A 124730-nucleotide genomic window follows, 5' to 3' on the forward strand; every position below is an offset into this window, starting at 1 on the left:
GCACTATTCACAATAGCAAAGGCATAGAATCAATCCAGATGCCCATCAATGATAGACTGGATAAAGAAAATGTGGTACACAACACCATGGAATACTATGCAGCCATAAAAAGGAATGAGATCATGTGCTTTGCAGGAACATGGATGGAGCTGGAGGCCATTATCCTTAGCAAACAAACACAGGAACAGAAAACTAAATACTGCATGTGGGAGTTAAGTGATGAGAACACATGGACACCTCAAGAACACACACTGGGGCACATGGGAGGGTGGAGAAGGGAGAGGATCAGGAAAAATAATGGACACGAGGCTTAATATCTGGGTGAGGAAATAATCTGTAAAACAACCCCCCATGACACACATTTACCGTTGTAACAAACCTGCACATCCTGCACATGTATTCCTGATCTTAAAAGTTAAAAAACAACAATAACAAAAAAACTACATTTCACTTGAAGGAAATGAACTAAAACTTACCTAAATTAGCTTTTTCTTGACTCTTCATTGTTAGAATATCTACAATCGTGTGTCGCATCTCTTCAATAGGCTTAATTTTTTAAATGAATAAAGCAGATCCATTAAGTTTTATTTTCTCTGACATTAACTAGGTATCCAAGTTGTGATTAAAACTTCACACCGTATTTTAAAGTAAAGGAGTGGCTCTTAAACCATGCTTCTCAGACCACTTAATAATTAAGATTGAAAAATGGCTGTCTTGGCTGGGCGCGGTGGCTCACGTATGTAATCCCAGCACTTTGGAAGGCCGCAGGCGGATCACGAGGTCGAGAGATTGAGACCATCCTGGCTAACACGGTGAAACCCCGTCTCTACTAAAAATATAAAAAAATAAGCCAGGCGTGGTGGCGGGCGCCTGTAGTCCCAGCTACTCGGGAGGCTGAGGCAGGAGACTGGCGTGAACCCGGGAGGCGGATGTGCAGTAAGCCAAGATTGCGCCACTGCACTTCAGCCTGGGCGACAGAGCGAGACTCCATTTCAAAAAAAAAAAAAAAAAAGAAAAATGGCTGTCTTTTCCAATTTATAGACTAAAAATGAAGGATAGAATTCTTTTTTTTTGAGACAGTCTCCATCTATTGCCAGGCTGGAATGCAGTGGCACAATCTCGGCTCACTGCAACTTCCGCCTCCCAGGTTCAAGTGATTCTCCTGCCTCAGCCTCTCCAGTAGCTGGGACTACGGGCGCATACCACCATGCCCAGCTAATTTTTTGTATTTCTAGTAGAGACAGGGTTTCACCATGCTGGCCAGGCTGGCCTTGAACTCCTGACCTCATGATTTGCCCGCCTCGGCCTCCCAAAGCGCTGGGATTACAGGTGTGAGCCACCACGCCCAGCTTTTCACATTTAACAACTTCCCCCATAATTTTACTTAAGCCTTGCTCCTTTTCTCTTACATTTAAGTCTACGGTTATATTTTTGTTTCATATGCTATGAAATGTATCTCTGAAGAGCTTAAGGTTGATCATCTTAACATATTCATTCACGAATTTACTAAGAGCCCATTATTTATCAGATATTATAAGCGTTTACTATGCTCCATCCAACACAATGAAGATTAGGGAAGGTGTAATTCACATTCTTAGTTCCAGAACTTAGTCCTGAATTACTCAGCTATCCTGCTTTCAGTTTTCTCGGCTAATTTTTTTTTTTTTTGAGACAGGGTGTTGCTCTGTTGACTGAGGATGGAGTGCAGTGGCACAATCATGGCTCACTGGTCTTGAACTCTAGAGCTCAAGCAATTCTCCCACTTTGGCTTCCCGCATAGCTGTGACCACAACTGTCTACCACCAAAAAAACTTAAAATTTTTTTTTTGCAGAGATGGGGTCTCACCATCTTGCCCAGGCTGGTCTTGAACTCTTGGACTCAAATGATCCTCCCACCTCGGCCTCCCAACGTGCTGGGATTATAGCCATGAACCATCATGCCTGGCCACTAATTTTAAGAGATAGGGTCTGTGTTGCCTAAACTCCTGGGCTTACGCAATCCTCCCACCTTGGCCTCCCAAGTAGTTGGGACTATAGGTATCTACTACTGTGCCCAGCCATCTTGGCTAATTTTGATTCTTGTTTTCCAGCAGCTTCTCCTCTGGTGTTGTATCTTTCCGTTTACATTATTGCTTTGTATGTGAGCCCTGGCTCCAACTTTGCATCCTTGCTACAATGTCCTTAGTTGCCTTAAGTAATGTCCCTTCTGATACAACATAGTAGGGGCCTAACACTCCTTTCCAGGTAGCATCTATCAAATATAATTACCATTCTGAAAAGTTTTATACATGATAGCCACTGAGAGACTATCTGCTGAATATCTGATTTTTTACTTAAGTGAAAAGTCAAATAGCATTTGTTGATTTTGTTGAAACAAAGGTGAATACATCTTTCTTAAAAAAAGGAGTTTAAAAAAATTATCTATGTAAACAATCTCCAAGAATGTGTTTCTGAGAAACCTGGATTAAAAGGAAACATATTTTAAGAACATGTATCCATGAAAAAAAAAAAAAAACAACCCAACCACACAAACTCAAGAAATGATTTATTCTACACCCAAAGCTTTGTGTTTCAATAGGCTGGAAGAGGTAAGGAGTATGGTATCAAACCATTATAGAGGTAATAATGTTCGAGAAACTGGTTTATTGCCATTTTCTGTATGCAGACAGGATCGATCTATACAGTGTATATATAGGAGTACATTTGGGTTTACTTTTTTTTTTTTTTTTGAGACAGAGTCTTGCTCTGTCGCCCAGGCTGGAGTGCAGTGGCGCAATCTTGGCTCACTGCAAGCTCCGCCTCCCGGGTTCACGCCATTCTCCTGCCTCAGCCTCCCGAGTAGCTGGGACTACAGGTGCCCGCCACCTCGCCCAGCTAGTTTTGTGTATTTTTGTAGAGACGGGGTTTCACTGTGTTAGCCAGGATGGTCTCGATCTCCTGACCTCGTGATCCGCCCGTCTCGGCCTCCCAAAGTGCTGGGATTACAGGCTTGAGCCACTGCGCCCGGCCTGGGTTTACTCTTAAAGTGAAAGAGTTCTCTCACAAAACCAAGAGAGCTTGATAACATTTAAAAAGCTAATTTCATCCCTTTTGCTTTAAATTCAATAAACAAATTTTAATATTACATTCAGTCTCCCCATAAATTTTCAACCAGGAAATGCATACAATAATATGCTAAGACATTTCATGCAGAAAGTTTCATTAAATATACATTTCAGCTTATATCCACTTTCTAAAGTCTGATTATTCCCAGTACAGGAATAAAAGACTTAGAAGGCCAACAAACAGCAATCTTTGTGGCCTTTAAACATTTATAACTATTACATATATGACCACAATTTTCTCAAGCTATGTTGTGATGTGTTTCAAATTAATTCCAAATTGTCTACTACACTGTAATCGTAAAGATCAGTAAATGTTTACCTTACCTGAGCCCCCGCCAGAATGGCTTTCTCATAGATTGCAATAATATTTTCAATAGGACTTGTGATTGGTTCAATAAGTGCAAGACATATCCAATACTTAACAAGCTTTTTGGCATCTGGAATATTTTTAATCAGGTCATTCAGTGTGACCAGTATATCTTCTTTTGGACATCCCTAAAAGAGCAAGAAATAATGTGTGTAATACTTTTTAGCTTACAAACTATGAACAATAATTGAGCCTACTATAGTCAAGATCAATGATAAAGATAGCCATAAGCATAAAACAAAAAAATGAAATATTAGTTGAGACATTTATTAGTAAAACATGAACATTTATTTGGTCTTGATTTTATTCTCATATATATTGAGGGATTCCATTTGTTAATACCTTAAACCAAATGTTTAAGAGTCAGAATAGCCTGCAGAGTTTTTTTTCCTCTTAAATGTCTTCATCAGGTTTTGATAAATGAATCTGTAATGGTTTATGTCAGAGTTACATATAGTTAAATAGTAGGGCAGAAAAAATTCAGTTATCAAAAGGAAAAACTTCAACTGAGCAGAAATAAACTCTGATTCTATTCTATTAGAGAATCAGTTTTCCTGATTGTAACTTTTACTGGTGTTCAGAACCACAAGTGTTCAGAACCACAAGAAGTTACAAGATGCTCATGAAGAGTAGAGTAAGGTTTGAAATCATACCTTGAATTCAGTTTTGTTATGGATCTTACATACTAGTGGGTGACCAAAACAAGATTAAAGAGCAGTCAGGAAACAAAGATATTGTCTATTATTAAACATAGTATTGTTCTGGAGCTGATTATTATACTCCATAGGATTTTGGTCTAAATAGCAAAATTCTGCAATAAATTCAAAAACATGATGTTGGCTTAGATGAATGGGATTTTGTTTCTGTTTTTCTTTTTTTGAGACAGAGTTTTGCTCTTGTTGCCCAGGCTGGAGTGCAATGGCACGATCTCGGCTCACTGCAATCTCTGGCCTCCCAGGTTCAAGCGATTCTCCTGTCTCAGCCTTCCGAGTAGCTGAGATTACAGGTGCCCACCACCATGCCCATCTAATTTTTGTATTTTTAGTAGAGACAGGGTTTCACCATGTTGGCCAGGCTGGTCTCAAACTCCTGACCTCGGGTGATCAGCCCACCTTGGCCTCCCAAAATGCTGGGATTACAGGCGTGAGCCACCCCACCTGGCCGGATGAATGTGATTTTTTTTGAGTATTTTAGGTAAGTTAATCTGTGATAATAATGACTCACACAACATTTGTGTGGCTAGTCTTCGGTAAAATGTGTAATGAACATAAAAAATAATGTGTAAATATGATGAATAGATATAAGAAACAAAATATTAGAAGCAATAATATCACCTCAGGGTATTACACATTAATTATCTCAGAGGAATCAAATATTTGTAATTCAGTAAAAAAATCCAGTTATCCCTTTGATACAGGTTGAGTATCCCTAATCTGAAAATCCAAAATCTGAAATCCAAAACTTTTGAGTATCAACATCACAATGAAGATGACCATCATTAACACTGCAGAAAATGTACCTATAGGTGACAAGATGAAAACATGTGACAGGCTTATTGAAGAACTAGAGCAGCATTTATTCAGAACAGAAAAAGATATCATGTTCCTTTATAAAATGAAACAAACTTCTAAGACAAAAACCATTGCTAATGAGACAGGTGACTCTGAAGTAAACATCTTAAAAAGCCATACAGCAGAATGACTCCTTATCCCTAGAGGACCCACTTCCTGGTCCTTCAACTGCTTCTGATGTTCCTTCTCACCTAAAAAAATAAAATACAGTGTAAAATACCTCTTAATTAAACACAACATCATAGATGGAGATTGAAAACACGCTGCTGTTTGTTGTTGCTATTGTCTAACAGCTGATACAGGTGTTCTGATGATGCTACTGTGCTGCTTAGTTACTCTGAACATATTTTTCACTGCATTAATGTGTCTTTTTTTAAACTGTTAAGTAATTATGTGTGAATAAGTATAAGAGAATAATTGCTTATTGGTAGCATAGTAATTCAGAGTGAAGAATGATGGTGTTGCCAAACAACCAGACTATCCCATGGGTGGCTGACAAAGTGACACCTTAGTTTTCTGATGGTTCAAAGTACACAAACTTTGTTTCATGCACAAAATTATAAAAAATATTATATCTTTAGGCTACATGTATAAGCTATACATAAATCATAAATGAGGCCGAGCGCAGTGGCTCACACCTGTAATCCCAGCACTTTGGGAGGCTGAGGCGGGTGGATCATATGAGGCCAGGAGTTTAAGACCAGCCTGGTCAACATGGTGAAACTCCGTCCCTACTAAAAATACAAAAAATTAGCCAGGCATGTGGTGCACGCTTGTAATCCCAGCTACTCTGGAGGTTGAGGCAGGAGAATGGCTTCAACCCAGCAGGCAGAAGTTACAGTGAGCTGAGATCATACCACTGCACTCCAGCTTGGGTGAGAGTGAGACTCTGTCTCAAAAGCAAAAAACAAATGTAAATCAATTCTGTGGATCCCATCCCCAAGATAACTCATTATGTATATGCAAATATTCCAAAATCCAACAAAAAACATCTTCAGTTACTTCTGGTCCCAAGCATTTTGGATAAGGGATACTCAACCTGTATATTTATATGAACTCAATGCAAAATGCAGTCAATTAAAGGCTAATAAGCTCACAATTAATGAATGAAGTAGTGTATCTCACAATTAAGTAATTGTTAAAATAATCTCACATAATAATGTTAAGTCAACATAGTATTACCAACATCTCCTGGTCAAAAAGACTGACAATATGATTTAATGAAACAATGTTTATGAAGGTAATTTGCAAACTATAAAATGCTAAGCAAATATAAAGACTCTACCTCATTAATCAAGTTCAGGCATTCAGAAAATGTGTTGTTTACTTTTTCAGTAAATAATCTTTGTTCATCTTCCTCTGCCATGGTAGTCCAAAAAGACCCAACTGGTTTTTCATTTTGTCCTTCAGGCTCATGCTGAGTAACTACTGAGTTAGGGGGCCTTTTCAGCACTCTTCCTTTGCCAGCTTTCCACTCACTCAGACGAGCTCTATAGTTAGAAGCAGATATAAATATTACTTTGAAATCGCTGTCAGAACTCTGTCAAATAGAGGAAAAGTTTAAAAAAAAGTATTATTTTTAGGTAATCTTACTCTAGTGGCATATATATAGTTCACAAGCTTGATGAAATATTAAACATATCAAGGTCAATTATGCTCAATGATTCCATGAATACATTTTTTGATTTGAGATTATTAAAGCATTTACCTTAGATTTTAAAAAAGCAACCTTAGAAAACATATTCAAACACAAAAACTTTTAGGTCATATTGCTCCACAATATAAATTTGCCTACATACGACAGAAGAGAAACCATCAAAGAAAATTCTAATGCAGTCAAGGAAATTATAAGCCAAATCTACAAACAGTACTTGATTGAAAACTAAGGTAATAAAGAAAATTACATCTACTTACTTTCTCTCTTCTGAGGTTTCTTTGGGCTGAGCTGATCTACTATCAACAGTTGCTTTTCCTGTAGTATGTCTTCGCTGGTCAACAGGCTTTGACTTTTCCATCAGTTTATCATTAGACAATGAAGCAGGCCTGGTTACAACTTCAGATGCTATGCATCTTGATAGTGTCTTATTTCTTATTATATTTTGAGAAGAACTGGTTTTGACACTAGATAAAGCTGTTTTTGATTGTAATAGTTCTTTTTCACAAGGCCCTTTCCGGATTGTAACATTGGCAGAGGTTCTACTGATGCCTTGTTTCACAGTGTCCTGGGTATTACTGTGATGACTTCTAATAGGAGGTCGCACAAGTTGTGTGTTCTGAGATGTAGTGCTCACAAATTTAGTAGTGGCAGCCATATTGGAGGATCTATTACTTTTCACTGTTACACTGCTGGTGTTTACAGGCTGAGGCTTTGTGGCTTTAGGGATAGTGGCTGAAAGTTTCTTTGCTGCTGCAAAACTGTCATCTTTGACTTGTAAAGGTTTTCTAAATGAATTAATCTTAGACTGAACAATCTGGCCACGATAAGATCCAAGCACAGGTTTCTTGGGTACGTTAGCATCTTGCTTTGGTTTTTCTGTAGTCATTTGTTTCTTTTTACCATTGTTTTTAAGGTGAAAGGCCTGGCTTAATGTCATATGTTGACTTTGGGGATCATCTTCAGTTAGTAACAAATGTGGAGTCTGATTATTATCCTTAGATTTATGCGTGTCAATTACTACAGTTGAATTGGTTAGTTCATTTGAAGGTTTTAAAGGAACGCAATTTTTCTCCACTATTGTATTATTTTTGCTTTCTGCAGGTCTCTTCATATTTTCTTTATCAGCCTAAAAGAATTATTTAAGAAAAGTGTTTAGGAAAGGCAAAATGGAAAACGGGACCATTTAGGAGTGCTATGTCCACATCTTACCATTTTTGTTTTAAGTTTCAGCACTTTAGTCCCTTCTTGAACTTGGTCCTCAGATGTCACAACTCTCCGACCTCTACTACTTAAAAACAAACAAAATGATTAATCAATCAATCCTGTACCAAGGAGGCTTCCTGTTGGGGAGGAAGAAGAGAGCAATGTTAACAATTAACTGACTTACTAATTTTAAATTTAATAAAGACCTGAGTTGAAATTTATCCTAAGCAAGTTTTTTTTTTTTTTTTTTTTTTTTTTGGGATGGAGTCTTGCTCTGTCACCCAGGCTGGAGAGCAGTGGCATGATCTCGGCGCACTGCAACCTCTCTGCCTCCCGGGTTTCAAGCGGGTTTCCTGCCTCAGCCTCCTGAGTAGCTGGGATTACAGGCACATGCCACCTCACCCAGCTAATTTTTGTATTTTTAATAGATACAGGATTTCACCATGTTGGCCAGGCTGGTCTTGAACTCCTGACCTGAGGTCATCTGCCTACTATGGCCTCCCAAAGTGCTGTGATTACAAGTGTGAGCCATCACGCCCAGCCCTAAGCAAAACTTTTAATTATTTTTAATAGTGTAAACAGGTCGGGCGCAGTGGTTCAAGCCTGTAATCCTAGCACTTGGGAGGCCGAGGTGGGCAGATCACGAGGTCAGGAGATCGAGACCATCCTGGCTAACACAGTGAAACCCTGTCTCTACTAAAAACACAAAAAATTACCTGGGCGTGGTGGTGGGGGCCTGTAGTCCCAGCTACTAGGGAGGCTGAGGCAGGAGAATGGCGTGAACCTCGGAGGCGGAGTTCGCAGTAAGCTGAGATTGCGCCACTGCACTCCAGCCTGGGTGACAGAGCGAGACTCCATCTCAAAAAAAAAAAAAAAAAAAAAAGTGTAAACAAATGGCTGAGGAATTTAAAGATATTTTCTAAAAGTCCTAACACTTTCTGTCCAGAGAATTTGTAAATACTTAATAATCTTATTTCAAATCATTCTCAAGTCATTCAAACAAGTCTTCAAATAACCTTTAGTGATACCTCCTTGGGTTAGTTTTAAGTACTTAGTAACAGATGTACTACATTGAAAAAACTTTTATTAAAAAGAGCCTCCCAAAAGTGATTCAAAAATTACCATATGCCATTCACAGCTTAATGCATATTAGGATACATTAAGAATATGGACTGCTGGTTGTGGTGGCTCATGCCTGTAATAGCAGCACATTGGGAGGCTGAGGTGGGGGGGATTACTTGACCTCAGGAGTTCGAGAGAGCAGCCTGGGCAACACGGCAAAACCCCGTCTCTACAAAAAATAAAAAATTAGTTGGGTGTGGTGGTGGGTGCCTGTAGTCCCAGCTACTTGGGAGGCTGGGGAGGGAGGACTGCTTGAGCCTGGGAGTTGAGGCAAGATCCCATCCATGCACTCAAGGCTGGGTGACAGAGTGAGATCATTTCTCAAAAAAAGAACCTTAGTTTCTAGGCGGTATTGCAAAGAAAATCCCTCCTCAAGAAACTGACCTAACTTATTTTTATAGCTATAAACTGGCCAAGGCAGACTGTGAGCATCTCTTAGCAGGTGATTGACTCTACCAAAATCACAAAAATTGGCCAGGCATGGTGGCAAATGCTTGTAATCCCAGCTACCCTGGGGGCTGAGGCAGGAGAATCGCTTGAACCCAGAAGACAGAGGTTGCAGTGAGCTGAGATCGCACCACCGCACTATAGCCTAGGCGACACAACGAGGCTCCGTCTCAAAAAAAAACAAAAAAAGTATATTTTACATTTGACATAATTTAGTCGTTAATAAATTTTGTTTACATTGCTTTCATACCCATTTGTTCTGTCAGCTTGGAGAAGGTACAGAACTTGACATAACCTGTACTATACATTTTGAACAATGGTGAAGGAAGATCAAAATGTGCCACTTAACAGGGTATCTTAGTAGCTAACTTCTAGCTAACAAAACAAAACTCAGCATGACAAGGAGAGCCCATCTTACTCACCTGACTAGTGTGGAGACTTAATCCTATTCTGTCTTATTATAAAACCACCCTCAGAAGAGTTATCTGAAATGAGTCTTAGGATATCTATACTTTAGAGATTGTAAAATACTGTTTAATTCTGAAAAGCTGCAACACAGGTTGGCTGTCTTATTTAATAATTCACTGCTGAAGTGATTAACACTTAAATTGACATCTGTTTTCTTTTCTTTTTTTTCTTTTTGAGACAAAGTCTCGCTCTTGTCCCCCAGGCTGGAGTGCGATGGCGTGATCTTGGCTCACTACAACCTCTGCCTCCCGGGTTCAAGCGATTCTCTTGCCTTGGCCCTCCCTGGGATTATAGGCACCTGACACCACGCCCAGCTAATTTTTGTATTTTTAGTAGAGACAGGGTTTCACCATGTGGGCCAGGCTGGTCTAGAACTCCTGACCTCAAGTGATACACCCACCTTGGCCTCCCAAAGTGCTGGGATTACAGGCGTTTGAGCCACTGCACCTGGCTGACATGTTTTCTGAAAGGAATAAATGCAGTACTTAAGCCACAAGGAGCGTTTTAGAATTTTCTTTTCTTCCTATTATGTTTAAGAGTATTATAAACCCCTGACCCTGTTGGATTCCCTATTTAAATAAGCGGTTGAGAGTCACTGTCTGAATCCATATTATCTCTACTTATTCCCTAGTAATTTCATTCTATCCTAAGGTTTTTAAGTAAATATCATCTGTATACTGATCGATTCCTGAGTTTATGCTTCCAGTCCCAACCCCTCCCCTGAACTTCAGACACACAACTATTTGGCATATCTGCTTGGATGTCTGGTTGGTACCTCAAACATAGTCAAAACAGAACTCCTAATTCCCCAGCTCCTCCTTCGGTCTTCCTATTTCAGTATATGGTTATCACCATTCATTTACTTATTCAAACCAAAAACCTAGGATCACCTTTTTGTCTTAAACAAAGAAGTAAAAGATTTATTTGTGAAGAATAAAATGTTCATTCCAAACTAAAGCAACTTATTAAAGTTAGAAATTGTTTTTAAAATTTTAGAAGCCAAACTTACACAAAATTGCAAAAATATAAAACAGGTCAAAGAATATCTGTACACTCTTTACCCAGGATCCACCTATCGTTAAAATTTTTATCCCATTTGCGTTATCATTTCCACTCTCTGAATATGTGTGTGGGTAGTATATACAATTTTTTACCTGAGACCTTTTTTTTTTTTGAAACAGAGTCTCGCTCTGTCACCCAGGCTGGAGTGCAATGGCGCGATCTCGGCTCACTGCAGCCTCCACCTCACAGATTCAAGCAACTCTCCTGCCTCAGCCTCCCGAGTAGCTGGGGATTACAGGCACCTGCCACCATGCCCGGCTAATTTTTTGTATTTTTAGTAGAGACAGGGTTTCACTGTGTTAGCCAGGCTGGTCTTGATCTCCTGACCTCGTGATCTGCCCACCTCAGCCTCCCAAAGTACTGGGATTACAGGCGTAAGCCACTGCGCCCAGCCTAAGCCTGTAAGGATGTTACTAGTGGTTATCTCTAGAGAGTGAGGGGATCTTTTGCCTTTCTGCTTCATCTACTTTCATGGGTTTTTGTTTTTGCTACAGCTATGTACTATCTAAAATATTTTAACAAAATAATAAAGATATTTCTGTGGAGGGTTGAGACTACAACTAATAATCTCTAAGCATTTGGGAAGGCCACCCAACTCTTCCCTGATGAACTCCCCCACACTGAGTAAAAGCTTTGCTAAATAATAGAAATACGAACCTTTGTTTGGTGTAAACCGTAAGTCGATAATCTAGTTTATGCACATACTTTGTTTCATAATTTTTTTTTCTTAGACTGTGAATTAATTTATGTAGAAAACGATAATCTAGGCCGGGCACGGTGGCTCACTCCTGTAATCACAGCACTTTGGGAGACTGAGGCGGGTGGATCACAAAGTCAGGAGTCCAAGACCAGCCCCGCCAACATAGTGCAACCCTGTATCTATTAAAAATACAAAAATTAGCAGGGCATGGTGGCGCTTGCCTGCACTCAGTCCCAGCTACTTGGGAGGCTGAGGCAGGAGATTCACTTGAACCCGGGAGATGAAAGTTGCAGTGAGCCAAGATCACACCACTGCACTCTGGCAACAGAGCGAGACTCTGTCTCAAAAAAAAAATTAATAAAACGATGATCTAATGCTGCACCATCCAATAAAGTAACCACTAGCCAAATATGGCTATTGAGTCTTGAAATGTGGACAGACCAAACTGAAATGTCATGTAAGTGTAAAATAGATACCAGATTTTAAAGACGTTGTACCAAAAAAAGATGTAAAATAATATGTAAGCACTTTTTAAAAAACCTTTCTAAATGTGGCTACTAGAAAATTTAAAATTACAGATATGGTTTACTTTGCATTTTTATTGGACAGATCTGATACAATTTTACAGAAGTGAAAAGAAATAAACTTGACCTTACCTGGATAACATCTCATTTTCCTGCTTGTATGCAAAAAGCGTTTTTCTTCTCAAAAGATGTTCCTTGAGTTTTTGTCTTCTTTGCTCTAGACAACAAAAGGTAAGAGCTACAAGTCAACATTAGTTAAAACATCAATAACGGCTAATAAATCTTGTTGACTAAATGAAGAGTTTACTTCCAAAGCTGGTTCCACTTGAGGTCACATCTATACAACAGAAAATTCCCCAATTCAGTATTGCCTTTGCGAAATCATCTTACAAGAGGCTGTTACCATAACAGGTCCCCAAAACCCCTCTGCATAAGAATCACATTCTTTACTGTCTGTGAAAAATCTGGAGAACATCATTTTCTACATGCAGCTCCTGAAAGCCAAGTTTTAAGAAAGCAAATGGTAGAAGTGAGGCGCTAGACTCCAAAGTTCTAATTTACCAGAACTGGGTTAGGTGAGAGTTACTTTCTTTTGCTTTCCAGTGTGTAGAATATGGGAATAACAATATTACTTTTGAAGACCCAATCAACCCTCGCCTTCCATAAAGTTGAAGGAGAAGCTGTGAAATTGGAAAGAACACAATGGGGGTATTTTATCCGACCCCCAGCCCTGCAGAAATTCGCTACGGACCCAAGAGGCGGAGGACTCCGCGCAGGCGCAGTCGGCCCGGGAACCCGCGCAGCCCCGCCCCCCCCGCGGACCCGGGGGTCTCAGACACCGGTCCCGGCCGGACCTCCGCACGTTTCCCTTGCCTAACGGATTCCTTCTTAGGAGGGCCCATCCCAGCCAGCAGCGACCGCACACTAACACCACGCAGCGGGTCCTGTTTTTATGACCCGTTCTACAAGGCCAAGAATGCGGCGGGACGAGGCCGACGCCGCGTTCAGGGCTCTCACAGAGCCAGGGAGGGGTGAAGCGCGCCAGAGCTGCCCCGAACCCCGACTGCCGGGCCCGCGCCCGCCACCGCCACCGCGGCTTTCACCTTTGAATGCGGACTGGGCCCTTTGACTCGGGGGCAGCTGCAGGTCCTGGGGTACAGCCGGGGTGCTCATCGTAGCCTCGGGTCGGGGGATGCGTCTCAGCTTTAGCGCCTAGATATGACTTGCTCAGACCACCGCCGCCGCACACTGCATACGCCGGCCGCTGCTAAGCACTCAGACGGCGCGGCTGCAGTCTCCGCCCATTGGCTCCTGCGTGAATTGAATAAGCCAATGGACTTAGAGGGGCGGAGCCTGGACTGCAGTTGCTCAGGCTGATCTGGTGTCTGCCCAGTTCGGTTGGGACTGAGTCTGCAGGTTTCAAACCTAAACAGCGCTCTTCATCCTGGACGTGCGATGGGGGAGGAGTCGACCTGCTCAGTCCCCACGACATAGCAGGACTAGATTGACAAACAACCGAGATGGTACACAGTTCCATGTGAGTCCCTCACAGTCTGGAGAAAGGCAGATGAGAAAAAGACAAAAAAAGTGTTGATTGGCTGCCCTTCTTATTAAACAAAGGCGCGTTCACTGACGAGGACGTAAACACCGATCTGGCGTACCACGAGCATGTGTATATATTTCACAAATATTGCTTCATTTTGAGCATCATAACTCTGAGGTGGGACGTTATCACCACTTTTTCCACTGAGAGGTGACAGGTTCAGAGGTTGTCCACGTTTGCACAGCGTGTGAAGGGGAACTGAAATTGGGATCTGCTTTCCATATCTTTATTCTAAGCAATTATCAAATGCAAAAAAGGAAGGAGAGGAGGAGAAATGGAAAACATGAGGATAAACCTTATCCCCTCCTCAAGGTTATATATAATTATCCTTTGAAGATAAAATAGCATTTGTTATAGACGTTTTGTGTTTGTGCGGTTAAGTGTGCTGCCATAATCTTTTCATTTTTCTCATCTAAAAATACCACCTTCATAAAACTCACACAAACACCCAATCCACATGACAGAACGAAACAAGTCAGGGCTAGAAGGTTTTAAGGGTGGCAGTGGGGAAGTGAGGGCGAGTCTGGACTGCATCTGCCTGGTTTCAAGCACTGGGTTTACATTTCTTGCCTGATCACTGCAGTAAGGCTGGATTGGACTCTTTCACCCAGATTTTAGGTGCTCCGGGAACACAGACGGGAGGATGCGATTTCCAATTCGTTTATCCTTCCCAGGTCTGAGGGCCTCCACAGCTGGCCCTTGGCTGTGGTCAGTTTTTCCCACTTCTGCCTGTTTTTTCTTAAGACATCTTATGGTAGCATCTTGCTAATGAGCAATTTGGTTTGAGATTTTGTGTAGTTTTCTACATGATGAAATGTCCCAGTTTTAGTGTAACAGTATCCATCACCATCCTTAAGATATCACTGCTGTTTAAATACTTCTGTCAATATTGTTGATTATTTACTAGTTTCATCAGACAGGTGGAGGTAACCAGGGATTTCTATTAACTGAGAACAAAATAGAGTGTTAATAAGTGACTCAAAAACCTCCAAAACATTATGCTAAAAGAAGTAATATATGAAAGGTTACATATGGTATGATTCCATTTATATGAAAGATCTAGAGTAGATAAATCCATAGTGAAATAACTCAGAATAGTGGTTGCCAGAGGCTGAGGGTAGGGGCAGACTTGGGAGAGACCACTTAATGGATAAGGGATTCATTACCTTGAAGTAAATGAAATGTTTTGGAATTAGAGGTAGTGGCTGGGCGACATTGTAAATGTATTAATGCCACTGAGTTGTTCACTTTAAAATGGTTAATTTTATGTTATGTGAACCTCAATAATTCTTTATAAGTGGGCATGGTAAAAAAAGAAAGTGATTCAAAGGATACCATGGAGATCTCAGTAGGCTGAGATGGTGAGTAGGAAAACCTGCAAAACTGCTAGGTTTCCCAACATGGCAATTCTCCTCTAATCTCCAGACTCATCCACTCCAATGATGGTCTATTTTTGAGACACTTTTTAATATTACTGCCACACAATTATTGGAGAGAAAGCAGATCCTTTTCTAAAAGATCCAAAAAACAAAAAAGGAAAACAAACAAAACAAAACAAAAAAAGACTTCCTTTCAGAACGGTTCTTTGCCAACACAGCTGACCATGAAACTACAGGCACCTGGAGTATTGATTAATTAGTGTTAGTTGTTCCTCCTGTGGTCATGTGAAGAAAAAGTACCTGTGAGAGAACAGGGAAGGACAATCTGAAAGGAGGACAATGGGGACACAATGGGGTCACAAAGTCTGGGGAAGAGAGAAGCTGAAGAAAGAGGTAATGGACCACAGTGTTGGGCACTACAGAAGTCTAGCAGGATTGGGACTGAAAGCAACCATCTGATTCAGAAGGTGGGAGGTCCTGGCAAAAACATCCTGGGGATGGCTGGGCGTGGTGGCTCATGCCTGTAATCCCAGCACTTTGGGAGGCCAAGGTGGGTGGATCACCTGAGGTCAGGGGTTCAAGACCAGCTTTGCTAACATGGTGAAACCCCGTCTCTACTAAATATACAAAAATTAGCCGGGCATGGTGGCAGACGCCTGTAATCCCAGCTACTCAGGAGGCTGAGGCAGAGGAATCGCTTGAACCCTTGAGGCAGTGGCTGCAGTGAGCCGAGATTGCGCCACTGTACTCCAGCCTGGGCAGCAGAGTGAGACTCCGTCTCAAAAAAAAAAAAAAAAAAAAAAGCATAGACCTGAATGTAAGAACCAAAACTATGAAGCTTCTAGAAGAAATTAGAGAAGAAAATCTTAGTGACTTTGTATTAGGCAAAGATTTCATAAACAGTTTGTGGAAAAAAGATTTCTTAAATAGGCAAATTCCATGAACTATGAAAGAAAAAAATACACTGGACTTCATAAAAATTAAAACCTTTTGTCTATTCATTTATTGCCATATATAAGCCACATGACATTTCTCCTTGCTCCAGCCTGGATACAGGAAACCCTTGTATAGTTGTCTATCCCAGCAGCTATCATATGCCAGGCTTCTATTTGTGTAGTACAGACTGTACATCACTCAAGGACAGAAAATATACCTTGCAAATGTCCTCACTGCCTAACATTTTGATCATTGCAAAGCCCAGGCAAAACTGCACAGTTCCACATCTGATTAGGAGTCTTAGGTCACATGATACTTTCAATTAAAAAAGACTAAAAAGTTGGTAAACAATCAAATACTCAAAAATCAGGCAATGACGGTAAATCGTGATATATATTGATAGCATAATACAGCAAATCAAATGTTTTCAAAGAACTTTTAGTTATTGGGCATATGGTCATGATGGAAATTGAAAAATATGAAATACAGAAGACACTGTTTAGAAATAGACCAAAATACACACAGGATTTTAGAACATGGTAAAAGTGGCAATTCATTTCAGGGGAGAGATTGCTTATATTCATTGGAAAGAGCCTTTCCTTTCCTTTAAAGCCTGGCCACAGACTACTGACTCCACGACTGGGGGAAATGTGGAGCCCTGGGAGCAGAGAGCAAGCCTGCCCTCTGTCCCTCTGCCCCTTTGCCTCTCTGCCCACGTGGGCAGGCAGACTTAGTTAAGACCCCAATAAGTAAGTAGTAGGCTCTCTAAAATATGTTCACAACCTTTAAAGTAGTCGTTCTATTTTAGGAAGACACTGTAAGAAAATAATCCTAAAAAGAAATATCAGTTGCAGAAGGACATCTATAAGGTGCTCCATTTATTTATTTATTTATTATTTATTTATTTATTCTGAGGCAGAGTCTCATTCTGTCGCTGGAGTGCAATGGTGTGATCTCGGCTCACTGCAACCTCCACCTCCCGGGTTCAAGCGATTCTCCTGCTTTAGCCTCCCGAGTAGCTGGGATTACAGGCACCCGCCACCACGCCGGGCTAATTTTTTGTATTTTTAGTAGACCCAGGGTTTCGCTATGTTGGCCAGGCTTGTCTTGAACCCCTGACCTCGTGATCCGGCCTCCCAAAGTGCTAGAATTACAAGCGTGAGCCACCGCGCCCAGCCAGGTGTTCCATTTATATAGCAAAATACAAAAATGAAATGGCTAGAGGCACGAGGTCGCCTGGTGAGTGAGAGCAGCAGCCATGGATGACTTTGCCAACAAACAGCTAAATTATAGAGGAACTACATATTGAAATGTAAATTCACGCATGAGGTCTGTATTAATATTGGAAATGCCTAAATAAAAATAATCTTTTTTTTCTGAGCCTGGGGGTTGGGGCATGGAGTGGCGTGGGGGAGTTGGAGTGGAGGGGGAGAGGGTCTTTCTACGTCGCCCACTGGTGTCAAACTCTCCTGGGCTCAAGCAATCCTCCCGCCTCAGCTTCGGAAGCAGCTGGGAATACAGGCGCGCGCCACCAAGCCCGGTTAAATAAAATCTGTTTCCCCCAGTTAAAAAAAAATTAATTTGTGTGGGTATATAGGTGTATATATTTCTGGGGTATATGGGATATTTTGATGCAGGCATACAGTGTGTGATAATCACATCAGGGTAAATGAGGTATCCGTTACCTCAAGCATTTATCCTTTGTGTTACAATATAAAGATAATCTTAAAGGGAAAAAAAGAGCAGCACAGGTAGTACTAACTGCAGCTGTACAGAAACAATGCGTGCCATAAACATTCATTTCAAAGAGAGGTGTTATGATTATTTACAATCATTAATGAATATGGCAACATTCTGGGCACTGACAAGAAAACTGCCACAAACATGCTGGCATAATGCACAATAAGCAAGGCTAAGCTGTGGTCGGGGCTCCCTCGCGCGCCCGTAAGCTCTGAATTTAGAATGGGGTGGACAGCTAGCTGATCAAGGGTTCTAAAAGGCCGGCCGCTAATGGACCGCCAGGGGGCGCTCCACGCACGTCTCCACGTCCCCGGGCGCACCTCGCAGCCGCGCCTGCTCGCGGCCAGGCCGCTCCCTCCCTCCCTCACCAGCCCCGACCCTTCTCCGCCCCGTCCGACGCTAGGGGGCGCCGCAGGCTGCCCGGCGCGCGGCTCGCGGCCCGGGAGCGCCGGGGCTAGGTGGCGGCGGCCATGGACCGATTCGTTTGGACCAGCGGCCTCCTGGAGATCAACGAGACCCTGGTGATCCAGCAGCGCGGGGTGCGAATCTACGATGGCGAGGAGAAGGTAGGGCGTCGGCCAGCCTTCCCAAGGGGCTGGCGGAAGGGGTCCCCGGTGGGCGCGCGGCCCGGCTCGGTGTGGCCCGGTCCCCGGCCTAGCTCACGGCCCTCGGTGGCTCGGCCGGCCTCTGTGTGGGGCGCAGCGCTCTTGCGCTCCCCGCCGGTCGGTCGCACGCAGCGTGGGGCGCTCGGCCGCCTCCCCCGCTCGGGTCCCAACTTTGGCACGGTTCCCAGCAGGCACGGATCGCGGCTGCTTCTCTCTGCCCGGAATGCTTCCGGGAGAGCACAGCCGCAGCGCCCGGGAGAAGGAGCGCTCGCAGTCTGCGGGCGCCGGGCGGCGATCCGGCAGTCGACTTCCTTGGCGTGTTTCCAGACCCCCTGACTACACCAACCTCGGTGTCGGCACCCGACAGCCAGGTTCCGCCTTTCTGTGAGGAGGGCGCGGTGGCCGTACAGTCGCCGGCGGAAGCTTTAGCTTGGACCTCATGCAGTCGGAGGGATTAGCATATCTGGGCAGAGGGGTGAGGGATTGCTTCGAAAGGATTTCCTAAAGAGGTATCAGTGCCTTATTGGAATGCCCTTGCCAAAGGCTTTTGGGTTTTTGTTTTGTTTTCTAATTGCTTTAGAAAGGCGTTCTGAGTGTATGTTTTGTAAAGTGTATATTAATAGTAGACCGTGCCTTGTAATGCAAGCATAAGTCTTAGAAGGTGCGTTTTCAAATCGAGAGGAGAAATAGGAAGTGTAAGTAAATATTTTGTAGATACTTTGTTGAAACTATGAAATATCTTGTCCTGGATTGAAATGTATAAACTGGAATTAGAAAAAATTTAAAACTCACTTACCCACAAGCATTTTTGGTTTCCAGAAGTTTTAATTTGCTGCCTCTCTTCCCTTGCCGTTTTATTAACGACATTTTCCGCTGTACTTTGATATAAGTTACTGAACTCATAGCTTTTCCTGGTCAGTACTTACAGCTATTTACAGGCACAGGTGACTTTGGACCCGGTCCTCTGACTCCCTTAGGGCATTTTCTATGGGCTGGTTGCCTGTATTATTGAGTAAAGGTCTTTTCCTTAAATAATTTGCTTGGACCTAACTTCACTTACTGCCTTAGCACTTCTTAATTTAATTAATTAATTAATTTTGAGACGGAGTCTTGCTCTGTGGCCAGCCTGGAGTGCAGTGGCGCGATCTCGGCTCACTGCAACCTCCGCCTCCCGGGTTCACGTCATTCTCCTGCCTCAGCCTCCTGAGTAGCTGGGACTACAGGCGCCTGCAACCACGCCCAGCTAATTTTTGTATATTTAGTAGAGACGGGGTTTCACCATATTGGCCAGGCTGGTCTCAAACTCCTGACCTCAAATGATCCACCCGCCTGGGCCTCCCAAAGAGCTGGGATTACAGACTCGTGAGCCACTGTGCCCAGCCTGCTTTAGCACTTTAACTAGCTTGATCTCAAGTTGAGTCTTCCATCCCTGGATTGGAGTGACAAGCTGTTTTTTTCTCTTTTCTTACCAATTTACATCTTTGTAACTATTTTAAATGGGAAGGTTAATCCACCTCCCCTTCCTCGGCGTTTTGATTTTGCGCCCCCTTTGAGAGGAACTGAATGTTGACAGTGGTAGATCTGTCCTCAGAGACTCCTCCAGTGCCATTCCCTGAGGGAGCACTAGGAAGTCGTGCTTTTGCGGAGCGTGGCATGATACAGTTCTATGGAACTCCAATTTGAAGACTAGGAACACCTTTGCTGGCAGGCAGTATAGCTGTGATAGATTTAAAACAGTGTAAAATAACAGCCATTAGTAGTTTTATATGAAAGATACATTGTTGAACCAGCGAGTTTTAATTTTTACTTTAAAATTTTTGCTGCTTGTATTAGCAGACAAGTATATAGATGTCAGAGGTTTAAGAAACAAATCATGGGGAAAACATTGCTTGAGACCCTGTGATCTAGTCCAGAATTAACTCTTCTAAAAGCTTGAAATTGGAGTGGAGCTCTAAGAGTTTTCTCCTTACCACTGTGCCCCAGAGCTGGACTTAGTCACTTGCTGAGCTGCCTTGCAGCTATGTGGTCCCTAGGCTGAATGAGGTACAGGCTGACTCCTGGGGGAAAGTGCGGTATCCTGGCTTCCTTCACCTGTTGGAAGGTTTCCAGACTTCTGTGGTGTTAGAGACTCTACAAGGCTACACACATTAGCCCCTAAATCTGATGAAGTTAGTCTCCCTTTTAGGATGCCTCACTGGCTCCTTTGGCCTAGGGACTGCAGTCCAGATTGCTTAGTCTTCATAGTTTTGCATCCCAACCCATTCTCTGGGCAAGCGTGCACATGGCTGTCTTCTAGACTAGTTTGATTGTTCCTGGAGCACAGAAGGTGTGCCTTGCTCATCCTTGTATCTCCTGGTTGTGGGTGTGAAACACATTTTTTTAAAAACCTGAATAATTAAAGTACCTACTATGAGCCAAGAGCTGTATATGTCATCTCATTTAATCCTCTCAACAGGAATAGGAGGTATTTTACTGAATGAGGAAGTAACGCCAAGAGACACAGTGACTTGCCTAAGATCCACAGAGAGAGATTTAAATCTCTGTTGATCAGAATCAAAGCCTGTGCTTTGTTCGTGGAGCTACAGTGAGCCAAGATCATGCCACTGCACTCCAGCCTAGGCAACTGAGCGAGATTCTGTCTCACAAAAAAAAAAAAAAAAGGACTTCATAATATGGCAGCCACCGGTGCCACCCTTGATGTAATGTTTAATACAGCTAATCTTCCCAAAGATGAAGAAACTGACACCCACAGTTGACAGTTGAGAAAATTGTGAGCTGTCCAAGGTCAGTTACTAGTTGTGAACTAGTAACTGGTGGAGATAGAATTGCAAACCAGATCCAATGGACTGCTCTTCCCACTGCCCAAGTGCCTCTTATGAATACATGCATACTTGCTTGTTTATACAGGCACAGTTTTCATGGGCTCATTATGACTGGATAATGTGTTACTTTCGTAAGGAGTGTAGGCAGGTCATTTGTTTGAATTCACAGCCACTTCTGTAGCCTCAGCTAATTTAAAAAATAATGTAAGGTTAGTAATATGTAAAGTGGCAAATTGGCAGCATACATCAGAAGATTTAGAAATGTTTATTCTTTTTTAGCTAACTATTTCACTTTTAGGAATTTACTCTTGGAAAAGAATCAGAGATGCATAAAAATATTACATATGGAGAATGCTCATCTCAGATGTTATTATATTATTACATATAATATTATTATATATGGAAAAATTGGTAAAATCTGAATGTCCACCATAGGGATTGGTTAATTAAATTAATGGCATGAGGCCAGGTGTGGTGGCTCACGCCTGTAATCCCAGCACTTTGAGAGGCTGAGGCGGGTGGATCACCTGAGGTCAGGAGTTCAAGACCAGCCTGGCCAACATGGTGAAACCCCGTCTCTACTAAAAATACAAAAAATTAACTGGGCGTGGTGACGGGTGCCTGTAATCCCAGCTATTTGGGAGGCTGAGGCAGGAGAATGGCTTGAACCCGGGTGGCGGAAGTTGCAGTGAGCTGAGATTGCGCTGTTGCACTCCAGCCTGGGCAACAAGTTCGAAACTCCATCTCAAAAAAAAAAAAAAAAAAAGATTTATGACATGCCCTAATTAGCATGAGGAATTGCCAATGATAGGCTGCTAACTATATTTTATAACTATTTATTAATAATAGTTATAAAACTCTATCATAGTCTATTTAAAGATTATACATATGTATACATAAACATCTGTGTATATATACATACACACTCTGGCTGGTATGAATTATTTCATTTTCTTTTTCAGACTCTAAATATTTTCCAGATTTTCAACACTGAACATGCATTACTTTTATAACAGAAAATATGTAAATAAAAAAAAAACAGGGTAAGAACTTTTCAGTGAGTGGTGAAGTCATATCAATTTTTTTTTTTTTTTTAGGGGGGAGACAGAGTCTTGCTCTGTCGCCCAGGCTGGAGTGCGGTGGCACGATCTCGGCTCACTGCATGCTCTGCCTCCCGGGTTCACGCCATTCTCCTGCCTCAGCCTCCCGTGTAGCTGAGACTACAGGCGCCCAAAACCACACCCAGCTAATTTTTTTGTATTTTTTTTTTAGTAGAGACGGGTTTTCACCGCGTTAGCCAGGATGGTCTTGATCTCCTGACCTCCTGATCCACCCACCTGGGCCTCCCAAAGTCCTGGGATTATACGCGTGAGTCACGGCACCCCGCCATATTTTAACCTATTATTTTAAATTCAAAACAATTCCAGTCTTATTTTAATAAACTGGACACTCATTAAAATGCTTTCCTTAGTGTTTATGTTGTAAGGTTGCCTTATAAATGGGACTATCCTTGTAACTTTTTTTGTTTTGTTTTTCAGCTCTCACTTAGCATCAACTATAACTTTTAAAATAACTGAATATTCCTGGAAAGGACACGAGCAAGCCCTACCTTATGGCAAATTCCACTTTCTAGTAACTCGAGTTAATAGAAACTTCCAGTATATATCTTGCTTTTAACAGAAACAAAGGGGTTTAATTCATTACTCTCTTGGGTTCCAATTCTAAAACTTGCTTATTTATATAACTTTCAGGGCACAGTAACAAGTAGTGAGGGTTAAAGTTTTGGTCCTAAAGACCTAGCTGGCATTTCTTTGTGATTGTATTGAAGTTTTGAAGAACATTTTAAAATTTATATTTTGAATAGGTGATACATACCCAAAGAGTATGTCCTAGTCAGCTCGGCTGCTAAAACAAAATACCATAGCCTGGGTGGCTTAAACAACAGGTGTTTATTTCTCATAGTTCTGGAGACTGGGAAGTCTAATATCAAGGTACTGGCAGATTTGGTTCTTGGTAAGGACACTCTTCCTGGCTTGCAGATGGCCACCATTTGCTCTTGTACTTGCATGGTCTTTTCTCAGCACGTGTTCATGGAGATGAAGCCCTCCTGTCTCTTCCTTTTCTCGTAAGGATACTAGTCTCATCATGAGGGCCCCACCTCATGACCTTCTAAACCTAATCACCTCCCAAAGGTTCCATCACCAAATACCATTGCGTTGAGGGTTAGGGCTTCAACATATGAATTCGGGGATTTTCATTTAATGCTAATGGGTTTTATGCCTTCTTAGAAAGGTCTTCTCCCCTCAGATTATTTAAAAATTATCTCATGTTTTTTTCTGGTGCTTTTATAATTTTTTTCGTTTTTTACTCAATTGATCCATCTAGAATTCATTTTAGTGCATTGTATTAGGTATAAATCCAGATGTATGGGTTTTTCTTTTTCCTGCCTGGCAACCCAGTTGTCCCACTGCCATTGATTTAATCTCCATCCATATTTATTTTTGTATGTATTTGTATCTATTCCTGGATTTTGTTTTTATTAAAAAATGTTATGAGTGTTATACATGAATTCAGTTGCAAAGAAATTCAATCAGAAGTGAAGTGTAGAGGTAAAAAAGAACTCTTCACTTCCCTTCTACCCCTTTCCTCACACTTTTTCTGAGATTATGATTGTTAACAGATAATTGTGTGTTCCTTTTAGACCCTTTTCACTACTTGTGTTTCTGCACACATATATATACATATACACACACACATATATAGCATATGTAATATTGTAAATTGCTGTAAATCACTTCCTTTCCCACTCATCCAGTGTCTTAGAGTTCTATGGTAATCCATGTAGTTCTACCTCATCATTTCTTTTTAACTTTTGCATGGATTGCAGAGTATGAATGTGTATCATACTTGGTTGTTGTTTGCATTTTTTTCTAATTCTGTCAAGACTATGCAAATAGCTTATGAAGTATGTAGCATTGGTTTTTACTTTGTGATAAGCCTCTTCTAAAAGTAAAATGTTTATTTATATGATTAACTTAGTATTGTATAATTTATGAAGAAGAAAATCTGAACCACAATGAGTGGTATGTTATTAATATTTTGTGATGCTGTTTCTTTCTAGATAAAATTTGATGCTGGGACTCTCCTTCTTAGTACACACCGACTGATTTGGAGAGATCAGAAAAATCATGTAAGATACAGTTTTTTGCATCTGTTGAAGGTTTTATTTTGTTTAGTTATTTTTTAGAGACAGGGTCTTGCTGTATTGCCCAGGCTGATCTCTAACCTCTGGGCTCGAGTGATTCTTCTGGCCTCAACCTTCCTAGTAGCCGGGACTACAGGAGTGAGCCACCATTGTAGGTTTTAAATCACTGAAGCTTTTTCTTCTTTTTTCATTTCTAGTAAAACTTATATAATGAATGCAATAATAAATTTTCCTTTTCTGAATGACGAAAGAGTGTGTCCTGTATAATTTCTCTAAATGGAGTGCAGAAACAGGAGTTAGCGTGTTGTCCCTTATTCAGCTCCAGAAAAGTCCATGTAGTTACTGGATGGAGAATCATGTTTTTTAAATACGAAATTCTACTCTATATCTAAATGTTCCATATATAACAGGGGAATAATTCCTCCATCAGTTGTGAGGGAATCTTTAAAAAGAGCTCATATGTCCTTAAAACTAAATTGTGTTCTAGGTTGTTGTTGAGAATCAGGAGACTAGGCCTGCCATCAAGTGCATGCCTTTATCTAGATATTGAGATCTGTCTCTAAGTCACTCAGCAAGAGGAGTCCCCCACATCCCCCATTTTTTTTTTGTTTGAGACAGAGTCTCGCTCAGTCACCCAGGCTGGAGTGTAGTGGTGTGATCTTGGCTCACTACAACCTCCGACTCCCAGGTTCAAGCAATTCTCCTGCTTCAGCCTCCCGGGTAGCTGGGATGACAGGCATCACCACCATGCTCAGCTAAGTTTTGTATTTTTTAATAGACACAGGGTTTAGCCATATTGTTCAGGCTGACCTGACCTCGCGATCTGCCCACCTTGGCCTCCCAAAGTTCTGGGATTACAGTAGTAAGCCACCTTGCCCAACCTGTTTTTTTTGTTTGTTTGTTTTTTAAGGAAGAGGGAGAGTTATATGTATATAGAGCTGATATATATCTTTATGTCCAAGAGCTTCAACCTGAAAGTATATGGACATTAATTTCAGCATTGCCAGTAAGATAGCTATCTCATCTGTGTTTTTATTTTCCTGATTGTTCCCCCAAACCCCTGTGAAATTTTAGTACTACAAATAAACTATATACTCTACTATAGCCCTTGAAGGGCTGCTAATCGTTACAATATCTGACTTTTTTGCACCCTGGGAACTAATTTTTGTCTCCTAGGTCTGATATTGCCCCTGTTAATTTTTGTCTCCTAGGTCTGATATTGCCCCTGTTGATAAGGCATGCCTTAGAGCGGGAGTCCCCAACTCCCCGCGCCGCGGACCAGTACTGGTCTGTGGCCTGTTAGGAACTGGGTCACATAGCAGGGGGTGAGTGACAGGTGAGCAAGCATTACCACCGGAGCTCCACTTCCCATCAGATCAGCAGACGCATTAGATTCTTGTAGGAGCACGAACCGTATTGTGAACTGTGCATGCAAGGGATCTAGGTCCTGCACTCCTTATGAGAGTCTAATGCCTGATGATCTGAAGTGGAACAGTTTCACCCTGAAACCACAACCCCTGCTCTGCAGGAAATACTGTCTTCCACGAAACCAGTCCCTGAAACAAAAAAGGTTGGGGACTGCTGCCTTAGACTGTTAATATTGTCTAATCCTTTTAAAAGTAATATATATTCAGGAAATAAATCTTTTTGGGGAGGATAGAATGCATGTCCTTAAACCATAAGTTGATAAGTTAATCTTAGTATAATTTTTTGATTATCATATAAAGAGGTCCATTTGGACAAATTTTAGACTTACTACATTGCTAGTCACATAAAAATTAAACATAACTGTTTATATATGTTAAAACTAAGGCTAGGAGCGGTGGCTCATGCCTGTAATCCCAGCACTTTAGGAGGCTGAAGCAGTGGATCACCTGATGTTGGGAGTTTGAGACCAGCCTGACCAACATGGAGAAGTCCCATCTCTACTAAAAATACAAAATTAGCTGGGCGTGGTGGCACATGTCTGTCATCCCAGCTACTCGGGAGGCTAGACAGGAAAATCGCTTGAACCTGAGAGGCAGAGGTTGCGATGAGCCAAGGTTGCACCATTGCACTCCAGCCTGGGCAACAAGAATGAAACTCCGTCTCAAAAAAAAAAAAAAAAAAATTTAAACATACTGGCTAGACACAGTGGCTCATGCCTGTAAATCCCGGCACTTTGGGAGGCCGAGGCAGGGGGATCACTTGAGATCAGGAGTTCAAGACTAGTGTGTCCAACATGGTGAAAGCCCATCTCTCCTAAAAATACAAAAATGAGCCAGGCATGGCACACCTATAATCCCAGCTACTTGGGAAGCTGAGGTGGGAGGATCACTTGAACCTGGGAGGCAGAGGTTGCAGTGAGCCAAGACTGTACTACTGCACTCTAGCTTGGGCAATAGAGCAAGACTCCATCTCAAAAAAAAAAAAAAAAAAAAAAAAAAGTTAAACATATGAATAAAGGGATACTACATCAATATTTTTTGTTTAAAACTATTAATAATTGCATGTGGGCATATGAGTGAAGTATGGAAAATTATAAAGAAGAGAAAATCATCTACATTAATGACCTTAAAATTGTTTTGACATATCTGTTTTGTTTTTTGCTTTCAGTGTAAGAAAATATTACAAGTAAAATGTTTTCGTAGAAATATTACTCTTAGAAAATGCACCCATTGTGGCTGGGTCTGGTGGCTCATGCCTGTAATCTCTGCACTTTGGGAGGCCAAGGCAGGCAGATCATGAGGTCAGGAGATCGAGACCATCCTGACTAACATGGTGAAACCCCGTCCCTACTAAAACTGCAAAAAAATTAGCCAGGCATGGTGGCAGGCACCTGTAGCCCCAGCTACTTGGGAGGCAGAGGCAGGAGAATGGCGTGAACCCAGGAGGCAGAGGTTGCAGTGAGCCGAGATCACACCACTGCACTCCGGCCTGGGCGACAGAGCGAGACTCCATCTCAAAAAAAAAAAAAAAAAGGAAAAGAAAATGCACCCATTGTAAAAACAAAAGCTAGTGACAGCTTCTTTTAAATTTCTTATGTTCTTCCATGCAGCCATATGCCACCACAGTATTGTTTCCATTTAATTTTTCCTTAAGTTCATTTAAGTAGCAAAATCATTGTTTTTCATTATTTTTATTATTGAGGTATATGGCACTGTAATGCTATAAAACAAGGATTTCTGACAAGTGTTATGGATGTTGTTTAGAGTCTTTGATTTAAGCTATCGATTTCCTCCTAGGAGTGTTGCATGGCCGTTCTCCTTTCCCAAATTGTGTTCATTGAAGAACAGGCAGCTGGAATTGGGAAGAGGTAAGGTCTATATAGTACAGTCTTTATTCACAGAAAACATTTCTTGTTATGCTATTGGTCAGAAGGTCCTATCTTAGACTCAATGATGTATGAATTGATTCTTAAGCATGAATAATTTGCTGTAATATCCTTGTTTATTATACATGGGTCATAATAAAGAAATGTGGGCCTGGTGCAGTGGCTCACGCCTGTAATCCCAGCACTTTGGGAGGCTGAGGCGGGCAGATCATGAGGTCAGGAGATTGAGACCATCTGGCTAACATGGTTAAACCCCGTCTCTACTAAAAATACAAAAAAATTAGCTGGGTGTGGTGGCGGGCGCCTGTAGACCCAGCTACTTGGGAGGCTGAGGCAGGAGAATGGCATGAACCTGGGAGGCGGAGCTTGCAGTGAGCCGAGATCGGGCCACTGCACTCCAGTCTGGGGGACAGAGCAAGACCCCGTTTCAAAAATAATAATAATAAATAAATAAATAAATAAATAAATAAATAAATAAAAACAATAAAAAGAAATGTGGCCCACTTTTCATTGTCTTTCCATAGACACTTTGCTTTCACATCCCTGTGTACCTGTCATTTCATACTTAAAATCGGAAATAACCTATTTGAGAAAAATAACTGACTTTGCTTCTGTTTCTAACCTGATCATTAAGTTTGTTTCTCAGGTTTTACTTGTTCAGATAGCAGAGTTAAACAGCATATAATAGTAGTTACTGTACAAAGCAGGACATTTATCAGAATAATAGGAGGTACAATGAACAATTAGACCAGGGTAACAAGGATACAATGGGACCATCCCAGGCAAACCAGGAGATGAGGCCACCTTGGTATAAAGGCATAAGTTCAAATGTTCTTGTTTATTCAAATATACTGAAAACTTGGCTTTATATTTTAAGTGCATGTAATTGAGGAGACATGAACAAGTATTATTGGCATGGGATATTTTTTTCCTACGTAGGCTTATCTTTAGGTTTAGCATAATTAGGCACTTCAGTAGAAGTTAAACAGTGTTGAGCTTCACTGGACATGCAATGCATGCTTTGATCATAATGTTATGATTTACTGTAAAATATTATTTATTTGACATAAAAGAAACTAACCGTTTTAAAAAATTAATAAGCCATAGATTTTTTTAAGCCATAGATTTTTAGCGTAGATTGTTATTATGATTTATATTTTCCCCTTATCAATTTTCTCCATTGTACTAAGTTCTAAAAAGTAAACTTTAAGGTTGTTCCAGGTTATTTGAATTTTCCTTTCCTGTGTTCCAAGGAAATCTAAACTAAAAAAAAATTTTAAATATTTACCTTCACGTTAATGTCTTATTTTTTAAACATGTCCAGTGAGGAGGTCTTCAGTAATATGCCAAGTTAACTTTTGTCAAGTATTCTTTTTAGTTCCCACCCCCTCCCCTCAAACAGTTATATTTGCATTGATTTCAAGATGTGTACATTTCACCTTTTAACATCTCTGAAGATGCTTTTTTTATTTCATAGATTTAAAATTTAATGAAGTATAGTAATTGGATGACTTGATAAAAGAATATATACAAAATTTGGCATAGATTTTTTATGCTTACTTTGGAGCTTTTAAACTTTATTTGATTATACTTACTACTTTTTCAATGGGTGTCCTTTCACAGAATCTGATAGTAGGGCTGAGGGTTTTTTTTAGTTTCAGAGGCTATGAAATGCTTTTGCTTAGTTATCTTATCATAATTGTCATAGTTTTGTTGCTCTACTTGATGGTTTGTTTCAGACAGTTCTGTGATTCTGCTCACATAGTTTATTTTCTCACTTCACTTAAAGAAGTTTACCACAAGGGAATAGGAGGAGTCCTTACAAGACTGGCCCTACCCATTCACATTGAGGAGGCCATGCCTGGTGTTTCAATTTTACAGTGATGTTTAGGTAACCATATGATTCCAAAAAAAGAAAAGTAAAATTGAGTGGTAGATGTGTATCTATAGCATGATCAACACAGAAAAAGCACTAAACTAGGTACCTGGGATACTTTTGAGTTTTTTAGTTTCCCAAATCTTTATAGGATTGCTTATTGACTAGGTTGAAAAAAAAAGGAGGAAAACAGACTTATTAAGCTGACCAAATATAGTGGTATTTTTAATAGCATAGAAGATAATGATAGTCATAAAGATAATGGTAGTTTGTGTTCTTAGAGCCACAGCATTTTGGGAATTGTTTTTGCTATTGGTTATCTTTCCAGATCATGCTGTTGATTGAGTGGCATTTTCCAACAAATGACACTGTAGAATGTTAGTTTTGGATGGAATTTTAATAAAATATCAGCTGGCCATTTTTACAGATAAGTTTTCACTTTTTGTTTTCAAATGAATAAGGGTGTATGCTTTGGCAGAAATCATAGGCCCCCTCATCTGGGGATGTTTGTAGTTGGAAAACCATAATCATAAACTCAAACTTTTGCAAATTTATTTTGACCTTATTTTCTAAAGTCACACTCTAATTTAATCTACAGAGCTAGTAACTTGAAGCTTTTTGGTTCATAGCTTGTAAGTTTTAAGTAGAGAGATTTTTGAAAGCTTTATTAATATTGAATTAATACACACTATAAAAGGATGCTTTTTGGGATGTTTGTTTCTACACGAATTTTAAAAGTGATTTGAAACACATAAAAAGTTATAAAAGTAGAATTAGTTATATATATTTTTTGAAAGGCAATTCAATATATTACATTTGTTCTTTCTTCAGTGCCAAAATAGTGGTTCATCTTCACCCAGCTCCTCCTAACAAAGAACCTGGCCCATTCCAGAGTAGTAAGAACTCCTACATCAAACTCTCCTTCAAAGAACATGGTCAGATTGAGGTAAGTTTCTACATGAATAAAATTATACTAGAAAGGGGTATGTATGTGTGTGTGTGCTGTGGCTTGTTAATATGATGGAAGGTAGTATTATACAACATACCAGATTTCACCATAGTTTTACAATAAAATTTTATTATATCCTAAGCCTTAGCAGTGAGTGGAGAATATGAAGTTTAGGTTTCAGTGGGAATGGGAAACAGAGGGTGTGGTCCCAAGGAAGGAACAGAGGCTGGAAAATACACTAAGTCATGCCATTTGCCTACTAGCAGAGTTTTCAGTGGTATAGTTTAGTTAAATGAACAGAGTATAAATGCAATGATATGTTGAACTATCTCAGTATCTGAAGGTTCTCCAGCTTTAAATCAGGCTGTCTTGATTAACTCCAGTTAATCTTAGTCACTTAAGTACTTATTCTGCAGTATAATAGTTTATATGTTCCAAATAAGTTGCTGTACAAGAATTCTTAAGATAATTAGAAGTGTGTATTTATTCTCCCCATCAATATCATAAATTATTATTAATTTTTTCTATAGCACCTCACCCAGTGCTCCTGACAAGTGATCACTAAGCATATGAAAAAACATATTTGATTATTTGTGAGCATAGGTATGTTTTGGTCATACTTTTTGGTTTTATATTTTAACTAGACAAATTATGCTCTGCTTCCTTCATGGAGAATGGTTGTATATTTTTCCTGGCACTGTGTTTGTTTCATTATAGATTGAAAACAATCCACATACGCAGGATTGTTTAAAGTAAGTCTATTGATTTCATTGTCACTCATCTCTTTGTTGAGAATAGCCCGCTTTATATAGAAGGTCAGTTCCTTCTTTTTTTTCCCTTGTGCTTTCTGAAGCTGATCCAAGAAAAGAATTTCCTTTGATTTTCTTTGATGTCTCTGAGAATTCTGGGCTTGCTGCAAATGACTGAACAGACTTTTATACTAAAGAAATGTTAAGTGGCCAGACGCAGTGGCTCACGCCTATAATCCCAGCACTTTGGGAGGCCAAGGCGGGCAGATCACCTGAGGTCGAGGGTTCAAGACCAGCCTGACCAATATGGAGAAACCCCATCTCTACTAAAAATACAAAATTAGCTAGGTTTTACAGGTGGCACATGCCTGTAATCCCAGCTACTTGGGAGGCTGAGGCAGGAGAATCGCTTGAGTTAGGGAGGCGGAAGTCGTGGTGAGCCTGGATCACGCCATTGCACTCCAGCCTGGGCAACAAGAGCGAAACTCCACCTCAAAAAAAAAGAAAGAAATGTTAAGTAATGGTTTATACAAGGATGCTACAATCTGACTGACTCATTTAAAGTGTATTTATTTGCATAACAGTTTTACAGGCGTTTATCAGAGGAAATGACACAGAGAAGATGGGAGAATATGCCAGTTTCCCAGTCATTACAAACAAATAGAGGACCCCAGGTATTTTTAAAACTATTTGCTAATCCAGTATTTTCAACTCTGTACTTACATCTTCATTAAGAAAAAGACTCTGTGATTATAGAACTTGCCCAAAACAAAATACTGCAATGGCATTCTGATAAAGAATTTATTTTTGACCGGGCATGGTGGCTCACGCCTGTAATCCCACCACTTTGGGAGGCCAAAGCGGGGCAGATCATGATGTCAGGAGTTCGAGATCTGCCTGGCCAACATTGTGAAACCCTGTCTCTACTAAATACAAAAATTAGCCAGGTGTGGTGGTACACGCCTGTAATCCCAGCTGCTCAGAAGGCTGAGGCAGGAGAGTCACTTGAACCTGGGAGGCAGAGGTTGCTGTGAGCCAAGATTGTGCCATTGCTCTCCAGCCGGGGCAACAGGGGCGAGACTTCGTCTCAAAAAAAACAAAAATTATTTTCACAGCACCTAATTTAGTGCTGTCTATACAGCAGACACTTAGTAAGCGTAAATAACTGCTTACCAGCATAATTCTTAGGGTGATAGAAGGTAGAGTTCACCCACTGAATTCTGTTCTTCATAGTCAGTGTGGCATTTGAGAGAACAGACAGTATAGCTGGGTGGTGTTTTCCAGGCCTGTCTAAATTAATCACCAACACTAGACAGGTACTCAAATGTATGAAAGCAGCTTGGATAATAAGTGTTAATTAAGAACCAAAATTTAAACTGTGATTTTTTTGTACATTTGAGACCCTATTAAGTATCTGATACATAATAGCTTGCCAAAGAAGGAAAATGATAGGAAATTTAACTTATATCTAAAATGCAGAGTAAAATATGCCATTTATTGTATATTTGGTTTTTCTTGAATGATTTTAAGATCATTATGTACAGCAAGAAACAAACACGTGTTTTGAAGGGAAACTAAACGTCAGTGTATGCTATTTTTCTTTGATTCTTTGTGGGTCCTTTTCCGCCATTGAAAACACAATGTGGTTGGTTACAAAAGATTTTGTTTGCTTCCTATTTTGTATGTTTTATTTTCTACTTTTTTTTTCAGCCAGGAAGAATAAGGGCTGTAGGAATTGTAGGTATTGAAAGGAAACTGGAAGAAAAAAGAAAAGAAACTGACAAAAACATTTCTGAGGTAACTGTTAAATTCTGGCTCTGCATCTATTCCAGCCATTTGTGTCTATCCTTTTAGATACAGCTGTGACTAATTCCCTTCTGTAATTTAGAATATATTTCATTTGCCTGAAGCTACATAGTCTCCTATTCTCTTTAACAGGTCTACCTGGGGCTGGCAAAATCTAACCAAAACCTCTTTCTAAAAGGAATAAAAAAGAAATGCAAATTTGCTTGCTGTTAGAAAATATCATAGAATGTTGTGTGTAGATTTTAAAGTCTAGATGGAATTGATTGAAGGATACTCCTAATGAGTTCAGGGTTCTCTATATAATTATTTTGGAAGTTGAAGTAACTTAGTTGAGAGAAAAATGCTATCTGTGGCCACTGTCTGTGGCCAGATACCACACCATTTTATGTTGATGACCACCCAGGGATCAGACCAGACATCACTAAGAATGGCTCAAAGCAGCCCATCACTTCTACTAGGAGACAACCTTGAGCATGTACTTTCCAATGTTTTGAAGCTTCATCATATATGAGGAAATTCAAGAGAAGGGGAAAGAACTCTAGCTAAAAAGACCAGTATGCATTAAATTCTGTAATTAGTTAATACAGCTAAACGTATCATTGATTTTTCCATGTTTATATAAAAATGGTCTTGGTTTTTTATTAAATGATGCTTTAAAGTAAATCTTTGGTTTTTATAGTAATTCGTAAGTAAAATTCCATGATGGTTGCTGTTCAGAGAATTTCAAAGATTTATGTCAATCAAGTAAAGTCTCAAACTGCAAATAGTTATTTAAATACTTATTTTGGGCTCACTGGGAACCAAGGGCATTTGACCTGTTAAGTGCCCATAGTAGGTTTTTCTGGATGTGTGTGTATCTGTGGTGAAGTTGTGTATTTTCCTCAACCCTGTATTTTCCCCAAATTGGCAGCTGGATCCAGAATCTCTGTCACACTCATGTTCTGTCCCTTTGGCAAAACTAGAGGTGATGCTGTGTTCTTTCGTCGGAGTCACATCTTATCTCTGTCATGTTAGCAGCTGTTAATATTCAGTGCCTAGATCTATTAGTTCATTGGTTGTGGTAAATAGTGATAATTCTGTCTTTATTTTTCATTTCTTAGTTGGAATACTTTTTAAAGAAATGTTTCCCTTATCTACTATTTGGTTGTCCAGTTCATATAGGAAAGGCTGGATAATTGCATTTTCCTTTATCATCAGGGTAATAAATTGTTTCCTTATTATCTTTTGACAATGACTAATTAGGTTTTTTTTTTTTTTTTTTTTTTTTTTGAGACAGAGTCTCGCTGTGTCGCCCAAGCTGGAGTGCAGTGGCTTGATCTCAGCTCACTGCAGGCTCCGCCTCCCGGGTTCACACCATTCTTCTGCCTCAGCCTCCTGAGTAGCTGGGACTACAGGTGCCTGCCACCATGCCCGGCTAATATTTTGTATTTTTAGTAGAGACGGGGTTTCACCATGTTAGCCAGGATGGTCTCGATCTCCTGACCTCGTGATTCGCCTGCCTCGGCCTCCCAGAGTACTGGGATTACAGGCGTGAGCTACTGTGCCCAGCTGACTAATTAGGTTTTTTTTTTTAACATGTCATTAGGAATTCATGAAGTTTAGCATATTTGATGGATTTCAATCAGTTATAATTATTATCCTATTTGAAGCTCAAATTGTCCCATCTTTGGCCAGTGGGAGCTGCTTCAAGTTGGCCCTCTAAGTGCTTTTGTTGTGAGTAGGTGAACTTTGCTAGCTTTTTCACTATCTGGTGTGACAAAGCTCCAGGACCATCTTATACATTTCCTGCCTCAGATCCAGAATCAACCATTTATCTGAGAAACTCTGGTTTCTTTCTTTTTTTTTTTTGAGACAGAGTCTTACTCTGTCGCTTAGGCTAGAATGCAGTGGCACTATCTTGGCTCACTGCAACCTCTGCTTCCTGGGTTCAAGCAATTCTCCTGCCTCTGCCTCCCGAGTAGCTGGGATTACAGGTGCGCACCACTGCGCCCAGCTAATTTTTGTATTTTTAGTAGAGACGGGGGTTTCACCATGTTGGTCAGGCTGGTCTTGAACTCCTGACCTCGTGAACCACCTGCCTCGGCCTCCCAAAGTGCTGGGATTATAGGTGTGAGCCACCGCTCCCAGCCTGCTCTGTTTTCTTTTAGTGGGAAATGATATTTCAGAACCACACTCTGCTTGCTAGTAATATTCATCACTATTGGATTGATCTTTGTTTTTAGGCATTTTCAATGGACAGAGCTAGAATTTTGTTGTTGTTAATATAAAGTGCCTAACAAAAGCATACTTATCTTTTCTATTCAAATTTAAGATGACACTACCAGATAATTACTAAAACAATTGAAAAAAAAATGTATATGTGTTTTCCCCATTCTTCGTACATTTGAAAAATAGGTGCACCGTATTTACACCGTCTGAGCATGCAGCCACTGCATACACTCTCCCCTCAGCTCCAGCTCTCATTGACTCTTAGTTTTATAAGTACCTCCATGTTTAGTACCACCAGTCCTCAATGCTGAGCTCTGTGTGGTCGCTTTGGTTGTCTGAAGCTCATTCTGTAATAGATTTTTAAGGAAATGATCACAGGAACTATATTCCCTGTATCTGCCATGTTTGTCTTCCTTATACATGAAGGTCAGTTTTGTTGGATTTAAAATCCTCAGCTCACATTTTCTTTCTTTGAGTGTCTTCATTATATTACTTTCTTTTTTTTTGGTCTGGCATGAGGTGTTGCTATCAAAAAGTAATGATAATTTAATTTTTTCCCTTTAAAAGACAGTTGCTATTTTTCCTAGATGGGCAAAGGATTTTTAAATTTTACTTTAAAGCCCAGTAATTTTACTAGAATGTGTCTATTAGTCATTCTGAGTTGTTATTCTTATTTACATGCTGTGCTTTTTCAGTAAATAGTTTCAGGAATTCTTTAATTTCAGGGAAATTTTTCTGTATTATAACTTTCTTTTTTTTTGAGATGGAGTCTCACTCTGTTGCCCACGCTGGAGTGCAGTGGTGCAATCTTGGCTCACTACAACCTCTGCCTCCCGGGTTCAAGCAATTCTCCTGCCTCAGCCTCCCAAGTAGCTGGGACTACAGGCGCGTGCCACCATACCCAGCTAATTTTTTCTTTTTCTTTTTTTTTTTTTTTTTGAGACAGAGTCTCGCTCTGTCGCCCAGGCTTGAGTGCAGTGGCCGGATCTTGGCTCACTGCAAGCTCCACCTCCCGGGTTTACGCCATTCTCCTGCCTCTGCCTCCCAAGTAGCTGGGACTACAGGCACCTGCCACCTTGCCTGGCTAGTTTTTTTTTGTATTTTTTAGTAGAGATGGGGTTTCACCATGTTAGCCAGGATGGTCTCCATCTCCTGACCTCGTGATCCGCCCGTCTCGGCCTCCCAAAGTGCTGGGATTACAGGCTTGAGCCACTGTGCCTGGCCTATAATTTTCAATAATTGCTTTGATTTTTTTTCTTCTGGGACTCCTATTAGCTGTATGTTGCAGTTTCACTGCCTGTCTTCACTATTTGTGACTCTAATGCTTTTCATTTCTTTCCTCATTTCTTTTTTATTTAGAAAGTTTTCCTCTTTTTCACCTTTCTTTGAAGGTTTTATCTGTTGTGTTTATTCACTCATGTCTGTCTAGTGTAGCCTTTATTTCTGAAATGATTTTTTTCCTTTTATTTTTAATTCTTTCCTGTCACCTATTTCTGATTTATATTGAACCTTCATAGCTTGTATCATCTTCTCAACATCTTTTAGCTTATTTTGATATAAAAGGTTAATAGTGGACCCTCCCATAATTGAAGCAGGCAAAATCTTCCCCATTTTAGGCACTGTCCTCAAATTGGCCTGCTTTACTTTCTAGTGAATCCCTATTGGCTCTCTTGGGGCTCTTGCTTTCTCAGGTCTGTGGGTTACATTGTTGCTTTTCTTTTCTTTCTCCTGCCTAGATCCTGGCATCCTGCAGGTCTTGTGGCTCTTAGTGGTTTGCCCTACGCGCTTGTATCTTGAGGGGTTTTTGCTAGTATCTTACATTTAGTATTGTAGTATATGTTACCTATGGGGTTTTTGGTTTTAAAATCTAGTTGCCCTGTTTTCATGTTGTGATTTGGAGAGATTCAAAAACTGCTGCCATAGCCACCATCTTTTCAGAATCATCTATTCTGAGAAGATTCATAAAATTTCAACATTTTAACATTAGGAGGGTTCTTATTATTCAGAGAAGAAATTGTCTCAGAGTGAGTGACTAGATTTGGAACGAGGCAGATGAGAACACACGTCTCCTGATTTGCAGGCAGTTTGCTGGTGGCGACATTGCACCACATCACCACTCTCTTTGCCACCTAGAAGGTGCTGTCACCATCCTCTTACAGCAGTGTCTGTTGTCATCCTCTTTGTGTCAACACTTTTGGAGATGGCATGGAGCAGTGGGCTGATTTTGCATTATTTGTATTTTTCTTTCTGAATATTGCCATACTAACTCAATGTTATGTTGAAAATAATGTTTTTCTTAATTTATCAAGTAAATTATTTTGTTTCAGTCTAATTTTCTTGGAGTCGCATAGTTCATAAGATTCTACATAAGCATTGTGCTCCACCATACAGATCATTAATTTATTCAGCAGATCATTAACCATGCAGATCATTAATTTATTCAGCAGATATTCCTCCCTACTTTGTGCTGGGCCTTGTATCAGAGGCTGGGGATACTGTGGTGATGCACAGACACAGGCAGGCAAAGAGGCATTATCCATGGTGGGAGAAACACCTTGCAAGGAGAACATACAGGGTGCAGCAGGGACGTATAACATGATCCCTAACTTCTGTTGAGGTCATGGAGGGCTTGTTAGCAGCAGGAATATGGAAGTCAAAGGCTGAAAGATGAATAGGCTCTAGCAGATGACCAGCATGGATAAGAAGAACCCAGGAAAAGGGAATGGAATCTGCAAGGCACATTCAAGAATACTGAAGTGAAAAATCAAGAATATACTGAGTTACTGACGCTAATAGCCAAAGTGATAACTAAAAGTAAGTAAGAAATCATGTTGTAAGTCAGCTTAAGGGGGTACTCCTGGTTTTAAAACAGGTGCTGTTTTTCTCAAATTTGGCGTGGAAATTTGACCATAGGTGTGGTAGAGGGATACAAGGTTCCATAAACTGGCAGATGCAATTATAGAACGGATATGTGCATCTCTTTTGCTTTAATTTTTATTGTAGGTAGTTTCTTTACTCATTTTTTGATAGTTGACTAATTCCAAATTTTATAATAATTATAGAAATACAAGTGAGGAAGCTTTTCTCTGTGTTTTATAATCACTTAAAATATTTATAGACACTTCTTCTGAGGCACTAAAATACTTACTTTTTTTTATTGCCTATGTGTAAGTTTACAGGGCTTATTTATGTATTCTTTGTGGTCTCTCAACTTAGCATATTTTTTCTACAACAACGTAATAATAATAAATACAGTGATTTACCATATACAATATAAATGTGTTATCTTTACTAGTTTTCTTTACACAGATAAAAAAATCTATTAATATATATTAAAAGTAAAAACCTAAGTGTGCAAAATGTATGTTTTATTTTTGAAAACTAGGTTGGTGTGTGATTTGCCCTCTATCTAAATGTTAGAATTGACTTAGTTTCAGAGCTGGTGCCCAGAGTTTCTCACAAAGGGTTTCCTGCATCTGCTGGCTCTAGCTGATAAGAATCCAGTGTTTAAGCCTTTTGTTTATCTAAGGAAATTCCTGTTAGGTGTGTGCACATTCCCCTTTGTTTTCAGTATTAACCTTAGTGAGTTGGCCATAAGAATACGCAACACACTATTCTTTTAGCAAAATCCTTTTGCAGATGGGGGAGGCTTTCCTGCAGATGGGCATAAGCTGGTCAGAGCCACTATTATGTTTCAGACCACTATATGGACTGATACTTCAGTTAATGACAAGCTGCTTAACTGGTTTTAAAAAATAACATCTGTATGCATCAATTAGATAAGATATTCTGCACTGGGAGTATATTTTCAGTAACTCGAAATAATTTATTATAAATGTATTTAAATTCAAAGAGGCCTTCGAAGTAGTTTTTTGCTGTAGCAAATTAAACAGTTGATTCTATGTAGATACATTTAGATGGTATTTGAATGTTTTTCTTTTGTGATATCCACCATATCTACAAGCATAATGGGTTTGATAATCAGAGCCTGAGACTTACTGTTTCAGTTAAGTCAGACCTGTGTTAAAGCCAAAATTATTGTGCCCAGATAACTATTCCTGCAGCTGTGTATTGCCATTTTTAACTAGGAATGCTTTGTAGTACTTTTTATTCTTGACTTCCTATTAGAAAATGATTTTAGAAAAAAAACAGTGACAGTGACAGAATTTCTTACTTTTCTCAAATAACAGTAAATAATATTTTCTGAACTACTGTTTATATCACCTTTTGCTTATTTAATCAATAATAATTTTCTCTTTGAAAATGTGAAGTTATTTTGCAGTTTGTTTGGAAAATGTATGGTTTTTTAGCTAAAATGCAATTTTAGAGTAAGGTAGATTTATTATTTATATAAATATTTATTAACAAATTGATATTTGCAAGAAAATTTCAAATTTTTATTTATTTATTTTTATTTTTTATTTTTTTGAGACGGAGTCTTGCTCTGTTCCAGGCTGGAGTGCGGTGGCGCGATCTCAGCTCACTGCAAGCTCCGCCTCCCGGGTTCACACCGTTCTCCTACCTCACCCTTCCGAGTAGCTGGGACTACAGGCGCCTGCCACCACGCCCGGCTAATTTTTTTTGTATATTTAGTAGAGACGGAGTTTCACCGTGTTTGCCAGGATGGTCTTGATCTCCTGACCTCGTGATCTGCCCGTCTCGGCCTCCCAGAGTGCTGGGATTACAGGTGTGAGCCACCGCGCCCGGTCGAAAATTTCAAATTTTTATGGGGAAAAAGTAGAGGGTGCTTCATTGCTTTAAGTCATTTTAATTATTTAGATGGATTGCAACAAAAATTCATTTCTCATTTCAGGCCTTTGAGGACCTCAGCAAACTAATGATCAAGGTATATATCATTTATGCCTATTAAATTCATACCAATTATGATACAGTTTTTGAAATATATTTTGTAAGCAGACATTTTGGGGACAATATTGCTTTTTCAGTCTTTACTTTTTATTTGACAGGCTAAAGAAATGGTGGAGTTATCAAAATCAATTGCTAATAAAATTAAAGACAAACAAGGTGACATCACAGAAGATGAGGTAAATAAGTTGCTTTTTTTAAGGCATTTGAAACTAGATAGCACAAATAATGCAGGAAGGTTTTTGTGGTTTACGTTGTCTGAATGTACTGTTTTATTTATTATTTATGTTTTATTTATTATTTATTTATTTATGAGACGGAGTCTCGCTCCGTCGCCCAGGCTGGAGTGCAGTGGTGTGATCTCGGCTCACTGCAACCTCTGCCTCCCGGGTTCAAGCGATTCTCCTGCCTCAGCATCCTGAGTAGCTGGCACTACAGGCGTGTGCCACATGCCCAGCTAATTTTTTGTATTTTCAGTAGAGACCGGGTTTCACCGTGTTAGTCAGGATGGTCTTGATCTCCTGACCTGGTGATCTGCCTGCCTTGGCCTCTCAGAGTGCCGAGATTACAGGCGTGAACCACCGCGCCCAGCCTGTTTTATTTCTTTTAGGACTTGAGGATATGTGAAAGTGCCAAAGAAAAGTCAACCATAAAAATTATATTAGTTCTATTAGGATTAAAGGCTATTTTGATGCCTTTTTTTTAGAGTGTAGAAAACAGAAATACTGAAATGTACAAGGAGTGGCTGTCCTAAGTTTGATGTTTGTTTCATTCAGTTTGTCTACAATCTAATCACAGCTATTTTCCTAAGTTTTCAGTTGTACTATTTGGTTGGCATTAAATATAGCAGAGGCATTTTCTGAATCTCACATCAAACTTGTGAAGTAAACAGAATATGAGAGACCAGCAGAGAAGTAGGAAGGAGAATAATTAGATGTGTGCAGGGAACTCCTGGAAATCTGCTCTCTTGCAGTTCACAGCACAGAAACACAGTAGAAGGAATGGGGATATGTAGAAATTATTGAGTGGAATTGAATTTGTCATGGAAGAATTTCAAATATTAAGGTGGAGAGACAATTCTGCATTTTCTCCTCTTTTATTATAGACCATCAGGTTTAAATCCTACTTGCTGAGCATGGGAATCGCTAACCCAGTTACCAGAGAAACCTACGGCTCAGGCACACAGTACCACATGCAACTGGCCAAACAGCTGGCTGGAATATTGCAGGTGCCTTTAGAGGTAAAAATTAAACCTACGTGTTTTTTTTAAACTATGTGAAATTAGCCGTATGTCATCAGAAGTGTTAAAAAGAGCATAACTCCTTTCATGATATGGTTATTGTCAACTGACATGTTTTTTTTTTTTCTTTCAGGTATATTAAATAAGTTCACTGTGCTTATTATTCTTTGTAATTTTCTAATTTGTTTTTAATTTTCATTTTTGACATCTATAACTTTCTAAATCTATTTGATATGAAGTTTTCCTTATTTTTAAAAAGGAAATACATGATCTTTCTCTGAATAGATGTATTTCCATACATCTAGTCTTTACTATTTAGTACTATTAATCATTCCATAATCCAGATTCATCTTCTAGTCTGATAGTATTCAGGCAATCAAAAGTTTATTAAAGCACTTATATTAAAAAAGATTTCAAACCTATGCCAAATAGAATAGTATAATGAATCCTCTGTAGCCATCATCCAGCTTCTTCTGTAAACCAACCTGCACTCAAAATTATATGAAAGCAAATCCCAGACATCACATCACTTTATCTGTAAACATTTCAGTATGTAACTCTAATGATAAAGACTCCTTTAAATACAACTATAATCCCATTTCATAATCTAAAAAATTAAAATAATTTCTTAATGTTATCTAATATCTAGTGTTCACATTTTCTTTTCCACCACGGTACCCAGCTAATTTTTTGTATTTTTAGTAGAGACGGGGTTTCACCATGGTCTCGATATCCTGACCTTGTGATCTGCCTGCCTCAGCCTACCAAAGTGCTACATTTTCTTTCTTTTTTTTTTTCTTGAGACAGAGTCTCACTCTTGTCGCCCAGTCTGGAGCACAGTGGCACAATCTCAGCTCACTGCAACCTCTGCCTCCTGGGTTCAAGCAATAATTCTGCCTCAGCCTCCTGAGAGGCTGGGATTACAGGCGCCTGCCACCACGCCCGGCTAATTGTTTTATATTTTTAGTAGAGATGGAGTTTCACCATGTTGGCCAGGCTAGTCTCGAACTCCTGACCTCAGTTGATCCCTCCGCCTTGGCCTCCCAAAGTGCTGGGATTACAGGTGTGAGCCACCGAGTCAGCCTAGTATTCACATTTTTCCTTACAGTTGGTCTGTTTCAATCCGGATTCATTGCAGTTTGTTGATTTGTTTCAAAAGTTTGTTTGTTTGTTTGTTTTTAATTTCATGGGTTCTTTCTTCTCTGGCCTCTCTTACCTCCCACCCCACAATGTGTTTCCTGAAGAAATTAGTTGTTTAGATTATAGAGTGTGCTTTTCCTGTCCTATGTATTTCCTATAAACTGGTATTTATAATAAAGGTTTGTTAGGGTTTTTAAAAATTATTATTGCAAGACTATTTCATAGAGGCTGTTGTGTACTTCTATCAAGAGATACATAATGTCCAATTGTCTTTTTTTAAATTAAAAAAAAATTTTTTGTGATGTTAACAGCCATTGACAGTCATTACCTCGATCTGTTATTTCATTGGAGGTTGCAAAATGGTAATAGTCTTATTTAATTCTATACTTTTTTCATTTATTAGCTAGAGTAAGTTAAAACATTTAAATGTATTTTTTGAAACATGGTGTAGAGCCCCTTTTTTCATTTAAGTAAATGTTAAAATGGTAATGAGGCTGGGCATAGTGGCTCATGCCTGTAATCCCAGCACTTTGGGAGGCTAAGGTGAGCAGATCATTTGAGGACAGAGGTTCGAGACCAGCCCAACCAACATGGTGAAACCCTGTCCCTACTAAAAATACAAAAAAATTAGCCAGACGTGGTGGTGCATGCCTGTAGTAACAGCTACTCAGGAGGCTGAGGCAGGAGAATTGCTTGAACCCGGAGGCAGAGGTTGCAGTGAGCCAAGACTGCACCACTGCATTCTGGCCTAGGTGACAGAGAGAAACTCCATCTCAAAAAAATAAAAATAAAAATAAAAAAATAAAGTGGTAATGAATTAAAATGCAAGTATTGAATCTGAACTGCCTCGTGGTATCTGAATAGGTTCTCCTTTGTATAAATAAAGTTTTTTATAAACTTCTTAAAAATTTTTATGATACCTGATTTCGCTGTGATTATGATTTCTGTTAAGAAATGCTAACTGGTGTAATTGTAACATAATACTTTTTTTAAAATTTCATATTTTAACAGGAACGAGGGGGAATAATGTCACTCACGGAGGTGTACTGCTTAGTAAACCGAGCTCGAGGAATGGAAGTAAGAATAGAAAATTTAAATGTTCTTTTAACTAAATATAGACTTTCTTAATACAAATTCCGAATACAATTTGAGGAAGGGTTGTGAATATCAAAGCTATTTTGAGAAGCACTGTGGTACAGTGAAAAGAATACTGCCCTGGGATCTAGGAGGTAGATTCTTTTCTTGGTTTTGATAGTGATTTGCTTAGTGACCTTCAGTAGCTTACTTAACATCTCTGAGACTCAGTTTTCCTTCTCCTTTTTTTATTTTTATTTTTTGCTATTCAAAACTTTTTCTATTTTTCTTTATAATTGACACAATAATTGTACATATTCATAGGGTACTATATGGTGTTTCAGTGCATGTATACATTGCATAATGATAAAATCAGGGTGTATTAGTCCATTTTCACGCTGCTGATAAAGACATAACTGAGACCGGGCAATTTTTAAAGAATTTTTGAAGAAAGACAAAAGAAAGAGGTTTAATTGGACTCACAGTTCCACATGGCTGGGGAGGCCTCAGAATCATGGCGGAAGGCAAGGAGGAGCAAGTCACATCTTATGTGGATGGTGGCAGGCAAAGAGAGCTTGTGCAGGCAACTCCTATTTTTAAAACCATCAGATCTCATGAGACACATTCACTACCAGCAGAACAGCACAGGAAGGACCCATCCCCCTAATTCAATCATCTCCCACCAGGTCCCTCGAACAATACATGGGAACTGTGGGAGCTACAAGATGAGATTTGGATGGGGACACAGAACCAAACCATATCACAGGGCAATGAAGATATTCATCAATTTAAACATTTATCATTTCTTTCTGGTAATAACATTAAAAATCCTCTCTTGTCTGTCATATGCAGCCATAAGAAAGAGTGAGATAATTCTTTTGTGGGAACATGGATGGAGCTGGAGGCTATTATCCTTAGCAAACTAGTGCAGGAGCAGAAAGCCAAATACCCATATTCTCACTTATAAGTGGGAGCTAAATGATGAGAGCTTATGAACACAAAGAAGGAACGATAAACACTGGAATGTACTTGAGAGTAGAGACTAGAGGGAGGGAGAGGGGCAAAACAGATAACTATTGGGTACTGGGCTTAATATTGATACCTAGACAATGAAGTAATCTGCATAGCAAACCCTAATGACACAAGTTTATCTGTGTAGCATACTTTCACATGTACCCCCTAATCTAAAATAAACATTTTTCAAAAAACAGAGATAGTATCAACTTAAGTGTCCATCAGTGATGAACGGATAAAGAAAATGTTGGATACATACAAATGGAATACAATTCAGTCATAAAAAAAGAATGAAATCACATCCTTTGCAGCAACATGGAGAAATTAGAAGTCCTTAGGTTAAGTGAAGTAAGCCAGACACAGAAAGACAAATATTTCTTGTTCTCACTCATGTGGGAGCTAAAAAAGCTACTCTCACTGAAGTAGAGAATAGATGATAGATATCAGAAACTGGGAAAGGTGTATAGGTAGGAGCGGGGAAGAAGAAAGGTTGGTTAGTAGGTACAAACATACTGTTAGAAGGAATAAATTCTAATGTTCAATAGCAGAGTAGGGAGGCAACAATGTATTGTATATTTCAAAGTAGCTAGAAGGGAGGACTTGAAACATTCCTAAAACATAGACATGATAAATACTTCAGGTAATAGGTACCCCCAAATACCCTGACCTGATCATTACACATTTTATGCATGTGTATTAATAAAAATAGCCCCTGTACACTGTAAATATGTAAGATATTATGTATCAATAAAAAGTACTCGGGGCCGGGCATGGTAGTTCACACCTGTAATCCCAGCACTTTGGGAGGCTGAGGCTGGCGGATTGTCTGAGGTCAGGAGTTCGAGACCAGTCTGGCCAACATGGTGAAACCCCATCTCTACTAAAAATACAAAAAAATTATCTGGGCATGGTGGCATGTGCCTGTACTCCCAGCTACTCAGAAGGCTGAGGCAGGAGAATTGCTTAAACCAGGGAGGTAGAGGTTACAGTGAGTCGAGATTGTGCCATTGCACTCTAGCCTGGGGGACAGAGCAAAACTCCATCTCAAAAAAAAAAAAAAAAGTACTCAGAAACAAAAAAAAAAGGACTACCCTGCATTGTCATTATCTAGTCACTGTGTAATATAGCAGCAGAATTCATGCTTCCTGTCTAACTGTAACTTTGTATCTGTTGACCGACCTCTCTCCATCCCCCACTCCCACCTAGCCTCCCCAGCCTCTGGTAGCCACTCTTCTACTCTCTGCTTCTATGAGATCAACTTTTTTAAGATTCTACATGTAAGTGAGATCAAGTGGTGGTGTCTTGCTATGTCTGGCTTATTTCATTTAACATAATATCCTCCGGGTTCATCCATGTTGCTGCAAATGAAAGGATTTTATTCTGTTTTGTGCTGAATAGTATTTCACTGTATATATGTACCACATTTTTTTTTTACCTTTAAAATTTTTGTTTTGTTTTGTATTTTTGAGACAGAGTATCACTCTGTAGAGTGCAGTGGCACAACCTCGGCTCACTGAAATCTCTGCCTCCCGGCTTCAAACAACTCTTGTGCTTCAGCTTCTCAAGTTGCCGGGATTACAGCCGTGTGCCACCACATCAGGAGAATTTTCATACTTTTAGTAGAATCGGGGTTTCCCCATGTTGGCCAAACTAGTCTTGAACTCCTGACCTCTGGTGATCTACCCACCTCGGCCTTCCAAACAAAGTGCTGGAATTACAGGCATGAGCCGCCATGCCCGGCCCCCACATTTTTATTTTTTCTTTTTTATGGATACATAATAGTTGTACATATTTATGGGGTACATGTGAAATTTTGATACAAGCATATGTGTAATGACCGAATCAGAGAAATTAGGGGTCTGTCACCTCCAGTATTTATTATTTCTTTGTGTTAGGAACATTCCAATTCCACTTTTGTAGTTACTTTGAAATATACAAAAAAAAAAAAAAAGAGAAGTATACAATAGGGTTGGGCGTGGTGGCTCACACCTGTAATCCCAGCACTTTGGGAGGCTGAGGCAGGCAGATTGCCTGAGGTCAGGAGTTTGAGACCACCCTGGCCAACATGGCGAAATCCTGTCTCTACTAAAAATACAAAAATTAACTGGGCTTGGTGGTAGGCACCTGTAATCCCAGCTACTTGGGAAGCTGAGGCAGGAGACTCCCTTAAACTAGGGAGGTGGAGATTGCAGTGAGCCGAGATCACACCACTGCACTCCAGCCTGGGCAACAGAGCGAGACTGCATCTCAAAAAATAAATTAATTAAAAAAAAAAGAAATACAATAGATTATTGTTAACTATAGTTGCCCTATTATACTACTGGATGCTATTGTCTTATTCTCCCTTTTTTTTTTTGAGACGGAGGCTTACTCTTGTCACCCAGCCTGAAGTGCAGTGGCACAACCTCAGCTCACTGCAACCTCCACCTCCCTGGTTCAAGCAATCCTCCTGCCTCAGTGTCCCAAGTAACTCGGAATTACAGGCGACCACCACCACGCCTGGCTAATTTTTGTATTTTTAGTAGAGACAGGGTTTCTCCATGTTGGCCAGGCTGGTCTCAAACTCCTGACCCCAGGTGATCTACCCACCTTGGCCTTCCAAAGTGCTGGGATTACAGGCGTGGGCCACTGTGTCTGGCCTCGTATTCCTTCTAATTGTATTTTTGTACCCATTAAACCAACCTTCTTTATCCCTCCTTCCCCACTACTCTTCCCACCCTCTAATGACCATTTTCCTACTCTCTATCTGCATGAAATCAGTTTTTTTAACTCCCACATATGAGTGAGAACATGTGATATTTGTCTTTCTGTGCTAACTTACTTCACTAAACAATGTCTTCCAGTTCCATCTATGTTGTTGCAAATGATGTTGACTGTTGTGAAGAGTGCTGCGATAAACATAGAAGTACAGATTTCTCTTTGATATACTCCTTTCCTTTCTTTTGGATATATACCCAGCAGTGGGATTGCTGGATCATGTGATAGTTCTATTTCCAGTTTTTTGAGAAATCGCCATAGTGTTTTTCATAGTGACTGTACTAAATTACCTTCCCACCAACAATCTGTAAGAGTTCCCCTTTCTCCACAACCTTGCCGGCATTTAGGGAGCCAGTTTTCTTACCTTTAATATAAGGGTTTGGACTGAATGAAACTGTTCAGCTCTAATATTTTCTGTTTGTATTGTGATAAATAAAGTTGTTCAGGAAGCCCTTCCTCTGCAATAGTTAACTCTTTTGAATCAACTCAGTTGGAACAAGTTGCCTTGTAGATAATGCAGAGGGAAAGCTGCGCTGCCCCTTTGCCTGGGTATCAGCAGTGGCTATTTTTCAGCTGTCCTTGTTCCTTCACATCCAGATGTCCTTGGCCTCCAAGGTTCTGTCTAGGTATTCTTTGTGCCCCGACAGTCACCTCCATGCAAATGGCTCACCCAGTCCCATGAGTTAAGCCCCTGCTCTGTGTTTTTATCTGAATACTGATCATAGCTACCATTAGTGAGTACTTACCATCCACTGGACGCTCTGCACGTGTTACCTCATTTATCCTCCCAATAACTCAAGTGGCGTGGCTACTTTTACCGTAGGGGATAATTTGGAGAATAGGAAATTGAAACTTAGAAAGATGAAATAACTTGAGCAAGGCCACAGGCAGAGACAGTGGTTTGACAGGTATTTGGATCTAAACTGGACTGGCTCTGGGGCCATCCTGTGGGACTGAAAGCTGTGCTTGTCGTCACCACACTATGCTGATTTGTTAAGGCTGCACTGTCCAAAAGGATAGCCACATCATGTGCTGACTGGGGACTTGAAATGTAGTTAATCCAAATGAAGATAATGCTGCAAGTGTAAAAATGCACCAGATTTAGAAGGCTTCGTACAAAATAAGGAAATGTTAAATATCTCATTAATAATTTTTTGTATTGATTATATGTTGAATTGGTTCTATGTTCAATCTATTGGACTACATAAAATATATGCATTAAAATTTATTTCATGTGTTTCTTTTTACTCTTTTTTTTTTTTGAGATGGAGTCTTGCTCTGTCGCCCAGGTTAGAATGCATGGTGCGATCTCGGCTCACTGCAAACTCCACCTCCTGGGTTCAAGCAATTCACCTGCCTCAGCCTCTCAAGTAGCTGGGATTACAGGCACCCGCCACTGCGCCTGGCTAATTTTTGTATTTTTAGTAGAGACAGGGTTTCACCATGTTGGCCAGGCTGGTCTCGAATTCCTGACCTTGTGATCCACCCGCCTCAGCCTCCCAGAGTGCTGGGATTACAGGTGTGAGCCACCGAACCTGGCCTCTTTTTATTTTTTTAATGTGGCTGCTATAAAATTTACAGTGACATATGTGGCATGCATATTTTATTGGGTAGCACAGGTTTAATGAATAGAAGTCTTTGGTTCCTCTGTCAGTCTTTTTTGCTTTGTAGTGATTAAATCACCTAAAATGTTTGATAAATGGTAATTTTAAAATTTACTCTTCTGTTTTAGTGATCATTACCATTGTATAGCATTACTGGATTTTTTTTCCCTATTAGTTGCTCTCACCAGAAGATTTAGTGAATGCGTGCAAGATGCTGGAAGCACTGAAATTACCTCTCAGGTAAAGGAACCTCTGCAGGAAGTTTGCCGCCTGCAACCATGATTCTGCTTGGGGTAGATGGGAAGGCCCAGCGAAGTTTGCCGTCCCTAGTGTTAAGCCAGATTATTGCTTTCTTGAAATTATATTATTTCCTCTTTATCAGGGCTGGGCATGTCCTAACAGGGCTAGGAGTCAGACTCTTTTGGATTTGGGGGAATGAGATAAGAATGTAGGTTCTTCCCATGAGGTCAGAATAACTAGCCCCTCTTCCCTTAGACATTTTGTGTTAGTCTCTGGAGATGTTCAGGTGTGAATATTCTTTTCCTTAGGTTTAAAAAAGTACCCAGGTGGCCGGGTGTGGTGGCTCACACCTGTAATCCCAGCACTTTGGGAGGCCGAGGCGGGCAGATCACCTGAGGTCAGGAGTTCGAGACCAACCTGACCAACATGGAGAAATCCCGTTTTTCCTAAAAATACAAAATTAGCCGGGCATGGTGGCGCATGTCTGTAATCCCAGCTACTTGGGAGGCTGAGGCAGGAGAATCGCTTGAACCCAGGAGGCAGAGGTTGCGGTGAGCCAAGATCATGCCATTTGCACTCCAGCCTGGGCAACAAGAGCGAAACTCCATCTAAAAAAAAAGCTAGGCATTTTATTTAGCATGTAGACTCTAGTTCATAATTTTATTATCTGTGTATTCATGAGCTGTTTAGGATTGCCATTGTTCCTTGTGTTCAATATGTTTTAAATGTTGTTTTGTTTAATACTGCCCTCATACCTGGGCATAAAAGAAGATATAAAAGATGTGCTGCTTTTCAGCAGTTGGATATCCTAGATAATTCCTGGCTTTGTTCTCGCACCTGTGGTTTTCAGGCTCCGTGTGTTTGACAGTGGCGTCATGGTAATTGAGCTTCAATCTCACAAGGAAGAGGAAATGGTGGCCTCGGCCCTGGAGACAGTATGTGAAGCCGATTTTCTCCAGTCTTTAGAGCTTGCTACGAAGACCCGAAGGCTTAGCAACTCGAAAAACAGGATTTCCTTTTGAATTTAACTTTACTGAAAAGTAACATTCACACACCCAAATAAAAACGGTTTATCACTAACAATGAATCAGTGTTAACCAAAGTCATACGTTAAGAGCTTTTTGAAACTTCTTGACACTCTTAACATCTTACATGTAAGGAGAATTAGAATTAGTGAGGTGCTTTCTTTTCTATTAAAACTCAGTGTTGAGAACAGGTTTTTAATTTTATCAGATGTTACAACACAAACTTTTTCTTCCAGTAACACCTACATAAGCAGCTTGATAAAACACCACAAGTTTTATGAAAATAATTGCTTCAAAAATATAAAAAGCGACTGTAGTTTGGATGGATTTTACTGGCCAAATTGCCAGTATTACTCATTAGGATACTTGAAATAGTACTGTCTTCATAGCTTCTATGGTGAGCCTGTATAATTTGAATAACTTCTATTTATTATCCTTCTCATTTTCAACTAGATGAAAACCCCAAGACTACAGATATTTCTACCACATATTTTAAACTAAACCTGTGTGTAAAGTCCCTTCGCTGGAGCATTAATATGTACTCAGAATTTGTTACATATTCTTTTTCAGAGTATCATAATTCTTTTTAGGCTTTAGTACAGTGACTTTGTTACATTATGGAGAGCTTGATCTTGATATTTGAGCCTCTTGTATGTCTCTTCTGGGTCCTTCAACTTTTGTAGGATTAAGCATTAGTTAAGATTTAGTTATAGTGTGAATGTTCTTTGAATTTTAGTAGGACATTCAGTAAATTATTTCTTGCATATACATTCTGCCTACCATTAGAACCCAGAGTGTGTTTAAATTAGTGTCCTAAATTAATTACATTTTTTTTCTGCTGTGTGTTTCCATTAGGTTTCAGAAAAGGGATCCCTAACATCGGAAGAGTTTGCTAAGCTTGTGGGAATGTCTGTCCTCCTAGCCAAAGAAAGGTAAGTAAGGTTCTTACCTTTCATTACCAGGTATGTTTGTGTTTCTGCATGGACAGATAATTGTGTGGGTTTTTTTGTTTTCTTTTTTTTTAGGTTGCTGCTTGCAGAGAAGATGGGCCATCTTTGCCGTGATGACTCAGTGGAAGGCCTGCGTTTTTACCCAAATTTATTTATGACACAGAGCTAAGGGTTTTGTATTTAAAATCCTTTTTGTCCGTATGCTTGCGTCATGTAGAGGTTGTATGACATTGAGCTAAGAGATAAACCCGATCAACTGAGAATTTATTAGAACTTCACAGTGCAATGTAAATCTCTTTTAATTTCTCACTAAATATGGTCCAGGAAATTTATTTAGGATATGCATAGGAAAATTCAGAAAAGTGAATGCCAATATGAATTTAAAATCATGCTGTAGTTGTGCAGAACCCTCAGAGTTTAACTTGAAATATAGTGGATTTTAACTTGATTCTCAAATCTAATCATTTTATAAAGAAGGGAATTTAGTTTTGCAGAGAATAAAAAGAGAAGTTGCAAGTTCAGACAGGTTAGATTATTTTGATGTGACTGAAATTCACTGATTACACATGACAATGTTGGGACAAAATATACTGCAGCTTGCTATATGAGGCTCCTCCCAGGGGCTTTTAGAAGCAGTCATAGGCATGTCTTCAACATACCAAATAAAACACCTTTAAAAATGAAATAATTTTATTTGACACATATATTTATATATATTCTATCTAGTTTCTCTTTGTTTTTTTAAGTGATGATTTCATGACTGGCATTTAAAGAATGCAACTGTGTCATTTTGTTTCCAAATGCTGTGGATTTTGAAACTGAACTAGAGAGCTGTATAGACATGCCCGGAGTTATGATTACAAATTTAGGAGGTAGACAGCTCAGGAATTCCCTGGGATTGTTGTGCTGGTGGAAAGGCAGAGGGAGCCTTTAAATGGCTTCACAGGAACCTTAGTGTTCTTCTACCTCAAAGCCACAGACAGGAGATCGAAAGTGGAAAAGTAATGTCTCCTTTTCTTTTCCATAAGGAGTTTCAACACTGAACTATAAAAAGTCTATCATATTCCAGCAATATTTTTGCTTTGTTCTTTATACTATAAATTGTGAGGAAAAACTACTTCGGTAAGAAGTGTTACTGAGATAACAACAACTGGCTAATGCTGCATGTAGATTGCTTAAGTTTTAAAGTGACTGCCTGATTTCACATGTTATTGCTCTACAGCCTCCAGTATGTTGGCATTATCTCAAACTCAGGGACCCCACAGGACAGGAGACGCCCTTTCTGAAACTGAGTTGGAAGTGAAAGGGTGGTGATGGTTTTGGCCAAGCCTGCAAGAGGGAAAGTATTGTATTGGGAGCACCCTTGGAACCAGGAAGAGGCATACCCAGGTTCACACTCTGGAACCCCTAAGACATTGTCCGTGGGTAAGGTGGAGGGCCACTGCCAGAGGCTGCTGCAGTGCCCTCTGGGAAGTGCCAGGGACCCTCCGCTGCAGACCCAGGGGATCCCAATCCCTTATCCCTGCCTGAAAAGTGGCTATTGCTGTTTCGTGTCCTCCAGTGTCACAGGAAGGCTGTGCCTGAGACATCCCACTTTAGTTTTTGTTTTCCAAACCTGTCACTGACTCTTCATTGTGGTGTCGAATCCTCTGGTTCCCCCATTGTTCAGCCTCAGGTTTATTTTGAGGGTAACTCAGTGTCTCACTGCCCAAGTCTTTTAGGGGTTAGTTGGACCATTGTGTAAGCTTGTTTATATGTCTCACCTCTTTCTGGGTGGTACTTACTGTCTCACACTGCTCTGGCAAACTTGTACACACAAACACACACACTCTCTCTCTCTCTCTCACCTGGCTAAGGCTTTTAAAATTATAAAGATAAATAATCTGTTTCACCAGTTGGAGTGAGTTGCAAGGAGGATTGCTGGAGCTACTCGATCTAGCGCTAATGGTTTGGATTCATTACTGCAAACCTACATAATTTAACATATTTATTTACTTTAGTGTGACAACTGATGAAAAGAAATGGAGCAATCCAAATTGTATAAAATGACTTAAGAAGGAAGAAAAGTGACATATAAATATATTTTGCAAATGCCACATTAATTTAAAAATGAGTATGATTGATTTTACTATTTTTAAAGTGGGCATTCGTCACTGTTTCGAGACCTTTGTATGTATTTGTGTGTTTTTATCTTTTTTTTCGGGCCATTATTATAAGGTGTGATTTTGGTCGTCTAATGTAGAAGTTATGTTTAAATACAACCAATCAGGCCCTAAGTGCAAAAAAGTTCTGTCTTGGTGCTTATCACTGGCATAATTATTATTTTTTTGTTTTCCTAACTTTGCTCTTAGGAGCATGAACCTCTTTGTAGCTTTATGGTAATGCAATATTTCCAGTCATTTACTGTCAAAAAAATTTTTTACATTGTGTTAGTGAAGATTGTGTTTTCAAGGTTAAATGATTGGTATTAATGTATATAGAGTAAAATTATTACAAAATTTAAAAATGATTTTTCTTGGCATTTTTTTTAAATACTCTGAAAAATATATGCAAATGATAAGCCTTTAATCATACTAAAGCCAGTTATGTTAAGAATTTTTCCTTTGGATTTTATAATTAAGAGTTGCTTATAAATATTTATGACATTGAACTGTTACTGTTTTCGTTGTCTTAAAAAGAATGGGACATGTCATGAACTGGTTTGGTTTTTTAAAAAATTATTGATGTGAATTCCACTGTTGCCTGACTATGTATATTCAGATGAATGTACTCTTTCTTGTTCCTTGTTACCAGATTAATCTGAGAGAATGTGGATTCATCTTGTCATCATTCTCATGCTCAAATACTTAAAATGGTTCTTTTGCCCAAAAGTCTCAGAGTCTTCATTTTGGTACAGTGGAGTCACAACTTGGAAGGTGGTTAGGTTTTAAAGACCGTGCCTAAGGACAAAATTGAGCATGCTCAGAATGGTCCTTGAAAATCTCCTAAATTACCAATGAAGTTCTCTTTGTAGTCTTAAAGTTTAAATTCCTGTGGAGTGATACATAGGTATGAATATATTATGCTTATATTAAGTACAAAAATACAAACTGCATATCGAGTAGATTCTTGTAGCATTAATAATTTACATGCATGTGTCTTTTTCCAGTAGGTATGGTTGAATTTATGTAAATTTATTGCTAATCCCATCCCTTACAATCTAGAGTATAAGCTGCACAAGGGCAGAGGTTTTTGTCTGGTTTGTTCATGGATGTATCTTAAGAGCTGAGAACAGGGCCTGGACACAATAAGCATTCAATAAATATTTACTGAATGAATGAACGCCGACCTATATTCCTATTTATAATTTGGCTCCACTTTATCCTACTTTAGCTCCCATTCAATTCAATGAAACATACATTTTTTTTGAACATATAGCAATTTTTTTGTGAGCAATTTTGTTGGGCACTGGTAGTGGGAGGGGATACAAAGATGAATAAGATACAGCTCTGTCGTTAAGAAAAGGGAGACCTAGTTGGGGAAACAGACGTGTAAGTGACTTTCACTGAAGATAGAATGAAGTAAGTACCATGGAAGGGGCATATGTACCATGCTGGGGAAGACAGAAGAAGGAGCCCTTAGTCCTGCTGGAGGGCTTTGTAAGACTTTGTGGGAAAGGAAGAACCTGGTAAGCTAGGCTCACAAAGACCAAGAGATTTTCAGTAAGTGGAAGGTGTTGGGAAAAGGGAACAGCAGAGATGTGCCCCTTCCTGCTCCTGGATATTTCCCTTGTCTGTCCAAACCTCCCTTCTTTACTTCTTCCCACTCACCTCTCCTCTCCCACGCCCACCCCCACCAATCTAAATTATACTGCTCAATCCTGCCTGCTCCAGAAATGTTTCCAATACACAGCTCTATTATTTCTAAACTCTATAAGAGTTATTGTCTTTTCCATATGCTTAACTATATTTTGTCTTGTTCTCTTAAATGTTGTCTTGATACCATAAGAAAATAGAGAAACTAGGTTTACGTTCAAAGACTGTCATGTAACATTTCTTTTGAATTCTCACTGACCTAGGTCAGTGACTGTACATGGTAGATTCCTAGTAAAGTATTAACTGAATTGGGTGATTTTTGAATTACAGTACTGAGTCATGCATGAGTTGCCTAGCAAACCAACTCTGTCTTTTACCCTCTTCCCGAGAGGTTTCTCAACCAGACTTGTCAAGGCTTAGCCTGTCTGAGTGAGATCTGCTCTGTCTTACTCAAATATGGCATGGGCCATGTGCATGATGTGGAAAGCACTCTAGAGTAGTTGTTAGATACACATGTAAGTTCTTGTTATTACAGTGTGGAAATTGGGCCATTCGTCTTCTTCCTTGTGTCCTGATACGAAATCATGAGTCAGTTATAGCTTTCATCTCAGAGCATTACCCAGAGAAAAAAAGCTCTCTCCATTTGTATAAACGGAGTTATTGAGATAGTGTATAAATTTTATACAATTTGCACAAGATTACTAGATCAGTCGCTAACCCAGCAAGAGAATTGAAGGTATTTTGAGAGCCAGATCAGTTATAGTTCAATACTGACCATACCACTGTTCGTTTGAAAGCTTTTTTTCCTTTCATTTTTATATTGCCTTCTTTTAGAAAATGTTAAACTATATCTTAACTGTCCAATAAAGACAGCAGTACAGTTTGGCAAGAATTCTAATGGAGACAAAATTGACCAGTCAGTTCAATAAAGCTGTTATTTAAAATATGACCAAGCATATCACTTGTACCTGGATTTCCACCCTTGAAGAGTAGGTTTTTGGGGAAAAACTATGTGCCTGAAAGATTAATGCAGAGAAAGTTGCCTCCGATATGTTTCACTTAATCACTATAATATTTCACAATAACTATTATATGCCTTCTACAGTGAAGGGAAGGAGTGATTAAGAAATCTACCCAGGTTTGCAGTGTCAGGGCTGGAGTTTAATCTAGGCTTTGTCTAAAAGTGTATCTTTTTACTTGTATACAGTGTAAGTAGGAGGTCCAACTTCATTCTTTTGCATGTGGCTATTTGGTTATGCCAGCACCATTAGTTGACCGTTAAATGGTCTTGGCACCCTTGTCAAAAAACAATTGACCATATGCTTGCGTATGGGGTTTTTTGTTTTTTTAAAAACTCAATCGACCATAGATGAGTTTCTGAACTTGCAATTCTAGCTATATATATATCTTTTTGCTAATATCACACTGTCTTGATTACTACTGCTTTGTAGTAAGTTCTTTTTTTTTTTTTTCTTTTTTTTTTGAGACCATCTCTCACTCTGTCACACAGGCTGGAGTGCAGTAGCACATTCTCGGCTCACTGCAGCCTCTGCCTCCCGGGTTCAAGCAATTCTTCTGCCTCAGCCTCCTGAGTAGCTGGGATTACAGGTGTGTGCCAACATCCCCGGCTAGTTTTTTTTTGTTTTTTTTTTTAGTAGAGATGGGTTTTCGCTGCTGGTCAGGCTGGTCTCAAACTCCTGACCTCAAGTGATCCACCTGCCTTGGCCTCCCGAAGTGCTGGGATTACAGGCATGAACCAGCATACCCAGCCTGTAGTAAATTCTGAAATTGGAAAATGTGAGTCCTCCAAATATGCTCTTCATTTTCAAGATTGTTTTATCGTGTTCTGGGTTCTTTATACCCCCATATAATTTTTTGTTTGTTTGTTTGTTTGTTTGTTTTGAGACGGTCTGGTTCTATTGCCCAGGCTGGAGCACAGTGGCACAATCTCGGCTCACTGCAACCTCTACCTTCTGGGCTCAAACAATCCTCTCACCTTAGCTTCCTGATGGTTGGAACTACAGGTGCACACCACCACACCAGCTAATTTTTGTACTTTTATAACTCCAATGCCTGCTCTTTCCACTGAGCTTTTGCTTTTAAAATTGAAATGCCAGGGGCTGGGTGGTATGTATTTGAAAAATAATTCTAGTGTAAATTGGTGAATGGAAATTAGACTAGATAATTCTACTGGCAGTGAAATTGGATGATCACCTTAAAGTCTTCTTTGAAACTTTGGATGGATTTAATTAGTATTGCTAGAAGTAACTATTTGACAAGATTGGTTGGTCTCACTCTGTCACATAAGCTGTAGTACAGTGGTGTGATCACTGTTCTCTGTAGCCCCAACCTCGGGCTCAAGTAATTCTCCCACCTCAGCCTCCAGAGTAGCTGGGACAACAGGTACCTGCCACCACACCTGGCTAATTTTTTATTTTATTTTTTGAGATGGGGTCTCACCCAGCCTGTGCGGTGGCATCATCTTGGCTCACTGAAGCCTCCACCTGGGTTCAAGTGATCCTACTGCCTAAGCCTCCCAAGTAGTTGGGACCACAGGCATATGCCATCACAGCCAGCTAGTATATTCTATTTTTGGTAGGGACGGGGTTTTGCCATGATGCCCAGGCTGGGCTTGAACTCTTGAGCTCAAGCAATCCACCCGTCTTGGCCTCCCAAATAATTTCTTATTTATTGTGGCGATAGAGCCTCACCATTTTGCCCAGGCTGATCTAAAACTACTAGGCTCACGCAATCCTCCTGCCTTGGCTTCCCGAATTGTTGAGATTACAGGCATGAGACACTGCACCTGGCTGACAAGACAAGTTCTTAGAAAATTTTATACCTCTGGTAACATAGGTAAATACTTGTGCTACCTTTTAAAAAAATGAAGTGATAGAGTCAAAGATCTGCAAATCACATATTTTAAAATATTTTTGAAATGAGGTAAAGTTTACAAACTGCAATGCACAGATCTTCAGTCAAACGAGTTTTAACAAATGCTTAGCAAATCCATGTAACTCACACTCCGAACAATAGAACATATCTGTCGCCCCCTAAAAGTTCCCTCGTGCCTCTTTCCAGTCATCCGCTCTCCAGAGGCCACCACTGTGCTTTGATTTCCATTACTGGATATTAGTTTTGCTGTCAATTGGTATATTCTGCATAAAAGAAAAGCAAGTCGTAAACCATACTGCTCATTTACTCAATTTAACAAGCACAGCTGTTAAGGTGGAATCTATCCTCTCATATTTTCCAAAAAACTTAAAACTTTTTATTAAATTTTAGTTTTAGATTTGGGAGTGCATATGCAAATTTGTTACAAGGGTAATTGCATGTTGCTGAGGTTTGGGCTTCTATTGATCCTGTCACCTAGATAATGAACGTAGTACCCAATAGGATGTTTTTCAGCGCTTGCCCCTTTCCCTCCCTCCCTTGACTTGGAGTCTCCAGTGTCTGTTGTTGCCATCTTTATGTCCATGAGTACCCATTGTTTAAGCTCCCACTTATAAGTGAGAACATACGGTTTTTGGCTTTCTGTTTCACTTAGGATACTGTCCTCCAACTGCATCCATGTTGCTAAAAATGACGTATTTTGTTCTTTTTTTATGGCTGCTTAGTATTACGTGGTGTGTATATACCACATTTTCTTTACTCAGTCCACTGTTGATGGGCACCTAGGTTGATTCCATGTCTTTGCTATTGTGAATAGTACTGTGATAAACATAGGAGTGCAGGTGTCTTTTTGGCAGAAGGATTTATTTTGCTTTGGGGATACACCCAGTAATGGGATTGCTGGGTCGAGTGATAGTTCTGTTTTTAGTTCAGAAATCTCCAAACTGCTTTCCACAGTGGCTGAACTAATTCACATTCCCATAAAAAGAACTTTTAACACTTGCAGAGTAGGGTTTTAAAAATGTTTAGTTATTTTTAATAACCAATTCTGACCCCAGGGAAGGAAAATGGAGATGCACTTTACCTGAACTATGTTCTTTTGAAACTCTTCAATGACATTTGGGAAAGCAAGTTTACAGCCCACATGCTGTGCCACTTCAAGGACTTAATTTTTGTGGTCTCCCTGAAGAAAATGACACTAGGGTAGAAGTGATTGAATGTGAAGTGTCAGGAGATTGCTGGCTCGTCCTTAGTTAAACCCCTGATCCGGCTGTGTGCTGTGGACGTGGGTGTGTGTTGAGGGGACCTGCGTCTGCCGGGGCCGCACCCCCTGCCGCTGGACCTTGGCTGGCCGCGCGTTTCCTGCCTGTTTCCTGACCAGCAGCTGGCGAGCTGGGGGCGGGCAGGAAAGGATGCGCTGCCCAGAAGGGGCGGGAGCCGACCACGCCCGGTCCCGGGTGTCCCCCGCCCTCCCGGTGCCCGCCCTTCCCACGCCGTCGGGGGCGGCCCAGGGCGGGGCTGTGGGAGCCTAACGTCGCGGGGTCAGGGCGCGCAGTCCGGGACGCGGGATGCTCGGAGCGCTGCCTCGCGGCCCCTGAGGCCTCCCGTCCGCCTCGCCACTCGCCCGGCCGGCCTGGCGTCGCTGCCCGTCGGTCTGGAAAGGTAAGAAGCGCCCTCCGCATCCCGGCGTCCGCGCCCCAGCGGGCGCTCCTCTGCCGCGAGACCCTCGGAGGCTCCGCTGGGGTCGGGAAATGCCCCCGGACCCTGCCACCTCCCAGCAGCCTGAAGGCGCAGGTGGACGCTGGCGGCCCCTCCACACCCCCGCCTCGGCCCCAGGGGACGCTTTTAAGGAGTATTGGTCTCCACACCTCGGAGTCCCGAATTTAACTGAACCTGGCTCTGCCCTGGCTCAGACGTTGCCGGGTGACTGAGACTGGCCACAGAACCTTGAAAAATCGCGTCTTGAGCTACTGTTTCTTTCCAAAAAGAAATCCTTTCTGAGATACAAAAAGTATGAGATACAAGGATTAAATTAAATTAAAGACCGTCCTCATTAAGGAGGGCTTTCAGCTGACGACACGAGGGGTAGATTTCCAAGCGTGAACTAGGCTTGCGGGCATTTGGGAAGCTGAGTAGATGGGGCGAGCCACGGCGTCCCAGGAACGCTGCACCCAACCTGTGGGACCAGGGCAGAGCAGACTCGAATGAACATATAAATGAAGCCTGTTTACACGAGCTGCTTTGGAACTACAGATTTCCTCCCAATAAATACTATTCCTATATATACACAGGAACATGTGCATGTTGGTCAGAAGGGACAAAATAACTTTTCTTCGTTTTCCCTTTTATTTTTTCACGAATCATTGGTCCCATGGACATTAGTGTGATTCCTTTTCTTTTTCTGCAGCTATGAAGGGAGATTTAAAAGCATTTGTCCTAGCTGGTTTCAGCAAAAACATGGGGTCTGAGATTGGGTGATGCTGTTAGCTGTTGAGAATATTCACAACTTTTCCCCACCTTCTCAGCTCATGCATTTAGAATTTGTCTATAAAGTTTACATACAAGAATGCTATGTAGAAGTATTTTCAAATGTGTATAAAATATACCTAAGTTCTTAATTTCCTAGAACAATTCTCAAGCCAAACATTATCAGAAGTCAGTCGGGTATCTGGAACAACATGTTGAAAGAAAATAAGCAAGCAAGGTAGAAAGAAATTAAAGAGACATATTATGACTAATGTTATGATCATATTCCATATTATGATTGACAAGTAGGCTGGTCTGTTTTATAAGTCTTTTTCCTTTCAGCTCTAAATATAGATTATCTCACCATTCTATGTTTTAGGGATCATTTTCATAAGAAAGAAAATGTGTTATCACAAAATCAGTTATGATTTGGGGCTTCAAAAATAAAAAGGTTATTGTGGTGGAAGCAAACAAATCTGAGAGAAGCCAGTTCAACTTTTGGGAGCTTGCTTCTCCTTGGTTTGGTTACCAGGTCTCAGTGACTTAAAGGAAGCATTGTAATTGTCTTTAAGTGCTCACACTTGCCCAAGTGATATGATGCTTTCTGCAAGGATCTTACTGGCTGACTTTGGCCAGGTTTCCCAGTCCATGTTCAAGGAAAGAATTGGGTCAAATCTGTGGCTAATTCCACCCAAAACAATTTTCTTCTTCTTCTCTTTTCTTTTTGTTTTGGGGGGTAGGGGTGGCGGGGAAGAGGAGGGAGCCCTAATCGTCTGCATAGTTACATTTCAAATCTCTGCTTCCCTTTCAGGAAGTACAGTATTTCCTTTGTTCAGCCCACTGTTAATGGAAGAAAGCTAATAGGACACACCAGTTTCCCTTCCTTTGAATTTTGGCTTATTTCAATCAGTCTTGTTAATTCCACTAATTTGTGCTCTTATCTGAAGAGAGGTAACATGTATTTGGAATATAATATACTTGCTTCTTAAAAGGATTAACTGTGGGCTGGGTGTGGTGGCTCACGCCTGTAATCCCAGCACTTTGGGAGACCATGGTGGGCAGATCATGAGGTCAGACATTTGAGACCAGCCTGGCCAACGTGGTGAAACCCTGTTTCTACTAAAAATACAAAAATTAGCCAAGAGTGTGGTGCACACCTATAATCCCAGCTTCTCAGGAGGCTGAGGTGGGACAATCACTTGAACCTGGGAGGCAGAGGTTGCAGTGAGCTAAGATCATGCCACTGTACTCCAGGCTGGGTGACAGAGCAAGACTCTGTCTAAAAAAAAAAAAAAAAAGATTAACTGTGAATAATGGGGGGGACCATCAACATTAAGAAAATATATATTTGGTTGTATTTAATATTAATACATAGTTTGTTAGACTCTAGTATGAAAGAACTATCTTAAATGCCCAGTATCTTATTCTATAGTTGAATAGTCTATATAAAATAAGTGCCTTTTCCAGCCGGGCGCGGTGGCTCACGCCTGTAATCCCAGCACTTTGGGAGGCCGAGGCGGGCGGATCACGAAGTCAGGAAATCAAGACCATCCTGGCTAACATGATGAAACACCGTCTCTACTAAAAATACAAAAAATTAGGTGGGCGTGGTGGTGGGTGCCTGTAGTCCCAGCTGCCTGGGAGGCTGAGGCAGGAGGATGGCGTGAACCCGGGAAGTGGAGCTTGCAGTGAGCCGAGATCTTGCCACTGCACTCCAGCCTGGGTGACAGAGCGAGACTCCATCTCTAAATAAATAAATTAATTAAATAAAATAAGTGCCTCTTCCAACAAATAGCTGTGAACCACAGGCCGGCAAGGTCTTCCCTGCCCTCTTAGGTAGACTGGGAAGATTGCTGTGTGAACCACCAATCTCATGATGCATTCCAGCAGCAACAAGTATTTCAGGACTGATGAAGATGATTGTTATTTATCTGTTTTCTCCTTAGGCTGCCCTAAACAAGGGAAGTCAGGGCCACATGGAGTTCACATTTAATTGTAGTATTCTGGAGTATCTTTTTTTAAAAAAGCTTTGATCGCTTGGATGTAGCTCCTAGGAATCGATAAATGAAGCAATCCTGGTAACACACCAATTGTGCAAGGAAGTGTTAGCCCATTTGTGGACGCCAGGCAGGGAGCATTTGAGTATATATAGCACAATGCTAAATTAAAGTTTAGCGGAAATTTAGTAAATTTATCAGTGTGAAATGCCAAGCAGATAAATAATGTGAAAATGTATCCAAATTGGTTATTAACTTTGATAAAATTAAGCAAATAACAATAAACTCTCCATTTAAGGATGTGCTATAAAGAGAAGAGACTTCGGTGTTGTGCAAAGATAATCTTAGTGGGTGTTGGGCATACCTGCATATTCTTGACCTGTGAGTTATAATGGAATGAAAGGGGCTTGTATAATTATAAGTCATTGCCCCAGGGAAAATTAATGTCCTCTCTAGTTTCCTTTCAATATCACTTAGGAAGTTTGAGTTTTAGAATGGTTTTGTCATTTCATGATTACTATTTTATCAATCACATTGAATGGAGCCATCATTTTTTGAGGTTCTAATTTCAGGTGTTTTTGAGGAAAAAAATCACAATCTGTACGTGAGAAGGGACATGAGGAGACTAAAGACCTGGGATTTTGCCGATCAGAATGAAACCAATGTTGAAAGACTTTTCAAATCTATTGTTGGTGGTGCTCTGTGACTATGGTGAGTATTGTGAGTATACTTAATGCTATTGGTAGGAATAAAACATAAATATGACATTTGTAAATGCATTGATGTTGATGATTCTTCATGAAGGAGGCAGGGTAGGGTCTACAGTGCGGTGCTTTCTAAACCGTGACCCTTGCAACCCTGGATTCTCTCATGCTTCAGTGATTCTGCATGATTGATTCATATTTCACTTTATATTTTTAACTCTTTAAAAAAATAATAAAAAAACCAACTCTCTCAAATTTTAAAAAATTGGAGGCAAGCATGTTACCTTGAGTTCTCTTTGATTTCCCTGTAATTCAGTGTGATAAATCACTTCATACACACATGCAATGATGTTGTGTATATTAGGGTTCTACATAAGATTTCACTTGACAGAGTTTTGGTGCTAACGTGTATTTGGAACCAATCTGAATTTCAATCCTTGAAAGTTGCGTGCTCTTAGAAAAGTCTCTTCATCTCTTTCAATCTCAGCAATAATATTGACTTCACAGGGTTGTTATGATAATATCAAGAATGCGAAACACCCTGAATGAGATAGTAGGTACTTAAAGTCTGTTCTCTTCATTCGTTTCAACTAAAAATTGAGTTCATTTCTCAGAGAGCTTTATACAACTACTGAACCAATAGAATCAACAATATGATGTAATCTTCACTACTTTTCTTTTGATGATTTCCAAATATTTCATAGACATCTAGGCAGTTGATGGTATGGGAGTGGAAGTTGTTTTTGAATTTGGTGAGGAAATTTTGATCCAAGCTATAGAGGACACTGGCTTGTGTAATGTGAATGGCACAGTTGGTTAAATGGACCACAGCACTGCTGTTCATTTCATTCAGTAGACTTCCTTTCTCAGTCTTTTCTTTTTTAAGTGTTTATTTATACAAGAAGACACCAGATTTAAGGAAAGCCAATGTGGGATTCATTTATTTTAAAGTAATTTGGCCAGGCACAGTGGCTCATGCCTGTAATCCCAACACTTTGGGAGGCCGAGGTGGGTGGATCACGACGTCAGGAGATCGAGACTATCCTGGCTAACACAGTGAAACCCTTCCTCTACTAAAAATACAAAAAAAATTAGCCGGACGTGGTGGCGGGTGCCTGTAGTCCCAGCTACCTGGAAGGCTGAGGCAGGGAATGGCATGAACCCGGGAGGCGGAGCTTGAAGTGAGCTGAGATCACGCCACTGCTCTCTAGCCTGGGCGACAGAGTGAGACTCTGTCTCAAAAACAAAACAAATCAAACAAAAAAGAAAAGTAATGTATCCCTTCTTTAAAAACAGATTACTCTGGCTGGATGCGGTGGCTCACGCCTGTAATCCCAGCACTTTGGGAGGCCAAGGGGGGCAGATCACGAGGTCAAGAGATTGAGACCATCCTGGCCAACATGGTGAAACCCCGTTTCTACTAAAAATACAAAAATTAGCTGGGCGTGGTGGCACGCACCTATAATCTCTGCTACTTGGGAGGCTGAGGCAGGAGAATCGCTTGAACCCGGGAGGTGGAGGTTGTGGTGAGCTGAGATCGTGCCACTGCACTCCTCCAGCCTGGGCAACAAGAGCAAAAGTCTGTCTCAAAAAAAAAAAAACACAAAAACAAAAAAACACAGATTACTCTACATGTGATAGCCTTCTACAAAAAGTATGTGTTCTTGGTTTCATAATGATAAATAAAGCATTGAAATTCTCCATTTAAACAAATTATACAAGGGTTTTTGTTGTTAAGAGCAAAATTTCTTACTGGAATATGAAAATAAAAGTTGAATGAGCATAAAAAAGAGCATAGAAGTTGAGTGCACAAGCCACCGATAAAATAAAAAAAGTAGGTATTGTCGTAGATCTGTTTTACCCCCCTTTATCTCTACTTAATACTGATCAAAATATACCATTACCTGTATACTATAGTAGTCAGGATGTGGTAGAACCAAATTGTAGTGTTTGTTTGTTTGTTTGTTTGTTTGTTTTTGAGATGGAGTCTCGCTATTGTTGGCCCGGGTTGGAGTGCAGTGGCACAATCTCGGCTTACTGCACCCTCCGCTTCCCAGGTTCCAGCAATTCTCCTACCTCAGCCTCCCGAGTAGCTGAGATTACAGGCGCCCACCACCATGCCCAGCTAATTTTTGTATTTTTAGTAGAGTCAGGGTTTCACCATGTTGGCCAGGCTGGTCTTGAACTCCTGACCTCAGGTGATCCACCCGTCTCGGCCTCCCAAAGTGCTGGGATTACAGGTGTGAGCCACCGCGCCCGGCCCAAATTGTAGTTTTCTAACAGGAGTTCTAAAGTAGCAAATTCTCCCTCTAGTACATACCTCCTATCTGCTGTTGCTGGAACCCATCAATTGCATCTTTGTTCTCCATTTCCAACGGGGCATGTGTGTCTTTTTCATTGACTGTCTCCCATCAAATCAGAATCTGATTTGCTTCATTGACAATCCCTGTCATACACAATAGACTGCCTTTTTTTTTTTTTAAGCCAGTCAAATTTAGTAGTTGGGGGTCATATACCAACTTTGGTGACACTACTGTTAATAAGTTCTGATAACCTGCTACCATCGGACCAGCCTGCAATAGACTTTCATTAGTTAACTAAGTGGTGTATGCCTCTTATTCTTAAATGGACCACAGAACCATCCTGCCCCCTTCAGATCCAAATTAGTATGACTTTGTTCTCAGTCTTAAGCACTTCCTTGGGCTGTGGTAAGTGCTGGGGTCTCTTTACCCAGCAGTTCAAGAAAGGTACCGGGTTGGGTCTGAACCAGTATACAAGCTGCACCAGAATCAGCCACCTTCCTCAACTTTGAGTCATCTCTAAACAAAAGGGAATATCCCACACTTGTTTTTGCTTAATTGGAGAAAAAAAGAACTTTATCCGATTATGGTTTTCAAACAAGTGATAATCAAGCATTCAAGTCATCCAAGTTTCATGTCTTTTATTTCATCTCATCTCAAATGAGAACTAGGTGAAATGCTGTGCTAATTAAAAACTCTTCTGTGTGCCAGGATATTCATGTGCTGATTCTAATAATCATTGATTGCTTATATATAAGGGTATTTTAAAGACTACCAGCCCAGACAAAAAAAACACATGTACCCCTTTGGACATATATATTCATGAGGCATATATAATAAGAAAAAAAATTCATATTTACACAAGTTGTTTTTCAAACCTAAAAGGAACTTCAGTCCCTTACGTCTAGAACTGTTTCTTACCCTAGTCGCGGGCCAGCTGACTGTTGCATTGCCAAATTCTGCCTTCTTTGATATGTATTTGGATAGGATTCAAAATAGAAACAAGGATTCTTGTGTGTCTGTTCTTTGCACTTTTCACTTAAGCTGCTCTGCTGGGTCTCTTTTTAAAAGATATGATTGATCCTAACAGAATGATACTTGAGAAGTAGTAGTCATCTGTCCTATCTAGGCAAATACAAGTGGCTGTAATGTCATTAAATTGCCAAGGACAAGCCTAGTTATTTCATAAATGTTCACCCTATCCCTTTGGTTATCCATGCAGAATAAAGTGTCAACATTTCTTATCCATCTAAATATGTCTGCCTCATACAACTGAGGACACTGATTCCTTTACTGGTAAAAATTCCCCAGTGCTTCTCTTGAATATCAGAAAATAATAACTTTGAAGTAAATTTAGGGTTTTACATTTAAAATAACCCAGAACAATTTATATTGTGTCATTTAGATCAAGCTTTCTCTTCACTGTATATCCATTTTCCCCAAATATCTAAACACCAGAATATGATTAACAATATGAGCTACTGGGTTTTTGATCCTAAAAATTATTATTCAAGCTGTATAGATTTTCATTGCAGATATATCACATTGTTGAATGTGGTGAATTCAGAGTATTTACCACTAATTATTTTAACAAAACTATGAAAGATGAAGAAGGAACAGAATCACTTTAGAATGGAAAGAGCACAATGGCCAGCTTCCAGGATCTGTACTCAGTATCATTTTACATCATCCCTGGCTCAGTTCTAACTTCTCTTGTCTAAAATGCTGTTTTCTGCTGGGTACAGTGGCTCATGTCTATAATCTTAGCAGTTTGGGAGTCTGAGGTGGAAGGATTGCTTGAGCCCAGCAGTTTGAGACCAGTCTCTACAAAAAGAAAATTAGCTGGGTGTGGTGGCATGTGCCTGTAGTCCCAGCTACTCATGAGGGCGAGGTGGGAGGTCGCTTGAGCCCAAGAGGTTAGGAGTATAGCAAGCAGTGATTGTGCCACTGCACACTAGCCTCAGTGACACAATGAGACCCGTCTCAAAAAAAAATTTTTTTAAATTCTGTTTTCATCAATGTCACCAATAGTCCTTCTCAAATGCACCTTTTAAAAACCAATTCTGACCACTTCATTTCAGTTCTTGGAGAAGCTGAATATCTCCTCTTGAGAGAGCCAGGCCATGTAGCACTAAGCAACGACACAGTGTATGTGGATTTCCAGTATTTTGATGGTGCTAATGGGACACTGAGGAATGTATCTGTCCTGCTGTTGGAGGCCAACACCAATCAGACTGTAACTGCCAAGTACCTCCTGACCAACCAGTCCCAGGGAACACTCAAGTTTGAGTGCTTCTATTTCAAGGAGGCTGGTGACTACTGGTTCACAATGATTCCAGAAGCAACAGACAACAGCACTCCATTCCCCTGGTGGGAGAAAAGTGCCTTTCTGAAGGTGGAATGGCCGGTCTTTCACGTTGACTTGAATAGGAGTGCCAAGGCAGCAGAAGGCACCTTCCAAGTGGGCCTATTTACCAGTCAACCACTGTGCCCATTTCCTGTGGACAAGCCCGACATTGTAGTGGATGTCATCTTCACCAACAGTCTTCCTGAGGCAAGAAGAGATTCAGGACAGCCACTGGAAATAAGAACCAGCAAAAGGACACAACTTGCTCAAGGTCAGTGGGTTGAGTTTGGCTGTGCACCCGTGGGGCCAGAAGCCTATGTCACCGTGGTGCTGAAGCTGCTTGGGCGAGACTCAGTCATTACCTCCACAGGACCCATTGACCTGGCCCAGAAATTTGGATACAAACTGGTGATGGTGCCAGAACTCACATGTGAGTCCGGGGTAGAGGTGATGGTGCTGCCTCCACCATGCACCTTCGTCCAAGGAGTAGTCACTGTCTTCAAGGAGGCACCCAGATCCCCTGGGAAGAGGATCATTCACTTGGCCGAAAACAGCCTGCCCTTGGGAGAGAGGAGGACAATTTTTAACTGTACTTTGTTTGACATGGGGAAGAATAAGTACTGCTTTGACTTTGGCATTTCAAGCAGAAGCCATTTTTCTGCAAAGGAGAAGGAGTGCATGCTGATTCGGAGAAATTTAGGTTTGTATTGAGATTTTTTAACATTTTAAATCAAATCCTTCATGGAATCAAAATTATTTAGAATTTAGGTGAACTTTACGTGAATTGTACCATCATTTTTATGGTTCATGCCTTACAATGTACCAACTGGCATTATCACCCTTAGCTGAAAAAGTAAGAATACTGGTAAACCTACTTAACGTCTTTTACGTCTCGTTTCCCCATCAGTAAAACAGGGGCAATACAAGTACATACTTCAGAGTCATGGAGATTGAACGAAATCAACATGTAACACTCAGGATAGTGCCTGGCATTTAGGAAGTGGTGAATAAACATTACATTACATTTTTAAAATCCCATTATTAAATCATATGGTAAGTTCATGGCAGAGATTATTGGAATTCAAAGCCAAATCCCAAATTAGCAACTTCTGTCTTCCTCTTAAGTCCTCTTAAGTCTCTTCTCTCTTAAGTCATTCATTATAGGAATGTGGCCTTTTTAGTGAGAAATCAAAGCAAGATTTCTAAAAATGTATTGGGATTCTGTATTCTTTGTGTAATGCCCTACCTAATCATGAAGAAACGGGGTTATGACAATTCCATTAATTCCCTATGCTGCTCTTTGCATTTCTTTCCCTTTTCTTGGGGGAAAGTCTGGTCTTAGCAAATAGTTTAATTTGGCAGAAATGGTCTCGTTCGCTTTTTATCTTTATCCCTGGTAAGCCCAGTGTCCCCTGACTGCACGAGCCTGACTGTAACCCCCAGTGTTCCTTTTTGCAAATTTACCCACTTCGTCTCCTTAAGACCCTTTCCTTTGGCTTTCTCCTCCACCACTGGCCACTTCCCTCCTTGCACTTCTTTTCTATCCAGCGTAGATTCCATGGCTCATCCCTTTAATCACCCTCCTGCCAATATCCTAAACTCCTTAGCCTCTCCTTTCGATACACTTACCAGGACACACCCCAGCTCTGCATGTATCCAGCCATCTGCCAGCCACCCACTGCACCCAAGTTGCTAAGGCTGAGTGACAAGGTTACATCATGGTGGCCTGATGCCACCATGGGTGGATCATGCTTTCACCCTTGGCAGGGCCTGCGTACTGCTCAGCATGTCACCCAGACCAGGTCTTGCTCCTGTTCTATACAACAGTCCTTTCAGACCTCCTCCACTCCCCTCAGACCTTAACCCCTGCCCACTGATTAACTCTCAGAGTTGATTTGCCAACTACCATACAGAGCAGCTGGAAGCCATTAAGTGAGAACTCCACCCTCCCACCAAAAGATCTGTATACCTGTAGATGTCAGACCCATCCTCTCACCCCATCCTCTCCCCTGCTTTCCTGCCGCCGTGGAAGAAGTGTTATTCCTTCCCTCCAGTGTGGGTCTCAGCCCCTCTGCTCATTTCAGGAACCTTCTGTTAGTCATTATCCCCTCTCTCTCCCATCCTTAACTGTCCTTCCTTTACAGACTCATTCTCATCAGTTTTGAAATGTACTTATTTCTCTTCTCCCAAAACAAACCATCCCGACCCCATGTCCTCCCCAGACATCACCCTCTTTCTTCTTCCTTCTATAGCCCAAAAACTGCTTGAAAAATTTGCCTGTACTTGAGAGTTTTTTTTTTTTTTTTTGCCTCCCATTCACTTTTCAACCTATTGCAAACTGGCTTCCATGCCCCAGTCCTCCCCTGAAATACTCTCACTGAAGCAGCCAGCAAATGAGGTACAGGACTCCAAATCCAGGGACACTTCAGCCAGCGTCTTCATTGACCTTGATTCTGTGACACCATACTTGCCCTGCTCACCTCCCCGCTCCCTGCTTGCTTCTTCACAGTCTCCTTGGCCTGCCAGTTCCACTGTCTGTCAAGTGCTGGTTGTCTTTCATTTACTCTTCACACACTTGCCAGGTGATTAGCCTTGATGCTGATGGCTCCAGGTGGACGTCTCTTCCCTGCTCATCCCCTGCATCCAGGCGCTGCATCCCTCAGATGTCTCCCTGGCACCTCAGAAGCAGCATTTCTGGACCAAGACTCATCATTGTACCCCCTAACCCTGCTTCTCAGTGTAGGACTTCACCAACCATCTTAGTGTTCAAACCAGAAGCCAGGAGTCTTCCTCTTCTTTACCTCCTATAAATGCTACATTACTGAGTCCTATGGCTTTGTCTCCTGAGTGTCTCAATCTCTCCACTTCTCTTCAGTTCCACTGGCACCACTTGGGTTAAATCTCCATTACCCCTAGCCTAGGCTCAGAACAGATTCCTAATCGGTTTCCATCTGTCCACTTGCTTCTCTCACTGCGGCCAAAAGGATTGTTTAAAATTCAGGTCAGCTGAGGCTATTCTCTTTCTTAAAACCTGTTATTTCACTAGGCATGAGGATGCAAATCCATAAAACCTTCCATGGTCAGGCTGCCCCCACATCCTCGCAGTCACCATCTCTGCACTGGGGCCCAGGACACCCTCCTCTCTCCTTCCCCTGGTTAACATTAACCCATCCTCCAAGTCTCCACTTGGGTTACTCTTCCATGACCTCAGGTTCAGTTCCTATGCTGTAAGCTGGGGCAGCATCTTTTCGTTCTTCTTTGATGGCATTTATCACTTCTGCCATTGCTTGTTTAATGTCTTTCTCCCCCTATAAATCCTTTCTGCACAGCAGATGGGGGAAGCTCACTTGGTGGCAAAACCTGACTCGTGCTGCTATGAAGCTTTTTATGGTCTTTATTTGGCCCACTTAGTGTGCCTGGCACATTCAGAGGTGCTCAATGCTTATTAAGTGAAAATTGAACTCAGATTTGGCTAGTCTCAACTAGGTATTAGGAGAAAACAATTAGGTTGAACGAATTTACTCATATATATATATATATATGTGTGTGTGTGTATATATATATATATATATATTTTTTCCGAGACAGAGTCTTGCTCTGTCGCCCAGGCTGGAGTGCAGTGGCGCGATCTTGGTTCTCTGCAAACTCCACCTCCCAGGTTCAAGCGATTTTCCTGCCACAGTCTCCCGAGTAGCTGGGATTACAGATGTGCACCACCACGCCTGGCTAAGTTTTGTATTTTTAGTAGAGATGGGGTTTCGCCATGTTGGCTGTTCTCAGGTGATCCACCTGCCTTGGCCTCCCAAAGTTCTGGGATTACAGGCATGAGCCACCGTGCCTGGCCCAATATTCTTGCCTTTTCAAAAGAAATTATTCATGGGGGAAAAAAATCTCACTGAATTCAGCAGAAATGAATCAAGGGAAATCAAGAAATTGGGGCCATTTAATTAAGGTCACATGGGGGCAGGAGGTTCACCTTGGTGGCTTCCATTCCATGTCTAAAGGCTGGAGTTTTTCCCACAGCAGCAGCAGCAGGAAGACGCTGGAAAAGGGCAGAACGGGAGTGGTTCTCTGTGTGTCCAGGTGGAGGGTAGTCAGGGGCTCCCTGTGGGGCTGCCCCATGCAGCAACTGTGAGACACATCAGAGCAGCAGGGCTGGGGCAGTAACTGGGAGAGCTAAACATGCCTGGAGACCCTGGCTCTTGGTGTGGCAGACCAGCTCTGACTCTGTTGGTCTGAGAAATTAAATTTATACTTGAGACAGGAACCTCAATGACTTCTTGTGTTTTTAGTATATAAATTTATGACTGAACTGAGTTCTCCTTTTATTTTCTATCTCTGACCAGTAAAGAGTGTCTTTTTTGCCGAATGGTACCACTTAGGGACTCACCATGACTTGTGTGAGCCACTGACTCACACTGAATTTATTAGTTCCTTTTGAAAATAGAATAATAGTTTGTTTGTTTGTTTGTTTGTTTAAGACAGAGTCTCACTCTGTTGCCCAGGCTGTAGTACAGTGGCGCGATCTGGGCTCCCTGCAGCCTCCACCCCCCGGGTTCTAGCAATTTTCCTGTCTCAGCCTCCCAAGTAGATGGGACTACAGGCATGCGCCACCATGCCCGGCTAATTTTTGTATTTTTAGTAGAGACAGGGTTTCACTATATTGGCCAGGATGGTCTCAATCTCTGTGTTTTATGTTTGTCTCTTCTTCTAAATATGTCTGAGGATCTTAGGATAATATGTAAATAACAATTGATAGCAAATACATAATGGATTTGGCAAAAATGACTATTTGTAATCTTTATTCCACTTAATGGGATAAATATTTACATAGTGATTCGCACCAGACACTGTTCTGTTTTATGGATATTAACCCAGTTAGTCCTCATAACAAGTTTATGAGTTCAACTCATTACATTGTCAATTTTATAGGTGATGAAATGGAGGCAGAGAAAAGTTAAGTAATTTGCCCAAGGTCAATGGTGTTTAAATAGAAGTGTCAGAACACAAATCCAGACAGAATAGCTTGAGAGTTTAATTTGACCACTATTCTGTGACTGCCTTCTATGCAAATTGACTGTCAATCCATGTATGAAACAGTACAAAGCTTTTAGATGGAAAAAAAAGGTTCTGTTTTTTCCTCCTTAACTTACTGTTTCATCTTGTGCCACCCATCTCTTGGAACACCCATAATCACTTGGGAGCCCACAGGCCCAAGCATAAGTATGATTTGTTCAATATAAGGAAGCCTTGTCTATGGAAAGAAAATCTGAACTGCTTATCCCAGCTGCTACTGCGCTTCCTACTGCTTATAGCTACTCCCTTATGTCTATATAATTTTCTTATAATCATGATTTGTTTAGTTACCTTGGTTTCTTGAACAAAATGCCTTGCAGATGTGAATATTTCAAAGGCTGTATTCCTTCAGATAGTTTTATGGGTAGAAACAAACCTCCCATTTCACACTGAAGACATATTTTGCTTATTCAAAACCCTCCATAATAGGCTGAAAGGCATTTAGCCTGGACAAACAGGTTTGTCATGTAGTGTGAGCACATGTATGGACATCTAAACAGGACAAACAAAACAGCCTTTCATTCATGAAGTGGGACTATTTGGAGTATTGGTCATTTTGCTCTTCATTTCTGATGTATGAACTACAGTTATCTAATGAGTTCCCATTTTGCCAAGTATTTTCCTCAAAGTTATTAGCAGAGATCTCAGGGATCAGAAGGAGTTACTTAAGACATTTACAAATATTTGCCTACTTAAATTTGTTCATTGTTTTGAGTGATTTCCTGTGTTTACTGTTTGATTAATTTGATTTAGAAATTGAGACATAAAAGCTTAGCTTAAATGTTCATTTTGTTTTACTGTTTGGTATCCTACATGCTATGATTTTACTTTCAAGGGAAAAGAACACAGCATTTTAAAATGAGATTTTTTTTGACATTAACATTTTTCCTTTTGGCTGGCTGTGGTGGCTCATGCCTATAATCCCAGAACTTTGAGAGGCCGAGGTGGGTGAATCACTTAGGAGATTGAGGACCATCCTGGCCAACATGGTGAAACCTCATCACTACCAAAAATACAAAAATTAGCCAGGCATGGTGGCACATGCCTGTAGTCCCAGCTACTCAGGAGCCTGAGGCATGGGAATTGCTTGAACCTAGGAAGCAGAGGTTGCAGTGAGCCAAGATTGCACCACTGCACTCCAGCCTGGGCTACAGAGCAAGACGTCATCTAAAAAAAAATATGTATATATATACACACACACACACACACACACACACACACACACAGACACACATAAAATTCTGGCAGGTATGGTGGTGCACTCCTATAAATCCCAGCACTCTGGGAGGCCAAGGCAAGTGGATTACTTGAGCTCAGGAGTTTGAGACCAGCCTGGGCAACATAGCAAAAACCCATCTCTACAAAAAATGCAAAAATTAGCCAGGGATAGTGCCATGCACCTGTAGTACCAGCCACTCAGGAGGCTGAGGTAGGAGGATCACCTGAGCCAGGGGAAGTCGAGACTTCAGTAAGTCATGATCACACCACTGCACTCCAGCCTTGGCAGCAGTGAGACATTGTCTCAAAAAAAAAAAAAAAAAAAAAAAAGGAATTATTCTAAGTCCCCATCCATCCCCAAGATCTATCAGATCCTGCCAACACTAGGCGCCAAAACACACTCTGCATAAAACACTCTCTTCATCCTTTATGGACAAAAACTTCTAATGCAGCCAAAGGTATACAAAGCACTACAAAACATAAAATGTGTAGGGCAGATGCATTCTCAGGTGAGCCAAGTGGTGCAATCTTTGGAGTGAGTAATGGAATATGAGTTCCATTATATATATATAATTTTTTAATCAAAAAATACACTTTTTAAATCAAAACTTATTTTTTTTCTGATCCTCACTAGTGGAATTTTTATTTTTAGTTTGACAAATGACTTTATGTACTGAAATAAATTATATAAAGTAAAAGAGTTCAGAAGGAATAACAAAAGATTCTTAGCATGTGTAATTCTACCTTTTGTGGTCTTAAATATGAGCATGGAGAAGGATAAACTACATATTGATTTAATTTTCAATTTAGAATTTACAGTAGTGGGATTTCCAGTAGATTTTCCCAAAATAAATCACAATACGATAACTCAGAGAGACTTTAATAGGAGATTCTCAAAGCTTTTCAAGCAAGGGGGCTTAGTATGGGAACAGCTCTGAAGCTTTGAAAACAAAGCCAGCTCGTTGTTATGCTGTATGAGGAGCTCCAGTGTGATCTTGGAGGCACAGAACCAACATTATGTTCACTTGGACCTCTAGATGGAACATAATTAGCACACCTCAGTTGATGTTGGTCCAGGATACTGGTTTGTAACCCTCCCACTCTTGTGAAAATCCTTTTAATTGCTCTAAAGAACTCATATTCCATTACTCACTCCAGATTGCACCACTTGGCTCACCTGAGAATGCATCTGCCCTACATGTTTTATGTTTTGTAGTGCTTTGTATACCTTTGACTGCATTAGAAGTTTCTGTCCATGAAGGATGAAGAGAGTGTTTTATGCAGAGTGTGTTTTGGTGCCTAGTGTTGGCAGGATCTGATAGAACTTGGGGTTGGATGGGTACTGATAGACAGGGGACTTGGAATAATTCTTTATTTTTTTATTCTATTTTATTTTTTTGAGACAATGTCTCACTCTGCTGCCAAGGCTGGAGTGCAGTGGTGTGATCATGGCTTACTGAAGTCTCGACTTCCCCCAGCTCAGGTGATCCTCCTACCTCAGTCTCCCGAGTAGCTGGTACTATAGGTGCATGGCACTATCCCTGGCTAATTTTTGCATTTTTTGTAGAGATGGGTTTTTGCTGTGTTGCCCAGGCTGGTCTCAAACTCCTGAGCTCAAGTGATCCACCTGCCTTGGCCTCCCAGAGTGCTGGGATTTACAGGAGTGTGCCACCATGCCTGCCAGAGTAATTATTTATAGGGAAATTACTCATTTATTCTGTCTGGCAGTGATTGCATATCTGCTTGGATGAGAAATTCACATGTATCAATCAATAATGGCTGGGAGGGTTTTGTGTGTATTTTGAAGCTCCGGTGTTAGGTACATCCTCATTTGGGATTGAGGTTCCTTGCTGAACTGACCCTTTTATCACTATATAATATTGCTCTTTATCCCTGGTGATATCTCTGGTTCTGCAATCTATTTTGTTTGATATTAATGTAGTTACTCTAGTTTTCTTTTGATTAATGTTCATAAGGCATATCTTCTTTTTACTTTTAACATATATATGTCTTTATATGTACAGTGGGCTTTAAAAAAAAAGTTGGATCATGCTTTTTTATCTAATCTGACAATCTATGTCTTTTAACTTAGTGTTTAGTTTTATCATTATATGGTTGGATTAAGATCTACTATTTTGCTGGATTTATATTTGTTACATCCATTCTGTTTTTTCCTCTTTTTTTTTTTCTGCGTTCCTTTAGGTTAATTGAATATTTTAATGGTTTAACTACACTATTGGTTTATTGTTTATACCTTAAAAATGTATTTAGTGGGCTGGGCGCCATGGTTGACACCTGTAATCCCAGCACTTTGGGAGGCCGAGGCAGGCAGATCACTTGAGATCAGGAGTTCAAGCCCAGCCTGGCCAATATGGTGAAACCCTGTCTCTACTAAAAATACAAAAAACTTAGCTGGGCATCGTGATGCACACCTGTAATCCCAGCTACTTGGGAGGCTGAGGCATGAGAATTGCTTGAACCTGGGAGACGGAGGTTGCAGTGGGCTGAGATCACGCCATTGCACTCCAGCCTGGGCAACAGAGCAAGACTCTGTCTCAAAAAAAAAAAAAAAAAAAAAAAAAAAAAATTTGTATTTAGTGGTTGCCCTAGAGTTTATAACATATATCTTTACTCTCAGCCTACCTCCAGGTATTATATTGCTTCACATGTAGTATAAGGACTTTTGAACAATACACTCCCAATTCACTCCTCCCATTCTTTGTGTGATCATTGTCATAATTTTACTTTACATATGCTATTAAACACTTAATATAGCCAGGCACGGTGGCTCATGCCTGTAATCCCAGCACTTTGGGAGGCCGAGGTGGGCGGATCACCTGAGGTCAGGAGTTCAAGACCAGCCTGACAAACATGGAGAAACCCCGTTTCTACTGAAAATATCAAAAATTAGCTGGATGTGGTGGCGCATGCCTGTAATTCCAGCTACTTGGGAGGCTGAGGTAGAGGTAGGTTGCTTGAACCCCGGGGGCGGAGGTTGCAGTGAGCCAAGATTGTACCATTACACTTCAGCCTGGGCAACAAGAGTGAAACTGTCTCAAAAACAAAAACAAAAAAACAAACAATACATTGCCACTATTTTGTTTTAGGCTATCAGTGATATTTTAGAGCATTTAAAAGTGAGAAAAATGATTTTTACCTTTATATATACCACTACCAGCACTCTTCATTTCTTTATTTAAATGCAGATTTTTGTCTATTACTATTTTCTTTCTGCCCAAAGGGTTTCTTTTAACATTTCATGTATTGAAGGACTGCTGGTAATACATGATCTCCATTTTTTTCTGGAACAGTCTTTCTCCTTTATTTTTGAAATATATATATATAAAATATACATATATATTTTTTTACTGGGGTGGCAGTTTTTTCTTTCAGTACTTTAGAAATGACATTCTATTATCTTCTGGCTTGGACAATTTTGTCAAGAAGTCAGCTGTAATTCTTATTGTCATTCTTCTCTGGTAGTGTATTCTCCTACCCTTCAGCCACAGCCTTCAAACTTTTTGGTTTGGTTTTGGTTTTCAGCAGTTTGGGTACAGTATTGCTTTTTGTATTTATCCTGCTTGGTGTTTTCTGAGCATCTTGGATATGTGGTTTCGGGTCTTTCATTAACTTTGGAGAGTTCTTGGATGTATTTATCGTGTCCTATTCTATCTTCTCCTGCTGGTATTCCAATTACATATATGGGACTTAGGTCTTCTATTGTTTTATTTACTCTTTTTTTCTTCTTTGTGTTTTTTAGTTTGGGACATTTCTGTTTACCTGTATTCACATTTACTGTTTCTTTCCTCAGCTGTGTGTCAAGTCTATTGATGAGCCTTCTTCATCTGTGTTACCATATTTTAAAATTCTAGTATTTCTATTTGACTTTTTAGTTTCCAACAGTCTGATGAAATTTTCCATCTGTTTATGCATCTTGTTCAACTTTTCCACTAAAGTATTTGGCATATTTATCATAACTACTTTAAATTCTCTCTCTGAGAGTTTTAATATCTGGGTCAGATCTGAGTCTGGTTATCTTGATTACTTTGTCTCTTAATAGTTTTACGTTTTTTTTTCCTTGCTTTTTGTGCCTAATAATTTTGAGTTGAAAGTTGGACACCTTGTTTGAAAAGCTATAGACATGGAAGTATTTATGCCTGGAAATGGTCATACCTCTGTTTTTGCTAGGCCTTTAGTTTGGTATTGGGTTAATAGAGTAAAGAATTGAATTATGGGTTTTTACCATTGTTATGGCTACCCTCAGTGCTTACCACATTGGAAATTCTTCTAGTGTTATTTTGTGTTTAGGGAAGGCATTGCATGACTATAGGGGTTTTCTCCATGCTTCTGTCCCACCCTCAGCTTTAGGTGTGAACCTGCACATCAGAGAGGCTTTCTTCTTTTGCTATGCCTCTTCCCCAGCAGTAGACTGTTGTTACTTGATACTTGGCACTTGCTAGCCTGGAGTAGAGGGAGGGCATTCCCTTGTACTAGTTCAACCTCAGTCTTAGGCAAGTGCTGTGTTCCTAAGTTTCAGGAATGGGACCTTCTTGATGATCCCGCCCCTCCCTAGTAGTAGAAGATCTCTAATAGTGTGGGTCCAGGATAGTTTTGGCTCTTCCCCAAGGGTGAAGGAGTTTCTTTTTCCATTCTGTAGAAGCAGTTGATATCAACTGTTGCTCTTAGGATAATAGGGTTTGAGGCCTTTCCCCAAGTGGTTGAAGCTTTTATTCAGTAGAGGAAATGGAGAGAGGACAGGTGAGGCTCTGTGTCTTTTCCACAGTGCTTCCCCTTCCCTCCTTGGGCCTCCACCATGAGGGAGGCTTTGTCTGGTCTTGCACCTGCCCCAGTTCTTTCTGTATTTGATGAGATCCGTGGAGAAGAGTCTGCAAGTGGGTATAAATTCTGCTTGTGTATGTGAGTCATAGGGGTTCTATATTCTGTGCTAGCCCACTAGGCTTTTGGCAGTTCATTACATTTTTAGGTGAACTTTTCTCACCACCTTGTATGCAGCCTGGTGTCTGCCCCTGGTAAACAAGAGTTGCATCTCATTTTTCCTTGGAGGATCCTATCTTTCCTTATATTGCAGGATAGTTAAGTTGTCCTGAAACCTCAGCTCTTTTTTGGGTTCTGGAAAGGTTAAGACTTTATAAATTATACAGTTTTTCTTTGTTTTAAAGTTAGGAGCAACACTTTTCAGCTTTCTTCATCTCTGGGAACACTTCAACTTACAGACTTTTCAAGACCTGAGATTTGAGTTTTGCTGTTTCATTTGGGTGCAGTTAAATACTGATTCTCAAATGAACTAGCATTAAAAGCATAACTTATATCCTTGCAGAAACTTGGGGAGTGTGGCAGCCGTGGAGCCAGTGTAGTGCCACATGTGGGGATGGTGTCAGAGAGCGTCGCCGAGTGTGTCTCACTTCCTTCCCCTCCAGACCTGGCTGCCCTGGAATGTCCTTGGAGACCTCCCTGTGTTCCCTGGAGGAGTGTGCTGGTAGGTATTCTTGCTTCCTTCAGGAGTCTCTCCTCAGAGCCTTCATCAGAAGGAATATTGAATCCAGGGCTGCCTGAGAGTTACCAGTCTGAGATCAGGAGTAGACTCATTAATGCTCTGTGATTGCTGTTGGTTGTACTAACGCTGTATTTGTTAGTGTATCTAAGACTGGGAATAGCTAGGAGAGTAGCTTACCAGTGAGATAATGGGATTTACCACTGTAGAAGATAAGGAAATGATAAGGAAATATTAAGTATTCAGACATATTAAATAATTTCTAAAAATGCAAACAATGGGGAAGGGATCATTTCTTCATAAGATTTTTGTTTTTTTCTCCCTCTGTTTCTCTCCACCAAAACTGTGGAAAAACAGTTTTCCTTTTCTCCCTATCAACCCAGAAAAGCCAGGGGACCACATAGACCATTATTTGTCAAAATGGGGCAAGACTCCCCGTCCTATCCCCTGAGTGGCCTAAGTTATTCCTTACTGCCCCTACCCGGAGGGACTTTTTTATTTTTTTTTTTTTTTGAGATGGAGTCTCGCTTTGTTACTCAGGCTGGAGTGCAGTGGTGCGCTCTCTGCTCACTGCAAGCTCTGCCTCCTGGGTTCACGCCATTCTCCTGCCTCAGCCTCCCAAGTAGCTGGGACTACAGGTGTCCACCACCATGCCCGGCTAATTTTTTGTATGTTTAGTAGAGACGGGGTTTCACCATGTTAGCCAGGGTGGTCTTGGTCTCCTGACCTCGTGATCTGCCCACCTCTGCCTCCCAAAGTGCTGGCTGGGATTACAGGTGTGAGCCACCGCGCCCAGCCCCAGAGGGACATTTCTTCCTGCTGTCATCTGAGGACTGGCCTTTCCTGCATCTTCTAAGTGTCTTCAAGGTACATACTAATAGCTGGTCATTGAGTGTTTGATGTAGTCTATAGATATGTTGCTCATGTGGCTTTAGGTTTGCTCCAACTTATGGAGCTAAATCCTTTTCATTTACCACGAGTTACACACTGAATAGTCCTTGCTTTTTCCACACACCATCTCGCCCCCTGACAGACAATCCACATTTAGTTGGCCAGCCTCTGCTCTGCTCCGCTCTTGACTTCTTGTACTCTCCAATTCCAGGTTAAAAGACCATATTAGTTCCTTGTTTCTTTGGGATATGGAGGAGTTATGTGCTTTTCTGTGTTTGGATCTCAGAGTACCTTTTAGCCCAAACCACAGGCACCTGCCAACATGTCAGCCAGCGTCCCCACCTGTAGCCTTAGAAAATCCTTCTTGCTGTGTCATTTTTCCAGCCAGTATCATAGGCCTTGTTCCCTTCATTCCAGCATTTTTAGGACATTATTCTTTCCCCTAATTTTTTTTTTCTTATTGTAGCTTCCTCTTCTCCTAGCCCTCCATCTGCCTGTCTTTCATGGGCCCCACCCTGAATCCATTATTTCTTCAGTGATAAACTGTTTTCTAAGGCTCTCTTCTCTATCTGCTCTTTTCTTTATAAGTTTTCTTCACTTTCCACAGCACCTTCTGTGTGTATAACTTCCCTCAAATACACCTTATCCTCTCAATTCTGGGATGGGGTCATGTGTTCAGACATTTCATATCTGAGTTCCATAACACTCAGATGAATTTAAACTCAGTGGCCACTGGTGACTACTATTCTTTTATATGTGACAATATTTATTTATTGTTATTACCATTAATTCGTTATGTGACAACACTTAAAATACATTATCTCACTTAAGGCTCACAGTAATTCCACAAGGTAGGTATCATTATGCTGGGCTCAGATCTCTTGAGAGCTTACTGTCTGCCAGGCATTTTTCTAAGGACCTTGCACACATAACACAGGCATATTCTTATCTCCACAGTGCAGATGAGGACCCTGTGGGATAGAGAGGATGGGTGGCCTGTCCAAGATCATTAAGCTAGAAAGTGGGGGCATTGAATTTGACTCCTTGCTAAGCTACCTATCTTGAATACCTTGCCTTTATATACAGGCCAATCTGGCTTTCTAGAAGAAGCATCAACAATCTGGAATTAACAATCATTTTTCCAAAATGTGATGTGATATTATGTCATATTCTGGTATCTTAATTCTTTTTTTTTTTTAGACGGAGTTTCGCTCTTGTTGCCCAGGCTGGGATGCAGTGGCACGATCTTGGCTTACCACAACCTCTGCCTCCCGGGTTCAAGCGATTCTCTCGCCTCAGCCTCTGGCATGTGCCACCACACCCAGTTAATTTTTATATTTTCAGTAGAGACGGGGTTTCTCCATGTTGGTCAGGCCAGTCTTGAACTCCCGACCTCAGGTGATCCACCTGCCTCGGCCTCCCAAAGTGCTGAGATTACAGGTGTGAGCCACTACGCCCAGCCAACATCTTAATTCTTTAATACTGAGTAGGAACTGGAAATTTGTGCATTATAAGTTAGCAAGAAGGCTAAGTCCTATAGACTTGCCTGCTCTACTGTAAGTGGTCCTCAGATATTGCTCACGTGGATAAACATGATCATGTCTTCCAAGTGTTCTCTTTGTCCTAGTCAACCTATTTTCAATCTTTGGAAATGTAAAGATCCATTCACAGGCTGCATGGCATCAACACATCTCCTTTACTTCAGGTGAAAGAGGAAAAACTAGAGATAGAGTTGGGCAAGGCCAGCAGCTTTTGGGCTTTTCTCCAGCTGTGATTTTAAAGGAAGCCAGCCAGAGTAAAAAGATAACAGAGTCGAGTGAAGAGGTTCATGGTGTGTAATAGCAATGCTGCTACCCACTGTCATGAGCAGCCACTGCAGGTGAAGGAAGTGACACATCAGGGAACAAGTCTTTCATCATTCAACTGTTTTCACTTGTTTAGGAGTTCAGAAGTTGGTTTGGCTTTAAAAGAATGTTCTTATGCCAAGGTCTGAATGTAGTTCTACATTATATGGTCTATCTTGTTCAACAAGAGAGTAGCATAATTAAATTACTGTTGCACTGATGTTCCATCTGGTGGAATACTGATCATTTTACTATTGCCTTTTTAATAATGAAGGAATGAATCAATCAGTTAAACTACTGTTTATTGAGCACTATGCAAGTTACTGTGACTGTGGTTGGGAGTGTATTGATAAGACTGTCTTGAAGGGGCTTATAGTAGCTCAAAAGGCACATAAACAGGCTTAACACTCAGTACAATATTAAGGGCCTACAATGAAAAATGTACCCATAGCTTGCTATAGAAGCTTTCAGTAGTGATAATCCAAGCCCAAAACATCTCCAGTCTTGGAGGAGGTGATCCTTTTTTTTTTTTTTTTTTTTTTTTTTTTTTTGAAGCAGAGGCTTGCTCTGTTGCCCAGGCTGGAGTGCAGTGGCACGATCTCAACTCACTGCAACCTCCGCCTCCTGGGTTCAAGGGATTCTACTGCCTCTGCCTCCCAAGTAGCTGGGACTACAGGTGTGCACCACCACAACTGGCTAATTTTTTGTATTTTTAGTAGAGATGAGGCTTCACCATGTTGGCCAGGCTGGTCTCGAACTCCTGGCCTCAAGTGATCACCCACTTCGGCCTCCCTAAGTGCTGGGATTACAGGCATAAGCCACCACACCCAACCAACGAGGTGATATTTGAGCTGAAGTTTGGAAGCTGAGGTGTCCCCCAGGTGAAGGAGGTGAAAATGGGAGTTTTAGCAAAGGGAGCAATGAATGAAGGCATGGAAGATGGCACATTAAGAGACCTGGAAAACTGAAAGTAGTTTAGTGTGGCTGGATGATAGTGTGCCAGGAAGGGGTGGGAGACATGAGGGCAGCCAAGCAAACAGGATTCATATCCTCAGGGGCCCTGAAGGTTGGGACCTGTGTTTTCGTGGTATCTCTATCTGGCTGTAGCAAGGAGTATAAATCAGAAGGTTAGGCATGGCAGCAGATGTACTTGTTAAGAAAAAATTTTCAGGAACCTATTTGCAAAATGAAGTGCCAGCAATGATGATGGAGGGAGAGGAGAATTCAGACTCTGTATGTGGCAAATGATGGAGAGGGAGCATGAAGGATAAAAGCCAGGATTTTAGTACTGGCAACTGTGTGAACTGTGATTCCATTCCTTTAAGATCAGATATATCGGAGGAAGCACAAGTTGTAGGGGAAGATGGTGAGTCTTGGGCATTTTGAGATGGAGGTGGTGGGACAGCCAATGGAGACAGTGGAGCTAGTGGAGTCAGGAATGGACTGTAGCTCTCCTTGGATCTAAAATTCATGCTCTTCTCTCTAAATTACATAAGTGAATGTTCTCATTGAAACCAAAAGGGAGAGAGGGAGAGTTGCAAGAGCTATATAACAGTAGCCAATGCTGCAGAACGAACTCCTTTGAATTTGACTCTTGGGAGGTCATTCATAACCTTGGTGGGAGCTGTTTAATTGGAATCTTGGGGATAGGTTGCAGGAGACAGAGGTGATGTAGGAGCAGTAAGCAAATGCGGACCCCTCTTTTCAGTAAGCATGGCTGAGAAGACAAGGAAACAAGATATGTCTGAGAGTGTGAGAAGGTTGGAGAAGGGTCTTTTTAAAGTGCAAAGAGCTTGAGTATGTTTGTGTGCTGAGGAAGTGGAGCTACATAGAAGAGCAGCTGGAGATAATTGCTGCAGAGGGATGATGCCCCTGGATGAAGGAGGCCTAGAGAGCATTTGCTTGTGGCCTCACCTTTTATAGGAGGACAGTTCTCCCACTGATTATGTGGAAAAAAGGTAAATACAGGTGTGGCTGCTAGTAAGTTTATGGGGCAGAGGAGGATCACAGAAGCAGCTGGGCATGTACTTGCCCGATGGCTTCTATATTGTGTATGTGTGACCTATTAAGAGTGTTAAGGAAGTGGATTGGATAGGGGGCTTAAGGAAGTGGTAACATTGGAAGCAGGTGTTGTAGGGGACCTATGGAAGGACCCATGGGCAGCTGAGGTTGGGTGCTGTGACTATGTGGGGGCACTGACCTACATGGTTGTGTTATTTTCTCCACCAGTGCAGCAGCTAGGAATTCATATGTCTGAGATTCACATGTCTAGGGTCAGACTTCTGCTGTAGAGCAGTATTAGAGGTCAAGAGAGTTGAGGTTGTTGGAAGGAAAATGGTTTCAGTAATGGATCATGGTTGTAATTTGGTTAGGGGGAGAAATGAGGTTAGGAAGTGTCTGGCAGATGGGAGACAATGGAGGGCTGGAGAATCAGAAGTCTTAATGTAGTAATAGTGAGTGAGAGTAGTGAACACAGCTAGAGAGTGGGTTGAGCAGTTTAAGATTTTAGAAGAGGAGCCGACGGTGGGAAGTTACTATATGTTGGATGGACCTGAAGTCACCTGGATGGTCCTAGCTCTGGCATAGTGAGGGAGACTGGGACCCAGGTGCTAGAGTGACTGATGGCTAGCAGGAGGTTGGAAGATGATGGTGTTGAGAGAGGAGTAGAATGGTGGTTGGCAAGGATGGCATGCGCATCAAAGGAATGGAAGTTTTCTATGGAGGTAAAAGAGCACAGGTTGGAAACAGCAATAGGAATGAGCTTGGGGAGCACACACTGCTTCTGGCCCTGTTTACTTATAAAGTATGTGTAATCCCAGAACTTTGAGAGGCTGAGGTCGGCGGATCATGAGGTCAGCAGATCGAGACCATCCTGGCTAACATGGTGAAATTCCATCTCTACTAAAAACACAAAAAAATTAGCCGGCCGTGGTGGCAGGCGCCTATATTCCCAGCTACTCGGGAGGCTGAGGCAGGAGAATGGCGTGAACCTGGGAAGCGGAGCTTGCAGTGAGCCGAGATCGCACCACTGCACTCCAGCCTGGGTGGCAGAGCGAGACTCCATCTCAAAAAAAAAAAAAAAGAAAGAAAGAAAGTATATGTGACAGCTTCCACTGAGAGGGTTGGGGATACCATGCCCTGCAGGGTAGCCTGGTTTCAGTTGGGACAAGGAGGTGAAGGCGGTGTTTTGTGGAGCAGTTAGGGATGTTGAGGAATTTGTAATCAGCTGTCCCTTAGGGGACAGTACAAAGAGTGGGCAGTGGGAGGACGGGTGGAGAAGATGAAGCACAGAGCTGGTGGTGGTGATACAACCATGGGAAAAAAGCCATAGGACCGGTGACCAAAGGGGAAAGAGTGGGGAGGTCTGATGGCATTAGCTGGTCTCAGGTTTCCAGGTGTTTCAGTGGCAGCACAGGTGGAGGCTCCAGGTGGTGCCTGCATTTTGATGAAACATTTTGATGACTGTGGGACAAACCAGTTTGAGCAGAGAAAAAGAAGAAAAGTACCCCTCACAATGGAAGGTAGGAAGGGGAGTGGATAGTTGAAAATAGAAGAGTGAGAATGCAGAGGATTTAACACTTAGGAAAGACAAGTTTCTGGATAATAGAAGGGGGAAATGAGTTGTATTATATATTGCCAAGTCTTACTTTCATCAGTTAATTTCCCTTAAGATGTGCATATGTAGGTACCTAAATGTGGCCTACCTAAATCATTTTGCATTTCACATTTTATACTTGGTATTTTCTGATGTGCCTCTCAGAGGTACATTTAACAATAGGTACTACATTTACATTATCCTAAGTGAACACTGATTTTTACCTTGAAAATTTCTGGTCACGCGTGGTGGCTCACGCCTGTAATCCCAGCACTTTGGGAGGCCCAAGCGGGCGGATCACGAGGTCTGGAGTCCGAGACCATCCTGGCCAACATGGTGAAACCCTGTCTCTACTAAAAACAAAAACATGAGCTGGGCGTGGTGGCACGCACCTGTAGTTCCAGCTACTCGGGAGGTTTGAGGCAGGAGAGGCAGGCTGAGGGAGGCTTGAACCGCAGAGGTGGAGGTTGTTTCAGTGAGCCAAGATCATGCCACTGCACTCCATCCTGGGCGACAGAGCGAGACTCCGTCTCACAAAAAAATAAAATAAAATAAATAAGAAAAAAAGAAAATTTCTACATGCACTTCTGTGTGGAAACTTGGAGGCCAATTCCAGCAGGAGCTGGTGAGCATGGGAGTCACCTTGATTATGGCTTACCAGGTCACCTTGCTTCGGTCGCTCTCTGTTTTTGCAGTGTTTCCCCTTTGGTGATCTTGTTTGGCTTCGGCTGCTGGCCGAAATCCATATGTAAGACCAGAAATCCCAGTCCTTGTTTATTTTCCGTCATTCCTTAACTGCTAGATAATTAGAGTGAGTGACTCAGAGACCTTAAAACCGTACAGAGCAAACAATACTAGAAATACGTATTTGGGCCGAGCACAGTGGCTCACACCTGTAATCCCAGCACTTTGGGAGGCCAAGACAGGTGGATCACAAGTCAGAGTTCAAGACCAGCCTGACCAACATGGTGAAACCCTAGCTCTACTAAAAATACAAAAAAATTAGCCGGGCTTGGTGGCGCGTGCCTGTAATCCCAGCTACTTGGGAGGCTGAGGCAGGAGAATTGTTTGAGCCTGAGAAGCGGAGGTTGCAATGAGCCGAGATCACACCACTGCACTCCAGCTTGGGCAATAGAGCAAGACTCTGTCTCAAAAAAAAAAAGAAAAAGAAAAAGAAAAAGTAAAAATACATCTGTTCCTTTGTGTTTTTGTTGTTGTTGTTGTTGTTTGTCTGTTTTGCAGCTTTCCAGCCATCCAGCCCATCTCCTCTTCAGCCCCAGGGTCCAGTGAAGTCCAACAACATCGTGACTGTCACTGGTATATCCTTGTGCTTGTTCATCATCATTGCCACCGTGCTCATCACTCTGTGGAGGAGGTTCGGCCGCCCCCCCAAGTGCAGCACCCCTGCTCGACACAACTCCATCCACTCCCCCGGCTTCCGGAAGAACTCGGATGAGGAGAATATCTGTGAGCTGAGCGAGCAGCGTGGGAGCTTCTCAGATGGGGGAGACGGGCCCACGGGGAGTCCAGGGGACACGGGCATCCCTCTGACCTACAGACGGAGCGGGCCAGTGCCTCCCGAGGACGATGTCTCTGGCAGCGAGAGCTTCCAGTCCAACGCCCAGAAGATAATCCCACCTCTGTTCAGCTACCGCCTTGCCCAGCAGCAATTAAAGGAGATGAAAAAGAAAGGTCTGACGGAAACCACCAAAGTGTATCACGTGTCTCAGAGTCCCCTGACAGACACCGCCATTGATGCGGCTGCCAGCCCTCCCTCAGATTTGGAAAGCCCGGAAGAAGCTGCAGCAAACAAGTTCCGGATCAAATCCCCATTTCCGGAGCAGCCTGCCGTCAGCGCCGGGGAAAGGCCTCCCTCCAGACTGGATTTAAGTGTGACTCAGGCCAGTTGTGCCATAAGCCCCAGCCAGACTCTGATTCGCAAGTCACAGGCAAGGCACGTGGGCAGCAGAGGGGGCCCATCCGAGAGGAGCCATGCCAGGAACGCCCATTTCAGGAGGACAGCGAGTTTCCATGAAGCCAGGCAGGCCCGGCCGTTCCGAGAGAGGAGCATGTCCACTCTGACTCCACGGCAGGCCCCCACCTACAGCTCTAGGACGCGGACCGGGGAGCAGGCAGAGGACAGATTTAGGCCTCAGAGTCGAGGCGCCCACCTGTTTCCTGAAAAACTGGAGCATTTCCAGGGGGCAAGTGGAACCTGTGGTCCATTAAACCCTCTCCCTAAATCCTACACTTTGGGGCAGCCCTTGAGGAAACCAGACCTTGGGGATCGCCAGGCAGGATTAGTGGCAGGAATTGAGAGAACGGAGCCCCACAGAGCTCGTAGGGGACCGTCCCCCAGTCACAAGAGTGTCTCAAGGAAGCAGTCTTCTCCCACATCCCCCAAAGATAGCTACCAGAGGGTCAGTCCTCTGAGCCCTTCTCAGTGTAGAAAAGACAAGTGTCAAAGCTTCCCCACTCACCCTGAGTTTGCCTTCTACGACAATACATCATTTGGCCTCACTGAGGCTGAGCAGAGGATGCTGGACCTCCCAGGATATTTTGGGTCAAATGAAGAGGATGAAACAACAAGTACACTTAGCATGGAGAAGCTGGTGATCTAGACTGAGAATCAGCCTGACCTTTACACAGCTGGGGTCTGCTACTCGTGTTTTGTAGACTTTTGTGTAACTATTTGTACCATGGGACAGAATGTGAGGAGGAAGTAACACACACAGAGGAGAGTGTGTGTGTATGCATGTGTTTGAATTCACAAGAAAGAAATTATTTATCTTGAGCTTTTTCCTTTGTTATTCAATTTCTATGGATTAATTACTAATAATCATAATAAAATATAAACAATTTTATTTTGGGGGGGCTTGGTCTGTCATGTGGCTATGAAGGATAAGATGTGACTTTTGAGTAGAACATGGTCTGAACATTGCATTGGCAGTTTCCATCCTGAAGCAGAAATCTGGAACCTCAGCTAAAAAGGGGTGGAGCAAAGTTAACTTGGTGTCATAACTCTGAATTGCAATTTATTAAGTTATAAATACATTAAGAATTTGACTCCTACAATGGTAGCATCAAACAGGTTTCATATTTGTCTGATTAAGTTAGTTACAACCATTAGACTGCTGAACTACTTAGAAATGGTGATACCACAGATATTCAAGAAGAACTTTCAGATTAGAGTCCAGGTGACTTCACAAAATTATATGAATTAATTCTGCTTTAAAGAGATAATGTAAGAAGCTGGTGGTTCAGGTAGTGAGTCAAATGAAGACCTATCTGTTCTGAGCAAATAAATAGTAAACATTTTGGAAAGGAAAGTATTGTCTTCTGAGGAAATGGACAGTAGGTACTGACCATGCCACTACCTGGGAACAGGATGGTGATTACGTGTTCCTGGACCAAACTGGCAGCAGAGACCTCAGCAGGGGAAGTGGTGCATGTATGTTGTTCTTAAACATAACTTTATCATGTTCAGAAAATGCATTAATTAACTTTAGGTATATATAAAGCAGGTAGAACAGTTTACAATTTTTTGCAGTTTTTACAGTTTACAATTTTTTACAGTTTAAGTTTTTTGTTTTTTTTTTTTTGAGATGGAGTCTTGCTCTGTTGCCCAGGCTGGAGTGCAGTGGCATGATCTCAGCCCACTGCAACCTCCGCCTCCTGGATTCAAGTGATTCTTCTGCCTCAGCCTCCCGAGTAGCTGGGACTACAGGTGCGTACCAACAGGCCTGGCTAATTTTTGTATTTTTAGTAGATATGGGGTTTCACCGTATTGGCCAGGCTGGTCTGGAACTCCTGACCTCGTGATCTGCCCGCCTCAGCCTCCCAAAGTGCTGGGATTACAGGCATAAGCCACCATGCCCAGTCAAGCTTTTTAAATGAGAATAATGAGTTAAAGAAGGAAATAAGCCTTTTTAGACATTTAGAATCCCTTTTGCTTGTGTTTTCAATCTTCTACACTTTACAAACAATACTTTTTTTTTTTTTTTTTTTGAGACGTAGTCTAGCTCTGTCGCCCAGGTGACCTCAAGTGATTTGCCTGCCTTGGCCTCCCAAAGTCCTGGGGTTACAGGCATTAGCCACAACGCCCAGTCTACAAGTCTTCTCTAAAAGCAGAAACATCAGGAGAAAGCTGGAGACCTTTTTGTTTGTAAGAGGGTTTGAAGAGACACCTCTCTTAGCTTTTCCCAATGGAAAGAAGCTTTCTACTGTTTGATGAAATGTTAGGACTGGTCTGGCAACTTGCTTTGTTTGGCAGTAAGAGCCAAACAAAAGAATCTAAAGGTTTTGTTCCTTTATTAGAAGTCTGTCATTAGTTTTAGTTACCACATGGGCAGTCTGCAATCTTATGTACTCCTTTCAACCCTTGACCCTAATGACTTATCTGTATCCCTTGAGTAGCTGCGCTTTCCTTCTTTTTCATGGTGACCTCTCTAACTGCCACACCCATCCTGCCTTTTAGATTGTTTTTTTTCTTCCTTTTAGAGTTTATCAGGATATCAGCCTGCCGGTGATGTTTCAGGGACCATTGGAGAGAGTGAAATTAGATGGGAAAAACATCACAAATGCAAATATTGCAATTTAAAATTTTTCTCTCATATTTGTTGCATTGCCACTTCATTTGTGTTGTTTTAATTGAAAATCAAAATATAGCTCGTTTTGGCAATATTTTAATATTAATTACCTTTTAGGAACAGGAGTAGTAGATAACTCAGAGCTCTCTGACAGCTGGTATTTGCTGATGCCAGGAAGAGGAAACCAGACTTTTTAATCTTCATTTTCTTTGTTTATCATGCTAGAAAGCTTTGTTTTCTTTCCAAGTTCACAGGCCTGCATGCCAACCTTTGAGGACAAAGGGTACATGCTTGCTTGTTTTTGATTTCACAGTGATGTACCCTACAGTGTCAGACCATAACATATGGGAAAGGTGGAAAGTCAAGCAAAACACTGTGAACAAAAAGCTTTTCTGTTAAATTATGTTCTTCCCCATTATAATCACACATCTAAATTAATACCGCAGTGAGCTAACACCAGCATCTAACATTTTCTCTGTCAACCTAGCCCAGTTTTCTGGATCTCTAAGAATAAAATCTTTATATATCAAAATTAAGCTAATTTGATCTCGGCCTCTGAGAAAAAGGAAGATGCCTCAAGCATTGTCTTTGGTGGACATGTGGGAAACTTCATTAGAAATAATCTAATCTTAGCCGGCACTTTGGGAGACCGAGGCGGGCAGATCATGAGGTCAGGAGATCAAGACCATCCTGGCTAACACAGTGAAACTCCGTCTCTACTAAAAAAATACAAAAAATCAGCTGGGTGTGGTGGTGGGCGCCTGTAGTCCCAGCTACTTGGGAGGCTGAGGCAGAAGAATGGCATGAACCCGGGAGGGGGAACTTGCAGTGAGCCGAGATCGTGCCACTGCATTCCAGCCTGGGCGACAGAGTGAGACTCTGTTTCAAAAATATATATAATAATAATAATTTAATATTGTGTCCCTAGGTCCTGTCCCTAGTGGCTGCCATAGAGTAGGAGCTCAATAAAATTTGTTAAATAAGTGACCAGCTATTCAAAAGCTTTCCAGAAATAGAGGAACACAAGCTTCTACAAGAAACAAGGCATGCTGGCATTAGATTGATCATCAGCTGTCCTAAAAATGGTGGAATAATAGCTTGGAAGTTGAGGGAGAAAATGATTTTCATCTTGAGAAACTTCCACCTAGTTAAATTATGTACAAGGGCAAAATAAAGACATTGTTACACATGCAAAGACTCAGAAAGCTTACCTGCCAGACAACTTTTCTTGAGGAGTTATTAGAGCATATACTCCATCAGTAAAACGGCAAAGTACCACGAGGAAGCCATGGGATTCAGGCAGCAGATGTGACCTAGAATGTCAGTTTTGCGGGTGACTAAGCCACCAGTTCATATCTGAGCAAGAATGGGGGATCCAGGAAACAAAGGTATTTCATGGAACATACAGTTGGAAGAACTTGAAGATATACTTCGGGCAAAGAAAATGAAAATAAGAAAAGCACCGAGAAATTTTATTTTCTGAAAGACTCTACAAGAAAATCGTAATACAAATATGAATTAAGTTTAACTGAGTCATCAATGGGCTTTGAAAAGAAAAATATTCCAAGAAAATAGAATGGGTAAGATGGCACAGATTTCTTTCAACAACAAAAAAGTACTAGGCAAAGCAACAGCAACAACAAAGTAACCATGATTTTGAGAAACTGAGCAGCACAGGGTTGAGACATTGTGATTACACAGAGGCAAATCAATCACAGCATACTACTTGGCTCTGCTGTGGACCAACATTTTCATAATGCTGCTTATTGGTTATTGTCTATTAGAACCAACTTATAGAAGACTTAGGCCAGGCGCGGTGTCTCATGCCGGTAATCCCAGCACATTGGAAGGCCGATGAGGGAGAATCACAAGGTCAAGAGATTGTGACCATCCTGGCCAACATGGTGAAACCCTGAAATTTTATATAAAATTTTAATTTTCTATTAAAAATACAAAAATTAGCTGGGTGTGGTGGCACGTGCCTGTAGACCCAGCTACTTGGGAGGCTTGAGGCAGAAGAATCACTTGAATCCGGGAGGCGGAGGTTGCAATGAGCTGAGATCATGCCACTGCACTCCAAGATGGCAAGAGAGTGAGACTCTGTCTCAAAAAAAAACAACAACAACAACAAAAAAAACAAAAAGAAAACGAATTATAGTTACTGAAGGGAATATAAATGTTATCAGTCATGGATATCTAGGAGAGTACAGCTTTGAAAAGTTTGGAGGTAGAGGGGTTTGAGGCTGCAATGAGCTATGATTGCACCAGAGGTAATCCAGCTGGGGCAACAGAGGGAGGCCTCATTTCTAAAAAAAAAGAAGTTTGGAGGTAGAAGCAGAGGTGGAGAGTTCAAGAGAAATAGGAGTTCACATCTCCTCCTATCACGAAATGGAGAGCCAAGAGGCACCATCTGTATTTAATAGAACTAAAAACAAAAGTTTAAGGATATTGAAGTTACTAAAGTGACCAATAGGACTAAAAATTGTAGTGTAACTATCATGTGTACCTTGTGTTTTAGGGAGGTGAATTAAGCTGACTTTTTAATCAGTCCTTGCAAGAGTCAATAATGTCACAAAATAGCAGCTTAATCCTATTCATACAGTTGAAGATCATCAGGAGAATTTAAAACCACAAAGGTCAAAATGGTTGCCCTTTGGAAGTGGGACTGAGGCTGTGGAGCTGAAAAGCAAGGAACAATTGCTTTTTGTTGTAGGGCTTCCTCTACTCTTAACCATTTTTTTTTCTCTTTTTTTTTTACATTGACAAAACAAAAACCAAACATAACAATCCTGGTGAGGGTCAGAGATCATCTATTTTAATGCCTGGAAATATATTCGGTGAGTCACCTTGTGGCTATTAGGGGGAGGATTTGCTCCTAGTGTTGTTGGATCTCCAACCTCCCCCACACCATTGTTTCCCTTCCTTGGGGATCTAGATGGTTCATGCCCACAGTTGCCCTGCCCTGCTGATGGTTCTCTGGTCATTCCAGCTGCGGCAGTCTCTCACTGCCTGCCTCTTCTCAGGATGCCACCTCTGCTGCCAGTGTGGGTGGGTGTGGTGCCCCCGATCCTGCTGCTACTGCTGTTGCCAGTTTCTCCCTCAACTGTTGCCAAAACACATCAAATGTCTTTTTATTATTATAAATTGATTGATAAAAGTTCAAATGTTTGAACTTAAAAGTTTACTATTTAGCTCATAATTATATAATTACTTGTAATTAAAATTTTGCTTTTTCTGAGTTTTATACCATAGAACCCCTTTAAAAATAATTTTTCCTTAAAAATAAATTAATATATGCTCATTATAGAACATTTGAAAAACAAAATTGCTCCATTCCTGTTCATCAGTTTGGGTACAAAAGAAAATTTCATTTGGTCAATATTAAATTAGATTACTATATAGGCTGGGTACAGTGGTTGATGCCTATAATCCCAGCATGTTGGGAGGCCAAGGCGGGTGCATCACCTGAGGTCAGGAGTTCAAGAGCAGCATGGCCAACATGGTGAAATCCTGTCTCTACTAAAAATACAATTAGCCGGGTGTGGGGAGGCTGAGCTTGTAGTGAGCCAAGATCACACCACTGCACTCCAGCCTGGGCAACAGAGCAAGACTCTGTCTCAAACAAAACAAAACAAAACAAAATTGGCCAGGTGTGGTGGTGCGTGCCTGCAGTCTGAGCTGCAGTCTGACCTGGGAGGCAGAGGTTGCAGTGAGCCGAGATCGTGCCGTTGCACTCCAGTCTGGGCAACAAGAGCAAAACTCCATCTCAAAAAGAAAGAAAGAAAGAAAGAAAAACAAAATCCCATTCATCTAAGCCAACATCATCATCACGTTTTTGAATTTATTGCAGAATTTTGCCATTTAGACCAAAACCCTATGGAGTATAATAATCAGCTCCAGAACAACATTCTGTTGAATAATAGACAATATCTTTGTTTCCTGACTGCTCTTTAATCTTGTTTTGGTCACCCACTAGTATGTAAGATCCATACCAAAACTGAATTCAAGGTATGATTTCAAACCTTCCTCTACTCTTCATGAGTATCTTTTAACTTCTTGTGCTTCTGAACACTTGTGGTTCTGAACATCAGTAAAAGTTACAATCAGGAAAACTGATTCTCTAATAGAATAGAATCAGAGTTTATTTCTGCTCAGTTGAAGTTTTTCCTTTTGATACTATGAATTTTTTCTGCCCTACTATTTAACTATATGTAACTCTGACATAAACCATTACAGATTCATTTTAATCTTAACATCAAAACCTGACGAAGACAATTAAGAGGAAAAAAAACTCTGCAGGCTATTCTGACTCATAAACATTTGGTTTAAGGTATTAACAAATGGAATCCCACAATATATATGAGGACAAAATCAAGACCAAATAAGTGTTCATTTTTTACTAATAAATGTCTCAACTAATATTTCATTTTTTTGTTTTATGCTTATGGCTATCTTTATCATTGATCTTGACCATAGTAGGCTCAATTATTGTTCATAGTTTGTAAGCTAAAAAATATTACACACATTATTTCTTGTTCTTTTAGGGATGTCCAAAAGAAGACATACTGGTCACACTGAATGACCTGATTAAAAATATTCCAGATGCCAAAAAGCTTGTTAAGTATTGGATATGTCTTGTACATATTGAACCAATCACAAGTCCTATTGAAAATATTATTGCAATCTATGAGAAAGCCATTCTGGCAGGGGCTCAGGTAAGAGAAACATTTACTGATCTTGACGATTACAGTGTAGTAGACAATTTGGAATTAATTTGAAACACATCACAACATAGCTTGAGAAAATTGTGGTTGTATATGTAGTAGTAATAAATGTTTAAAGGCCACAAGGATTGCTGTTTGTTGGCCTTCTAAGTCTTTTGTTCCTGTACTGGGAATAATCAGACTTTAGAAAGTGGGTATAAGCTGAAATGTATATTTAATGAAACTTTCTGCATGATATGTCTTAGCATATTATTGTATGCATTTCCTGGTTGAAAATTTATGGGGAGACTGAATGTAATATTAAAATTTGTTTATTGAATATAAAGCAAAAGGGATGAAATTAGCTTTTTAAATGTTATCGGCCGGGCGCGGTGGCTCAAGCCTGTAATCCTAGTACTTTGGGAGGCCGAGACGGGTGGATCACGAGGTCAGGAGATCGAGACCATCCTGGCTAACACGGTGAAACCCCGTCTCTACTAAAAAATACAAAAAAAAAAACTAGCCAGGTGAGTTGGTGGGCGCCTGTAATCCCAGCTACTCAGGAGGCTGAGGCAGGAGAATGGCGTAAACCCGGGAGGAGGAGCTTGCAGTGAGCTGAGATCCGGCCACTGCACTCCAGCCCGGGCGACAGAGCGAGACTCCATCTCAAAAAAAAAAAAAAAAAAAAAAAAAATGTTATCAAGCTCTATTGGTTTTGTAAGAGAACTCTTTCACTTTAAGAGTAAACCAAATGTACTCCTATATATACACTGTATAGATTGGTCCTGTCTGCATACAGAAAATGACAATAAACCAGTTTCTCTAACATTATTACCTCTATAGTGGCTTGATACTCCTTATCTCTTCTAGCCTATTGATACACAAAGCTTTGGGTACAGAATAAATCATTTCTTGAGTTTTTTGTTTGGTTGGGTTTTTGTTTGTTTGTTTTTATGGATAAATGTTCTTAAAATATATTTCCTTTTGACTAGGTTTCTCAGAAACACATTCTTGGAGATGGTTTACATAGATAATTTTTTTAAACTCCTTTTTTTAAGAAAGGTCTATTCACCTTTGTCTCAACAGAATCAATAAATGCTATTTGACTTTTCACTCAAGTAAAAAATCAGATATTCAGCAGATAGTCTCTCAGTGGCTATCATGTGTAAAACTCTTTCCAGAAGGGTAATTATATTTGACAGATGCTACCTGGAAGGGAGTGTTAGGCCCCCACTACATTGTATCAGAAGGGACATTACTTAAGGCAACCAAGGACATTGTAGCAAGGATGCAAAGCTGGAGCCAAGGCTCACATAGAAGGCAATAATGTAAACGGAAAGATATAACACCAGAGGAGAAGATGCTGGAAAACAAGAATCAAAATTAGCCATGATGGCTGGGCACAGTAGTGGATACCTATAGTCCCAACTACTTGGGAGGCCAAGCTGGGAGGATTGCCTAAGCCCAGGAGTTTGAGTCCAGCCTGGGCAACATAGACCCCATCTCTTAAAATTAGTGGCCAGGTATGATGGTTCACGGCTGTAATCCCAACATGTTGGGAGGCCGAGGTGGGAGGATCGTTTGAGTCCAAGAGTTGAAGACCAGCCTGGGCTAGATGGTGAGACCCCATCTCTGCAAAAAAAAAAAATTTAAAGTTTTTTTGGTGGTAGACAGTTGTGGTCACAGCTATGCGGGAAGCTGAAGTGGGAGAATTGCTTGAGCTCTAGAGTTCAAGATCAGTGAGCCATGATTATGCCACTGCACTCCATCCTGAGTCAACAGATCAACACCCTGTCTCAAAAAAAAAAAAAAAAAAAAAAAGCCGAGAAAACTGAAAGCAGGATAGCTGAGTAATTCAGGACTAAGTTCTGGAACTAAGAATGTGAATTACACCTTCCCTAATCTTCACTGTGTTGAATGGAACATAGTAAATGCTTATAATATCTGATAAATAATGGGTACTTAGTAAATTCGTGAATGAATATGTTGAGATGATCAACCTTAAGCTCTTCAGAGATACATTTCATAGCATATGAAACAAAAATATAACCGTAGACTTAAATGTAAGAGAAAAGGAGCAAGGCTTAAGTAAAATCATGGGGGAAGTTTTTAAATGTGAAATTCTATGCTGGGCATGGTCGCTCACACCTGTAATCCTAGCGCTTTGGGAGGCCGAGGTGGGCGAATCATGAGGTCAGGAGTTCAAGGCCAGCATGGCCAGCATGGGGAAACCCTGTCTCTACTAAAAATACAAAAAATTAGCTGGGCATGGTGGTGCGCGCCCATAATCCCAGCTACTCGAGAGGCTGAGGCAGGAGAATCACTAGAACCTGGGAGGCAGTGGTTGCAGTGAGCCGAGATTGCGCCACTGCATTCCAGCGTGGTGATACAGGGAGACTGTCTCAAAAAAAAAAAGAAAAGAAAAGAAAAGAAAGAAAAAGAAATTCTATCCTTCATTTTTAGTCTATAAATTGGAAAAGACAGCCATTTTTCTTTTTCTTTCTTTTTCTTTCCTTTTTTTTTTTTTTTTGGGGGGGGGGGCAGAGTCTCGCTCTGTCACCCAGGCTGGAGTGCAGTGGCATGATCTCAGTTCACTGCAAGCTCTGCCTCCTGGGTTCATGCCATCATTCTCCTGCCTCAGCCTCTCGAGTAGCTGGGACTACAGGCGCCTGCCACCATGCCCAGCTAATTTTTTTGTATTTTTAGTAGAGACGGGGTTTCACCATGTTAGCCAGGATGGTCTCAATCTCTTGACCTCCTGATCCGCCTGCCTCAGCCTCCAAAAGTGCTGGGATTACAGGTGTGAGCCGCTGTGCCTGGTCAAGACAGCCGTTTTTCAATCTTAATTATAAGTGGTCTGAGAAGCATGGTTTAAGAGCCACTCCCTTACTTTATAGTATGAAATTTTAATCACAGCTTGGATACCTAGTTAATGTCAGAGAAAATAAAACTTACATGGATCTGCTTTATTCATTTAAAAAATTAAGCCTATTGGAGAGATGCGACACACGATTGTAGATATTCTAACAATGAAGAGTCAAGAAAAAGCTAATTTAGGTAAGTTTTAGTTCTTTTATTTCGTTCTAGTGAATTGTTGTTTTTTGTTGTTGTTTTTTAACTTTTATTTTAAGATCAGGAATACATGTGCAGGATGTGCAGGTTTGTTACAAAGGTAAATGTGTGTCATGGGGGGTTGTTTTACAGATTATTTCCTCACCCAGATATTAAGCCTCGTGTCCATTATTTTTCCTGATCCTCTCCCTTCTCCACCCTCCCATGTGCCCCAGTGTGTGTTGTTCTTGAGGTGTCCATGTGTTCTCATCACTTAACTCCCACATGCAGTATTTAGTTTTCTGTTCCTGTGTTTGTTTGCTAAGGATAATGGCTTCCAGCTCCATCCATGTTCCTGCAAACGACATGATCTCGTTCCTTTTTATGGCTGCATAGTATTCCATGGTGTTGTGTACCACATTTTCTTTATCCAGTCTATCATTGATGGGCATCTGGATTGATTCTGTGTCTTTGCTATTGTGAACAGTGCTGCAATAAACATATGCGTGCATGTGTCTTTATAGTAGAATGATTTATAATCCTTTGGGTATATACCCAGTAATGGGATTACTAGATCGAAAGTATTTCTGTCTCTAGGTCTTTGAGGAATCGCCACACTGTTTTCCACAATGGTTGAACTAATTTACTCTCCCACCACAATGTAAACACATTCCTTTTTCTCCACAACTGTGCCAGCATCTGTTATTTTTTGGCCTTTTAAAGATAGCCATTCTGACTGGTGTGAGATGGTATTTCATTGTGAATTGTAGTTTTATTGTTTCCTTGCTGAATTAGTTTTTCTTTTATCTTTTTTGATTATTAAAATATATAGGTTGTTTTCTTTCCTCCTACTTCCGTTGAGCTACCTCTGAGATAAAGTGGCTTTATGTAGTATTTTTAATCAGGAGATCTGGCTCAATATTTAGATTTGTCACTGAATGTCTGTGAAAGTTGCATTGTCTCTCTAGGCTTTAATTGTCTGCCTTAAAAATGAGGCAGTTTGACTAGGTATCTAGACTTTTCACCTGTTACATTCTGTGATCTGTTGTGTTGGCTAGAAAAGCTCATTCAAGAATTCTCTTTGCTAGGGATAGTAGATGGAGATAAGAGATTCATTAGTTGCCAGTCATAAAAACATTTTAAGATTCAGATAAAGTTTATGCCAGTTGATAGGACTTTAGGCAAAAAATACCCTCTTATTTGTAAAATACAGATTTTTTGGGACCATTGAATGAAATAATATTTATAAAGTATCATAGTTGATGACACATAGTAAATTCATTGAACTGTAGTCATTAATTAACTTTAGAAAAATGGTTTCCAATTATTTGCTAAAACCGTAAATTATACAGTCAATAAATATTTGAGTGCATATTATGTACCATCGCCTATATATCTAGTTATTTTCTTTTTATTAATTTTAACAAGAGTCAAACAGTTTGAACTTTTTCTTTCTTTTTTTTTTTTTAAAGAGTCTTGCTCTGTTGCCCAGGCTGGAGTTCAGGGGCGCAATCTCGTCTCACTGCAACCTCCACCTCCTGGGTTCAAGCGATTCTCCTGCCTCAGCCTCCTGAGTAGCTGGGATTACAGGCATGCGCCATCAAGCCCGTCTAATTTTGTATTTTTAGTAGAGATGGGGTTTTGCCATGTTAGGCAGGCTGGTCTTTACCTCCTGACCTCAGGTAATCTGCCCACCTTGGCCTTCCAGAGTGCTGGGATGACAGGTGTGAGCCACAGTGCCCGGCCAACAGTTTGAACTTTTAAAGTTTCCTGATATATGCTGCCAGATTGCTTTCCAGAACAGTATTAGTACCCTTTTAGTATGCAAAATTAATTTAAGATGTAGAGATCTAGGTTAAACCTTAAAAAAAAAAAATCAAAGAGCATACTAAAGTTCTAAATTAAGGCTAGTCTCGGTGGCTCACGCCTGTAATCCCAGCACTTCAGAAGGCCGAGGCGGGTGGGTCACCTGAGGTCAGGAGTTCAAGACCATCCTGGCCAACATGGTGAAATGCCATCTCTACTAAAAATACAAAAATTAGCAGGGTGTAGTGGTGAACACCTGTAATCCCAGTTACTCAGGAGGCTGAGGCAGGAGAGCCTCCTGAGTAGCTGAGATTACAGGTGCCCACCATGCCCAGCTAATTTTTGTATTTTTAGTAGAGGTGGGGTTTCGCCATGTTGGCCAGGCTGGTCTCGAACTGCTGACCTCAGGTGATCCGCCTACCTTGACTTCCCAAAGTGCTGCGACTACAGGCATGAGTCATCGCACCAAGCCTAAAATATTTTTAAACAAGCAAGGAAGGATTCAGTTTACCACTCATAAATTTATCTGAAACTAATCATGAAGGTTTTTTTCCAGTGAAATAAAAAGTAAATCTAACCAAGCATGGTGGCACATACCTATAGCTCCAACTACTCAGTAGGGTGAGGCAGGAAAGTCACTTGAGCCCAGGAGTTCAAGGATAGCACACACTGTGATCATGCCTGTGAATAGCTCCTATACTCCAGCCTGGCAACATAGCAAAACCCTGTCTCTGAAAGAAAAAAAAAGTAAGTCTGAGATGTTAAGAAAAGGGTTAGCCACGGGAGGAGGATTTGCTCCTAGTGTTACTGGATCTCCAACCTCCCCCACGCCATTTTTTCCCTTCCTTGGAGATCTAGATGGTTCATGCCCACAGCTGCCCTGCCCTGCTGATGGTTCTCTGGTCATTTCAACTGCGGCAGTCTCCCCCTGCCTGCCTCTTCTCAGGATGCCACCTCTGCTGCCAGTGTGGGTGGGTGGATGTGGTGCCCCCCCATCCTGCTGCTACTGCTGTTGCCAGTTTCTCCCTCAACTGCTGCCAAAACACATCATGTGCCTTTTTATTACTATAAATTGATTGATAAAAGTTCAAATGTATGAACTTAAAAGTTCACTATTTAGCTCACAATTACATAATTACAAGTAATTAAAATTTTACTTTTTGTGAGTTTTACACCATAGAACCACTTTAAAAATAATTTTTCCTTAATAATAAAGTAATATATGCTCATTATAGAACATTTGAAAACAAAATTGCTCCATTCCTGTTCATCAGCTTGGGGTACAAAAGGAAATTTCATCTGGTCAATATTAAATTAGATGGTTATATAGCCTGGGCACGGTGGTTGATGCGTATAATCCCAGCATGTTGGGAGGCCAAGGCGGGCAGATCACCTGAGGTCAGGAGTTCAAGAGCAGCATGGCCAACATGGTGAAACCCCGTCTCTACTAAAAATACAAGCAATTAGCCAGATGTGGGGAGGCAGAGTTTGCAGTGAGCTGAGATTGCACCACTGTGCTCCAGCCTGAGCAACAGAGGAAGACTCTGTCTCAAAAAAAAAAAAAAAAAAAAATAGCCAGGTGTGGTGGTGCACACCTGCAGTCTGAGCTACTTGGGAGGACTCTCCTGAGGCAGGAGAATTCCTTGAACCAGGGAGGCAGAGGTTGCAGTGAGCCGAGACCGGGCCACTGCACTCCAGCCTGGGTGACTGAATGAGACTCTGTCTCAAAAAGTAAAAAAATAAAAATAAATAAATGAATAAACAAAGAAGACGGCTCTGAGTCCCATATACCACTGTTAAAGAGAAGGTCTCTCTTTCCTTCTTCAGTGCTTTGGCCTGAAATAACTCCTAGCCCCCAGGGATGCTTAGGCTTTCTCTTCCTGAGGTGTCACTCTGGCCAGAAATGTGGAAGTCATCCTAAACTCTTTCCTCCTTGTTCTTCAGATTTACTTAATACTAAGTCCTTGGAGAATTAAACACCTCGCCCAGGTCACAAAGCATCCACTTAGTGAGTCTTAGGAGACAAAATCTAGTGCTTAGGAGGCTTGGGCTAAAGAACACTGTTTTTTTTTTTTTTTTTTTTTTTTTTTTCTTTTTCTTTTCTTTTCTTTTTTTTTTTTTACTGCTCCTTGCAGAGCAGGACTACCCCATAGGCAGTATGCCCAGAGTAGCCAAGCACATTGTTCTTAGGTAGGGTTATGCTTATTATTGGTGGCAATAAGCCTTCTTAATGGAAGATGTGGATGGAATAAAGCTGCCTCAGGTGCCCCCGCCAGCTCCCACGCCAGAAACTTCTCTTGGCATTGTTGCCATCGTATAGCTACTAAGTGGTAAAAGTAGTATTCACTTCCTCAGTGAGTTTGATGTCAAACTTTTTTTCTTATTTTTTTCTTTCAAAACTTTATTAATAAAATTTCCAAGTAATCAAAAAAGTTGAAAGAATAGGATAGTAACATTCATATATTTATCCCCAGGCTGAAACAACCATTAATATTTGCTATACTTATTTATTTATCAGGCTGAAGTATATGAAATGATAATAAAAAGCCTGGGCGCGGTGGCTCATGCCTATAATCCCAGCACTCTGGGAGACTGAGGTGGGCAAATCACGAGGTCAGGAGATCGGGACCATCCCAGCTAACACGGTGAAATCCCGTCTCTACTAAAAAAAAAAAAAAAAAAAAAAATTAGCCAGGTGTGTTGGCAGGCGCCTGAAGTCCCAGCTACTCAGGAGGCTGAGGCAGGAGAATGGCGAGAACCCAAGAGGCGGAATTTGCAGTGAACTGCGATCGCACCACTGCACTCTGGCCTGGGCGACAGAGCGAGACTCCATCTCAAAAACAAAAACAAAAACAAACAAACAAAAAAGAAATTATAATAAAAATTGAATAGAAACAATTTAATGTAGTTCAATTTATTGCACATGTGTTGTTGAACAATTTGAAGATTTCTTTCAGATACCCATGACACTTCAGAGTGTAACTTCTAAAAATAAGCTTGTGCTTCTACAAAACCCAAAATATAATTATTATACCTAAGAAAGCAATTCACTAAAATAATCTAATATACAGTCTATGTTCAGATTTCCCCAAGTGCCCACAAAATGTCTTTTATACCCCTTCTTTTTCTGATTCAGAATCCAGTCAAGATTGATGCATTGCACTTGATTATGGCTTCTTTTATTCTACATTATCCCCCACATACCCTTTTGTTAAAAATGACATTGATTTTTTAAATTGATGGGGCCAGTTGTCTTGTAGAATGTAGATTGCCCTTTATTTTTTTCTGGACTATCCTTTCAGGGATGTTTAGATAAAACAGCCTTAGAAGGTGAAGACATCTCCCTCTGCAGCCAAGTAATTTAAAATCTTTTTATTGTAAAGAGCATATAAAATTTACCATTGTTAATTGTAGAGTTCAGTAGTGTTAAGTATATTCACATTGTTGTGGAACCAATCTCTGAAACGTTTTCATCTTGCGAAACTGAAACTCTATACCCATTAACCAACACCTCCCCATTTCCCTCTCCCTCCAGCTCCTGGCAACCACTATTCTGGCTTTCTGTTTTAGGAATTTTAGCACTTTAGGGAGCCTCACATGAGAGAAATCACACAGTATTTGTCTTTTTGTGACTGGTTTATTTCACTTAGCATGATGTCCTCAAGGTTCATTCATGTTGTACCATGTGTCAGTATGTCCTTTGTAAGGATGAATAATGTTCCATTGTATATTTACAACATACATGTTGTATGTTGCAAACATGCCACATTTTTCTTATCCATTCATTTATCATTAAACATTGGTAAAGCTTCCATCTCTTGGCTATTGTGAATAATGCTGCTATGAACATGGCTGTACGAATATTTCTTTGAGATCTTGCTTTCAATTCTTTTGGCTATATGCCTAGAAGTAGAATTACTGGATCATACGGTTATTTCTATTCTTAGTTTTCTTGAGGCACCACCATGCTGTTTTTCACAGCATGACACCATGGTACATTCCCACTAACAGTGTACAAGACAGTGTACTCTGTCGCCCAGGCTGGAGTGCAGTGGCGTGATCTTGGCTCACTGCAACCTCCACCTCCTGGGTTCAAGCGATTCTCCTGATTCAACCTCCCGAGTAGCTGGGACTACAGGCACGTGCCACTACGCCTGGCTACTTTTTTGTATTTTTAATAGAGACGAGGTTTCACCATGTTAGCCAGGATGGTCTCGATCTCCTGACGTCATGATCCACCCCCCTCAGCCTCCCAAAATGCTAGGATTACAGGTGTGAGCCACCGCACCCAACCTCATTGTGTTTTTGGTTTGTATTTCCCTAATCATTCGTGAAGTGCTTGTGGGCATGTGTATATCTTCTTTGGGGCAATGTCTTTTCAGATCTTTTGCTCATTAAAAAAAATTGAGTTGTTTTTAATTGAGCTGTAGGAGTTCTTTGTATGTTTGTATATTAACCCCTTGTCAGATGTTTGATTTACAGATATTTTTTCTCATTCTGTGCATTGCCTTTTAACTCTGTTGATTGTGTTTTTTTCATGCACAGATCAAGTCAGATTTTAACATTATATATTAGCTTCTATAATTTGATATTTGAACACTTTGTCTCACACTGACCACCTTGGTTTCTAATAATATCAAAATATTTGCTTTCTCCTAAAAATACACAAAATAGCCACAAAATCAAAGTGCTATATTTACTCCTAAAAATAAGATACAGTATGAAGTTTGATATGTCTTTGAAATTCTTTTTGTCCTTAGAATATACAGTGGTAAGATGTATGTCTTATACAGTATTCAAAATTCATTCAAAATTCTTATCTCTGTGTGGCTATATTACTAATTCAATACAGAGTTTGGGTAATTCATTTCAGTCTGTTTTTAATTTTAGTGTTTGCTTGGTTTTTCTTTTCTTTTTTTTGACATGGAGTCTCGCACTGTCACCTGGGCTGGAGTGCAATGGCGTGATATCGGCTCACTTCAACCTCTGCCTCCTGGGTTCAAGGGATTCTCCTGCCTCAACTTCCTGAGTAGCTGGGATTACAGGCATGTGCCACCACGCCCGGCTAATTTTTTGTATCTTTAGTAGAGATGGGGTTTCACTATGTTGGCCAGGCTGATCTCGAACTCCTAACCTCGTGATCCACCTGCCTTGGCCTCCCAAAGTGCTGGAATTACAGGCGTGAGCCATCATGCCCAGCATTGGTTTTTCTTTAAATATGTAAAATAGTTACATGGATTAAAAAGAAAATGTCTATAAAAAGATATATTCAGAAAAGTCTTGCTTCCATTCCTATCTCTTTTACCCCATTCCCCAAACTCTTACCCCAGAGGTTTTTTATTTGACCTTCCAGTATACATTTATGCAAAATTAAGCTATATATTTATATGTTTATATTTATATTCTTATTTCTCCCCATTCCTTACACAAAATATAACAATACTGGAATCTTGAAGCACCTTACTTTAAATGCATGAATCTTAAACTCTCTATTTAAAAAAATCTGCAAATAAGGGTCATAATAACCTTATGAACTTAAGAACTTGTTTGTTCTAAATGGTAAATTATGAATACCTATTTAAAAATAAGATGGCAATGAAGGATATTCATTGTATCATCATGGAAATGTATTACTATCTTACGTTGGTTGTTCTTATTCTCCTTCCCTGTCTACGGTAAATATACAGCTGCCTGAGAGAATAGATTTACAAGCCTATATTCCCATAGTACTTGGCTCATAAACCAGTTTCCCATTCATCTCATTGTTTTACAGTTATTTATATATCTTTTCCCCCAATAGTGTGTAAGCTCTGAGAGCAGGGAGCATATATCCTATTCTTTTTTGTATGTCAAGCCGCATGCTACAGGGGAAAGTTCATTGTCTTTGGAATCTTGGCTCTACCACTTCCCAGCTGCATGAGTTTGTGCATGTTACTTCACCACTGTGGACTTCAGTTTTCTCATTTACAAAAAAGTAATAGCCTCTTGCAGGACTCTTGATAACACTAAATGAGACCGTGTAAGTAAAGGGCCCCATGAGTGGTCCAGCATCCTCTGAGCTTCCAATGCTATGGGGCCAATATTTTGTTTGTTCCTAGATTCAACTTCCCTTTCCATTGTGATATTAGCTCTTTCGATAAATTCTACATACATATTTGTTTATTGTCTGTATCCGAACCAGTCAAAACCACCATGATACGCCTGTACTTGCTCTATTGAGAATAGATGTTCTTTCTTTCCAATTTATAGCAAAGATGGAGTTAGTGTAGGGGGTGAGTTGGTAACATCTGTTTCACAACTCTAGGGAGCAACATTCTCACAGACCAGGGTGAAAGGTGGCCCCTGAGAGACTGTGCAACTTGACAGCCTGGCTTTCTATCCTCCAACCTACACACCTATCTGTTTCTAAGCCATTTTTTACTACTTTTTCTTTACCTCTTCTAACTGTATTTAGGAACTCATGCTTTCCCTTTAGCATCAAGCTTCTGGATAAGTTATTTACTCCATTGCTCCCCTTTTATTAGCAATTTTCTTCCTCTTTTCCATTCATTCTTCAATTAATTGCAGTCTAGCTTTTGGTTTCCCTAGATTGAAACACATTCCAGAAAAATCAGTTTAATTTGGACTTGCTCACTGAAACCTTTCATCACTGTATTACATTGGATTCATACCTCTCCCAACCCCAATTCCATATCCTCCTTACCTGATTTAGTTTTCTTCAGAGCAGTTATTCAATACATTAAATCTTCACGTATTTATTTGCTTATTGTCTGTGTTCCCTGCTAGAATGTAATCCTAGAGGGCAGGGATTTTCCTTTTTTTTTTTTGAGACAGAGTCTTGCTCTGTCGCCCAGGCTGGAGTGCAGTGGCGTGATCTCGGCTCACTGCAAGCTCCGCCTCCCGGGTTCACACCATTCTCCTGCCTCAGCCTCCTGAGTAGCTGGGACTACAGGCGCCCACCACCACGCCCGGCTAATTTTTTGTATTTTTAGTAAAGACGTGGTTTCACCGTGTTAGCCAGCACGGTCTCCATCTCTTGAACTCGTGATCTGCCCACCTCGGCCTCCCAAAGTGCTGGGATTACAGGCATGAGCCACCGTGCCTGGCTGAGATTTTTATTTCTTATTTTGTTCACTGCTTTATCCCAGTGCCTTGAATAGGAGATGCACCTAATGGGTGCTTCATGCATATTCACTGACTTGAACAAATAAATGTATTTTCTTATCTCCACATTCATTGTGTCCTTTTCCATGGCCTCCTTGACTTCTCAGGGACACTTGACACTTGCTTCCATGTGCTTCCATGACCAGACTCTCTCTTGGGTTTCCTCCTGTTTTCATGCCACTTTCTTATTCCCTTTGCCAGCTTCTTTTCTTGTTACTCTTAAATATTGGCCATTCTGGTGTTGTCCTTGTTATCTTTCTCTTCCTATTCTACGCTTTTCCAGATAAACTGCTCTACACTCGGGGATTCGAATACCATCCACAAGGTGAAAATTCTCAAGCATATATTTCCAGCTCTTGACTGTGCTCTTCCCATCATTGGAATGGCCCCTCACATCTTAAATCACAACACAGTTTTTTCTCCCCAGACTGCTCTGTATTTAGGTTAAGAACCAACATGCAACTGATTCCCCAAGTCAGAAACTGAAGAGTCACCTTGAACTCCTTCCTCTCACCAGCACTCTGAAGCAGTAGGACACCATGCTGCCCGTGTTATCCTGGCTCGCTCTCTGCCCACTGCACCGCCTTATCATTTCTAGCTTGTCCTGTTTCACTCACTTTCTAAAATTCCCTTGCCTCTGTCTTGCCTTCCTCTAATTCATCCCACACGTGGCAGCCAGAGCATTTATTTAAAAATGCCAAACTGCTCATGCTTCTCCCCTTAAAGAGTTCCCCTTTTTGTGATTCTTAGCTGTCTGCAGAAATCATCCAAACTTCTTGGCACAGTATGGAAGGCCCTTCAAGATCTGTCACATCTTCTACCCTAACGCAAATATTCTGCATGTGGTATGGACTACTTGTAATTCTTTAAAGAAGCCACACTCGTTCTTATGTCCTTTGTACATGCTGTTCCCAGTGTACTTTGTACATGCTGTTCCCAATGCACAGATGCTCTTCCATGCTTTGTCTATCTGGTGAGCTCCTACTCAGGTCTTCCCTGATATCGCCAGGCAGAAACAGAAGATTCCTCTGCGTCCTCTCCTACAAGTACTTCATTTACAGCACTGATTGCATTCGCAGGAATTGCTTTTCACATGTCTATCTTCCTGAAGCATCTGTGAGCCACAGGAGGGAATAAACTTCATTCTAACCATCTTTTTGAACTTTTTTCTTGGCACAGAATATTTATTCCAGTTTATTAAGTTGAACAATAAAAATACTACTCTTCATCATCACCTCACATTTAACATGAAATTCTCATTTAAAATGTTCCTAAGATACTTTCTCGGTGGTCCAGCATTGGGCGGTTGCTATTCAGTGCAGAAAGGAAGATGCCATCTAAGTGTGGTGGCAGAGTGTGGCTTGTCACCCACCAAGAAGCCCAAGTTATTGTCTTGGCCTCTATGGACTTTGTGAGGCATTTAATCTTTCAGGCTTCAGTTTCCTTAACTAAAATGAGGAGAGGAATAACCTGAGTTCTGAGATTAAACAGAAAAGTGGAACTAAAGCCTCAGCCATACTCTGTTTTGGCAACCAATTTATAAGCTTTACCATCCTAAAATAAGCTCTGTGTATTTTATGCAATTATAATTTTGTATATTCATTTAATGTGTAGTGGAGTTGTAGGCAGTCATTTTATTATTTTTATTTTTGTATTTTTTAGGGTGTCACTCTGTCATCCATCCTGGAATGTAGTGGTTTGACCATAGCTCACTGCAACCTTGAACTACTGGGCTCACGCAGTCCTCCTGCCTCAGCCCCCTGACTACAGGCATGCGCCACCATGTCTGGGTAATTTTTAAAGTTTTAGTAGCAATGAAATCTCACTATGTTGTCCGGGCTGGTGACAAGCTCCTGGGCTCAAGCAATCCTCTTACCTCAGCCTTCCAAAGTTCTGGGATTATAGGCATGAGCCACCACACCTGTCCGTAAGTGGTCATTTTAGATCCTAAACTCCGTAAGGGCCAAAGGCCGTTTGACTCTCCACATATGGTTGAGTAGAGTACCTGCACTCCATATGTATTGGCTGAACTGTCTTGTATAGTGTTCAGAATACCTTCATAGCAATTTCAGAAACACAAGATAAAAAGTAGATTTGCTGTGACTTTAGTTATAAATAACAAGGAAAAAATGTTTTGCTCCTGGTAAATGAAAGGCACCAGTTTATCCAAAGGACTGAGAAAGGAAACTGATGCCTTGATGTGCTAAGTCCAAATCCTTTTGGTAAAATAGGGGTGGACAAATGGAAAAACCTGCCCTAGATGCCTTTGTGATATGTTTGTTATGCTCAGAGTAGGTGCTCTGTAAATACCTGTTGGATGAATGTTGCGTGACTGCAGTTCCTCTGTAGCTTTAAAGAGTTCCTAAGAGCAGCTAGCCATATCCCTTAATAGTACCTTTCTGCTGACAGCAGCCAGCTATGTATGCTGTTAGTACGGTTGCGAGATGATGAAGCAGGAGAGAGGGCAATTCTGAATAAACATCTAGGAATTTAGTAAGAGAAGTTGAGCAAAGAGCTGCATAAAACAGCTGTGGATACCAGTTAATGTAAACTTCATTCAGCTATACTAACTTTTTGAAAAACAAAGGCTGATGCCTGGTTACCTGAGCACTGACTCAGGCCCACAGGTGAATTTTGGACAAAACATTTTAATTTGAATTCTTTTTTGGCGGGGCCAATACAATCCAGTTTTCCAGAGTTTCTAACACTCCCTATTATCTTGCTTTACTCATTTACATAACCTGTAAATCTCCAGAAACTTCTTCCTGGCTTAGAGGAAACTAAAACTAGAAAGAGAAACCTTTGGATGGCAAAGTAGTCTAAAGTTACAATTTAGTCTTCAAAATTGATTTAAGGAAGCTTTCAGAGTTATTGGGCATGTTTCTTTAAAATTTGTTTTAAAGATTTGTTTACTGCTACGATCTGTGAAAGACTTAAAAAAGAAGGGCTCATGATGAGTAATTGTCCAGGGCCCCTTACAGATAGGCGTATTTTCATTAAGAATTGTTGGCGCGGCGTGGTCTGCCTGTAATTACACGCAGCTCACGCCTGTAATCCCAGCACTTTAAGAGGCTGAGGCGGGCGGAGCACGAGGTCAGGAGATGGCGACCATCCTGGCTAACACGGTGAAACCCCGTCTGTACTAAAAAAAAAAAGAAAAACAAAACAAAACAAAAAAAACTAGCCGGGCGAGGTGGCGGGCACCCATAGTCCCAGCTACTCGGGAGCCTGAGGCAGGAGAATGGCGTGAACTCGGGAGGCGAAGCTTGCAGTGAGCCGAGATCGCGCCACTGCACTCCAGCCTGGGAGACAGAGCGAGACTCCGCTTCAGAAGAAACAAACAAACAAACAAACAAAAAACAAAAAAAAACAAAAACAAAAAAAATTAGCCAGGCATGGTGCTGGACGCCTGTAATCTCAGCTACTCAGGAGGCTGAGGCAGGAGAATTGCTGGAACCCGGGAGGCGGAGGTTGCAGTGAGCCGAGAGCTCACCACTGCACTCCAGCCTAGGCTGACAACAGCAAGACTCTGTCTGAAAAAATTAAAAATAAAAATAAAAAAAAAAGAATTGTTGGTTTTGTGCATTGTATGTACCAGCCTAGGTGTGTAGATGTATGGCACTTCACAGAATTTGCACAACTGTGGGAGGCTCAAAGAGTAAGAACTTACTCAAGGGTACCCAAGATTCACTGAGGCAGAGCAGGGACTCATCCATCTCCTGATCTCGGCTCCCTGTTCTATTCATTGCTCCACGAGGTAACACATGATTTTCTACTGTATTGAGCACTGAAAGAAGGTACGCCTGTAATCCCAGCACCTGGGGAGGCCGAGGCAGGCATATCGCTTGAGGCCAGCCTAGGCAACACGGTGAGATCTTGTTTCTAAAAAAAACACAAAAATTAGCTGGGCATGGTGGAGTGTGCCTGTAGTCCCAGCTACTCAGGAGGCTGAGGTGGGAGGATTGCCTGAGCCCGGGAGGGCGAGGCTGTTGTGAGCTGTGATCGTGCCACTGCACTAACTCCAGCCTGGGTGACAGAATGAGACCCTGTCTCAAAAAAAAAAGAGAGAGTGAAAGGAAAGGAGGGGAGAGGAAGGGAGCAAGTTCATAATTTCTCTTTTTCTTTTTTTTTTTTGAGACGGAGTCTCGCTCTGTCTCCCAGGCTGGAGTGCAGTGGCACGATCTCTGCTCACTGCAACCTCCGCCTCCCGGTTTCACGCCATTCTCCTGCCTCAGCCTCCTTAGTAGCTGGGACTACAGGTGCCCACCACCACGCCCAGCTAATTTTTTTTGTTGGATTTTTAGTAGAGACGGGGTTTCACCGTGCTTGCCAGGATGGTCTTGATCTCCTCACCTCGTGATCCGCCCACCTTGGCCTCTCAGAGTGCTGGGATTTCAGGCGTGTGCCACTGCACCCGGTCCATAATTTCTTTTCTTTCCTTTCCTTCTTTTTTTTTTTTTTTTTTTTTTGAGACAGAGTTTCACTCTGTTGCCCAGGCTGGAGTGCAGTGGCATGATCTTGGCTCACTGTAACCTCCACCTCCTGCATTCCAGCAATTATCATGCCTCAGCCTCCCAAGTAGCTGGGATTACAGGCGCCTGCCACAAGGCCCGGCTAATTTTTGTATTTTTAGTAGAGACATGGTTTCACCATGTTGGCCAGGCTGGTCTTGAACTCCTGGCCTCAAGTGGTCCACTTGTCTTGGCCTCCCAAAATGCTGAGATTACAGGCATGAGCCACTGCGTCCAGCCACAAGTTCATAATTTCTAATTTAGCAGCCTATAAAAGGTCTGCTGCAAGATTATAAGATAAAAATAAGTGACATTTATTGAGTGCCTACTATACGCCGACATTGTCTTAAGTGCTTACATGTATTAAATTAACTCACTCAATTCTCACATCCACTCTATAAGGTATTATTCTCATTTACAGATTAAGAAAGTGAGGTACAAAGAAGTTAAATAATTTTTTTGCCCAAGTTAAGGAATGTTTGAACCAAGATTTGAACCCAGGCAGTCCAACTCCAAAGTTTACATATACATAAGCTATGTTGTAGCCATTTGCCTTTTATTTCATGGAGGGTGGAGAGGAGGAGAGGTTGTAGACAGTAAATTAAATTCTATCCTGCATTTAAAATTCAATGAAATATTTCTGCTTAAAAGCCAATGATATAATCTTTATTGGTATTTTCATTGACATTCATCATTTTTTTGATATAAGCATCCCATTATACAAATGTTCAATTCTTTTGGAGAGCTCTGGAACTGTAAATTATTTTTTGAAGCTAATTAGATGGAGACAGGCTTTGTTTATTAGAAAAACAAGAGAAAAACCATGGGCTATGCAGTTTTCAGCAGAAAAGTCACAGCCCCTCTTCCACAAAGCCACCATCTGTTTCTACTCTACCATCGCAGAATCCAGATGTTCTCATCCTCCTAGCAAATGCTTTCCAATTGGAACTTCTTGTTCAAGCAAATCAAAGCAGAGCAAAGTTTTATGTAGGTTGGACTTTGGCTTTTCTTGAGTCATCCATTATGAAAAAAGTGCAAGGCAATTCTCTTGCTTTCATGCTATGGTCTCCATCAGCAACACAGACCCGTCATTTATTATATTGAACTTCGATTTTTGTATCTCAAGGGAAAAAAAATTTAAATTTTAAGTCCGAGGTAGTATAGAAAAAAATCCTTCTAAAATAATACAGGAATCGGCAAATTGCTATGGGGTCCCTGCCCACAGTTTTAAAAATAACATTACAACAAGAGTGGGTTTTTTTTTTTTTTTGATCTAGCTTTTTAAAAACCAATTGATTATGAGGATTCATAAGGTGATATTCACAAGTAATGATTGTTGAAAGTTGTATGAATAAAAAGAGGATAGACATTAGCGAGTAATTTTAACTTAGTCTCCATATATTTAACATGTGATTGAAGAATAAAGGAAACTTTTGAAAAAGAAAAAAGTTGCTCCGGATTCCTAACACCTTTTTAGTTTTGGTATTCCTTTCCACCCTGTGACATTGGTGCATAATTAATGGATATAAGGCAGGACAAATGTATAGTGCTAAAGTTCTATTACTTAGCTTAAGTTTCAGGACCCACCTTGTAAGACAACTCATGTGAAGCAGGAGACATCCCCCGACCCCATTTAAAAACAAATTTTAGTACAATTTGCTTATGGAAAATTCGTTTATGTTCTGGAGTTCAAGAGGGTATAGTGACTATTAAACTCAATAGCTGTTTGCTTCTTTTTTGTCGAAGTTATACAGACTTGGTAAAGCTTATGTCTGGCAGTACTGAAAAAGCAAGGCTGGTAAAACCAACAGTAAAGCTAGGGGATGATTGTAAATTTTGGATAGGCTAGGAGCCATCCTGAGACGGTTTTGTTACGGTTGGTGGTGGTGTGCTGATGATAAGACATGCTAACAGAGGACAAGAAGGGTGATAAGATCCAGCTGGAATCAGCTGGGCCTTGAAATCAACCTGTAGAATGGTAAATCCATGCAGAAGTATCTGCAAGTCCATATACTACTTACATTTAAGGTATTCTAGGATGTTAAAGAAACAAGTAGCCAGTGTTTGTACAAGAACTCAGGACCACTATTTTTATTTCTAAATATTAAAGATAAATGGTTATCCTGTGGGCATTGAAAGGTTAACTCCAAAGACACTGGTCTGCCTGGCATCTACATTAGGCCACTGGTATAAATAATGCCAGCTAACAAGCATTGAGGCATTACCATGTGTGAGGCACTGGTGAAGATACTTCATGTGAATTTCATAATTTAATCTTTTTTTATTGTGGTAAAAAATACATAATATGAAAGTTACCATCTTAACCATTTCTTTTTTTTGTTTTGAGATGGAGTCTCACCGTTGTTGACTTGGGCTTGAGAGCAATTACATGATCTCTACTCACTGCAACCTCCACCTCCCGGGTTCCAGCAATTCTGCCTCAACCTCCCAAGTAGCAATTCTGCCTCAGCCTCCCACCACCACACACTGCTAATTTTTGTATTTTTGATAGACACGGGGTTTCACCATATCGGCCAGGCTGGTCTCGAACTCCTGACCTCAGGTGATCCACCCGCCTTGGCATCCCAAGGTGCTGGGATTACAGGCGTGAGCCACCATGCCCAGCTCATCTTAACCATTTCTAAGGGTACAAGTTCAGTGGCCTTAAGTACAGTCACGTTGTACAGCCAGTTGCCAGAATATTTCATCCTTCCAAACTGAAACTCCGTATCAGTTAATTCCTCCATTCCTGTTCTTAGCCCCTGGCAACCACCATTCTACTTTCTGTCTCTATGCATTTGACTACTCATTATACCTCACATAAGTGGAATCATACAGTATTTGTCCTTTTGTGACTGGCCTATTTCATATATATATGAACACACACACACACACACACACACTGCACGCATGCACCATTTTGTTTATCCATTGATAGACAATAGGTTGCTTTTACCACTTGGCTATTGTGAATAATGCTGCTATGAACATGGGTGTGCAAATCCCTCTTCAAGATCCTGCTTTCAGTTCTTTTGAATATCTACTCAGAAGTAGAGTTGCTGGATCGCATGGTAATACTATGTTTAATTTTTTGAGGACCTGCTATACTGTTTTCCATAATGTCTACACCATTGTACATTTCTACCAGCAATGTATAAGCCTTCCAATTTCTCTGCATCCTCGCTAACACTTTTTTATTTTCTGTTTTTGTTTTCATTTCTTAATAGTAGCTGAGAGGTTTTTCCTGACTCCAAATACACGGAGTTTTTTCCACACCAACAACCAATTCAACCAATTCTCTGGTACCAACTGGGTGTCCAGCAATTCAGTTCAGTTCTGATATGAACTTCTGAGGTTAGCACAGACCTCATAGGTTAAGGACTCCTTCCTATTAGACTGTCCCCACTTTGGTTGAAAGTCCCAGGGGTCACCAATATTTCTGACTGACCAGCTATAAATTTGGAGTTTCCGCAACTCCTCAGGCTTGATAATTCACTGGAATGGCTCACAGAACTTAGGAAAACACTTTACTAAACATTTAGCGGTTTCTTCTAAAGGATTCATACAACCCAGGAACAGCCAAATGGAAGAGATGCAAAAGGCAAGGTACTGGGTGGCGGTTGGGGGTGATGGGACGGAGCTTCCATGTCCCTTCTGGGCACACCGCTCTCCCAGCACCTCGATGTGTTCACCAACCCAGAAGCTCTCTGAACCTCATCCTTTAGGGGTTTGATTGGTTTCATTATGTAGGAATGATTTATTAAATCATTGGCCATTGGTAATTAAGTTTAATCTCAGGTCCCTCCCCCTACTCCAGAGACTAGGGAGGGAAAAGGAGTGGAGGTAATAGGAGTGGCTGAAGTTTTAATGATGTAATCCCCTGGTTGGATTTTCTAGTGACTAACCCCCAACCTGAAGGTGTCTAGGGGCCCCTGCTTTGAGTCATCTCATTAGCATACAAGACAGTAAATTCCAAGAGTTTTAGGAACTTTGTGCCAGGAACCAGTGGCAAAGACCAAATATTTATTTTTTATTATACCATAGTAGCCATCCTAATGGGTGTGAGGTAATATCTTACTGTGGTTTTGGTTTGGATTTCCCTAATGATTAGTTATGTTGAGGAGTTTTTCATGTGCTTGTGGGGCATTTATGTATATCTTCTTTGGGGAAATGTCTATTCAAGCCCTTTGCCCGTTTTTAATTTGAATTATCTGGTTTTATATTGTTGAGTTGTAATTCTTTATGTATTCTAGATATAACCTTTTATTAAATATATGTTTTGCAAATATTTTCTTCCATTCTGTAAGCTCCTTACAAGTCTGTTAATCAGGTCCTTGAATGCACAGTAGTTTTCATTTTACATAGTTTGATTTATTCATTTTTACTTTTCTTGCCTGCACTTTTGGTATTACATCCAGGAAATCATTGCCAAATCCAGGGTCATACAGCTTTTCCCCTATGTTTTCTTCTTATCGTTTTTATAGGTTTAGGTCTTATGTTTAGGTCTCTGATTCATTTTCAGTTAATTTTTGTATATGATAAAAGGTAAAGGTCCAACTTCATTCTATTGCATGTGGATATTCAGTTTTCCCAACACTACTTGTTGAAGATATTGTCCTTTCCCCGTTGAATGGTCTTGGCACCCTTATCAATCATTTTTTAATCTTTACATCCACTTTGTGAGATAGATGTCTTCAGATGAGGACACTGACACCCAGAGAGGTTAAAACGCTGGTCCAAGGTCACATTGAGTAAATTGTGGAGTCAAGATTATAACCTAGACTAAAGTAAAAACTTTTGTGCATCACTGGACACTATCAGCAGAGTAAAAGACAACCCACGAAGTGGGAGAAAATATTTGCAGATCACACATCTGATAAGGGATTATTATCCAGAATATATAAAGAAGTCTGAGAATTCAACAACAAAAAGTCAAACCATCCAATTCAAAAATGGCCAAGAAACTTGAATATATGTTTCTCCAAAGAAGATAGATAAATGGCCAATAAAAACACCTGAAAAGGTTCTCAACATCCTTAATCATTAGGGAAATACAAATCAAAACTACAATGAGCCACTTCTTCACACCAATTAGGATGGCTGGTATCAAAAAACAGAAAACAACAAGTGTTGGTGAGGATATGTAGAAGTTGGAACGTTTGTGTATTGCTGATGGAAATGTAAATGGTGCAGCCGTGTGGGAAAACACTATGGCAGTCCCTCAAAAAACTAAACATAAAATTACTATATGATCCACTTCTGGATGTATATATATAAAAGCATTGAAAGCAGGAACTCAAATAGATATTTGTTTACCGACATTTTTAGAAGCATTATTCACTGTAGGCTAAAAGTGGAAATAACCTTAATGTCTACCGACAAATGAATGGACAAAATATTTTTTATATATATATATAAAATGGAATATTATTAAGCCTTAGAAAGGAAGGAAGTTCTGACACATGCTACAACATGGATCAACTGTAAGAATATATGCTCAGTGAAATAAACCAGACACAAAAGGACAAATACTGTGTGCTTCCACTCATATGAGGTACCTGGAAAAGCCAAATTTATAGAAACAGGAAGTAGACAGGTGGTTGTCAGGGGTTTGGGAAGGGAAGAATTGGGAGTTCATGTTTAATGAGTAAAGAGTTTCATTCAGGAAGATGAAAACGTTTTGCAGGTGGATGGTGGGGATGGTTGCAGGACAATATGAATGTACCTAATGCCACTGAATTGCACATTTAAAAATGGTTAAATTGTAACCCAGGCAATTTCCTCCACAGCCTACAGTCTTAACCCCAGTATTATAGCTTCCTCTCTGGTGTGTGGCTTCTTACAGATTTTCAACTACCATTAATGTGGTGGGTGCCCTGCCTCATCCACTGAGATGTCCTCTTCAGCCTGACTATATGGAAGTCCAGTCTGACTTGCACCTGCTCAGTCTTTTGGCTTTGTCTTCTGGATCCCTGAGATGTCCCAGCCAGTGGAGATCAGAACAAACATTGGTAATCCCTTAGATTGGTATTCTGGTTTTCCCTTATTACTTGCTTTACTTTATCCCAGTCAATCTGGCTTTTAGAACTGTGTTTTTTGAAGTTTATCCACCATTTTTAGACATTATGTACTGGGAAGAGTGACTCATGCTTAGTTCTCAATATTGCCTCTCAATTATCTGAGATGCTCTTTTCTAATATTACTTCTAACACCTGGGACTCTTTTCTAATATTACTTCTGACACCTGGGCTAACATGGTGAAACCCCATCTCTACTAAAAATACAAAAAGTTAGACAGGCGTGGTGGCAGGTGCCTGTAGTCCCAGCTACTCATGAGTCGGAGACAGGAGGATCACATGAACCTGGGAGGCGGATGTTGCAGTGAGCCGAGATCACACCACTGCACTCCAGCTTGGGTGACGGAGTGAGATGCTGTCTCAAAAAAAAAAAAAAAAACCAAATGTGATAGTAGATACTGAACATCTTGCATCTTGTAGACTTTTTGCTAAACATAGCTTTTAAATACACACATTTATTTTTACTCCTGCTGAAACCCTGCCAAAATGACAATAAAGGAATACAAAAAGGCATGCATGCCCAAGCCCAAGTAAAATGGGAAAAGTAGAAAACAGTTAAAGAAAAAAAAAAAAAAGAGAGAGATGTCATCAAAGTGTTAGAGAATAGAAATTGAATGCAGAATGCAGAATGAATTGGAAGCAGAGCAGATACTCAATTAGTACTCACCGTTCCACTCTCACATGACCCCATTGATTATTTACAGGCAGTGTCTGTTCTGTGCTCCTGCCCTCCTTATAATTAAATATTTTCATGGTCACCCCTGAACAGAGGAATGCTAATTGACTTAGCAAGTTGAAACCTAAACCTAAGAAAGCTAAACCTAACTGCCTGAGGAGAGGGATGCCAAGGAGAGGGAACCAATTTGTTCCAGACTGCACTGGGAGAGTTCAGGATTTGGTAGCAAACATCATACAGAGTCGGGTTGAGGAGGAAAGGCGCAAAACAGGGAGATTTAGATTCAGAATCAGAATTCTTATCTGCAACTCTGAAGTCAAATAAGACAACAAAACAACTCTTTCAAAATGTAGGAGAAAATGTTTTCCAATGAAGTATTCAATACCAATTAAACTATTAATCACAATATTCTTAGATACGAAAGGTCTCACAATTTTACTTTCTATGTTCTGTTTCTTGTTAAATTACCAGATAATGTGTCCTATGAAAATGGGAGACAGAGAGGGAGAAAGAGAGAGAAACAAATTTCTGTTGTTTTAAACAATCCAGTCTGTGGTATTTTGTGTTATGGCAACCCCGCAAACCAATACAACAGGGTTAGCAAACAAGCCTCAAAGCTACATTTGCAGAGCATATCTTATTCTTTAGACTGTATATTTAGCTGGGAGCTTTGATAAGAGGCTGATGGAGATTTTAGGGATGATTTATGTCTCCCGAAACTATCACTTGGTATTGCCACTGGCTAGATCCCAAACTGGATGAGTCTGGTGAAATGAAAGTGTTTTAAAGTTATTTCACATGCATAAGCTTGTTATGCAATATGTTTTAGAGAAGTAACATCTCTGCGCCACTGTGTAGTAAAGGCCTTGAGTGTTTCTCTACTTCATCAAAGAGGCAGATATGAAGCCTGGAGAAGTAGGTCTCTGAGCCCATCCTTCTAATAAAGCTTAATAAGACTGGTTACAGTAAGACATCACTCATTGACATCTCATGTCTCTGTTTTAGGTCTGACTCTTTAATACTTAAAATAAAATGATTTAATCTCTTCTTCTACCTCATTATTTGCTTTTAAACTTACCAATTCTCCTTAGCCTAATTTCTTTTAGCTGTCCTGGAAAGACCTTTCAATAACTCACAGAAAACCATCAGCTCCAACCCCCGCAAAAAATAACAAATTAAGACCTCAGAATTATCACTTGGTAATTAACTTGAATTTTTGTTCTTTTTTTTTTTAAGATGAAAATTCATTTGTTTTTGGAGATGCCATAAGCTCAAATTCTACTTCCAAAATATGTTTCAATCTGCCCAGGTCTTCTCATCTCTAGCCTAATGGCATGTCCGTCTCTCTGAAGATTTACTACAGGAGCTTCTTCTGTGCCCCTTTTTTCCATTCCCTTCCCTTCCTTTCCCCACCCTTCCCCTCCCTTCTTTTCTTTTCTTTCTTTTTTTTTTTTTTTTTTGAGACAGAGTCTCGCTCTGTCGCCCAGGCTGGAGTGCAGTGGCCGGATCTCAGCTCACTGCAAGCTCCGCCTCCCGGGTTCACCCCATTCTCCTGCCTCAGCCTCCCGCGTAGCTGAGACTACAGGCACCCGGCACCACCCCCGGCTAATTTTTTTGTATTTTTAGTAGAGACGGGGTTTCACCATGTTTGCCAGGATGGTCTCGATCTCCTGACCTCGTGATCCGCCCCCCTCGGCCTCCCAAAGTGCTGGGACCACAGGCATGAGTCACCGCGCTCGGCCTTCTCTTCTCTTTTCTTGACGCTGTCTCACTCTGTCACTCAGGTTAGAAAGCAATGGCGCAAACTCGGCTCACTGCAACCTCCACCTCCCGTGTTCAAGTGATTCTCCTGCCTCAGCCTCCCAAGTAGCTGGGATTACAGGCACTCGCTACGATACCCAGCTAATTTTTGTATTTTGTTTTTAGATGGAGTCTCACTCTGTCCCCTGTTTGGAGTGCAGTGGCGCGATCTCGGCTCACTGCAACCTCCAACTCCCTGGTTCAAGTGATTCTCCTGCTTCAGTCTCCTGAGTAGGTGGGATTACAGGAACGCACCACCACGCCCAGCTAATTTTTGTATTTTTAGTAGAGACGGGGTTTCACTATGTTGACCAGGATTCTCTTGATCTCCTGACCTCATGATCCGCCTGCCTTGGCCTCCCAAAGTGCTGGGATTACAGGCGGGGGCCACCGCACACCACTGTGCCTGGCCTAATTTTTGTATTTTTAGTAGAGACGAGGTTCCACCAGGTTGGCCAGGCTGGTCTCGAACTCCTGACCTCAGGTGATTCACCCACCTCGGCCTCCCAAAGTGCTGGGATTACAGGCGTTAGCTACCGCGCCCAGCCCTTTCCCCTTTTATATTTGCATTCTCTCCACAGAAAACAATGAACCATATGACTCTACTTCCTAAAACTATTCATCATGTGCAGGTGCTTAATGTGGCTTACTAGGCTGTTCTTAGCTGGACTCCAGCCATCCTCATCACCTACCACTATTCTTTTCAAACACTGTACTCTAGTCACATGGTCTCAGGTTCGTCAATACATCAAAGCTTTTCCTCCTCAGGGCCTTTGCACAAGCTGTTCCTCTTACCTACCATGCTCTTTTCTCCACTGTTTAGTCTCTTCTATAATTACGGTTAGATTTCACTTGTTTTGTGTATAGGTTAGAAAAGTTAAAAGCCAATAAATAGCATTTAAGAAATTATTTTGTGCATATGAGTCATTATAAAAACAAGTAGTGGTCGGGCGCGGTGGCTCACGCCCGTAATCCCAGCACTTTGGGAGGCCGAGTCGGGTGGATCACAAGGTCAGGAGATCAAGTCCATCCAGGCTAATACGGTGAAACCCCGTCTCTACTAAAAATACAAAAAATTAGCTGGGCGTGATGGTGGGCTCCTGTAGTCCCAGCTATTCGGGAGGCTGAGGCAGGAGAATGGCGTGAACTCGGCTCTTGCAGTGAGCCGAGATCGCACCACTGCACTCCAGACTGGGCGACAGAGCAAGACTCCGTCTCAAAAAAAAAAAAAAAAGAAAAGAAAGTAGTAAAATTGGACCCGTTAAATAAAACTTCCACTCTGCTGGGCGCGATGGCTCACGCCTGTAATCACACCACTTTGGGAGGCCGAGGCAGGCAGATCACAAGGTCAGGAGATTGAGACCATCCTGGTTAACATGGTGAAAACCTGTCTCTACTAAACATACAAAAAATTAGCCAGGCGTCGTGGCAGGTACCTGTGGTCCCAGCTAGTCGGGAGGCTGAGGCAGGAGAATGGCATGAACCCGGGAAGTGAAGCTTGCAGTGAGCCGAGATTGCGCCACTGCACTCCAGCCTGGGCGACAGAGAGACTATGTTGACCAGGATTCTCTTGATCTCCTGACCTCATGATCCGCCTGCCTTGGCCTCCCAAAGTGCTGGGATTACAGGCGGGGGCCACCGCACACCACTGTGCCTGGCCCGAGAGACGCTCTGTGTGAGAGAGACTCCGTTTCAAAAAAAAAAAAATTCCACTCTTAGGTATTTACCCAAGAGAAATAAAAGCATATGTCCACAAAAAGACTTGTACGTAAATATTCATAGTGCTTTATTCCTAATAGCCTCAAGTGGTAAACAACCCAAATTCTGGCAGCAGAAGAATGGATAAACAAAGTGTGCTGTATTGTACGGTGTACTATTAGTCAGCAAAGCAAGCAAACCTTGAATACATGCAACAACGTGAGCCTCCAACATAATATATTGAACAAAAGAAGTCAGATAATATAGTAATAGAAGAGTGCTTATGGTATGATTTTTTTTTTTTTTTTTTTGAGATGGAGTCTTTCACTGTGGTCCAGGTTGGAGTGCAGTGGCACGATCTCCGCTCACTGCAACTTCCGCCTCCTGGGTTCAATCGATTCTCCTGCCTCAGCCTCCTAAGTAGCTGGGATTACAGGTGCCCGCCACCACACCCAGCTAATTTTTGTGTTTTTAGTAGAGATGGGGTTTCACCATGTTTGCCAGGCTGCTCTCGAACTTCCGATCTTGTGATCTGCCAGCCTCGGCATCCCAAAGTGGTGGGATTACAGGCGTGAGCCACCACTCCTGGCCATGGTATGATTCTATCTATGTAAAGTTAAAAGCCAAGCAAACCAATCTATAGCTATGGAAATCAGAGCAACCATTGCCTCTGGCTGTGTGTGTGTAGGGCGTGGACACTGGCATCAAAGGACAAAGGAACTTCCAGGGCTGATGCAAATGCTCTGTATCCTGCTTTGGGTTACAAAGGTGTATACATTTTTCAAAACTCATTAAACTGTAAACTGAAGAGCTGTGCTTTTTATTGTGTATGAAATATATCTCAAAGAATAATATGATCTTATGCTTTTGTAACTTGGCTGCTCAAAAAAGACAGTTTCAAGAATCAAGTCCAATGAATCATTTTATTTTCTTTCTAGCTTCCTTCACTTCTCCTGGATCATACTCAAAGCTCATGTATGTTATTAATGAGAGGTTATCACACATGCCTCCCTATAGGACTCTTATTTTACATGTTATTTTATGATCTTACATATTTCATTTTCAAGCCTACATCAAATTAGAAGTAGCTGAAAAGTACAATGTGGCACATTGGTAATAGTGAGTATACCTTGAGATACCTTGATAGTGAAGGTGAAAACTAAAACCACTAAAAGTATGACCTAAGAATTAAAAACGAGTGTGGGCCTAGAGTAATTGAGACACGAATCAGACATGGCTATACATTTTTCTAGACAAAGGGCATCACATTTTATAATAGCATTCTTCCAGAAATGTTAAATAAAATGTAATATACTCTATTTTAAATGTGAGGAAGGATAAATACAGGATAAATTCCATAGAGAACAGTTTTGAAAATATTTTTGTTTTGGTGCTCAAAGGGGTGAAACATCAGCTATCTGGATTAATCCAGGCAATGATTAAAGCCACTCCATGGTAGAGTCTGGGACTGATGGTAAAAGAGCAACCTTCAAGAAAACGACTGACATTAAACTACTATGTGGAGCTTCAGGCAACTAAAACGAGTCATGCAATACTAACAGGCAATGACTTAGCACCATGACTGCCCACATGTCATTCTCTTATTGCTGTAATGATGCTGAATGATTCAGAGAGCATGTGCTTTCCTTGAGTCACATGAGTATGAGCACTTCACAGGGTGAGGCCATAAAAAGGTCTTGCTAGTTCTTCTGAAAGCAAACCATTCTAAATGGGCTCTCAGAGAGTTTTCTGGATTATTTCTTTTCTTTCTTTTTTTTTTTTTTTTTTGAGACAGAGTCTCGCTGTGTCGCCCAGGCTGGAGTGCAGTGGCGCGATCTCGGCTCACTGTAAGCTCCACCTCCCAAGTTGACACTATTTTCCTGCCTCAGCCTCCTGAGTAGCTGGTACTACAGGCACCCACCACCATTTCCGGCTAATTTCTTTTGTATTTTTCGTAGAGATGGGGTTTCACCGTGTTAGCCAGGATGGTCTCCATCTCCTGCCCTCGTGATCTGCCCGCCTTGGCCTCCCAGAGTGCTGGGATTACAGGTGTGAGACACCGCGCCCAGTCTGGATTATTTCTACTCTATATTTATTTTTGTTTTTATTTTTTATATTTTTTAGAGACAGGGTCTCACTATGTTGACCAGGCTGGCCTTGAACTCCTGGCCTTAAGTGATCCTCCCACCTCGGTTCCCCAAAGCTCTAAGATTGCAGGAATAAGCCACCATGCTGGGACAATTTTTTTTTTTTTTAGGAGATGAGGTCTCACTTTGTCACCCAAGGTGAAATGCAGTGGTAGGTCATAGCTCCCTGCAGCCTCGAATTCCTGGGTTTAAGCAATCCTCCTGTACCAGCCTCCCAGTTAGCTAGGACTACAGGCCCAAGCCACCACACTCAGCTCAATTCTCTGAAGATTTGATCATAGAAATTTTCCAGTAAACTTGAAAATAAAAGAAAGAAAACCTAATTAAATGTCCTATAACAAATACTGTACAAGGAAAGGTAAAGTATTGAAGACACTTTGTTGTGTTGAAGAAGCAGCTTGATGAGTAGAATTTTCAAACAAGAGAAAAAGGCAGAATGGCCAAGAGGAAGAGACCTTCTGATTTTAAAGACTAAAGAAAATCTTGCTGAAATTAGATAGCATAATGAAAAGAACCCTGCTAATTTGAGGTATTGCATCCCTGAAC

At 41.0% G+C, this 124730-nt stretch overlaps 3 protein-coding genes across 10 annotated transcripts in view; 2 read left to right on the forward strand and 1 right to left on the reverse strand.

The window, feature by feature from the left end:
• The window catches only part of CKAP2 (cytoskeleton associated protein 2), a 21418-nt gene extending 7920 nt beyond the window's left edge, over window positions 1–13498 (reverse strand). Inside the window, exons 1-7 of one of the 4 annotated variants that reach the window (XM_007960478.3) lie at window positions 13329–13498; window positions 12358–12442; window positions 7909–7984; window positions 6957–7825; window positions 6328–6532; window positions 3429–3599; window positions 477–546 (exon numbers count right to left, since the gene is read on the reverse strand). In XM_007960478.3, the coding sequence (XP_007958669.3) occupies window positions 477–546; window positions 3429–3599; window positions 6328–6532; window positions 6957–7825; window positions 7909–7984; window positions 12358–12442; window positions 13329–13398 (1546 nt within the window). In that variant the 5' untranslated portion in view covers window positions 13399–13498. Of the gene's footprint in view, window positions 1–476; window positions 547–3428; window positions 3600–6327; window positions 6533–6956; window positions 7826–7908; window positions 7988–12357; window positions 12443–12786; window positions 12991–13328 lie in introns of those variants that run through there. The other 3 variants (XM_007960477.3, XM_007960482.3, XM_007960480.3) reach the window with 3 other exon arrangements.
• Window positions 13499–18278: 4780 nt separating this feature from the next.
• On the forward strand, window positions 18279–54647 carry VPS36 (vacuolar protein sorting 36 homolog). Of its 3 annotated transcripts, none has more exons than XM_007960483.3 (14): window positions 18279–18449; window positions 24432–24500; window positions 27740–27810; window positions 30536–30650; window positions 31987–32076; window positions 33113–33199; window positions 40230–40262; window positions 40384–40461; window positions 41388–41522; window positions 43674–43739; window positions 49287–49351; window positions 50202–50286; window positions 51232–51308; window positions 51402–54647. In XM_007960483.3, the coding sequence occupies exons 1-14, from the start codon at window positions 18354–18356 to the stop codon at window positions 51493–51495; spliced, it is 1161 nt and encodes a 386-aa protein (XP_007958674.3). In that variant the 5' UTR covers window positions 18279–18353; the 3' UTR covers window positions 51496–54647. The 3 variants fall into 3 exon arrangements, with proteins under 3 accessions (XP_007958674.3, XP_072870470.1, XP_072870471.1); XM_073014369.1 differs by lacking the exon at window positions 18279–18449 and adding an exon at window positions 18528–18997; XM_073014370.1 differs by lacking the exon at window positions 18279–18449 and adding an exon at window positions 22610–22678.
• Window positions 54648–54762: 115 nt separating this feature from the next.
• On the forward strand, window positions 54763–92988 carry THSD1 (thrombospondin type 1 domain containing 1). Of its 3 annotated transcripts, none has more exons than XM_007960487.3 (5): window positions 54763–59674; window positions 63035–63186; window positions 67561–68526; window positions 79459–79617; window positions 87205–92988. In XM_007960487.3, the coding sequence occupies exons 2-5, from the start codon at window positions 63129–63131 to the stop codon at window positions 88581–88583; spliced, it is 2562 nt and encodes an 853-aa protein (XP_007958678.2). In that variant the 5' UTR covers window positions 54763–59674; window positions 63035–63128; the 3' UTR covers window positions 88584–92988. The 3 variants fall into 3 exon arrangements, with proteins under 3 accessions (XP_007958678.2, XP_007958677.2, XP_007958679.2); XM_007960486.3 differs by having other exon boundaries at window positions 63048–63186; XM_007960488.3 differs by lacking the exon at window positions 79459–79617 and having other exon boundaries at window positions 63048–63186.
• The last annotated feature ends 31742 nt before the right edge of the window (window positions 92989–124730 follow it).

Source organism: Chlorocebus sabaeus, chromosome 3 (assembly GCF_047675955.1).
Source record: "Chlorocebus sabaeus isolate Y175 chromosome 3, mChlSab1.0.hap1, whole genome shotgun sequence".
Lineage (NCBI taxonomy): Eukaryota > Metazoa > Chordata > Mammalia > Primates > Cercopithecidae > Chlorocebus > Chlorocebus sabaeus.

What these genes read in the sequence shown, in the direction of transcription:
- THSD1 (XM_007960487.3), top strand. Translation starts at nt 63,129, where the DNA reads ATGAAACCAATGTTGAAAGACTTTTCAAATCTATTGTTGGTGGTGCTC. An exon ending in GGTGGTGCTCTGTGACTATG is followed by an intron (nt 63,187 to 67,560) that starts GTGAGTATTGTG and finishes ACTTCATTTCAG; the next exon opens with TTCTTGGAGAAGCTGAATAT. An exon ending in TTCCCTGGAGGAGTGTGCTG is followed by an intron (nt 79,618 to 87,204) that starts GTAGGTATTCTT and finishes TCTGTTTTGCAG; the next exon opens with CTTTCCAGCCATCCAGCCCA.
- VPS36 (XM_007960483.3), top strand. Translation starts at nt 18,354, where the DNA reads ATGGACCGATTCGTTTGGACCAGCGGCCTCCTGGAGATCAACGAGACC. An exon ending in GCAGCTGGAATTGGGAAGAG is followed by an intron (nt 27,811 to 30,535) that starts GTAAGGTCTATA and finishes TTCTTTCTTCAG; the next exon opens with TGCCAAAATAGTGGTTCATC. An exon ending in ACCGAGCTCGAGGAATGGAA is followed by an intron (nt 43,740 to 49,286) that starts GTAAGAATAGAA and finishes TTTCCCTATTAG; the next exon opens with TTGCTCTCACCAGAAGATTT.